Source organism: Callospermophilus lateralis, chromosome 8 (genome assembly GCF_048772815.1).
Source record: "Callospermophilus lateralis isolate mCalLat2 chromosome 8, mCalLat2.hap1, whole genome shotgun sequence".
NCBI classification, from domain to species: domain Eukaryota; kingdom Metazoa; phylum Chordata; class Mammalia; order Rodentia; family Sciuridae; genus Callospermophilus; species Callospermophilus lateralis.
In genome coordinates this window covers 1,239,088-1,373,293 of record NC_135312.1, presented here as the reverse complement: position 1 = coordinate 1,373,293, position 134,206 = coordinate 1,239,088, and the positions used below count along the sequence as shown (strand labels likewise).

General features: G+C 56.3%; 4 protein-coding genes and 1 pseudogene across 15 annotated transcripts; 3 read left to right on the top strand and 2 right to left on the bottom strand.

Moving 5' to 3' along the window:
* Positions 1-44,637: 44,637 nt before the first annotated feature.
* On the bottom strand, positions 44,638-60,966 carry Tacc3 (transforming acidic coiled-coil containing protein 3). Of its 3 annotated transcripts, none has more exons than XM_076865397.1 (16): positions 60,910-60,966; positions 58,480-58,642; positions 58,241-58,383; positions 55,359-56,327; positions 54,784-54,859; positions 54,407-54,545; positions 50,612-50,664; positions 50,141-50,244; positions 48,556-48,661; positions 48,051-48,155; positions 46,805-46,881; positions 46,679-46,722; positions 46,049-46,209; positions 45,186-45,292; positions 44,983-45,103; positions 44,638-44,834 (listed from the first exon to the last, which is right to left on the bottom strand). In XM_076865397.1, the coding sequence occupies exons 2-16, from the start codon at positions 58,639-58,641 to the stop codon at positions 44,769-44,771; spliced, it is 2,433 nt and encodes an 810-aa protein (XP_076721512.1). In that variant the 5' UTR covers position 58,642; positions 60,910-60,966; the 3' UTR covers positions 44,638-44,768. The 3 variants fall into 3 exon arrangements, with proteins under 3 accessions (XP_076721512.1, XP_076721511.1, XP_076721513.1); XM_076865396.1 differs by lacking the exon at positions 60,910-60,966 and adding an exon at positions 60,442-60,558; XM_076865398.1 differs by lacking the exon at positions 60,910-60,966 and adding an exon at positions 60,442-60,558 and having other exon boundaries at positions 48,568-48,661.
* A 153-nt stretch (positions 60,967-61,119) lies between these two features.
* Tmem129 (transmembrane protein 129, E3 ubiquitin ligase) lies at positions 61,120-65,823 on the top strand. 4 transcript variants are annotated; one of them, XM_076864905.1, is made up of 5 exons: positions 61,351-61,427; positions 62,032-62,086; positions 63,143-63,617; positions 64,073-64,232; positions 64,318-65,823. In XM_076864905.1, exons 2-5 carry the CDS (start codon positions 62,080-62,082, stop codon positions 64,564-64,566), a joined length of 891 nt encoding a protein of 296 aa, XP_076721020.1. In that variant the 5' UTR covers positions 61,351-61,427; positions 62,032-62,079; the 3' UTR covers positions 64,567-65,823. The 4 variants fall into 4 exon arrangements, with proteins under 4 accessions (XP_076721019.1, XP_076721021.1, XP_076721022.1 ...); XM_076864904.1 differs by lacking the exon at positions 62,032-62,086 and having other exon boundaries at positions 61,120-61,427; XM_076864906.1 differs by lacking the exons at positions 62,032-62,086; positions 64,318-65,823 and adding an exon at positions 63,841-63,904 and having other exon boundaries at positions 61,120-61,427; positions 64,073-64,200.
* A 1,522-nt stretch (positions 65,824-67,345) lies between these two features.
* Positions 67,346-76,383, top strand: Slbp (stem-loop histone mRNA binding protein). The gene is made up of 8 exons (XM_076864664.1): positions 67,346-67,434; positions 67,549-67,665; positions 70,260-70,364; positions 71,302-71,361; positions 71,814-71,951; positions 72,516-72,665; positions 73,398-73,479; positions 75,492-76,383. The coding sequence occupies exons 1-8, from the start codon at positions 67,376-67,378 to the stop codon at positions 75,606-75,608; spliced, it is 828 nt and encodes a 275-aa protein (XP_076720779.1). The 5' UTR covers positions 67,346-67,375; the 3' UTR covers positions 75,609-76,383.
* Positions 76,384-83,490: 7,107 nt separating this feature from the next.
* On the top strand, positions 83,491-114,001 carry Fam53a (family with sequence similarity 53 member A). 7 transcript variants are annotated; one of them, XM_076864799.1, is made up of 10 exons: positions 83,494-83,578; positions 88,337-88,427; positions 91,551-91,670; positions 93,266-93,388; positions 93,501-93,610; positions 94,567-94,682; positions 96,753-96,986; positions 101,972-102,026; positions 102,899-103,677; positions 113,495-114,001. In XM_076864799.1, exons 7-10 carry the CDS (start codon positions 96,909-96,911, stop codon positions 113,801-113,803), a joined length of 1,221 nt encoding a protein of 406 aa, XP_076720914.1. In that variant the 5' UTR covers positions 83,494-83,578; positions 88,337-88,427; positions 91,551-91,670; positions 93,266-93,388; positions 93,501-93,610; positions 94,567-94,682; positions 96,753-96,908; the 3' UTR covers positions 113,804-114,001. The 7 variants fall into 7 exon arrangements, with proteins under 7 accessions (XP_076720919.1, XP_076720914.1, XP_076720918.1 ...); XM_076864803.1 differs by lacking the exon at positions 91,551-91,670; XM_076864800.1 differs by lacking the exons at positions 93,266-93,388; positions 93,501-93,610 and adding an exon at positions 84,042-84,247 and having other exon boundaries at positions 83,514-83,578.
* A 4,791-nt stretch (positions 114,002-118,792) lies between these two features.
* LOC143406655 (U6 spliceosomal RNA) lies at positions 118,793-118,908 on the bottom strand (annotated as a pseudogene).
* Between the last annotated feature and the right edge of the window lie 15,298 nt (positions 118,909-134,206).

The following is a 134,206-nucleotide window of genomic DNA, read 5'->3' as shown; positions in this document are numbered from 1 at the left end:
GGGCTCCGTCGTAGGGACCGCTCCAGATCCGAGCCCGCCGCTCGCCCGGGGCCCTCCGAGCGCCCTCCGGGCCTCTCTAAGAGCCCGCCGGGTCCCCGGCTCCAACCTGGCGGCCACAGGAACCCAACTCACTGAGTGCGGCTCCCACTTCGGAATGCAGCCCGCGGGCAGCGCTCGCCGGGCCGTCGACCCGCCCGTGTGCCCGTGCGCCCGTGCGCCGGAGTGGGACCGAGCGGCGCCAGCTGCCCGCGCCGCCGCCGCCACAGTGTACTGAGCTGGGGCTGCCCGGCGCGCGGCAGCCAGTGGGGGACGGCCCGCGCCCGCCACGCCCCTGGACACGCCCCCAGACACGCCCGCGCGGCTCGCTGGGGCGCAGGGACACGCCCCCCCTCGGGGGCGGTCCGGGGGCGGGTCCGGGCGGGGACGCCAGGCGGTCTTGGAGGGCGTGGGAGCAGGGGCGGGGCCCGGAGGGCGATCCTGTCGCGGGGGCGCAGCGAGTCCCTGCACAGGCCTGTATTCGCACAGCGCAGCCCCGGCGCGCTGGGACTGTGCTCACCCGCTCACAGGGGAGGTCTCAGTGGGGAACCAGGAGTGTGGGCAGCTTCACTGAGAAGTGGCCGCTGAACTGAACCCCGCCGAGTGAGCAGGAATTCCTCAGGTGGAGGAAGCAGGACCGCATTCCAGGCAGAGGCAAATGTATGTGCCCAGGCCTGGCGGTGAGGACGAAGATGCAGGGAACATGCTCTGCATCCCAGACGCAAGTCCCGATGGCACAAGTGCAGCTCAGCAGAACTCCTTGCTGCGGGGTTACAACCTCCCTTCCAGGAGAAAACAGGTTTGGAGGCTGTGTGTCTGTCAGGCCTCCAAATAGAAAGCTGAGGCTGGGAACCACCAGGTGTGGGGAGCCCACCCTAGGGCTCTGAGAAAGGACCATGTGGGGAGCTGGTGGCAGAGTCCAAACTGGCGAAAAGTGTGGGGCACCTTAGGATGGGACACGCTCCAGCTGGTGAAGGTCCAAGCTGCTGATATCAGTGCCTAGGAGCACCAGCTTGGCCTCCCCATCAGGCCAGGAAGCGGTTGGTACTGCTCTGCAGATGCTCTGGGTCCTCTTGCCCCATATGCCTAGCTTCTGTGACCACCCTCACAAGTATCTCTTCCATGTTCAGGCAGGGCCTCAGAGGACGGAGCTAATGGGAACCAGCCAGGGAGGAGGGGGGCCCCCCACCAGGCTTTGGGGTCTGTTTGCTTATCAGGAACATGGGCATGGCAGCCCCTCTTCCCCAGTTGCTCATCCCTGCCCAGCATGCAGTGCTCACCCTGAGCTCCAGGCACAGCCTGGGCTGACCTCAGGGAGCCCTGTACCCTGTACTCACCTCACAGTTGGGCACCTCGGCCTCTGCCACCCTTGTCACCTGGTCTGGCCAAGCATATATCCCTCCAGACTGGCTGAACCCCCAAAGGACTGTCCAGCCTCCCTCCAGTGCACTCCCTGGGCAGCTGCCACCCAGGTCTCCTCCCAGGATGCCATCCCCAGGCGGCAGCAAATGTCCTGCCCTAGTCCATTAACTGGCCAGTGAATCTGTTCCTGTGTCTCCTTGACCCTCTTCCTCTGGGTGTTGCCATAGTGTTGACCCTCCTGGTTCCTTTGTGGGAAGAAGATGGCAGGAGAGACAGGGAGGTGAGAGGCTCCTGCAGGTAGGAGGGCTCTGAGGAGCTCCAGGCCTGTCTCCCTGGATCAGTGGTGCCCAGCCCTTGCTCCACTGAGAGAGTGTTCCCTGGGCACCTGAACCTGCTCGGCGTGCACCATCCTGGCAGCTTCACCTTGTTTCTAGGATTGTCTCCTGGGTGTCATGCTCCTGGCCCGGCCCCACTCCTCCCATGTGTGCACACTAACCTGGCCCCACCGGCCCCTCTCCCAGCTCTTCATGGGCCCTCTCTGTGTCTCTGTGTCCTCCTCTGCCTTCTGTAAGGACACCTGTGGGTGTAGGCCCATCTCATCTCAAGCTCCTAGCCGGCTTGGCTTGTTAGGGCCCCTTTCCCCGTGAGCGCTCAGGCCCTTGGGCCCAGGCGTTTGAGCCTCTGTCCTGCCCACTGCACACCCAGGGGACCCACTTCTTTTGGTATCACCCCCTTCAGTGGGGGCTCTCAGACACTGTGGGCTCTGTCTGGGGGCCATGGGGCAGAGAGCAGCCACGCTGCCTCCAGAGGGGCTGGTGCTGTCAGGAGCAAGGCAGGCTCTCCAGGGCGGCCTCCCTGAAGGCCAGGCTAGCACTGTCAGGACAACTTTGATGTTCAGCGCCATCACTTCAAGTGGTCAGCTTCAGCAAAGAGCACAGGGGTTGGGGGTCACCTCCTGGACACTGGGACAAGGCAAGTGCCACCCTCGGGCTGGCACATCATTGCCTGGATGGTGTGCTGCCGCCCTTCTACCAGCCTTAATCAGACCCCTGACTCCCCACCCCGTCAGACTACCCAGCTGTGTCCTGCATCCCAGGGCGGCCCTCCCTGGAGAGCTTCTGATTAAGGGGGCCTGTCCGTGGTGCAGGAGTCCAGGGTGGGTGGCCCCATATCAGGGAACCTCCAGACTGCCAGCGTCCCCGGTCCAGTGCCCCATTCCAAGGCCCACTCCTGCAGGATCCACAGTGAAGAGCTGGGTGGGAGGTAGAGGCCAGGCCCAGGCAGAGGTTGATGGCCCAGCCAAGCCCAGCCCGGGGGCCGACTCAGAGCTGGGTGCCCTGGCTTCCTGGGGCCTGTGTTGGTGAGCGGTCAAGAGGGCTGCCCCAGAGGAGCACCAGGTGAAGTGCCCAGGCTGCAGGACACCAGCAGGTCACAGAGGCCAACTTCGCATCTGCCTTCCTGGACTGCCCCTGCCAGACCTGGGCCGATGGGGTGTCACGGGGTGCCACTGGCAGAGGGGACGCTCTGGAGAGAACCTGGATCTGCAAACTGCCCACTGCCACTGCCAGCCTGGACTCCAGGGCAGGGGACTTTCAGGGAGCACCCTGCCCAGCCAGCCCTCTGTGGGTGCTTAGCCGGGAGCTGGTGGGAGCTTCTTCCACCCTGCCATGAGACTCCTCCCAGGAGGGGTCTAGGCACAGGGTAGGCATCATAAGAGGAGGAATAGGGCCCCTCAGTAGTCCTGTAAGCTGGGCAGGGCTGACCCCTTCCCCAGAGAGAGCATGCTTGAGTGGGGTGTTATGGGCAGATGAGATCTCGGGCGATTTCTGCCTTTTTAATTTATTCTGAGAGAATGAGGGTAAAGATAAAAAAGCACATTTGATTTGCTTGTTATAACAGAAATGGAATTTTAAAGAACATGGAAAAAACGAGAGAAAACATTCCAAAATCCCTCAGCCAACACTAGCTACTATGCAAGATTTTTAGATTTTAGCTCTGAGCTTCCTGGCAGGCTGAGCAAAAAAGGGCAACAACATGAACCATGTGCTGTTGGGAGCTGGGACTTACCGTGATGGTCTCAGACCAGACTTTCTGGTCTTTTTGCCCCTTCATTCACTCACATCTCTAGACCTCAAGTCCTGACTTTTGATTTGGAAAATGTGGTTGCTCTCAGATGAGCAAAGATGGGAGACCAGAGCTGTCTGCAGGCAGAGGAGAGAGGTGTGGTAGGAGGTGAGAGCTCAGACTGTCCTGGTGTCCACCCATCTGAAGCGGGGGGCTCCCACTCTCCATTCAAAGCCTGGCATAGTCAGGCTGCTTAGCCAAGGTAGAAGGGCAGGAGGCAGCCACAGGGGAGGCCAGGGGAGGGCAGCGGAGTCCAGCAGGGAGGGGCTCAGGCCCCGACAGACAGCTGGAGGGCCAGGCCAGTAGCCGCTGAGCAGCTCAGAAATCTATTTTCCTAAGCACTTGGCATTTGCCTGAAACCTCAAGTGTATTTTCCCTAAGTTTTATTTTTTCTTTGACCCCAAACTCTGGTAAATCCAAGGGAAATTTAATTATGGTGTTTTGGGTCCATTTACACTTAAACCCGCTCAGCATTTTTCCAGGGCCCTTCTGGAGTTCAGCACGCCTTGGGAGCCTGCTAAATGAACGTTTTTATTATCATTATTTTTTGAAAAGACCTCCCTCCCCTCCCCACCCCCTTCCTGCCAAAAATAAACAAGCCCAACTCGCAGGCTCCAGCTGAGTCAGGCATCCAGGCCACCCGACCAAGCGGCTGCCGCCTCCGCAGCCCCACCGTCTCCACCGCAGAATGCCCACTCCTCCTGGTCCTGCCGGCTCTTCTGGGCACTCCCGGGGCAGCACGGCCAGTGCCCTGTTCAGAGCCTCATCCCACCACCCTGGGCCCTGCCATCCCCGCACCCAGCCACCACACACAAGTCCCAGCACAGTGTCCAACCAGAGCCCGAGAGTCCAGTTTGGCCAGCTGAGCCTGGGGACAGTGGGGGGCTCAATCTCAGCCACTGTGGCTGCAGACAGCTTCCGGGCCAGCCCAAGGGACCCCGGCCCTCCCCAGGATGATGTGGGTTGGGCAACCCATGTCCTGCATGGCAGGGAGGACGGTGAGGTCAGCACAGACAGAGGCCCTTTCATCAGCCCTGTTTAGAAAAGTGGGGAAACTGAGGCACAGAGCACCCTGTGGCCTGGCCTGCTGAGGGCCCAGTGGCCACAGGATCGCCGTGCTTTTTGGAGGTTTCAGCTGGGCTTGGGCAGGGTGGAGTGTTCTCTGCAGCATTCAGGGAGCCGGGGACATTTGGGGCCCCCAGCCCCAGGCCCCGCACCTGGCTGCACACGGAGGTCCTCCCACCAGGACCAGCGTCTGCAGGCTGGCACACAGGGCCACCCAGAGCTGAGAAGGCACCATTTGCAGAGAACTCTCTGAGGCTGGGCAATGGCCACTCCAGGGGCCCCTTCTGCAGAGGCTCCCAAGTCAGGGCCCCAAAAGCCACACCCCTGCCCCCAACTCTGCTGCGGTGGCCAGCAGAGCCCAGCAAGTTGCGCAACCTGCCCAGCAGTCAGCCCGGTCCCTGCAGCCTCGTCCCGCCCCTGCTGACCCTGTGTCTCAGGGCTGCAGCAGCAGTATGGGCCTGGGCCTGGGGTTCACGGCCAGACCCCCACACCACCTGCCAGTCCGGGGCTCAGGGCCTGTCTCGGTATGGGAGGGCCTTGTTGGAAGCTGCTGGAAGGGGATTCACACAGTGCTCAGAGGGGACACCAAGGAGTGGGCCCTGGGCTCCCCGAGAAGGATCTTTGGGGATTTCAGTCAGGAGGAATTGGTGAGGTACGCCTCAGCTGGCCTCGGCTGGACCCCATAGCACCCCAGACAGAAGCCGCCTCTTGCCAAGGACAGGGCCCTCGCTGCAGTTCATGGGGGGCCTTCTCTGCCCCAGTCAGGTGAGGTGGGCAGAGTGAAGGCCTGCGGGGGGCTGCTCCGGCCCGGCCTCCCAAAGGACGCGGCCAGCTCCCCAGGGAAGGGGACCTCTGCAGCCCCCGGTTGGCAAATGGGGGCTACTGGGGAGGAGTGTCTGTGGAGGCCCCAGGTCCCCAGCACTGCCACCACCTGCCGCCAGGAACACCGGGGAGGGGCTGCTGGGGAGGAGTGTCTGTGGAGGCCCCACGTCCCCAGCACTGCCGCCACCTGCCGCCAGGAACACCGGGGAGGGGCTGCTGGGGCTGGGCAGAATGGGGCTCCGGACACCAAGAGGCCTGCGGGGCTGGGTGCTACCCCCTGAAGGCCTGTCCCCGGCTCTGTCATGACCCTCACCAGTCCCCGCCCGCCTGTGCTCCGGCCTCAGGTGGTCCTCTCCACGGTCCTGGGCTCCCTGGGCTGAGGGAGGCCTGGTGAACAGGGAGCTCCTGTGCCTGGCGGGCACTCTGACTCCTGGACACCCTAGGGCTGGACACGATGGATGGGGCAGGGTGCGCAGCCCTAATAGAGATGTCCTCTGGAGCTCCTCCTGCCACACCCGCTGCCCTGGGGCCCGACTGCTGACAGCTTTATTGTTCTCGGGCCACACAGGCAAGGGACTGGGGGTGTGGCGGAGGCTGACCACCGACAGGGGTTGGGTGTTAGGAAAGGGTCTCGGGCAGTGCGCACCCACCCCGCATAACTGTAACTGCCCACACGTGCAAAGACCATCCCCAACCCTGGCAGAACAAGGCTGCACTCATGGCCACCACTCTCATGGGCCCCACCAGGGGTGACAGACCCAGGGGCTTCGCAGCTCAGGGTGAAAGGGGGAGGAAGGGACAGAGAGCTGGACAGAGGCTGAGCTGCCTGAGGACTGGGCAGTTCTTGGAGTAGGCACACTGGGCTCCCCTTCCTGAAGCCAGCTGGGCTCTTCCAAGGTCTCGGCCCGGTCCCCACACCTCCAGCTCCCAGGAGGACCTGCCTCGGATTGGCCACTGCCTCAGGGTGGGCTGGGTTAGGGTGTCCTTGTGAGGCCAGCTGGGCCGGAGCCCAGCACTCTCAGGTGGTCTCAGGCCGAGGGTCTGCCTCGCCTCAGTGAGATGGCAGGGGCCTGTCAGGCTGGCCAGGCCAGGGTTGGCTTCCCACAGCCACCAGCTGCCCTCCCCCACCTTCCCTCCTCCCAGTGGCTTTGGTCCCTCAGCCTCTGGCCATGGACCCTCCTCTGAGATGCTTTCCTGGGCCTTCCCAGCCCCTGGGGCTCTGTGGCTTTTTGGCAAATCCATTGGCCCCTCAAGGATCCATGAGTGGCCTCCAGGAGGGGATGGAGGGGAGCGCCCACTCAACCCTGGAATGCAGACCGCAGGGCCCGGTCTCGGGACACCACAGCAGTTCACCTGGGGCCTCCCTCACTGTAGTAATGACCAGGGCAGGATGCTGGTGGGCCTGGGGCAGCTGAGTCCCAGGAGGGGCCTACCAGGCAGGGACGAGCCCTGGGCACATCAAGCCAGCCAGGAGGTGGCTGGCAAGGTGGTGTGGGCCATGACGTTGGTGCTGCCCAGGAGAGCAGCACTGCCCGCCCCATGGGCAAAAGAGCTGGGCCAGGCCTGGAAAACTGGGTCAGGGCAAGGCTGGGCAGCTCCCTGCACCAGCAGCTGCAGAGCCTGCACCCCGCGGAGCCCAGGCCCGAGGCCAAGGCAGGGCTCTAACTGCAGCATAGCTTGGGGCTGGACACCCCACCTGGGTGCCCATGTGGCCACGTGTGTATGCACTCCCATGTGACCGTCCTGAGGGCACAACTGCTTGGCTCAAGCTCAGGTCTCCCTCCCAACCAGGTGCTCAACCTGGTCAGGACCACTGTGACCAGTGCAATGCCCAGGCTACCAGTTCCCAGGTCAGGCCACCAAAGCCGGGCAGTCGGGTACCCTGAGCAAACCTGGTCAGCGCAGGAAAGGGCTCCCTGCTTGAGACTCCTGTACTTTGGGGACTCAGAGAGATGAATGGTCTCAGTAGATGATGCAGAATCTGAGTTTCAGAGAGGGCAGCAACCTATCCCAGGGCACACAGCAAATCAAAAAGAGCCACTCCTCCTCTGAACAACCCAGAAATGTCTACATAAGTGGCCTTCCTTGGGTCACCCAAGTCCTCCAAACCAGGCACACCCCATCACCATCTCACCACAACTGCCCCTCCACAGTAGCCTCAGAAACTGAAGGGGTTCAACAAGGGTCACCCCAGGGCTTGGAGCTGGCCTCACCCATGGGCTAGTTCTCGCTCAAATCTTATCCTCCTGGTTACGCAAGACCCTCAGGCACTCCACTGGGCGGTGGGCCCTGGCCACGGGGCACAGGAGGAGGCCAGTGGTCATCCCCATCTGGCATTGTTTCAGGAGGCCTGCCCGCACCTCCTTCTCTGCTCATCGAAGCCGGCCATGAACACTTTCTGGCCCAGAGGCCTGGGCCTGCCTGGCCTGCACCCCTGTGGCATGAAGCCACCAGGTCCCCCTTGCTGGGTCCAGTCCTTGGAGAAGCAAATCCCCAAACCATAAGCTGATGGACTCCAGAGAGATGCCATCCTACCCCATCTACCCTCCACTGCAGGAAGACCCTCGGCCAGCCCCCAGACCACCAATCCTGTGCTTCTATACCTGGAAGGACCTGGGGGCCGAGAGTGGCTCTCCAGCCGTGCCAAGGCCCCCATGTACACAAACTCATGTTCACATGCGCAGACACCTTGTCCTCTCGTGAAGGGCTCCAGGCTCCCCCACTTGCTGCTGCTGAGCTCACAGAACTGGTAGTGCCAGAAACTGGCTGGTGGGGCAGGTGGAGACTCGAGGCCGCTGGCCGCTCCCCAGAGCCTCTCTGCGCAGTTCTCCCAGCCTGCCCTGCAATCCCCAACTCGCCGGTGACCCACCCCTCGTGGCTGCTGTGTGGAAGTCACTGGCCTCCTGTCTTGCTGCCGTGGGCTCCTCCTGGGCTGAGCCTGGGCTCCATTCTGAACCTGGTCTCCTCCATTCTGAGCCTTTTGTATGTCAGAGTGCCCCAGGCTCCACGGCAGAGCTTCCCTGCCAGCACCTGCCCCTCTCCATGCCCAGGCCCCACACAGGCAGCTCTGGCCCCTACCAGAACCTCTCTCCAAGCTCCTCACACCCCTGGCCAGCACTGTCCTCTCGGTCACTCTTCACATCTTGGGGTGGTCACAGCCCAGAAGGCACTGAGCCTGGGTTCCTGGCTCCGAGCTCACTGACGAAGCTTGGGTGTGCCTGCTCTGTGAGGTCCTTTGTGAAATGCAGACCACAGAGATGTGGCCGAGGGAAGAGCAGAGGTGGTGGAGATGGGAGGCTCAGGGTGACATCTGGGGACACTATTGTCAGGACCAGGAATGGGGGCTTCTGTTGGTGTCTGCACCCAGGGTGTGTGGGACAGGGTGCCCCAGACACCTCCAGCCCCAACTCACTTTAGCCTCACCCTCTCCCATGCTGGCGGTCAGCCCTGCCCCCCCACCAGAGCCCCCCTGCCCGGGACAGCAGCACAGGGCGCACTCTGCTGTAGGAGGCCCCGAATGTGCCCCAGGCCCAGGCCCCCGTGTCCCAGCTGCCAGGGGGCAGGGTCGAGCCTGCTCTGCCACGGGGAGGGGTTCCTAGCCCTTGAGGGGTACCAGAGCCCACTGACAGTGCCCTGAACACAGTGGCCCCCCATCCCCCAGCCCAGGACCGTCCTGTAGCCTGGGCTGGACTGGAGGAGGGCCCAGTGCTGGGTCTGGGCCTGGTGCTGGGCCTGGTCCGGCTGTGTCCTTACCGCTGCTGCAGCCCACCAGCACCTGGGGCACTCTGGGGGACACCACCCGGTCCTGGGGGGCAGCTCGGTCTCAGGGAAGCCCTGGCCCCTGGAGAAGAGGAGGTGCCCGTGAGGGGCCTGACCAGCATGTGCAATGATGCGTGCAGACCCCACTCCTTGGGCTGCCCAGCTACAGCATGGACCAGGCCCAGTGCTGCCTCTGCCCTGCCCAGGCTGGACTGCTGTGCAGAGGTGGCTCTCGGCCTGGGCAGCGTGGGCTGTGCTGGGAGGAGGGCACATGCTGCACAGCCTCACACCGGCAGCCGGGCGCCAGCAGCCCAGGGCCAAGGCAGGAGGGTCGTCAGCTCGAGCAGCCGGGCTCTCTGCAGACCCTGTCCCGAGGTGAAATGGGACGGGGCTGGGGCTCGGTGGTGGAGCGCTCGCCGGGCACTGGGAGGCCCTGGGTTTGGTCCTCAGCACCACATAAAGATAAATGAATCAAATAAAAGTCCATCAACATCTAAAATATTTTTTTAAAAAAGATAAAATAAAAAGGACGGGGTGCAGCTGGGTGGCGAGTGAGACCCTGGGTTCAATCCCCAGCAAAATATTAAACAGAGTAAAATACGACTGTTACACACCGACCAGCAGATGAACACAGACCCCAGAACTCAGGGACGGAGGAGGGCTGCCCTGGGCCCGGGTCTGTCCTGCGCTCCCGGACAGACTCCCGGAGAGCAGGAGGAGGCCCCTTGCTCCCCGAGAGCAGAGCGGCCAGGTCCAGCTGGAGACCCAGGTCCCTTCACACCCTTGGCTGTGCCCTTGAGAGGCTGAGACAAGCCTCTACCCTGAGGCTGTACCCTGGAGGGACGTGCAGCCACCATCTGTGTCCTGGCAGAAGTGGGGCAGAGTCACAGTGCAGTGACAGCAATCCCAGGCTGTAGGACACCTTGTCCAGAGGACAGCCGTCTGAGGGTCACTGACCTAGGATATCTGGGGCTGGAGGGGCTGGCCCAGGCGGGGCCTGGGGTGATGGGGGGGACCAGCAGGTCAGGACCCAGCTCCAGCACTGCTTGCTGCTGTTTTCCCAAAGCCCCCTTGGGTTCTGGGCCCTGCCACGAAGGTGGGGACATCTGCACACCTCCGTCCCTTCTTTAGGCAGTCCAGAGTCCATTTAAACTCATGGGGTCGCATTCCTCTTTGCTCAGGGCCCTGTGCTCCTAGCTCCTCAGCATGGCCAGGGCTTCCAGAACAAGCTCTTGGACCACCTTGCTCCTCATCCTCCCGAAACACCAAGTGTGCCTCCACCTCAGGGCCTTTGCACAGCTGCTTCTCTACCGGGGACTTCCTCACTGGCTGTAGGCTGAACGTGATCACACCTGCTCCCTCTTGGCCTTGGGCTCAAGGCCCCTTCAGACTGCCTTCCCCCAGGCATGGCCCACCTGGAGCACAGCCTGCACTGAGGACCAGAGGTGTGAAAACCTGGTGGGCTGGGGAGGAAGGTTAAGGGCTGTCCTAAGGAACTGGGCTCAACCCTGGGGCAGCCGCCTGCAGCACATCCTGGACACAGGGCCTGGCGCAGGCCTGCTCCTGCCCAGTCCAGCCCAGCTGATGAGGTGTGGAGGGTGGGAGCCAGCAGAGGGCCTGGTGGGCGGTCCTGGGGACCCAGCCTCCTGAGGTGTCACACCCCACTCTGCTGGTCCAGCTGGCTCAGGGCTTTTCCTCGAAAATGGAGCTCGTGAGGTGTCTCATGAAGTGGACCACATGTGGCAACCATGGGGGAGGGTAGGAGTCAGGGCCAGCAGGGCCTCCCAGCAGGAGTCTGGGCCTGCTCTGGGGACAGGGTCCCTGCAGGCCATGACAGGGCAAAGGTCCTCAGCTGCAAAGAGAGAGGGCACCATGAGAGCTCAGCCTGGGCACCTCAGGGCCTTTGCACAGCTGCTTCTCTACCCGGGGCTGGATGACTGGACACTGGGCTCCATGTGTGTGGATCAGGACTTGGAGTTTGGCCTTCACTGGTTCCACATTCATTTCACACCTCTCTGTCCAGAGTACCTCCCGGCACCTGGGGGACTCACCTGAGCAACACAAGCCAAGGAGGGCTGGACAGTGGTGGGTGACCAAAGCTGGACTCCTGACAGGCTGCTCAGGGAAGTGGGTGATGTGACAGGCTCCTGGTCTCCAGGTGCTTCCACCTCCCTGCTCTGCAGGCCCTCACACCGAGGGTACCCTGAGGCTCCTGGGGGGGACATGCCCATGCCAGATGGACAGCCAGTCCCCTGCCGAGGACCGCAGGAGACAGGGTGGGCTCATTTCCCAAGCAGGGTAGGGAGGCTTCCCTGAGGTCCCTCCCATGCCCTGTCCCTGGGTGGTGCAGCTCCTCTCAGCCCCCAGCCGGGGCCCCAGCACCAGGCAGCGCCTCAGCCTTCTGGCCGTACCTGCCCCTGGGACGGCCCAGCCGGGGCTCAGGTGCCCGGCATCCTCCTGGTACACTTGGGCCCTGGCCAGTGGGAGGGAGGGACCCCTGTGGCATGTCAGATCGGCCACGGAGCAGTCTGAGCCCAGGGCTGGCGGCAGGCCCCACCAGGGGGACGCTCAGGCCAGGGCTCGTCTGCAGTAAGGGCAAAGGACAGGACTGGGCAGATCCAGCCAAAAGGTGGGTCGGGTCCCATGGGCCTGCCAGGGAGAGGGCAGCAGATGCACCTCCAGCTGCTCCTAAAAGGGCCGCTGGGGCTGGCTGGGGCTCAGGGCAGAGTGTGCCTGGCACGGTGGGCACGGCTCCACGCTCAGCACCACATACAGATAGGTAAAATAAGTGTCCACTGACAACTAAGATATCTAAAAACAAGAAGGGCCTTGCCTCGGGTTCCAGAGGACAGGAGTGCGCGTGTCTCTGTCTTCCCCGACACGCTGCGCAGAGGCCACGGTGCCCTGCCTTGGGTCCAGAGGAAATGGGCACTAGTCCCAGGCCAGCCATATTCCAACCTGGTTTCTCAAACCCCAGGTACCTGGGGGACCCCAAATGACAGGCCTGGGGCCGCTACTGGGGAACTATGGGGGGTCCTTGTCTTTGTGGGATGATAGGGGACCATTGGTCACAGGACAGGGCAAAGTGGGAGACCAGGCAAGCCAGAAGAGGCAGTGGTCAGCTGGGCCTGTGGCCCAAGAGCATGGCCTTCTATCCCTGTGGACGCTGGGCAGCTCCTGAAAGCTCCGGCCCAGACCATGACATGATAGATTAAAGCTCTGAGAGGCCCGCTGCGGGCGGGGAGGGGCTGAGGGCAGAGGCCCGGTGGCCAGTCCAATGGGACCCGGCTCAGGCCTGCTGGGGCCTGGCTCAGGAGGGCAGGAGTAGGGGCCCACAAGCAGCTGACATCGGTAATGCTGGGGGAGGGGGTGGGGACAGAGGAGGGGTCCTGAGTTGGGGGGCACTGACGGCTCAATCCGGCCCGTCACTGCTCAATGGGCCCTTGTCCCTGTCCATTGAGCACTGCATTCCGGGCCCCCTGGCGACGGCCAGCCACGGCCATCTCCGGGGAGGCAGGAATGCAGCGGGCGGGGCTGGGCTGGGGGTGGTGGCTCCCGTTCTCACGCCCGCGGCCACTCTGGCCGACTCAATTGGAATTTAAATGCCGGCCATTGTTGTCCCCAGGATGGCCAGGAGTCAGTGTTGCCCTAGGGGCTTGGCCAGAGCCTGGACTGGGGTGGCTAGCCAGATCTGCATCCAGCAAGCCCAGGCACTTCTCTCCTGCTGGCCCTGCCCCGCCCTCCTCCAGGTAGCCCTCCTAGACCACTCCAGCCCTGATCATCCCCTGTCCTGGAGGGAGGACATGGGCCCCCGCAGGCCCCTGCTAGGTGGACCCCCTTTCCCACAGCATGCTGTGCTCGGGCCAGCTGGGCCAGACCCCACCCAGGGCAGGGCAAGGCTTGCAGGAGGCCTGGCCCCGGTGAACCTGGACTGGGCCCAGGTTCCCTTGCTGGCCCATCATGGAGCCAAGGTCCACAGGAGGGTCCACTCCCCTGGGCCCAGCTGTCTCCAGGTCCAGGCGGGGCCCAGGGAAGGTGCACACCATGGGCGCCCCTGGCTTGTGAGCACACACGGCTAGTAGGTGCTGCCCGCTGTACCTGAACTGGGTCTCTGCCTCTCCACAGCAGCCAGGGTGTCGCTGGGCATGTTGACGTCGGCAGGGCCACAGCCCACTGAAGAGTGTCTGCTCTGTGGGTGAGACTCATGACTCCCTGGCCTCACACCCCAAGCCCTCCTGAGCACAGCATGAGCCCCGGGCCCTGGGGGCACGTCCCCTGTACCCAGGGCCCTCTGAGAGCAGGCCAGCTCTGGGAGGCCCCCTCCCACTGAGCCCCGCCCACTCTTCCTCCCAACTTCATTCATTTATTTAAAAGGGCGTCGTCAGGGCGAAGCCGGACGCATCCTAGCCCTCAGCCCAGTGGGGTGGGGGTGACAGGGCCTCCTGCCCACCCCGGCTGAGAGGTACTGACGCAGCGCTGGCCACACCATCCCCGGCTCTGCCCCTGCCACCCTGCTGCCCACCTAGACACCAATGGCCTAGATCTGCCAGCTGCACACACTCCCCGCACAGACTTGGGCTGCACCGCCCTCCCGGGAGCCCAGCTGGGCCAGCAGAGTGCCCCAGGATGAGGACTCGGTTGTGGGGCAGGGAGGCGCGGGGCCTGGAGCTGGAGCTCAAGGGGGCATTCCAGCCCAGGCCATCGCTGAGTGGGCCCAAGAGAGGAGAGGCATGCGGTCAGCAAAGAGCATGGCCCCTTGGGCAGGAACTGACTGTGCAACTGAAGGGCCCTGGTCAGGGACACCTGGAGGTCCATGGGTAAGTGGGCCTGCTGTGGGCAGCCCCCGGGGACTGCTGGGGCCCAGGGTGCCCAGAGGAAGGTGGTGTGAGAACAGCCAGGTAAGCCAACACCGGAGCCTCCCGGCCCTGCCCCAGATCTGCTGCCATCCGGCAGGAAGGCCAGGCGGGGCTGCGGCAGTGTGGGCCCGGGACACCCAGCCTGGGAGCCCCCTCCCGCCGTCCTCTCCCAGCCCCCTCTCCCTCTGAAAGTGCCTGGCCCTGCTGTATCTGGGCAGATCTGCCAGGGAGGGGCCAGGACAGGGTCGCGCTGATCCCTCCGTCTCCAGCGACGGCCTTCCAGGTCTGCAGCGGGCAGAGCGAGGCGGGCAGCTTGGGTTTCCAGTTGGCCCCTTCCCAGGCGCCGACACCTGCTTTGGGCGCGACATGGCCCTTCTCTTGCTGTCACAGATAACACCTCACGCTCACCGGCTGTCCAGGGGACAAGGCTGGCACCAGGCTCCCGCCAAGCAGCGGCAAGCACTAGGGCCACTCCAGGGAGGGGCAGTTCCCCCAGCCCTTCTCAGGGCTCAGGTTGCTCCTGTCCCACAAAGGGTCCCAACACCTCCGTGCTCATGGGCCCAGAGAGAAGGGGAGGAAGTCCCCCTCCCCAGGCCACCGTTGGACCCATGGCTTCTCTTCCCCAGTCCAACAGAGCAGCCACAGGGAGGGGTCCTGGGCCACTCCCAGCCGTCATTTTCATCCCTGGGAGGAGGGGACCAGAGGATCTTCCGGTAGCTGGGAATGAGTGGGCAGGGACTGGACTACTGATGCTGCCCAGTGACCTGGCCCCGGGATCCATCATCTCTGGGTCTTTAGGCATGTATGTCCAGTGCCCACGCCCTGTCCTGTGTGGCCTCGAGTGGCTTCGTCAGTTCCCCACCTCTGCCTCTGCCGCTGATTCTCCCAGTAAACTGGGTCATCTTGTGGCCTCCAAGTCCCTCTGCACAAACTTGGTCCGCAGGGCCGCATACCACAGAGGGTCACTGAGCTCCAACCCTGCTGGGGGCCAGGCTTACCCAGGGGCCACGTGTCTGTGAGTGTGTCCCAGGTCACTGTACATGTGCCTGCACGTCTGGACACGGGGGTGGGGGGACCAGAGCAGAGGTGTTGGCAGTGCCCCTGCTGACTGGACCCGAGGCGCTGGGTATGCAGTTGGCTGGCAGGGTCAAGGTCACAGCAAGCTGCAGCCAGGGCTCCCAGCACCCCTGCCTTCCCAGAGTCCCCAAAGGCCTGCCTATTGCTCCTCTCTGGGCACCTGCCTGCCAGGGCTCCTGTTCGCCTCCTTGCAGAGTCAGCTCCGAGGCCATGGCGCATAACGGGAGGGGACGGGGTGCTATGCTGCAAGCCAGACCTGGAGGCCCCAGCAAAACCACCAGGCTCCAGCATTGGGAAGGCAGAGTGGGGGGGGGGAAGGCTCCTGGCCACAGTGCTGGCCCCTCCAGGACACCACCACTCCCAACCCAGCCTTTAGAAAAGCCCAGAGAGGGTGAACCCTTCAAGTCACACAGCACAGCAGATTTGGGAAGCAGATTGGAGGTGCTCCTTGCAGAGTATCCCAACCCCATGCACACAGTCCTCCCAACAGCTGCCCGTCACGGTCTGTCAGCACCCAGTCTGGTTAGGGACCCTCCCAGGGAATGTCCAGTCTTGCCAGCCTTGTGATCCTTGAGAGCTGTACAAGGGCCCCTCACCACGTGGGGGTCTCAAACCTGGGCCCTGGCCATAGCCACCCAGTGACCTGAAGACTCTTAGAGAGAGGTTTTCAAAGCCCAGCGATCCCAGGGACCTCCCAGTCTCAGACTGGACACCCAAGAGAGCCTGAAGAGTTTCTGACAAATTTCCTTGGTGCTGCCCGCTGACCTATGGCTGCCCAGACCCTGTAGAGCCAGGAGTACCAGGGCCTTGGGACTCTCAGCCCTTTCTGGCCCTTCGCGCCCAAGCCCAGCCTGGGTAAAATGCCAAGGGGCACCCCAAGCCTAAGCCCCCACAAGGAGTCAAGTCTCCAAAGAGGCCAGAACATGCACCCTTCTGGCTTCTACCCGCAGGGCCACTGGGCAGCCCAGTGAACAATGACCAAGTGAGAGGAAGCCCATCCAGGGCTGTGGCCTTAGCCTGGCTCTACAGCCCCAGGCACCAGGTCCCCCACCGCGCTGCTTGGCCTTTTCTGTGGGCATCTGGACTCTGAGTGCGAATCCCATGCCTGTCAGAGGCTACACCCTGGGCTGGGCACTTCACCGAGTCAAGCACTCCTCCTCAGGGGGCAGAGAGCTCAGCCTGGCAGGTAGGCAGAGGGGCTTCTCCCGGGATGGACGGAGCCACCCTTCCTGAGCTGCCTCCGCCCACCCCACCCTGCCCCCTGGCGCTGAGCCCAGCAGCCTACAGAGCTCATTAGCACGGCAGGCCCGCCAGGCTCACTTTAATTGGGGCCGGCGGGACGTGAGAACCCAGGGACCCCGTGCCCGGGCCGCAGGGGGAGGGGGCGCCTGCCTGAGCTGCCCGCGGCGGCGGCCCCAGATTAGTGAGAGGCTCAATGGGCCCAGCGAGCGGTAATTAAAACTGCCCGCCTGGGCTGAGGCGGCCAAGGGAGTCTCTGGCCCTGGCCCCAGTCCCACCCGAAAGCCTGCTTGGCCAAACAGCATGGCGTGTGCCCTTCGCCCACAGGCCCTGGGGGCCTCCCCTGCCAGGGCCCAGGCTAGTCATGGCGCACTGTGCCTTCCCCAGTCTCCCTTGCTGACACGGGTGCCTGGAGGCTGTGATCAACGAGGCACGGAGACCCATCCTGGTTCATGGTAGGGGGGCCGGGATGTGGCCAGCCCCTCCAGGGCTTCTGGGCACCCCTGCATGCTGCCTCTGCACTGGGCCTCCCTGGGTAACCCTGAGCCCAGAGGGGTCCAGCCCAGACCCTGGAGCTTTAAGTGAGCAGAGGGCAATTCCAGGAGGCCTGGCTGAGTCGTGCTGGTCCTTGGCTGCAGGACCCTGATCTACCAAGAGGCCAGGTCTGCCCAGCAAGACCAGGCTAATGGTGCACAGGGAAACACTGCCCTTTGGCTGGAAAGAAGAGTAGTCCCAGCTAACCCAGAAGCTCCAGAAAATTCTAGAAGGGGAACTGTGCTGAACTCGGCTGGCCAAGAAGGGAGAGTGGCCAAACTGGGAGTGAGAGGTTGAGGAAGGCCTTGGTGCTGGTCCTGACACCCTCTCAGTGGGAAGTGGGGTGCAGGGGTCTTCAACGGGGACGGGCCAGTGGGGCCACTCCTCTTGGCTGGTTGCCTCCACGCCAACCCAGTCATGACTTGATCAGGTTCCTGAGGCAAACCCAGGCTCCTTGTGGTTGCTCCAGAGTCAGGATCCAGCCAGGCCTGTCCTTGTCCTGGCCAGGAGAGTGGGGGCGCGTGGAGGGCATAACTCTGCTTTTGTCCTGCTTTCCCAGAGGCAGAGGGTCGGAGCTGGCCAAAGGCACCTCCCATCAGGAAAGGCAGGACTCCTAGGCTGGGAGTCACCCCAGAAGGTCTCAGCAGCCTCTCTGCCGTGGGCTTGGGCAGGCTCTGGGTTTGTCTCCAGAGCTGGGGAGCCCCTCAAACCTCTCTGGTATCTACCGGCCCCCCGCTGGTCCTGACCCAGAGGGGTACAGAGTGGGAAACCGGTTCGGGGTGCATCAGTGGCGCATGGGGATGGGGGACAGCTGTCTTCCCTCAGGGAAGATTGCAAGGCAGGCCAAGGAGGCGCCCCGGGGCCATTCAGGCTCTAATGGCCATCCCTCAAAGATGCACACATGCCCATCAGCATGCACTCGCTGAAATGCCAACACCTGGCCCTACCACCTGGTGCCTCCTACCCAGCCCTACCAGCCATGTGGTGTCTGGCTCGAGGGCGGGAGGCAGGGTCCTGTCAATGTTTTACCACCAAAGTTGAGAGGCCATCATGACTCTGGGGTGTTAGCAGGAGTGGGGGCCTCCTGGGGCAGCCAACTCCCCACAGGCCTGCCTGAGTCAGGTTTGGCCACATTTTTTCTTGGAGTCTGTTGCTTCTTCCTATTAAGATGTTTACTCTCCTGGGGCAGGGGCACTTGCCTAGGGGCACCTGCATGTGGGGACATGCATGTGCATGCATACACGTGTCCATGTGGCTGGGTGACTGAAGGCAGGTTCCAGGTGGCCTCTGGCACTGATGGTCAGCACTAAGCAGAAACAGAGTGGGAACTCAGGGAGGGGAGACCCAGCCCAGGCCACAGCCTGAAGGCAGCAGGCCAGTGATGAGTGGGGTCCAGGTCAAGACCCCAACTCTAGTCCCCAGCCCAGCTGGGCAGAGGTTCAGGGCTCTAGGGCCAGCAGTGCCCTGAACAGGCAGGCGGCTGGAGGGAGTTGGCAGATGAGAATGGGAGTGGAGATCCAGGTCTCGCTCCACACCTACCCAAGGCGTGATCCTAGGCTGCTCCACACTGGGGCCACAATGTCTCCTCTCTAAAGTGGGAGTAATAAGGCTGCTTTCTGTAACTATTCTGAGTGCATCCTCCAAGTTCTTGCTGGAGACAGGGTGCTGGTCAGCAGCTCCTCCTCTGGCTCCTGGGGTGGGGAGGGTTCAAATAGTCTGAGTCAAGGTACCCCTTGACTCAGACTATTTGAAAGAAAGGGTGTGCCGAAATGGGAATTGAGGGAGGGATACTAACCTACACCTGTACCCCTGGGGACAAGGGTTCCAGAGAAGAGGAGCTCAGGGACCGTGCCCAGAGCTGAACTTGGAAGATCCAGGCAGGCCGCTGGGACACAGCGCAGCGGTAGGCAGGTTGAAAGCCAGGACCTGGCGGTGGGGATGGTGGGGATGGGAACGGGGCGCTGGAGTGGTTCAGAGGCCACGTGGGGACCAAGGGCCAGCGCGGCCTAGTGCGCAGCACCCAGCTCCCCGATTTGGAAACCACTTTGGACTAGGGGGCTGGGGACCTCCCCAGACAGCCTTGGGGCATGAAGTGGCGTAAGTGGGAGCGGGCCTGCCCCACGCGGAGGCGAGGTCCCCGCTGGCCTCGGCCGGCAGCGGAGTGAGCGGGGCGTGGCCGGGAAGGGGCGCCCCGGAGCCGCTCAAAGGCCGCTAATGTTCGCTAATCCCGGCCTTTCAGGCGGCCCGGCCGAGCTGTTGGCCCAACAACAGGCGGCTGAAGGCGGAGCGCGGGACGGGGGCTCTACCCCGTCGGCCCGCCCTGCCCGCGGCCTCCCTGCCACCGACCGGCCTCGGCGGGGTCGCGGGGACTCGGACGCGGGTCCGCGGGTCCACCGGGTCGGGAGGCCGGGAGGCCGGGAGGCCGGGGAGGCCGAGACGCCCCTCCGCGCCGCTCCCAGGCCCGGGCGGGCGTGGGGCCCTCGCAGCGCAGACGGCGGCCCCTTCGGAGCGTGACCCCGGCTTTCAGCGCCGCCCCTGGCCCGGCCCCAGCGCCTCGTTAGGGATTTAATTAAGAAGCCGCAGGGGATTTGCATAATCTCCGCGCCCGGCTGGGAAGCCCCGGGAGGGGGCGGGAGGCGCGGGCTGGGCATGTCCCTGTGGGCGCGGGTACCCCTTGCCAACGCCCAGAAGTGGCCTGGAGGAGGCAGGAAGGTCCCTTTTGTGTCCAGGCCGGCCTTGGAATTCCCCATCCAGGCCAGAGGGTCCCTCAACCAACACCAGCCACCAAGCTGTAGACCCAGCACGAGGGAGGGGAGCCCCTGCCGGGGCCTTGTGCACCTACTCGGGCAAACAGAGAGTGCAAACATTCCAGCCCCAGCCCCAGCCCCGCCCTGCCCCGGAGCAACAGGCCCTGCCCCTGCCCCAGGTCCTCGAATCCTGCCCCCACTCCCCATCACCGATGGCAGCCAAGGGTCAGACCTGGGTCCAGAGTGGGGGCAGAGTGAGGGACAGGGCATCCACCCATACACAGTGCCTGGTCTGAAGAAGCAGAGAAGAGGCTGAGCACCCCACTTCTAACCAGAGCTTCTCTGCTGACCACTGGACTAGCTGGTAACCCCCAGACTGTCATGGACTTTGATCTGTGAGTGGCTGCCTCTGAGGCCAATCTTCTCCTGGCCCTGTGGCTTGAGCACTGCCCAAGGTCAGTAGAGCCCAAGACTTGGGGGGTGGGGTTCCTTCTACCCCATGGCTGTCCAGCTGGGGGAGCTGAGGCACTGGTTACAGGGTTTTCTCTTAGTGACTGGGTCGAGGGAGGGTGGCACCTTCTGCCCCCGCTGCTGCTGCATTTCACACAGGGCCTGGCACCAGCAGCCCCCTCCTGGGGCCTGGCACCCGCCTGCCCTGCGGGCATTCCCACAGCCTTCAAAGGGCACTGTGAGGCCCAAGAGGGGCAGGGCCTTTCATCTCTTGGGTGGCTGTATGATCCCTAGGGGCATGGCTACCTCCCAAGCCCTGCCCCCCAGTGCCCTGGTAGTACCCGCCCTCCAGCCAGCACCGTCCAGCCAACCTGAGTTCTGCCCACCACCTGAAGGAGGGGCCCAGAAGGGGCTGGGGGATAAGGCTGGGCATACTGGCCCAGGACTGGCCTGCAAAGGTCTGGAGTTTCACTTCTCCCAGTGTCTGACCCTCAGCCCAGCCCTGCAAAACCTTGGTGCTCAGAGGGCCACTCCCACCCCCAAATCACTCTACTGCTGGGGCTCCTGTGGCCATGAGTCAGAATCCCAGTCCCTGGGTGCTGAGGCTCAGCACACGCGTCCCCACTCCTGTCTCCTCACTGGGGCTGGGCATGTAGCACAGTGCTTTGCCCCTCAGGGCCACTTAGGTCTGGCTCCTATTGTCCACTTCTTCTCAGAGAGTCCACTTCTCCTGAGAGCCTGCTGGGCACCTGGCACACTCCCTGGCTCTTCTGCACTGACGTCACTTTTGGAAAGTGGCACCAGCCCTTCTCCACACGTTGTGGGTGTCTCCGTCCCAGGACCCCCCACCCAGTGGGAGGGCTGATGAGACTTGTTGATGTGTTGATGTCCTCCTGCAGTTGCCTTTTGCCCATGGCTGTGCAGCCTGTCTTTTTTTTTTTTTTTTTTTAATATTTATTTATTTATTTTTAGTTCTCGGCAGACACAACATCTTTGTTGGTATGTGGTGCTGAGGATCGAACCCGGGCCGCACGCATGCCAGGCGAGCGCGCTACCGCTTGAGCCACATCCCCAGCCCCCTGTGCAGCCTGTCTTGATGCTCCTTTTTTCACCTCTCCAAGCCTAAGTCTCCAACTCTCTACAGGGCCACCCACAGCAGGGACCAAGGCATGGGGTCTCAGGGGACAGGAAGATGTGCTGTTGATGAATGCTCAGCACCATCCAAGGTGTGGAGGTGAGCCTCGTGGGCCACTGTCCAAGGTGTGAGCATGGGCTCCAGCGAGGAGGTGAGCCTTGTGGGCCACACTCAGGCCCTGTGAGGTTGGCCTACCCAGCACCTCCACTCCACAGTCTTGGGGGAGCAAAGAGCAGAGGCCAAGCCCAGAGGAGGGCTCTGGTCAGCATGAGCCCTGGTGCCCTGCTCTGGCCTGGTCAGATCTGGGTTCTTCTGGACAGGTCTCGACGGGTAAGTGGGAGCTCAGGAGGGTGGAAGAGGAGGTAGCACCACAGAGCAACAAGGCCCAAGGTCTGAGGGTGGCTGTGGAACCAGGAGCAGCCAGGCCTGCGCTCTAGGACTCTAGGGTGTCCCTGAGCTTTTCCTGGCCCAGGGACCCTGGGGACAGAAATCTGCCTGGGAATACCATGTTTCAGCTCCTGGCAGGCCCCTCTCTCCACCAAGCTGGGCTTTGTCCCACTCTTGGTTTGCCAAGGAGCCTCAACTCATCTGAGAGTGAGGCCTAGGACCTAGGAGGACCCTCCCCCAAACAGAGGGACCAGAATCCAGGGGTGACCAGGGACAGGGCCGTCCTGGCCAGGCCTAGGTCCTGGTGTGTGGGCATTGGTGGAAACAGGGGCATGTAGCCCGTTGGAGGCAGGCAGGGGGTCTCCCAGGACAGAAGGGCTTCAGCTCACAGTGAGGCCCAGGTGGACCCAGCTCTAGCACCAGCCCCTGGTAAGGACGGCCTTAGGCCTGAGCCTCAGCAGCTCCAGTTTGAAACTCCAGTTTGAAACCTTGTCTCACCAGGCATGACTACGGAGCCCTCCAGTATGGCCCTCAGGCACAAACAAGTCACTTCTCCCCACCTGACAAACTCAGTGTGAAGCCTCTGGTATGTTGTCCTTGCCCCCAATAAGGGAGAAAGGCAAGAGAATCAGGGTGGGGACCACCAGACCAGGTGTTTTAACCCCAGGGTAAATGATGTCACTGGGAAATCCGGTAGCAACTGATAAGGATTGAAAGGGGGTCAAAATCCCCAAAATTTGGTATAAATAATGGAGCAAGAGAACCGACATTCAGCCAGCCCACACTGATGCCCTCACGCTGAGAGCCTGATGAGGACCTGGACTGACATCCCAACACTTTTCACTGTTGCTGATCCTCTGCATCTTCCTCCCCACTCTCAAACTCTACAGCCACATCTTGGCCCTGGGGAGAGCCTCCTCAGCCAGCGGTCAGCTCCACCCCAGGAGAAGCCTGCCTGGTTCCTGACCTGATCAAGGCGGTCTGAGTGAGTGTGCATCTGGTCTGAGTGAGTGTGCATCTGCTGGACTTAGAGCCTAAGGCTTGAGACTTTTGATCTGACACTTGAACTTGGCACGCAGAGGGCATGTCTGTCATGAGCCTGTCAGGATTAAGTGTGTTTGCGGTGCTTAGAATTAATCTAGAATGGTTTGCTGTGAACTGATTATGGCTACTGCAGAGACTAGCATTAAGGATTGTCATCTTCTTGATTAAGAACCTATAGAGTGCAATTGTATTGAGTGATCTGAGGGAATAAAGCGCTGACTAGGGCAGAAATGTGTGGACATTCTTTGTTTCTCCCCCTGGACTGCGTGATTCGCACCTTTTGCCGTCGCAACACCTGTCTTCAGCTAGAGGGTCTTCGAAGCCCAGAGGGCACAGGGCACAGCCAATAGCACCTGCAAGAAGTCTGGAGACCCCTCCTGCTTGTTCCACTACCCATCTCCTTTGTCCCTTGGTAAACCAGAAGAGGACTAGGCCTGCCTTCTAGTGGGGCAGGGAGTAGGAAAGCCGTGTGGCTAATACCACAAAAGTGAGGCCAGCCTGGGCTGCAGCCCCACTGTGACCGTGGGGCCAGGGAGGTTCCTAAGAGGCTCAGAGAAGGATGGGGCATGAGGACAGGGGCAGAGGGCTCCATTCAGGGAGATGCTGCAGGAACAAGCACAGGGGTAGCGGATGAGGGGGTGTCGGCCTCCCATGAGGATGAGGTGTGGGCAGGAGCCAGGGCAGGAGCCAGCCCAAGGCTCACACTCAGGCCCTGGGTCTCCCAGAACTGCCCACCACGTCACAGGGCCTCAGAGCACCATGGCCGGGTGGGGAGTCAGACAAGCCACCAGTCTCCACTCGTTTCCACTGAGGGGTCTGTTACCACAGGCTCCCAAAGCCTTCTCCCATTTCTCCCTTGGGCCCCCTGGTTCCCCCAGATCCTGGGAAGGTCCTAGCTGTAGGAGCAGTTTTTGTCCCAATGGGTGCTGCCCTGTGTTTGGGCCACCACAATCAACACCCATGCCACCAGACAGGGCCTGAGTCCAGTGGGTGAGCCCGAGGCCTGGTCATCTGCCCCAGCCATCTGGGCACCCAGGTCTGACTGAGGGAACGCTGGGTAGAGCGGGTGAGGTGGCTGCCCTGGGACCCTTCTCTGGGCCCTGACCTCCTGACTGGTCACAGGCTAGCTGGAGCTCTGGGGGACCCAAGCAAGTCTTGGCTGTGGGGCAAGGTGGAGGCTGTGAGCCTTTAGGGTTGGGGTGTGGCAGCAAGCCCCCCATCTGGCTCCCATGCCTGGAGCCAGCCACTCCTGAAGGGGCCTTTCTGTGAGGCTCCGGGTGCGGCAGGAGCCCCCGCCTTCCTGGTGCCCAGCCCCTCTGTCGGCGCCTCTCGGCCGGGCGGCCACAACCCTGATGTTGCTTTAATAAAACAAAGTTTTTCTTTCGTGCCCGGCCTCCAGCGGTGAAAGGGCCGATTTACAGAGCCTGCGCCCCCTCCCAGCCGCCCCGCCTGCCCTGCGGTGGCGCTGGCCACGGACGTGGGTAATTTATAGCTTCAACTTAGCACACTCGCGCTGGCCAGCCCAGCAGCATGACTGGGGCCCTTTATCCCGGCCCCCCGGCCAGCCTGCAGGACGGCTCACAGGCTCCATTCACGGCGGCCACACGCTGCCGCCCGGCCACGTTCCTTTTTCAGGCTTTTGGAAACCCGCGAACCATGGGGGAAACAAGCCCGGCTGTTTGTGCCTTGGCCGCTGGCAGCCACACCCCGACCCACCAGGCCTGCTGGCCCCTCCCTGGTCTGGCCCCCCAGGACCTTGAGGCCCTTGGCACCCATTCCCCAGGTGAGGAGACCCAGCCCGGCCTGTGTCCTCCAGGGGTGGGGAGGACTCCTGGCAGGCCCAGAGACGCCACCCTCCTCAGAGGCTCCCAGGCTCAGGCCTCTGCAAAGGCCCCAAGTTCTCCTCATTTGTCACATTCTCTTGGAGTGGTCAATGCAGGCAGGGTCCAGTGCCTGTCCCAGGACGCCCAGCCCAGGGGGAAGGGTGAGGTGCCCATCCCAGGGCCAGACCTCCTTTTAGAGAGAGAGACCACAGCTAAGAGGACAGGGGTCCTGGAGGTGGCCTGAGGCTCAGAACCTGGCCACTGTGGTGGGCAGAGATCAGGGAGGCTCCGGAGAGCCTGTGACCCTTTGGAGTGGCTGTTGCTCATGTCACAGGAGCGCCAGCACTGGCCTGGATATAGGTGCCCTCCACCACGACCCACCTGGCACCGTACACAGGTCCACAGGCACACCCTGCCTGCTCACCATGCAGACACAGGCAAAAGGTCCTGCACAGACAGGGGCAAGCGTCGTCCATGCTGGTCTGTTTGGACCCAGCACCTGGACTTGACCCTACAGAGCAGGCCCTTGCCGCTCCCAGCCCCGACTGCAGCTCCTCTGTCCTTCCATAGGCCAGGCCTGGAATCCTCTCATGCCCCCCAGGGCTTCAGTTCCCTCCACTTTTGGGAGGCAGATATCTGAGAAGAACCTGGGGGTCACCAGTTCCACCCTCCAATCCTCAAGGAGGGTGGGTTCCCACACGCAGCCAATGCCCCTGGCTGGAGTTCAGATCCAAGGTCAGGGAGCGGGAAGGCTGCGGGGAAGAAATGATGGACGGGTGGACGGGGTGTTCCAGGCTGGCGTCCTGCTGCACCCACCCCCCGCCCGCAGCCTGCACAGAACCTCTGCAAGGAGCAGGGAGCAAGTTCTGGCACCCTGACAATACGTTTTTGGAGGTAAGACCCCCTTCTTCCCCAAGTCTCATGGGTTGGGGGTCAGGAGGCCTGGGAGAAGGCCTGGCCAGTGTTGGGTGGGCCCAGTGTGAGGGCCCGACAGGGTTAATGAGCTGCCTCTGCTCCCACACTATAGTTTGGTCATTAAAACCCCATCTCCTGCCTGTGTCCGGCCCTCCCAGGGCCTCCCGGGGCTTTTGTCTCTCTTTCTAAGGCTCTGACAGAATCAGGCTGGTGGGGGCCCCAGGAAGAGGGGGGGCAGAAGTCTACAAAGCCCCCGCCCCCCTTCAGCCGTGGCCCTGGCACCTCCTCTGCCAGGATGCCAGCCAGGAGCCACTCCCAGGATGCCCCCCTCGGGGGCTGGCACGGGCCAGGCTGGGCGGGTGTCCCCTGAGCCAGCCGGTGGTGGATCCACCCTGGCCGCACCCCGTGGCCACCCCCGCGCTGTTCCCAGCCTGGTGGAGCCCCCAGCCCTGCTCCCATTTGCCCATGCTCCACTGCAGGTTGCTAGGAGCTGGGGATGTGGGGCGTGCAGCCAGGGGCCCAGCCAGGCGGAGGATCCGGCAGGGGGGCGGTGCCCAGGGACAAAGCCCGCCTGTGATTAAGTCATCTGCCCGAAGCACCATGCACACTGCCTGGCCAGCCAAGGGCTAGCCTACTGGTATCTCACAGTCAGTGTGGCCTCCTGCCCCAGGCAGGCCCCCCACCCTGTTCCCCAGCCCTGTTAGGGCATCTGCTTCCCCTCACCCAGGTGACCTCAACTATCCTGATGCCCATGACCCTCTCCCAGGCTCTGTTGTCCTCTGTTCCTCCTAGCTCTGCCACTGACAGGCAGGTGACCTTCCTCCTCCCACTTCTCCTGGAGACTGCTTGGACTGGGAAGCACCTGACTGTCCCCACAGTCCCTCCAAGTACCCAGCCCCAGGCCCTGTTGCCTTTCCCACCTTGGTCCCTGTGCTGGAGGGCTGTGGCAGGGCAGGAACAACTGGGGGCCACCCTGCTCATGGGACTGGCAGGGAGGTCCCTGTCCCCCCCCCCCAGTGGCATTCCTGGTGTCCCCATGGATATTGCTCCCCACTCTGGGGCCACCTGACTGGGCTGGTCCTTGCCTTCCCACCTCCCAGGAATTGAGGTTCTCCAAGCTCCCCGACTAGCCACGTGGCACCTCCCCTGCAGGCCCCCACACCACTTGGAAGAGTCCAGACCCTTGGGATCTTGAGAAGCACATGCCATTTCATGAGTACCTCTCTGGGGACCCCGGCCTGGGCCCGGGAAGCTCAGGTGGCCAGGGGCTCTCCTGTGGTTCATGTGGTGCAGAGCAGACACGGTGGGCACGCTACCCTTCCCTATAGTGGAGGCATGGCCACCCTGGTGGGAAAGGTGGGGTGCAGGGGGCCGCAGGGCCTGACCTGACCTGAACATGGGTCGTGGTGGTGCGCTTAGGAGATGGGGTTTCAGGATGGGGTGGAGACTTCCTGGGATTTGCCGCTAATCAGGACAGCGGGCCAAGGCCTCCCTCTCCCTCCCCTCCCTCAGACCTTATCTCAGCTGGTCCTCGGGCCAGGGTTCTGGGAGTGGGGGGTGGGTGCAGGCGGGATGCCCTGGCTGGGGCAGGGGCATGGGTGGGTCCCCAGGGCTTCCTAAGGGACTGAGCCAGCCCTTCCTCTTCAGGCCTCAGCCCTCCCCGCCAGCAGCAACCCACTGACAAAGGCCCAGGAGGTCCAACCATGGCCAGCCCCCAGGAGCCCAGGGGTGGGGGGTGGGAACCTGGCTGGACCTCCAGGGTCCTGGCTGCCCCTTGACCTGTTCCCAGTTGCCAGGGGACGGGTGGGTGTGACTATGCCTGGGAGGCGCCGGTGAGGGACCCTCCTGCTCCCACACCTAGTGCTCACAGGTGAGAGAAGGAGGTACCGGTTAAAGCTGGACCCCACTTCCCACCCCGGTTCTGACCAGGACTGGCCAAGGCCTGGTCTGGCAAGGGACACCCTTGAGTGGACATTGGTTCAAACTTTTTTTCCCAGCTCCATTCAACTTAACCCCAGTCCCTGTGTTCAGCTCCCTGGGTCCCACCCTCTCCCCCTCTGCCCCCACCCCAGTGCCAGGTGTGTGCCCTGTGACCTCCTCTGGCCTCTGCCCTGGCTCCTACCCGTCCTCCTAGTCCAGGCTGGAGCACTGATTCTGGGGCCTTCCTGTGTTCTGGCAGCTGTGACTGTGGGCCAAGGGCCAGAGCCAATGGCTCCCCAAGATTGCAAAGGGGCCAGGTGTGTTTTTAGCGTGCACTGGGCCAACGCCCCAGCTGCAGGAGCAGAGCCTGACGGGGACCCACCTTCATGCCCTGGGGCTATGTGCCCTTCCTCCATCTGGACCTTCAAATGCGGGCACAGGAATAGCCTGTGGGGAGGACTCACCCAGCAGGCAGGAGACCCTAATGCCCAGCCCAGCCTTTCCTTGCCTGTGTGGCCTGCTGAGCAGGTCCTGCTGGCCTGGTGCCCCAAACCTAGAAGTCCATGGCCAAAGGGGGTGTGTGACACCCAAGGGGAAAGGACCTTGAGAAATCTGAGGAAGGGTACTTTAAACCTAAGCTTTTCATAGCCAGTCATGGAAGGCCTCTGGTGGTGGTCTTCAGGTGGCCTGAGTTATGTGGAGAGGCGTGAGTGGGGACCTATGGTCACATGCCTGGCAGGGGTACTGAGTGGAAGGAGGGGACCTGGGGGGAAGGGGGGCATGGAGAGGAGGAGGTCAGCTCTGTGCTTGCAAAGCAGGTAGAGGCCAGTGGGCAGGGCCAGTGTGCAGGGCCCGTGTGGATGGGGCCATGGGGAGGTGGGCACCACCCTACTCTGGTCAGCTCCTAGGCAGCCCTGGATTTGAGTGCAGCTACCCCAGGGCATAGGTCCGCTGAGGCCCTGAGGCATCTTCCTGCCCCTCAGGCCCAGCAGCTGAAAATATGCCCTCAGTTCCCTTCCTAAGTTCCCATGCTCTACTTGTATACAGCAGGTGCTCACGAGGTCTGCCTTGGAACTCTCTCAACGCGGCCTATCGTGGGTCCTCCCACCCTGACCCCTGCTGTCCCCAATGGCTCTCTCATCACACTCATGAACAGTCTCCAGGACCCAGTCACCATCAGCTGGGCTGCCCCACTTGGCTTACGTATTGGCAATCTCCCAGCGGTCACTCATCACCAGCACTGCTGGGACAGAGTTTCCGGTCAGCAAGTGTCAGTAAGTGGGAGGAGTGGGGGGTAAGTAGGATGAACAGCAGGTGGGGGTATGGACAGCAGTCAGCAGTGGGTGGAAGGTGCTGTTGGCTCGTGGCTGGCCAGGGTGACTGTCCTGGGAATGACGGAGAGTGTCACAGTGGGCTGCAGGCTGCAGAGGTGCTGTGGTGCTGCAGCGGACGTCTCTGTGTCTGGGTGGTCTGCACTACCGTGTAAAGGGATGCAGTGTGTATGGGAGACGATCATCAGGAGGGGAGGGGAGGGAGGGGATGCACCTAGGAGGTTGGGATCATAGAGGATGGAAGGTGGGAACAGATGTCCGTGTCCTGCAGGGCCCTAGGAGTTGGCCCCTGGAAGGCAGGTGTGGTCTTTGAAGCACCTGCGGGAGGGAAAGAGGCCCAGCCAATCTCTGAAGAGGGGTCTGGAGCTGCTGGCATTAATGGGTGGGCTCCAGGGCAGCCCCAGGGGCAGGTTCCCCTGCTGGGAGCTCGAGGCCACGGGGTGTGGGAAGAGGTGAGTCACTTGCCTCGACTGGGACCGTGTGAACCAGTGCCCACGCCTGCCTCCCTCGGTGGGCCCGGGGAGCTCGCCCTCTCCTCCCGCTCCCCGCAGACGCAGGATGAGCTCACGTCTGCTGGGGGTGCCCCAGGCCTGGCAGCAGAGAGCACATGGGCAGAGAGCCCAGGGCACCTCAGGCTCCCTCGCAACCTGGATCCCCCACTCTCTCGGGTCATCTTGGGATCATCGGGCAGGCAAGGCCCCATGAGGGGATAGGATGGTATCCACCCAGCTGTCTACCAGCCCAGCCAATTACCTTTGGGCTGGGGTCAGAGGTCCCTCTGTGTACATCCTGGCCTGGTCTCCAGGCAGGCCAGCACTGCCCATGTAGACCACTGGGCTGTTGGGGCCAAGTAGGTCTCTCTTTGGGTCCCTTGGTGGGGGCCTGCATGGCGTCAGGCTAGGGCTGTATACAGCAGGTGCTCACGAGGTCTGCCTTGGATTGTTGGTTACCTTGGGTTGCTGGTCTTGACTGAAGGTGCAGGGGGTGGGGGAGCCACATCAAGGGGGGCTGTAGCCAGGCGTGGTGGCTCAGGCCTGTAATCCAAGCGTCTCAGGAGATGGAAGCGGGAATTTCAAGTTCAAAGCCAGCCTCAGCAACTTAGTGAGGCCCTAAGCAACTCAGAGAGACCCCGTCTCTAAATAAAATATGGAAAAGGGATGGGGATGTGGCTCAGTGGTTAAGAATCCCTGGGTTCAATCCCTGCTGTCAAAAAAAATAAAAGGGGGGGTTGGGGGCTGTGCAGAAAGCCGTTGTGGGGTGCCACTGTCAGAGACCCCCGTGGCTGCCATGGATGGGACCGCCTGTTCCTTCTCCACCATTTTACAGCAGGTACCCAGGCCAGGCAGCAGTAGGACCGGGGCCTCCCGGGGCACTGCCCTATGCCCTGGGCTGATGGGCAGGTACCCTCCAACCAGGTTGGCATCTAGCTGCAGTCCCCAGCCGAGGGAAGGAGGTCCACTTAGGCCATGCAGCTATATTCCGGAGCCCGACCAGTCCCATCTCTGAAGCCTTGTACCTGCCATTCCTCTTGAAGCCATCTGGTCGTCCTGAGCCTGCTGACTTCAGTCAGGTAGGGCAAGGATGGGGTCCCCAGACCAGCACAGTGGTGGAGGGGAGTTTCCGTGCCTCTCGCCCCTTTCTGCCCCTCATCCTGATTGCATGCAGAGAGCTGGGGCCTGTCACCCTCCTCCCCTACAATCCTAGGCCATCCCAGCTAGGGAGGGGCACAGCCAGGCTAAGGAAGGGAGGACTCTGGGCAGAAGCCAGGTGGTCCCCTTGCAAGAAGTACCTGGTAGGTGGAGTGGGCAAATCTCATCAGCCAGCAGACTTTCAGGGTCCCCAGCGCTGACTGCCTGCTGCTTCCTCCCCACCGCCCAGTGCCAGGGCAGATCCTCCCTAGCAGGGCACAGCAGGGCACTCTTCCACTTCTGAGCCTTGAGCAGGTGGCCCTCCACTGTGGTCACCTAGCTGAGAAGGCTCCTGGGTCTTGGGGCACTGTTGCTGCTTAGAGGGAGCCCTGGGATTGGGGGAGGCTCGTCCATCTGCAGCCTGGCTGTGGAGGTTTTGGAGACTGGCCCCACTTGCCTGGAGCCATGATGGAGAGTTTCTGTGTATGGCACAGCCAGGGCACTGTCCTGTGGATCCAGGTTTCCTGGGTAACACAGCTAGACCCATTCCCTCCTGATGTGTGACCCAAGTCCTTGACACCCTGGGTTCCAGCTGGCGCTTGCCCTGGGGTCCAGCCACTAACCTCTGCATCTCACTGTGATGCCCAGACAGGCCAAATGCTTCAAGTCTGGTACCCCATGCCTCGGTTTCCCCTTATGTCAAATGGAAGGCATGACTGAAGAAGAACCTCTCCTGTCCAGTGCCAACGCCTTGGAGAGGCTGGGCAGTGGCCTGCAGTCTTCTCCCTTTCCCCTACCCCTGTCCTGGTTGGCAGAACGCCTGTCCAGGGCCTCCATCTGGAAACAATTGGACTTGTGGTCCTCAAAGATATAATTAAAATACACTGGGTTGTGTGCTCCCTTCTCTCTGGGGCAGGATCCAGGAGAGTCATGAAATCGGATCTCGCTGACGCTGGGCATGGCAGTGGGGGAGCAGACTTGGACAGCATCGATGGGACCCCAGCTGCCTTGACTGTCTTGGTGGCTTCCATTATAGCACACAGCAAGGAGGCCCTTGAGCCCTGTGGGAGGAGGTGAAGGGACAGAGCCCAGGGCTTCCCACGAGCCATCCTGGGCAGGGGCAAGGGGCCAGGGGTTCTTGCTGAGTGGTCACAGAGACACCACAGTTGCTCCCCATGTGGAGGGCCTTTGGCCAGCCAGGATACCCCGAGCCTTGGGCAGGGAGACCCGAGGATGCTGCCTGCCTTCCCCTGGGCCTGGGTGATCCCTCACCTGCTGCTTTCCCAGGTCTGAGGAATCATGCATGAAGCCTTGGGGACTGGGGGCTCCTGCGGGTGGAGCCCAAGGGCAGCACCCTGGGGGAACTGGGCTAGGACACAGCAGCCATCTCTCCCCCAGGGTGCCTTGCCTGGCCTCCCCAGCCTATAGGGGCCCACACCTGCCCTGAAGGCCTCTCAGCAGGAGGGCTGCCTCCTCCAGGGAGTCCTCCATCTGTCCCTTAGCCCCCAGCCCATCACACACTAAACCTGGTTCCAGGATGCCCTGTGCACCTCCCAACCTTGGGCAGAGGCTGTCCCCAGCCCCAGCTCTGACTGTCTGCTGGCTTCCCCTTGGTCTGGGGTTGACGGGGGTGGGGGTGGGGGGGTTGGGGAGGTTGTGGGGGGACACGCAGATGTTCCTGCCCCAGCAGCTCTTGTGCATTGCCACGGCCATGGCCTGTGCCCTGGGTCCCAGAGCCCTTAAGCAGCCCCAGTTCTGGGCCCTGGAGAGGTGGCTTCCACTGAGCACTGCTGCGTGCCTCTGAGTGCCCCCAGCCCTCCTCTCCAACAACCTGGCTGGGGACCTGGCAGGGCTCCAGCATGAGCAGCCCACTATCCCCAGCTGCCTGTCCGTCTCCACCCTGGCCCTGATCCTTGCTGGTGTGCCCCTCCCCACCCCCCAGCAGCAAGACTCCTGGGACCTTGTACCTGGCACTGTGCTGCGTCTCTCAGCGAGGACCCAGTAGGACATGACCAAGATGCCCACCTCCCATGGAGCCAGGCTTGGCACAGCCTGGGAGTGGCCAGGGTGTGGGCTCAGTGTGACCAGGGCTGAGATCAGCCCAGTGTTTAGAGGGTCAAGGGACAGTAATCATGCCTGGGGCCTGGCAACTGGGTTACCCCCAAGCCAGCACATGGGACCCCCAGCACTGCTGTTCATGGCCACTCCAGCATTGTCACCCCATGCCTAGCCTTCCTGAGGCCATGCTGCTCTGAGTTTGTGTCCTTGGGGTGCCCCCTGGGCCCCAGTGCCTGTGGCTGGTGTGCTCATCTCTCTCCACTCTCAAGTTCAAGCCCGGGCTCTGGGAGCACTCCTGAGCCGTCTCAGTCTCAGCGGGAAAGTGCCAAGCTGGGCTGGGCTGGGCCCGTGGCTCCCTAAGCAGGGAGCCCTTGGAAGGGCACCAGGCCTGAGGGCCATGATCTTCTTCAGGGAGGGGCTCCTGGGCTCTAGGGTCCTTACAGAGCTCACCAGGCCCTGGCCTGGGTCCCCCTGCTGTGCTGGATGGAAGGCAGGGTGGAGGCCTGCCCCGCCCTGGTCTACAGAGGCTGACTCGACTCAGGGGCCTAGGTTCTATGCTTGGGTTGGGGACTCCACTAGGAGATGGGGTCTGGAGCCTGGCCCTGGAGTGGACAACTAGAGAGGTGAGTGCCCCAGTCTGGGCCCAGAGACACTGCCACCTGGCCCAGCTCCAGGTCTCCTCGCCTTCGCCTGGCTGAGGCCTCCCCTGTCAGCCCCTTGCCCCCGGGGCCCACACCCTGCCAGGCCCAGGACCCCGCCTGCTGGAAGCACTTTTTGACCCTGCCTGGCTGCCCAGGCCCTGCCCAGTTGTCCCTAGCCAGAGGAGGGGGCTTTCTGGGCTTGTGGGGAGGGGATTCCAGAAGCACTGTGGGAGAGCCCTGGCACTTTCTGCTTCGATGGCAGAGCCCAGCAGACACATGTGACAACAACAGGCCCAATGGCCAGCTCTGTGGGAGCCTCTGCCTGGCTGGGTGGCCACCCTGGGCCTGGGCCAGCTGAGGAGCTCTCCTCCTTCAGATCCTGGTGCAGCCCCTGACGTCCCCTGTCTGGACAGCAGAGTCTGTTCCTGCATCCGTTGGTGCCCTGGGCCTGTGCCTGGCCTCTCTCCTGGTGCTCACCTAGCTGTCCTGCAGGACCTTCCCTGACGTCCTCCGCTCCTGGGTCAGAGTTGGCCGGGGTTGCCCTGTCCATGTGAGGACCCGACAGGCTCAGGTCTCCAGGGCTGTTCCAGGAAACTGTGGGGGTAGGGAGGGGGGCAGGGTGGGGAGCTGAAGAAAGGCTTCGTGACCTCGGGCAAGTCACGTAGCCTATGGGGTGGGGACGCCTCAGCCCGTCCTGCCCGAGGGGGTGGAGTGAGCTCATGCTCCTGGCAGAGGAACCAGCACCTGGCACACAGGGAGTCCTCTGGTGGGGGGGCTGGACCTTGGGCACGTCAGGGCGGGTGCAGATCTGGCTCCAACCCGCCTGGTTTGAGTGGCCCTAGGGCCAGGTGGGACCTCCCAGGGACACAGGCCCCCTTGGCAGCCCCTCTGACTCTTTGGCTGGCTAGACACCAAGGGGCACTGGAACCCTCCCCTGGGAGTGGAGTCCATTCTGGCAGGGCCACTCTCCCCACCTCTGGGGCCCTCTAAGTAGTCCTCTTTGCCAGGAGTCCCCATGTGATGGTAGAGGGACTGCCCATAGTGGTGTCCCATGCAGGGGTGAGGGGCAGGGCCCTGCCACCACCATCTATGCCCCAGGTGTTGATGGTTGGGTCAGGGAAGGGGAGGGCTCTGGAGGGCCAGCTAGTGGAGGCTGAGGGGAAGGGTCTGGGATTCCAGGCTGGGTGGGGACTGGATAGGAAGGCCAGCAGCTACAGCCCAACATGGCTCTGTGGGTGAGCTGCCTGAGGGCCGGGTGTGGGCCCAGTGGGCCACCATGTGTTTCTGATTCTTGAGGCCTCCCCACTGAGGTCTGCACGCACAAGACGCCCTGTCTTGGGCCCATGCAGGGCCTGGATGCTTTGGTGCCTGGCCTGTGCAGTGCCCTCAGCTAATCTGGGTGGTCACCTTCCAAATCCAGAGAAGCCTGAGGGTCACAGGGCCCAGGACCTTCCTGCAGGACAGTGTGCAGAGCTAGACCCAGCCAAGCCCTGCCAACCTCTCAGGTGGACACTGGCCCACCCATCTGCCTGCTTGCCAGCTGAGCTGCTGTGCCAGTTGGGGTGGGGGCTCCTCGCACCCTGTGGCAGTGTCCAGTTTCATCACAGTCCCTGGCTGCCTCTGGCTGCCTGTCTGTGTGAGCTGAGGCCTTTCACACCCCCTGCTGCGCTGGCCTTGGACTGTTGGGGACCCTGTCAGGCACAGGTGGAGAACCTGCATCCCAGCTCAGGGGCAGGCAGGTGAGCCCCCATGACTGTGTGTGGGGTGGGAATGGGGCCACTATGAAGGGCAGCAGGATATTGGTGGGCACAGAGGATCACCTGGAACCCACTCTGGGTGACTGCCCCGCTCCTGTGTCCCGTCACATCTGCACCTCCACACCCGCCCGGCTGGGACAGACCCTGGCACAGAAGGCACAAACGCAAGGCCAGTGTGCACAGCTGCCTCAGGGTCCAGAGTCCAGCCCCTTGTTGACCGATGGGGACGGGGCTCCAGGTGGGAGTCTATTCACAGCTTAGGCCTGGCCCCTGCCCACCCCAGCCCTGGCTCCCTGCCTTTTGGAGTCAACCTGTGGGAACTTGGAGGGGCCTTAGCATTTAGGCTGGGCCAGGAGCTGGGGGTTCTAGACAGGGGCAGCAGCTCTAAGGCTACCAGACACCCTAGGAGAAGCTCTGGGCCCTCTCAGCTCCCTGAAGCCAGGTGCCTGCAGGAAGGCACTTGGAACACCTTGGTTCATCCTGAGGCACTGTGCAGTGCTGGCCCCATAGTCACGATCTGGAATCATCCTGCCAAGCTGGACATATCAGGGAGGGCTCAGAAAAAACTCCCTCTGTGGCCCCCTCAGACTTACCATGCTCCAGCTCTGCCCAGCTCTCCTCCTCTCCTGGGGGGTCCCAGAAAGTTCTGGACCCACTGTGTGGAGGGCCCCCCAGACCTACAGGGCCACGGTGGTCTCTGCTGACAGCCCCCTGGACAGGATTCTCCCAACACTCTCCTGTTTCTTTGGGAGTGAACAGACTTGGAGGTTTGCAGACTCACCAAAGAGCTCAAGTCCCACAAGGGTGGCTATTGGTCACATCAGGCACCACTTCCCACTGTGGGACAGGGGTCCCAGGTAAGGCCCAGGAGGGCCCTGCTGAGACCCCCTGGGGGTGGAGGGGAAGGCTGTCTTCCTGCAGGGCTTGTGGGGCTCGGCCCCTCACCTCCATGATCCTGCGGGTTGGGCCAGACTCCTCTGAGGAGCACCTCCAGCCTGGCACCAAGATCACCAGCAGCAGGGCCACCAGCAGCACACAGAGAGCCTAGTCCACCCACACAGAAGCCGGTCCTCCCCTTCCCTCCCTTGTTTCCATGGTATTGGGAGTGAACTCGGGGTGCTTTTCCACTGAGCTACATTTTCAGCTCTTTTTCCTTTTTATTCTGAGATGGGGGTCTCACTAAGTTGCTTAGGGCCTCACTAAATTGCTGAGGCTAGCCTCAAACTTGTGATCCTCTTGCCCAAGCCTCTTCAGTTGCTGAGATTACAGGATGTGCCACTGTGTCTGTCCCAAGAGCCCTTCCTTTACAGGCTGAAGGCCCCTGTGTTTCCCACTCATTCCATGCTTTCTCCTTCCTCAGAAGCCTGTCCTCTCCCTGTGCAGTCCCAGGTAACATCTCCCCAATGGAGGGGGCTCTGGGTCCCAGTGAGCCTGTCCTGGGTGGGCTGTCAGTGCAGGGGTGTGCAGGGTGGAGAGACAGGAGGCCAGAGCTGATGCTCGATGGAGGTGTGATGGCAGGTGATGGAGGTGTGATGGAGGGTGATGGAGGGTGATGGAGGTGATGGAGGATGATGAAGGTGTGATGAAGGTGATGGAGGTGTGATGGAGGGTGATGGAGGGTGATGGAGGTGTGATGGAGGGTGATGGAGGTGTGATGGAAGTGTGATGGAGGGTGATGCAGGGTGATGGAGGTGTGATGGAGGGTGATGGAGGGAGATGGAGGGTGATGGAGGTGTGATGGAGGTGTGATGGAGGGTGATGGAGGGTGATGGAGGTGTGATGGAGGTGTGATGGAGGGTGATGGAGGGTGATGGAGGGTGATGGAGGTGTGATGGAGGTGTGATGGAAGTGTGATGGAGGGTGATGGAGGGTGATGGAGGGTGATGGAGAGTGATGGAGAGTGATGGAGGATGATGGAGAGTGATGGAGAGTGATGGAGGGTGATGGAGAGTGATGGAGAGTGATGGAGGGTGATGGAGGTGTGATGGAGGGTGATGGAGGGTGATGGAAGTGTTATGGAGGGTGATGGAGGTGTGATGGAGGGTGATGGAGGTGTGATGGAGAGTGATGGAGGGTGATGGAGGGTGATGGAGAGTGATGGAGGGTGATGGAGAGTGATGGAGGGTGATGGAGGTGTGATGGAGGGTGATGGAGGGTGATGGAAGTGTGATGGAGGGTGATGGAGGGTGATGGAGAGTGATAGAGAGTGATGGAGGGTGATGGAGAGTGATGGAGGGTGATGGAGGTGTGATGGAGGGTGATGGAGGGTGATGGAGGGTGATGGAGGTGTGATGGAGGGTGATGGAGGGTGATGGAAGTGTGATGGAGGGTGATGGAGGTGTGATGGAGGGTGATGGAGGTGTGATGGAGGGTGATGGAGGGTGATGGAGAGTGATGGAGGGTGATGGAGGTGTGATGGAGGGTGATGGAGGGTGATGGAAGTGTGATGGAGGGTGATGGAGGGTGATGGAGGGTGATGGAGGTGTGATGGAGTGTGATGGAGGGTGATGGAGGTGTGATGGAGGGTGATGGAGGTGTGATGGAGTGTGATGGAGGGTGATGGAGGTGTGATGGAGGGTGATGGAGGTGTGATGGAGTGTGATGGAGGGTGATGGAGGTGTGATGGAGTGTGATGGAGGGTGATGGAGGTGTGATGGAGGGTGATGGAGGTGTGATGGAGGGTGATGGAGGGTGATGGAGAGTGATGGAGAGTGATGGAGGGTGATGGAGGGTGATGGAGAGTGATGGAGAGTGATGGAGGGTGATGGAGGGTGATGGAGGGTGATGGAGAGTGATGGAGGGTGATGGAGAGTGATGGAGGGTGATGGAGGTGTGATGGAGGGTGATGGAGGGTGATGGAAGTGTGATGGAGGGTGATGGAGGGTGATGGAGAGTGATAGAGAGTGATGGAGGGTGATGGAGAGTGATGGAGGGTGATGGAGGTGTGATGGAGGGTGATGGAGGGTGATGGAGGGTGATGGAGGTGTGATGGAGGGTGATGGAGGGTGATGGAAGTGTGATGGAGGGTGATGGAGGTGTGATGGAGGGTGATGGAGGTGTGATGGAGGGTGATGGAGGGTGATGGAGAGTGATGGAGGGTGATGGAGGTGTGATGGAGGGTGATGGAGGGTGATGGAAGTGTGATGGAGGGTGATGGAGGGTGATGGAGGGTGATGGAGGTGTGATGGAGTGTGATGGAGGGTGATGGAGGTGTGATGGAGGGTGATGGAGGTGTGATGGAGTGTGATGGAGGGTGATGGAGGTGTGATGGAGGGTGATGGAGGTGTGATGGAGTGTGATGGAGGGTGATGGAGGTGTGATGGAGTGTGATGGAGGGTGATGGAGGTGTGATGGAGGGTGATGGAGGTGTGATGGAGGGTGATGGAGGGTGATGGAGAGTGATGGAGAGTGATGGAGGGTGATGGAGGGTGATGGAGAGTGATGGAGAGTGATGGAGGGTGATGGAGGGTGATGGAGGGTGATGGAGAGTGATGGAGGGTGATGGAGAGTGATGGAGGGTGATGGAGGTGTGATGGAGGGTGATGGAGGGTGATGGAAGTGTGATGGAGGGTGATGGAGGGTGATGGAGAGTGATAGAGAGTGATGGAGGGTGATGGAGAGTGATGGAGGGTGATGGAGGTGTGATGGAGGGTGATGGAGGGTGATGGAGGGTGATGGAGGTGTGATGGAGGGTGATGGAGGTGTGATGGAGGGTGATGGAGGGTGATGGAGGGTGATGGAGGGTGATGGAGGTGTGATGGAGGGTGATGGAGGGTGATGGAAGTGTGATGGAGGGTGATGGAGGTGTGATGGAGGGTGATGGAGGTGTGATGGAGTGTGATGGAGGGTGATGGAGGTGTGATGGAGGGTGATGGAGGTGTGATGGAGGGTGATGGAGGGTGATGGAGGGTGATGGAGGGTGATGGAAGTGTGATGGAGGGTGATGGAGGTGTGATGGAGGTGTGATGGAGGGTGATGGAGGGTGATGGAAGTGTGATGGAGGGTGATGGAGGTGTGATGGAGGGTGATGGAGGGTGATGCAGGGTGATGGAGGGTGATGGAGGGTGATGGAAGTGTGATGGAGGGTGATGGAGGGTGATGGAGGGTGATGGAGAGTGATGGGGGTTGATGGAGGGTGATGGAGGGTGATGGAGGGTGATGGAGGTGATGGAGGGTGATGGAGGTGTGATGGAGGGTGATGGAGGTGTGATGGAGGTGTGGGCCCCAAAAGGCCTCCTCTTGGATGGTGGCTATGTGCCCACACCACCTGCAGGGATGTGAAGCCCTCACCCTTGGTGGCCTGGAGCAGAGTGAGGCTGTGAGTATGGGGACTCTTGGTGTGTTCTTCTCACAAGCACCTGTGCCCTTGGTGCCAGGCTGCAGGTGCTCCTCAGAGGAGTCTGGCCCAACCCGCAGGATCATGGAGGTGAGGGGCCGAGCCCCACAAGCCCTGCAGGAAGACAGCCTTCCCTTCCACCCCCAGGGGTCTCAACAGGGCCCTCCCGAGCCTTACCTAGGACCCCTGTCCCACAGTGGGAAGTGGTACCTGATGTGACTAATACCTACCCTTGTGGGACTTGAGCTCTCCCCACTGTCACCTGGCTCTGTCCTCACAAGCTTTCTGGAAGCCTGGTGAGTGCAGGGGGGCCTTTAGGATAGAGGGTGTGTGTGAGGCGGCAAGGCCACTTTAAGACCCCAGCTGTGGCTAGCTGCTCAGGTCTGATGGGAGGACTTGGTGGTCAGGTGGCCCCTCAACGCCATGGGGAGAAGGTCCCGGGAGACCCAGGTGAAGGGTCATGGGACAAGAGGATGATAGTTGAGAGCTGGTCTGACATGGGCAGGAGGGTCTCAGCCTGGCCCAACCCCGCCCTCTGCCGGCCTTCTGGGCAAACTACTCGGCCAGCGTGAGAGCCTGGCCCATAGCAGGACGGGCGGGGTGGGAGCCCGGGCCTCTGAGCAGGGCCAGCAGGCCACGCGCAGCATCCCACCAGCATGCCCTCCACCCCACACGCCCGAGAGGCGGCTTCCCCTGGCTCACCCGAGGAAGGACTCGGTTCCTCTTCCGGCTTTGTCCAGCCCAGCAGCATTGGAGATAGGACTTGAAACTCCTCAGCATGTCCCCATTTACTAGGTGGCCACCTGCCAGGCTCTGCCCTGCTGGACTTTCTCAGTGGGGATGAGAGTCCTGTGCTCAGTCCACCCAGAGCAGCCCAAGGGTCCAGTGGAACTTGGAGCCCGGGTTTGTGTGCCCAGGTCACTGGCACCAACACCATCGGAGTCCTTCCTGAGTATGGGGTGTGCGGCTGGAGGAGGCGCATGGGTGCCTCCTTCACATGCGGCCACTTTCACTGTTGTGGACTCTGAGGGCCCAGGGAGTGGGGTCAGTCTTGGCTAGGGCAACACATGCCTCGGGAGGAGGTGCTGGAGACAGTGGGGTCTGCAGGTGGCCAGGGGCACCCTTTCCTGCAGCGTTGGGACTTTCAGGGTGGGATGAGGCATGGAGGGCAGTGGGTTTGGAGACGCAGTGATCACTTGGCTCTGTCTCCAGGGTCTGGACCAGCGAGGGAGGCAGGGCCCCACTCCAAAATGTTTGCCAATGGCCCCTTGGAGGGGACCTGGGCTTCTCTGTGTGGGACTAAAGCTCTCATAAGCCACCAGCCAGGCTGTGGATGGTGGTGGTTACAGGAGGACGATCACACAGTGGATGGGCCAGGGGCCAGGCAGCCCATCTTCCCATGGTGGGCTCTTACTGTGCTCCACTGCCCGGGGTCTCCCACAGCAGGCTTGTCTCTGTTGGGTGCTGGGCGTCTGAGGCAGGGTCAGCACACCCGGGGTCTGCGCAGGCTCCCTGGCCTGCTGACACCACCTTCTTGCTGTGTCCTCACATGGCAGCTCTGGTCTCCTCTTCTTGTTTGGACACTGGTCCCATCACAGGCCCCACCCGTGACCTCTTCTGACCCCAATTCCCTCCTAGGCCCAGTCTCCATGTGCACCCCTGATGGTGTAGGCTTCAGCACAGGCACTGAGATGGTGGACACAGCACTGGGCAGCAGAGGTCTGGGGATCTCCCCTCGCTTGGGCAGGGGCGCTGTGGCTCGCCTCCCTGAGGATCCCTCCCTTCCTACTCTGCTGTGGCACCTGGAGGTGGTGCCTGGGGCAGCCCTGTTTCCATGTCCTGTCCTGGCAGGAAGCCTTGGGGGCACCAACTGCGTAGATGTCAGGGACATTGGGCTTCGGAAGTCTAGACCCACTGCTGTGTGCCCAGCTGGGGTCATATTTACCCGCTGAGGGCCAGTGCCAGGGCCCCCACCTGGCCTCGTGGCCCCAAGTTAACTCAGGCTCCAGGATAAATACCCATTCAGACACACAAGGCCCCTTTGTCCTGCAGAGAGGCTCTGGCCCAGGATACTGCCCAGAGGCCGCTGTCCTCGGCACGGCCCCAGGCCAGGCCGGCTGCCCCAACATGTCTAGCTGCCTCATGGGGCCTTCTCTGGGCAGAGTCTGGGCTTGGCTCAGAGAGGCCCCAGTGGGGGACAGGCTCCTGAGCAGCTCACAGAGGGATGGGAGTGACCAGGTAGGCAGGGCTGGTGAGGAGGGGCCTGGCTGCAGCCCTCTGCCTCTGTAGCCCTCTTCAGTCCACCTCTGACCTGCAAAGAGGTGGGAGCCCTGCCAACCTCCCTACCCTGCTGGCAGGTGATAAGCTCTGGGGGCTTTAGGCCCCACCCACAACCCCAGCTAGGGCAGCAGAGGTGCTGCCCACACACTGTCTGTCTGGCTAGAGCCTCCCTCGACAGTGGCACCTGTGGGCCTTAGCACCCTTGTCTGTGAAGTGGGCCTGGCAGGCTCTTGGATGGCCCCTGGGAGGTGGTGGACCCACCATCTGTCCAAGCAGAACTGGGAGGTGCCTGTGTGGGAGGGGGTAGTCCAGGGGGCCAGTCAGGAGATCCATGGGATTTGGAAGAGCTGACTAGGATAGAACAAGGGGGTGGGGCCTGGAGGACTCTGAGGGAGAAGGACAGAAACCTGAGGCTTAGGGCTGGGTGGTCCCCCAGTCCCCATTTGCAGCGGGCCATTGTCCTGCCTAAGAATGCCTGCACAGCCCACAAGGCCTTCTGCCACCTACCAGGCACTTTTCTCCAGATAGGCTGAACACAGATGCTGCTGGCCTCCTGGAGCCTCAGGGATCTGCCCAGGCTGCTGGGCTCCTCAGACTGTTCTCTGAAGCCCCCCTTCCATTCCTCCACTTCTCAGGAGGTCCACCGGGCTTTTGGCATTGCAACCTGGCCTCTGTGGTCCATGGCTAGCAGCGACCCCTGGTGGCAGCCAAGCACATTGCTCCCCTCAAGAGTCATCAACCCTCTCTTTTGGCCCAGCCCAGGCAGGTCTTGAGACTCTGCTCTGGCTGAGGAATGTTCAGAGATTACTGGAGTGACCAGTATCTTGCCAAGTGTTTGACTGGGTCCCTCCCTGGGTGGGACCCTGCTCTTCATTGTTAGAATACCCCGCTGTGGCTCAGGCTCTTTCCGCAGGCCTTGCATCTGTCCCCGAGGAAGTTTGCATTTGCTGCTCCTCTGCCAGGTCCCGGGGCTGTGGTCCAGGCCTTGCAGCATCAGCCCCCTGGAGCACAGTGCTCTCCGTCCTGCCCACCCCGGGCCTTCTGGCTTGTTCTGGAGGCCAAGGTGGGTCACAATTCAAGTCCAGTGTCCAGGGGTTCAAGGATGCCCAGCTGGAACAAGCCTGGGCCTGTTCAGAAGGCTCCTACGGACTGTGGAGCTGCATTCAGCTTGTCCCAGGGTCTTGTACCATACATAGGCCCTTCTGTGGAACCAGCCCCACTGAGCCAGCTCTGGGTGCTGAGGATGCAGCCCTGGCACCTGTGGGGCCTGTCGACTTACTATTTCTTACCTACATGCCTTTGTTGTAGACAGTAAACTTTGGTCAAGACTTAAAATGGGCCACCAGCTCATGACTGGGCTGTTTGTGGCTGTGAAGGAATGGGCTTCAGGCACTAGGAGCAGGGGACACTTTTAAGGCATTGTGAGGAGCTGGGGTGCACACCTGTAATCCCAGCTGCACCCATGTATCTAGTGGCTTGTTTCAAGTTGAAGCTCATTAGAATTATCAAACTTCGACATTTGCTCCTCCCATTAGTTAATTAAGAGCTCAGTCTCTAGAAGGAACACCACTCACAAGGCGTTTCTCAACCAACAGGAATTGGAGGCTGTGGTATTTACAGGGTCTGATGCTTAAGCAAATACAACTGACAACTGGCACTCATGAAAAGTAAGATCCATACTCGTACTTATTAAACAGTCTTCTGGAATCAGCATTGAAAATAAACTATATTCTTTAGATAAAAAAATTTTTAGGGCTGTAGCTCAGTGGCAGGGCACTTGTCTAGCATGTGTGAAGCACAGGGTTCAATCAGCATTATATATAAATAAAATAAAAGTCCATCAACAACTAAATATATACTTTTTTTTTTTTTTTTTTAAAAGATGGGGTCTTGTTATCTTGCCCAGTCTGGCCTCAAAACCCTGGGCTCAAATAATCCTCCTGCCTCAGCTTCCTGAGTAACTGGGACTACGGGCACATGTAATCCGGCACTTAGCTCTTTAGACTGCAGATTTTCAGAGCATACTATTAAATGAAACTGAAATGGAACTTTCAGTTCATTTTCAATCCCTTTACCCTCTACGGTATGTAAATAGCTAAGTAGCAATTGCTTCCTTAGGACATTTTAAAAATTGGCATATGTAGCATGTATCACTGGATGCTACAGTTTCATTTTTGCTTTTGAAATTACAAAATTTTTGCTTTGCAGCATTTTCCTAAAACTTCTTGGATACCATGGATTGAACTCAGGGGCACTTGCCCAAGCCACATCCCCAGCCTTATTTTGTATGTTAGAGACAGGGTCTGAATTGCTTAGCATTTTGCCATTGCTGAGGCTGGCTTTGAACTTGTGATCCTCTTGCCTCAGCCTCCCAAGCCGCTGGGATTATAGGCATGCACCACCATGCTCAGCTTCCCTAAGGCTCTTGACATCTTTCCAATGTAAATAGATTACCTAAGATGTAAATAGAATAAAATTTTGATCTTTAAAAACTAGTACTGTGGGGTTAGGGCTGTGGCTCAGCAGCAGAGCACTGGTCTTAGATTTATGAGGCCCTGGGTTCGATCTGCAGCACCACATAAATAAAATAAAAAGGTATTGTGTCCACCTACAAAAAAAAAAAAAAATTGTACATTATATATAAACTAGTTCTGGGTAAGAATGGATATCAGACAATTGAAATGAGCAAACATTAATATTATTAGTATCAGGAATGGCCACATCTTTTCAAGTGCTGCGTAATGAAGGGAGATCACACCATGGCTGTCCCGACATCTGTCCTGCCTGCTCCACGGCAGCACTGGCAGCTCTTCCCAGCTCTGCCTCTGCCTCTCTGGCTGGTAAAGTCAGGATTTGCAGAGTGGCTGGCACCCTCAAGGCAGGATAAAATTCCTTCTTAGGAAAACTTATTTGGTTCCCGTGCCAGAATGTCAGGTGTTAACCTGAGACGTCAACTAATGCGCACCTCTGTGCGAGGCCTCCAGGTCTTGCCCTGGCTGGTTAGGGCTTGGTTTCCTCACATGAATGCTTGGGCCACTTGCTTCCCATCTGTGGTCCTGAGGCGGAGATGCAGCGCCCCTCCTGCCCAGGACTATGTGGCTGACCAGATGGCAGGCTGACTAGGCAGGGCTTGAGCTCCCTGGGGCGAGGCGAGTCCCACCCCTTGTGCTGCCTGGTGGCACCTCACAGTAATGGAGACTGAGGCAGCTCCTGGGGAAGCTATCCAGGCGCAAGGAAGGCAGGACCTAGCTGGTGGCATGGCAGCCTCAGGCCAGATCCAGGACAATGTGACTTTAGAATTTGAGCTCAAGGGAAACTTTATTTAGTCTTCTTTTAAAAGCAACCTATTTTGAAAGGAAGTTGAGGTTAAGAGAGAACACAAAACTAAGACAAATCAGACGGACAGACAGACAGGAGAAGGCAGGTGTGGCCATGGCCCTCATCAGATCTTTTCCATCTTAGAGATGAGGTCATCACAGATCCTGGTCAGCTCATCGTTTTCTTTAGTCTGAAGGAAAAATTAAAAAATGAGTTGCTGGGCTTTTATAGGATGCTCAGGGGCCTTGCCCCCTGCACCTGGATAGACAGGCTGCAAGGGAGAGGCAGGTGTGGCCTTTGGTAGGCACTGGCAGCCAGGGTCGGGCCTCATATTCCACCTTCTGCTCCACAGTCTTCTCCAGAGAGTGGATCTGCATCTGTGCCTTCCTCAGGCTCGCCTGATAGGCCAAGGCCTCCGCCTGGGCCTTGCTCCGGACCTGGGTGATCTCCTCGTTTGCCCTGGAAGAGGGAGGGACAGAGGCTAAGGCTAAGCCCAGCCTCGCCCCACCCCTACCCATTCTGGTCCCCACCCAGCACTCACAGCCTGAGCTTCTCCTCTGCGTGGGCCTTCAGTGCCTGGTACCTCTGGCCCTCTTTTTCGATCCTCACTATGTAATCCTCTACACACTTCTTCAGTGACTCTTCGTTCTTAGGAATGAGCAGATGAGAACTCTTTAACAGTGTGCCATTTTGTCCACTGTGCCAGGCTAAGTGGGCAGGGTTCCCTCCATGCACATTCCCAGCCCTCTGTGTACTACGGGACAGGCCCTGGACCTTCTCCCCTGGGATCCAGGCCGGCCTTCAAGTCCTCAGAATTGCCAGGCCCTGCTGAAGAAAGCAGGGGACCACCACACAGACCCAGACCCACTTGGCAGGAGGACACGATGAACACTGAGGGACCCACTCAGCTTTGCTCTCCATGGCGGTCCCTAGACACAGCGAGAAGCCGACTGCCGAGAAGCAGTGACCCTAGTACCCCATGCTCCCAGCCCTTGAAGTGGCATTTGAATGGATTCCTACCTGCCGCTTGGAAAGGGGCCCCCTTCAGAGAGCTCCCTAAACTCAAGCCAGCTGCCACCAGCTGTTGTGCAGGTCCCCTCTCTCCACACCATGAGTACCCGCAGCCCAGAGGCCTTGCCCCTTGCCCTGTTCCTCCACCCAGTACCTGCATGGAGATGTGCTAGGGCTTCTGCTGAGGTCTCTCCTACCTCTTGAACCTGTGCCTCACAGATGGCATCATGTGTGACTCTTGCTCCCACTCACCAGCACCTACTGGATACAGTCTATCCCGTTCCCAATGCCACACACGCTGGTGCCAGGGAAAATCGGGCAGAGGACCCAGGCAGACACCCCATTCACGGCACCGTGGGCACCAACTGTGAGCCCCGACTGTGAGCCACCCACCTTGCGGTAACCTTCAAGCACCTCCTTCTGTTTCTCGAACCGCTTGAAGAGGTCAGAGAAAGACTTTTCCATGGAGTTCAGATCCATAGTGAGTTGGTCTCTTTCTTTCAGAACCTTCTGGATTTCAGCTTTGGCAAGCTCCTTCTGTTTCTGAGCCTCCTCTTGAGAAAATCAAACACTAGGACTCAGGGAGCAGCCCCTGCACTGGGCGCCACAATCAGCCACAGAACGAGGCAGGGCACAGCAGGTTAGAGTCTGTCCATTAACCCTTGCTGTTGGGATCTCTGGAGCAGGACAGGCCAGAAGCAGCTGCTGTTTCCATGCCAGTGCCCGACAGATCCTTGGAGAGAGGGCAGGGCCCTCCTGAGACCTGGAGGCTTGTGCTCAGCTTGAGTCCCATCCAGAGGCCCATCACAGGTTGTGTGGATGTAAGGCTCTGCAGGGGGCAGGAAGCAGCTGACCCCAGACCCCTGGGGAGGGGAGGGGAAGGGAGGGGAGGGGAGCGGATAGACTGCGGACTGGGTAGGCAGCATCTGTCACCCACCCTCGCAATCATGGCCCTGGCTACGAGCTCAGGGGACACAGATGGAGATACGTGGGGGAAGTGCTGGGGAAGCAGCTGGCACTCACCCATTGCCTGGCACACAAGCCCTTCAAACCCGTCCATGACCTTCCTGTGGGGGAAGCATGTGATTGTCTGTGGCCACCCATGACAGGCCATCCTGGGTGGGAGCTGAACACGGCTGCAAGCCTCACCCCATCTCCAGGTTCTTCACGCGGAGTTCCTCACACCTGCTCTTCAGCTCCAGGTTCTCTTCCTGTGTTGCGCTTACCTGAACAAGCCACACGTGGTTGGCAGGTGGGTACACCGAGCTGCTGAGTGGGTGCACCCACAGGGACCTCCCCACCCTTGAGGTCTTAAAACCTGGTCAGGCTGGGGGCTGCCTGCTTCACGTGAATAAGGTGTGGGGTCCCTGACTGCTCCTGTGGACCTGTACCTGCCCAGTGAGCCCAACTTCATTCCAACTGGTTGTGGGTCAGGTATATACCAGAAGCCCAAGTTAGGTGAGCCCCAGGCCCACAGGGTGGGGCTTGCAGCGAAGACCAGAGGGCAGCTTGGGCACTGAGATAGGGCAGCCTGGGTGTGTCTGGTTCAGGTGTGTATCATAGGCCCCTAAGAGGACACTGCCCTGAGGGTCACAAAAAGCTACACTGAAGCAGATGTATAGTTTGAGCCCAATCTGCCAGCTGTCCTTCCCGGGCTACCTGGCCCCATCTCTGTGCAGACTAGTGAGCATAAGGGCAGCTCAGAGTGGGGCCTGAGGCACCTGGACCCTTTGTGTGACCCTGTGCACACAGGTTCTCTGAGGTGACCCAGAATCAGAGTTAACACAGGCTGAGGTTTCTGCATATCCAAGGAGCAAGGAGAGATGGCTGAAGCATGGGATATGAAGGGCAGGGGGCTTCAGACTCCAAAAAAGTGAAGACAAGCCTTCCATCCTGCCCAGAGCCACGTCCACAGGGGCTGGGGTGCTGGAAAGGATTTGACCCAGGATTGCAGCAGCAAGTTACTACCCTCAGCACTGAGACACTGGTGCCTACTTGCCATGGCACACAGTAGTGAGACTGCCCCACAGATAAATGCCACATCCACACGGTCATTTCCCCCACAACTGAACCCCTCCTGGGAGGCTGAGGTAACAGAGGTCTTAGCTGACTGGGGACAGCTGATATCTCTGTGTAGGGATAGCTGCCTGCTTGGACCTGGAGGGACATGTGGAATCCTAAACTACTTGGGTTGCAGTGCAGGCTGAGACCCTGCGGAGTGACTGATGTCAGCCAGGGCTAAACAAGGCCCAGCGTTGCTGCAGTAGAGATGGTTCCACCCAAAGCAGCAAGGAACCAGGCCCTGTGCTCAAAGCTGTCTGTGCCCAGTCTTTGGCTACTCTCCAGGATGGCTGGAGAGCTGGAGAGTAGGGGCACTGTTGGCCTGGGTCCTTACCGCTGCATCCAGGTCCCTCTGGCTGTATTGCAGGACGTCCACAATAGGCCCAACAGACAGCGGTGGGCCTCCAGGCTCCAGGAGGCATGCGGGTGGGCCCGGTGCCTGCGAGGGTGATAGACAGGCTGATGGGAGCTGCCTTGCTGCCTCTAACCTCTCACCAGAAGCCAGGGCCACAACCAGGCAGAGATGCCCAGTGAGGGCCCCACAGCAGAAATCTCGTCTGTCATGGAATGGCCAGTGGGTCCTTGCCCCATCATCAGACCCAATGTCTTCAGACCCTCAGGAACATAAAACATAGGCCTGCAAGCTACCCACGTCTTTTTTTTTTTTTTAAAGTATCTTTTGGGTTGTAATTGGACATAATACCTTTATTTTTAATGTGGTGCTGAGGATTGAACCCAGTGCCTTCCACATACAAGGTGAGCGCTCTACCACCACTGAGCCCCAGCCCCAGATCCCACCCGCATATACTGAGACCACAAAAAGACTGCTCCAAAGAGACCTTGATGCTTACAGGAACATCCAACGTGCCCAAGAAATCCAACTCCACAAGCTTGGCTTCCAGCGGGTTTCCCAAGAAAGGCTCATCGGCATCCTGTGTGCTGAGACTAAATAGGCAGCAGGGTCACTGACACGTTCTCCATTGAGAAGGACAGGAGGGATAGTCACGTCCCCCCCACCCCAGTGTGAGGGATGGAGCCCAGGGTCTTGAACAGGTAGGCAAGGGCTCCGCCACTGAGCCATGCCTCCAGCCCTGATGAGACAGAATCTTACCAAGTTGCCCAGGCTGGCTTAAACCTACCAACCTCCTGCCTTGGCCTGCCACGCAGCTGGCCCCAAAGGTGTGCCACTGCACCTCATCATGTCCAATCTTTTTTTTTTTTAAACAAACAAACAAACAAAAAAGTACCAGGGGATTGAACTTAGGACACTCGACCACTGACCACTTCCCCAACCCTATTTTGTGTTTTATTTAAAGACAGGGTCTCACTGAGTTGCTTAGCAGTTTGATTTTGCTGAGGCTGCCTTTGAACTTATGATTCTCTTGCCTGAGACTCCTGAGCGGCTGGGACTACAGGTGAGCGCCACTGCACCCAGCTGCCATGTCCAATCTTAACCACACTCTGCTTTTGGTTTTCAGGTTCATAGTAGAGGATGCAGAACTGCACCCGGCAGGCTGGACATCTCTGATGACTTGGGTCCTCTCCCGTCTCGCCTGCCATCACCCACAGCTGCTCTCCTTCCTGGTGTTCAAGGCCCATGGCCGCACTGTCCACAGCAGATATGTCCAGAGGGAAGGGCCTTAATTGTGGGTCCTCACAGTACAGAGGATTCTCACAGCCAGAGGCAACAGCTCTTTCTCTTCCCTGGCTTTAAATTTCCATATCATGCTAAATCATTCTCCTTGAAATTAGACAAATATGCCCATTTTTCTTCCAGAGCAGGGGTCAGCCCGGGTTTTCTGCAGATGCCAAATAGTAAATGCTTTTAGATTTGAAGGGCACACAGCTTGTCACAGCTACTGAGTTCTGCCCCTGTAGCATGAGACACTACCCAGACCATTTGTGAGAGAACAGGTGTGACCTTGGGCCAACAAGCTTCACTTATGAAGTATATGTAGCTGAGTGCAGTGGTCATGCCTGTAATCCCAGAAACTCAGGAAGCTGAGGCAGGAGGGTCACAAGTTCAAGGTCAGACTTGGCAACATAGTGTCTTAAAAAACAGAAAGGGCTGGGGATGTGGTTCAGTAATAGAGCAACTCTGGGTTCAGTACCCAGTACAAATGAATGAATAAATGAATGACTAAATAAATGAATTAAGTAAAATAGTAAAATATAGGCAGTGAGCAGAATTTGGCCACAGGTCATGGTATACTGGCCTCTGTTCTATAGGATCTACTTTTCTTAATTTTAACAATTAGGGCCTTTAAAAACTTAGGGTGGTGTGTATGGTGAGGGTCAGAGGCCCCACCACATGAGACTGGCTGCAGCTCATGGCCTGCTCATCTGCCACCACGACTGATTTCTAGTTCAGATCAACCCCCGTAGTTGGCCCATGTTAAAAGCTCCACAGGTGAGGGGACATACCTTGTTGTCACTGGGACCACGGGCACTGGTCGCAGAGGGCTGTCTTTCAGCAGAGGGTCGAATTTCAGGTACAGGGACTGTTTCCTCCAGGCTGACTCCTTAAACTGGAGGGAAAGGGCAAGGTGACAGGCTCCTCTGCTATCCCACAGGTGCAGCCCCACGAGCTGGGCCACCTGCTCGCTGACAAGGGGCCTGGGGAAGGACATGCCTGGCCTGCTTCCGGTGTCCCTACTACTGCCCGAAGGCCACCTATGCAGCACTGTGGGTGTCTACCGGGTCTCAGCACAGGTGCCAGGACCATAGGATGCTGGGACAAGACGCTATAGGAAAGGGGCCCCCCAGAGACTTGGCCACAACGCCGGTGCTGTGGGAGTCCCAAGGGCTGAGCACTAGCACCGCACAGGGTGACAGCAGCAGGGGTGGGTCTTGGGGTACAGACCTCTGCTGAGGCTATCAGAGCCTGCCACCTACCGAGGAAGTCCCAAACTGCTCCAGGTAGTCCACCTCAGCACCTGTGCCTAGAACTGAGAGAGAGTCACAGTGGGGTCACCTCCTCACACCTGGGCCTACAGCTGTACAACGGTGCTTCCCAAAGTGCTTGTTAGGGAGGGACCATAGTTCTTTGGTGAAATAAATGCAGCTAGTATTCCCAGCCACAGGCCAGAGGCTTCTCCATGTCCCGGGAAGAGCCCCACCAAGAACCTGGTTGCATTTGGTAACCAAATCCTCTCTACACATTCAATGCTGATGCAGTTTTTCTTTGATAATTTCCTATCCAACACTGATTGAATCTAAGGACGTGGAACCCATGGATACAGGGGCCAACTGTGTCCTCAAGTCCTACCTAACAAGAGACTGAACTCTCAATTAACAAAAAGATACCATATTTCACCATATAGTCTTTGCAGATTTTATGTCAAAAGAGGGTTGTGACCATTTTGTGAAGCTTAAAAACATTATGCCATTTTACTTAAAAATCATTCATTAGGGGCTGAGGCTATATAGCTCAGAGGTAGAGCACTTGTCTTGCACGTGTGAGGCCCTGGGTTCGACCCTCAACACCCCATAAAAATAAATAAATAAAGAAAGATATTGTGATCATCTACAACTAAAAAAATGTAAACCACCTAAAAAAACCCATTTATTATCAGGAATTACAACCTCTGGGACAAGAGTCCACTGTGTTTCTCCTTTGCTAGCAAAGCAATAAAACTTTTCCCTTTTTTGCTTAAAACTGTGTCTTCATTATCAGATTGACATCAGGGACAGGGACCGAGCTTTCAGTAACAAATTTGGCACCCCAGGTGGGGCCCAAGAGCACCCCTCTCTAGTACTCTTAGGCAGTTCTGGCTCTCTAAGGAACCCACTTCCATGGTGAAGATTCATGGTGCGGGAAACTTGTTGAGAGCAACTGCAGGAGAGTTGGGAGATGGGCGGGTATGCCTCGGGTCAAACCAGAGGAGCTGTTCCCGAGTCAGGGGAGGGACTGAGGGGTGTCCCAGCAGCTACTGAAGCTCCTTTTGCTTCAGGAACTCCTGCCTTCTCTGAGTTGTACAGGTTGTGATCCACTTTGAGAAAAAGGAAACTGAACTCAGGAAAGTCATGACAACTTTGGCCATCTGAGAGATCCCTGCCCTAGGTATAACTTGTCCATTCGCCTGCCATCCGCCACTGTGGACCTCTGGACTGCTCTGATGCTGTATATCCTTAATTGTCCACACCCCACTTGATAGAGAACAAGACTTTGGTTTACTCCCCCAACTTTGCCTTCTCTCAGCAGGAAGCAGCTTGGAGATGTCATCATCCAGTTTTCCATAGAAATGGAATGTAGAAATCGACAGCGAACAAATGGAACAGTGGTCACTTTATGCTTTTAGTATAGCCCTTGCCGCTCTGCCACTGCAACTTATTTTTAAAGTGGACATGTTTCTTTCCCTTCCTCTCTCCCTGCTCTTCCCTAATCTCAGGGGAGCAGGATTACCTTTCTTCCCCATTTTAGGCAGAGTCACCTGTCCTTGAGTACATACCAAACGTAAGAATGAAGTAATCCAGACTTTGGGGATGGCATCAGAAGATCTCAGAAATCACTATCTTCCAAATTATCAAGTGAATTACAGCTCCAACAGAATACACGGAACATGGCCTTGAATCACCTTTTTAAAAGCCCACTGTTCCTGCTGATGAGCAGAATTACAGCCTCCAGGGCAGGAGTCCCCAGTGTTTTTTCCTTTGCTAGCAAAGCAATGAAACTTTTCCTTTTTCTCAAACACACACACACTCCACAAAAGACCAACAAAACCAAAACCATTTATTACTAATAGCCAGGCACCGGGATGCACACCTATAATCCCAGTGCCTGTGGAGGTGAGGCAAGTTTGAGCTTAACCTTAGCAACTTAGCAAGACCTTGTCTTAAAAAGAAAACCAGGGATGTAGCTTAGTAGTACAGCCCCGCTGGGGTTCAATCCCTAGTCCAAAAGGAAAAAAAAAAAAAAAAAAAAAAAAAAAAAAAAAAAGCCATCATTACCAAACTGTCCTTGGTACAAAGTTAGGATGCATGGAATGCTTTTTGAATGTATGTTAAAATTGTAAAACTATTCCAAATCATTGCACATCATTTTTTCCTGACAGTTTAGTAAACATTTTTCTGGTGTGGGGAAAGTAAAATATTAGTACATCAGTTGTTACTGATTTGTGCACTCTATTGAAAATATTACACTTGAGAAAATTTACTACAGTGTTGCAAAGCATGGACTTGGTTGTTAGGAAGCACACACAGTCTTCAGTGCCACTCCTGTAAGCCCTGTCTGCCATTAGTGCAGCAGCCTCTAAACAAATCACACACAACTTTAGGTCTGTTTAGACAATGCACAGGTGCTGAGAACTCTGGGCCCATGGCTCAGTGTGCATGCAGACGCCGCTGCTTGGCTCCCTCATGTGGGTCAGCACTGCTACTGAACCACATCCCACTCTCTTCTCACTGGCCTGACGGACACTTAAACCATTGCAAGTATTGTTCAATGAAAGTTATAAACCAATATTCAGATAGGAAACGTAATATTATTTTCAATATTAATATTTATGTGGTGGCAACAATTATGCAGTTAAGAGATGGTAACCAAATTTAAAAAATGGGCAAATGATGTGAAAAGACATTTTGTCCAAAAATACACAAAAGGCAACGAGCACATGGGAAAGTGCTCAAAAGATATTTGCTAGCTGTCTGGGAAACATGAGCCAAAACCATCATGAAAATCCCTTTCATGCCTGCCAGGAGGCTGGAACCAGTAAGAGATGACAAGCACTGGAGGGGCTGTGGAGAAATGGGGCCCTCCTGAGCCACAGACATGAGTGTAAAATGGTGCAGCCACTTAGGAAAACCGTCTGGCAGTTCCTCAAAAAGCCACGTATAGTTATCAGGATCCAGTAATTACACCCCCAGGTATGCACCCAAGAGAAACGACACAGACCCATGCACACACTTGTGTAAGAGCATGCAGAGTACTGTCTCTTTTTTACCCTCCTGGTACTGGGGATTGAACCCACAGCACTCACCACTGAGCTGCCTCCCTAGCCCTTTACTTTTTGAGACAGAGTACTCATTAAATCACTCATGCTGGCCTTGAACTTCTGACCCTCCTGCTTCAGCACCCTGAGTAGACGGATTTATAGGGGTGGGCCACTGTGTCCCACTAGTAGTGTTACTCATAAGGGCTAAATAGCAGAAACCACCCAAGTGCTTTATCAATGAACAAATGTGAAGCACAGATCCCTGCCACACCAGATGAGTCCCAGAGGCCTTATACTTGGTGAAGAGACCAGGCACAAAGGGCACGGCACATGTGACTGCAGGTCCCAGACTTCTTGACCAGGCCACAGTAGCCAACAGGGAGCTCTCACCAGCTGCTTTCCATCCTTAAAGCGACAAGTGACGTAGTCACAAGTTTCCACTGGCTGCACAGGAATGCCGTCTGTCAGTGGGTACCCAGCTGCTCATCACTCATTGGATCTCACCTGTGCATTACTTTGTTCACATCTTTTGCCTACTTTTCGAATCCACAATTTATATGTCTAGGTTCCTCTATAGTAAAAGTATTGCTTTGTTCTACTGAAAATACCTTATCTTTTGATGGACCAGAAGTTTCTATGATAAACACTTAAAATCTGGAAACAGACACCTGTAAATAATACAGCTAAACCAAGAGACAGAACAGAAATGTCCACAGGACAGCTTTCGGGCAAACAGAGCAATACCAGGGCTGCGTACCCTCAGCTGGGTCCCTGAAGCACTCCTCCTCCAGGTCCGAGGCAGGCTCCAGTCCCTGATGAGGAGGGGCGGGCATCAGTTGAGCAGAGGGGGCTGTCAGCTCATTCTCCAGACAGTTCTTGGGAGCCAAGCTTCCCTCCTACAGGGAAGATCAATGTCATCTCACGCAGCTGAGAACCCTGTGTTAGACCGTCTCACCCAGTCTCAAAACACACCAGAAGGAAAGGAGGCTTTGGGAAAGGGGGGTGGGCAGCAGTGTATCCAGCCTGATGACAGAAGATTTCCACTGGCCTCTTCTGCCCTCCTACTTCTCTACAGAATATGTAAATGGCTGCATAGTATAAGAACGCACCTATGTGCACACATACACACTGTACCTTGCCCTCTGCTCTTGGGGTCTCAGATGCCATCTGCATCACAGGTATGTCACTGGTTGGGGCCGAACACAGCTGCCTGGAGAGAGAAAGTCAGCAGAGGATGGTGTTCACCGCATTCCCCACTCCAGCGCTGAGCTGCCACCTGCCTGTCTTCTGCACTGCTGTGCTGGTTCACCTGAGAAGGTGTTCATGCTAGAGGTGCATCAGCGTGACTTGAGGAAGTCACCCTAGAGGAAACAGGCTGCGTCTGGTGTTGGAATAATGGCACTCAATACAGGTCATGGCTGCCCCCTGAAGGGACATGCCCAGGGATAGTGCTATGCCATGGTGCTGGCTTTACCGCTTTTCACCTGGTGGTAGCCTGTTCTTTCTCTTTTTTAAGCTGAACACATCCTATTGCATATCAGCTGAGGCAGCTCCCAGCACCTGTGCTCCCCCAGCGCTCCGCCCCCAGTTTGGTTCTGAGCCCCGAGGCCCTTTCTTCTAAGGTGCTGTTAAGGGACAAGTGGCAACTTTGGACTCAGGTGTTTGGTCACACACAGAACAGCTGCCCAACATGCCCTCCCCATACTTACTGGCTTGAAGGCGAGTCCTCCTGGGTTGCGGGTCTGACACATGGTTGCTCAGCCACAGGTGGTGCTGACCTGATTGCTGGGCTTTCTGGGGGCCAGGCCTCTTTGCCATCAGGCTTGGAGCCACCTCCTAATGGGCTGAAATTTGGGTCACCTAGTTTGTTCCAGCAAAGGCAAGAGTCCTGGGGAACAGGCTCAGGGCCCTTGCCTCCCTCTGCAGCCTCCTGAGGGGCCTGCTCCTGCCTGCCCTTGGGTTTCTTTCCCCGTCTCCCAGGTAGAGCCAGCCTTCTACTGGTGGTTTCATTAGAGAAATCAAATTCTAGTCTTATGGGCTCACACCTTGGCAGGACAGTTATTTGGCCAACGGCCTCTTCCTTCTGAGGACTTAGGTTTGTGGCCCCATCAGTCTGCAGAGGGCCAGCTGGGGGTGAGTTCTCAGGACCAGATGAACAGATGTGGGGAGAGAGGAAAGCACTGGCTGCTGGCTCAGGGGAGCCTGGGGTCTCACTAGCCAGATCTATGGGGAGCGCCCCTCCACATGGGCTCTCAGGGCTGGTACCAGGTGAAGTAGCCATGGCTGAGGCAGTGCAGTGTGAACTTTCTGCAGGGGCTCGGGGAGGGGTCTCCATCTTGTGTTGGGGTGCTGTCCCCAGAGGATCTTCTAGGGTCTCAGAGGTGGATGGCATCCTTCCATCTAAGAAATGAGAGCTAACACTTTCCTTTGAGGCTTGACCCGGACTGTCAGACACTTGTCTTGGAGACAACCTCTGGTTTTCAAGACTTTCTGGGCCTTGGGAAGAGCTTAAGGAGCTTGGATCAGCCAGGGTGGCCAAGCTGGGTTTTTTTGAGCCATCATTATTTTCAAACACCTCGAAGCTTATATCTCCTGGAGGAAGGTCAATATCAGCCACTGCTTCTGCCTGGAGAAATCCATTTATAGCTTTGGTGTCCACTTCCTTGGTAATCTGTTGGCTTCACAGAAACAGACTGGTTAACGCCAAGGGTCCTAAGCTTTTCAACAAGATTTCAGTCCACATGGAGAAGACACAAGAATGTTTGGCTAACTCTTTCCTCTTGCTTAAATCTTACTAAGTCCATGTTCATAGGATAGTGCATCAGGGCACACACTGGTTCAGAGTAGAGACACGATAAGCCAGCAGTCCCAGTGAAAGCTTTCTCACTTTTTCCTCTAATGTGGGGATTAGAGCTAAGTGGCTTGGGGGGTCAAAGCACACATGGTTCCAGCTTTTCACAGGGAAAGGGAAATTAAGGTCAGGAATGCTGCTTTCAGAGAGTTGGCTGCCGTGGAGAACATCAGGGTGCAGAGGGCATCTCCCAAGGGATCTGCTGTCCCTGTCGTGCCTCACACCTAAGAACAGGGGTGGCAGAGAGCAGGGTGATGGAACCACAGAGCCTCTGACAGGCAGGAAGGTCTGTCAGGGCAGAGGGCGGATGGAGGGTAGGGCTGGGTCTGAACTACAGTGCAAGAGGGCACAGTGCCATTTTGGAGCAAGTGTTATGTGATCTTGGATCACTCAAAAGAGGCCAGCCTTAGCGTTTCAGTGACTCAGAGAAGGAACTCTGATTACAGCCCTATTCTTTTCTCCAAATTTGAAAGCATTAAAATTAAGAAATTGGGATAAGGAACTTCTCAACTCCTTCGACTGCTCACAGCTATGCTCCTCCCTCCCAGGTTGCCACCTCAGCACACTAGGACAATGTCTGGCCAGCCATTTTCTGCTCTCCCCAATAAATACATGCTCTATGAGCCACCACCTGTCCCTACCATGTAACTCAGCAAAGTATCAGGAAGGAGATAAATGGAAACAGGGCAGTAACACCATGCCTGAGACCCTGATGACAAGCTCACAGATGAAGCTCATAGCCGACTTCCAGCTCCTCTCCACCTCCTGCCCTATGGCCAGTTGCTAGGCAGCCCCAGAGACACAGGGCAGAGGCAAGAACCTTCCTGGCTTCAAAGCAGGCCAGATCCATGGAAGCCAAGTGGCAAGTCTTCCTTCTTAAAATTGTCAAAGATCATGAGATTTACTCTGATCTCATCTGACCAAATTTCAAAAAGTGTAAAATCAAGTTGAAAAGTAGCAAGGACATATGGGAAAGCAGTAGATTCAGGTTGGGAGATGCGTCCACAGGGTGGAGATAGCACATAGCCCAGAGAAATATCTTCATTTATTAGTGACATTTTATTTAAATCAGGTGAGAAGCATAGCAGTGATATTTCTTAGGCTTTTTCTCTACACATGTGAAATCTGTTTAAAAGTTTTGAACAGGTAAATATGCAAAAACCAGCACAAAACTGTGCTAGTGAGGTCCCTTCCTGCTCTGGACATGGACTTGTCCCTGGGGTCAGGCAGGTGGAGAATGCTTGGGCTTTGCCTGGAAGCAGCTCTAGTCAGTCATTTTGATAGGTTGGTGGCCCATCGGCCAAGCCTAGCACCCAAAGATGATGGTCAAGTGTTTTGTCTTGATCCCTTTGGCCACACATGTGCTCTGACTAGTGTACCATAGGACAGTTTCTCTGCCTATGAGCCTCACCTGCTCTCTGCAAGTGCTGTCTTTCAAGCAGAAGGAAATAAGCAAAATATGAGAGGAAGGACACTGTTGATTATCTTCCCTGGAGACAAAGTCAGAACATTTAACCAAATTACAGAAGCAAAGACCAACTGGCAAGGGCACAGCAAAGAAGTGAAGCATGAAGTCAAAACTTTTTCTAAGTACTTGATAATTAACTTTCTCCTGACAGACCACATCCTGCATCTGCTCAGAGCAGAGATCAGGAGAAAGCCAGCCTAGAGGAGACAGAGCACTCATGCAATGCTCCTCAGATAGCAGAGTTGTAGATGTTCAAGGACACCAACACTTACTTCTCTTTCTGCATCCAGGTGTAGTGAGAGTCTCCTAATCCAATGCTATTATCCAGAGCAAAAGCAGTCTCAGGTTTGCTAGTCATACTAGGACTTAAGATCCTGTGCGTCTGTGGATCTCGCAGAGGTGTCTGAAAAGTCACCTGTGGGAGGGTGAAGAAGAGAGTGTCTCTTCCATGATGCAGTTCCCCACGACCACGCTGGCAGCACCACCATGCAGCTCAGGGCTCCCCACTCACCTTTGCAGCTTTGGCTTGGTTTCTAGGTGGCACATTTTCCTTCTGTGACGGACGAAGGACAGATGATCTTCCGGTAAGTTCTGGTGGTGAAAACAGGAAGTCACAATTCTCTGTACTTTTTTCACCGATGGCATTTTCGTCATTTAAGACCTGCAGACTCATTCTGAAAAAGGAAAATGTTTTTGTATCAATATGAGGGCAATGACACTGTCATCTGCATAGACACATCCCAGGGACAGAGCTGCCCCACAGTGCCACAAGAAGTCTTCCCTCCTGCAAAGGTGGGCAGAGTCTCCATTTTGCTTCAGGCTGCACTGCCACCTTCTGGGCCAAGCCCTGATAGGGCTCATGCTGACAGAACCAGTGCTTAGAGACTGCTCCAGGTGTATCGCACCGTTGGGCAAAAGCCAGGGTACAGAAGTTCCTAGTCTTTAAGAGCCAGAGGAAGCCTCAGGTTACACATGAGCCTCTGAATGTGGTATAAAGCAAAAGTAACAGTTGTAGCTGACTCTATAGGAAAGCAGCACTAGTCTGTACCCCTCCTACTAGGCAGAAGAAGGGAAGGACTAGGGTATTTGCAGGCTGGAAGCCAAGAGAAGGCAAGCCAGCAAGAAAAAGAGATACTCAGTAGGTGCCAAGAAGGGCCCTCAGGCCCAGAAGATTCTAAAATGGCTTCATTTCTACTCCCCAGGTCCTCATGTTGGTCACTCACAAGACACATATTTCATTTACAGCATAAGCAATTCAGGTGTAACCAAAGAACCAAGTATCTACCTGCCCAAAAGGACACCATGGGTACATGGTTCTGTTGGAGCCCTGGAAGTTTAGTTTGAAGAGCAAGAAGGGAGGCAGAGAAAGAGGTCACCACAACCAGTACCAGAGGTCCTTGCTGTCTCAACTTGAAGAGCCCACTATGGAACTGTGAGTGGATGGACAGGGAAGGAAGTGATGAAACCAGAATCTCCTACAGGCTATAAACACAGGTGCAAGTGGGAAAACAGAAGTAAAGGGCAATTTAGGTTTTTGGTCTGAAAAACTGGGATACTTGTCAGGGAGTACAGAAGACACTGGATGACTGTGGGAGGCACAAGCCTAGGACTCTGGGACATGCGGACCTAGAGGAAGCCTTTCCAAGAGGAAAGTTGGAGAACAGTCAGCTCGTTCTTCTCAGGTGGGACCATGAAGGATGGAAAAGGCTCTTGAGCAGAGGATGAAAAGCCAGGATTGTGTTTTGATGCCCTCTGTGTGCAGAAGTGACTGCTGAGTAGGGGACAGAGTATAAGGAACACTGGGGTCTTGCGGCTGCACCAGTCCCATCAGAATCAGCATCTTAGGGAGAGCAGGTTAGGGTCCAGGTGTTCATGGGAGGTGGAAAACCTGGAGTTGGTGATGGCCCTCAGGTGAGGAACAGGAGAAAGCATGAAGGATGACCCCTGGAAGGCAGCTAAGCAACCCTGCTGCTAGGGAGGGCAGCAAGAGCTGGTGGGGATGAGATATCCTGCCTACAGCTATCAGAAGAGGGGCGGCGACTCCGCAGCTGTTCGAAATCAAACACTTAAGGCTACAAGCACACATTTGTGAGTCAGCCTCCAGGTGACACTCCAGGCAAGATGAGGTCACCTGGGGGCTGGAGCTGAGGGAGAAGACAGCTCGGGCTACTGCTTCCGGGAGGACGCCGCCCGCCGGTCTGGAGTCCGGCAAGAGCGCTTCCGAAGCTGCCGCCCGCTCCGAGGCAGCGCGGACTGGACGGGCCGCGCGGGCGGAGTTTCCGAAGCGCCGCGAGAGCCCTCGCAGGGAGCCGGGAAGGGTCGCAGAGCAGGCGCGGCCAGAGCTCTCGGGGCTCTGGAGGAGCCTCGCACGAGCCGGGACCCCGCCAGGGAAGGCGGGCTCCGGGCCGACGCCGCCGCAGGATCCGGGTGGGGGTCCTCGTGGCTGGGACTGCGCCCTGCGGCCGCCGCCTACCTGTCCGCTGCCGTGCCCGCCGCGCGGAAGGAAGAGAGCCGCCCCGGCTCCGTGCCGGCAGCCGAGCCAAAAAGCCGCGCCGAGAGGACCCAATAGCCGCCGCCTCCCAGCCCGCGGTCGCCGCCCGCCGCGCCCGCGGATTCAAATACCGACGGTTGGCGCCACCCGGCCAATCAGCGTGCCGCCGGGGGGAGGGCCCACAGGACGCCAGGAACCAATGGGAGGGCACTTTGGCCCCACCCCTCGCGCACCGCCCGTTCCGCTTCCGGTACCGAGGGCTGGCTGAAGCCGTGGCCCGGAGCTCGAGATGGGGCATTGCCCACGAGTTTCGGGCTCTGCTGCGCACGAGAGCGTGCAGCGCGGCATAGCCGGGGCCAGAGAGGCGCTTGCTTTGGCCTGTTTTCTCGCCTGCGAAGTGGGGCTAGGTGCAGCCCCCCTCTCCAGGGCTGCTCGTGAGGAGGCCCATACCATTACGGGGACTTCCAGGGCGACTAGAAACTTCCGTCCCGGCGCCTTGCTGGGGGCAGCTGGGCAAAAAACAACCTCCCAGAGTGCCTCGCGGGCGGCCCGACGCGGACTCGCTTTCCCAGAGTGCCCCGCGGGCGGCCCGACGCGGACTCGCTCTCCCAGAGTGCCTCGCGGGCGACCGGACGCGGACTCGCTCTCCCAGGGTGCTCCGCGGGGGGCCTGGCGTGTCCTGGCTTGGCCTGGGCGGCTGCTACCGTCAACTGCCCGAGATCCGACGCTCTGGCTTCTTCCCCGTTCTGGGGGTGGCGGCGCGATGGACAGCCCTGAGGTGACCTTCACGCTCGCCTACCTGGTCTTCGCCGTGTGCTTCGTGTTCACGCCCAACGAGTTCCACTCGGCCGGGCTCACGGTGCAGAACCTGCTGTCGGGCTGGCTGGGCAGCGAGGACGCCGCCTTCGTGTCCTACCACTTGCGCCGCACGGCCGCCACGCTGCTGTGCCACTCGCTGCTGCCGCTCGGTGAGCCCCCTGCGCGCGGGCGGGGCTTGCTGCGAGACCCCAGGGTGCCCAGTCGCCCCGCCCGGCCCGGCCCGGCCCTGCAGCCGGTCAATGCGGGTGGGAAAGGCGGCCGGCACAGTCGGGTTCGAGTCCTGAACCGTCAGGGTGGCTGCCGTGGTGGAGGGCGCCTGGGCGAGGTGCCCTGGAAGATGAGTGTGGGGAGAGCCGGCGCGTATGGGCAGCTCGAAGTTGGGGGCCATATAGATGCAGAGTCCTCTGCCAGGCCAGGACACTCAGGAGCTGTCCAGGGCAGTGCTGAGCAGTGACCCAGCTGCTAGTGGGGTCTCTGGGAGGCGGGGCTGTCAGTCGGTTAGAGGATGGATTTGGAGAGCGTTGGGGCACGTTAGGGAACTAGGCAGGAGTCCTTTGGCACTGGGAGAAAGGTCTGGGAGGACAAACGTCTGCTGCACTGTGGACACCGGTGGAGTTGGGTAATGGAGAGCTGGAGGCACCCAGGCCTACCTCCAAGGGAAGGAGGGCTGAGGGGAGTCCGCTGGAGAGATGAAGATGGGACTGCTGTGGCAGTTGGTTTCTTGCCCTGATGACCCCGTGTCCTGTGAGGCAGATGAGGAAAGTGGAGCAGGACTTCCTGACCATGTTGCTTCCTTGAAGGATGTGGGGTAGGTTTCTGAAGACCCTGTACTTGCACCCTCCCCATGGGCACTCCCTTTGCACCAAAGGAAAGCCGGGCACGCAAGTCTTTCATGGAGAACATACCTATAGCAGACAGCAGAGCTGGCCTTACAGCCTGTTGTCTCACCAACTCGTGTTTGCAACTTTCAAAAAGCTTCCAAGTTTCATAGATGTTAATTATCTATTGCTACATAACAAGTTATCTTAACACATAGTGATTTGGCCAGAATAAACATTTACTGTTTTGTTTGTTTTTTGCAAATTGGAGCCTGCTTATGTAGTCCCTTACCATCTACTTTGTTATTCATTCTGATGTTTCCATTGTGCGGATGTGGCAGTAGGCCCTGGAGCTAGTTCCTTTGTCCTTGCAACATACTTCATTATTTTTTCTGTACTTGTTCACCTTTTGTTTTGGTTCTAGGGATTGAACCCAGCAGTGCTTTACATTTAAGCTACATCTCCACCCCTTTTTTAAATTTTGAGACAGGGTCTCACTAGATTGTTTAGGGCCTGCCTTGCTAAGTTGCTGAGGCTGGCCTGGAACTTGAGACCCTCCTGCTTCAGTCTCCTGAGCTACTGGGATTACACGCATGCACTGTTGTACCTGGTTTGTTTACATTTTTGCATAAAGTGTCCCAGCTCTGGGATGGGTGTTGTCAGACAGATCTGCCCTCTCAGGGTGGAATGGAAAGACCAAGATCTGACCCAGGTAGCTACCCCCAGGATCAGCCTTGTGACAAGGTCTTTGTGTTTACTTTTGGTTTTCTAGTCCGTGTTTTTTTTTTTTTTTTTTTTTTTCAATACTCTCATGTAAAACTAAAGAAGTAAATCGAAAACCTTTCCCCTAATATGGTGTGGAGGTACAGGAATGGTGAAGCCCACCTGTCCTGGTAGCTGGCCAGGCCCAGAGCTAGTGTCAAGAGAGGATGTAGTCACTCCCCTCTGCCAGCCGAAGGGCAGCACTGGGACCTCCAGATGGCCACTGCAAGAGGAGGATGGCACCTGACAGCTCCAGCTTCCCTGAGGCACCTTCTCCTTTGCAGGCTACTATGTGGGCATGTGCTGCGCGGCTTCAGAAAAGCGACTCTACTCCCCCAGCCAGGCCCCAGAGGCCTGGCAGCTCTTCCTCCTGCTGGCTGTGACCCTCCCTTCTGTTGCTAGCATCCTGATTTACTACTGGTCCCAGGACCAGTGGACCTGCCACCCATTGGCCCGAACCCTGGCCCTCTATGCCCTCCCACAGTCCGGCTGGCAGGCCGTGGCCGCCTCTATCAACACTGAGTTCCGGAGGATTGATAAGTTTGCTACTGGTGTGCCAGGTGCCCGTGTAATTGTGACAGACACATGGGTGATGAAGGTTACCACATACCGTGTGCATGTGGCCCAACAGCAGGATGTACACCTGACAGTGACAGAGTCTCGGCAGCATGAGCTCTCACCAGACTCAAACCTGCCTGTGCAGCTCCTCACCATCTGTGTGGTCAGCGCCAGTCCTTCTGTGCAACCCTTTGATATCCGGTAAGTGTGTGGTGGCTGTGGTCTGCTGCAGGGTGTGGCCTTCATTGCCCCTTGGGAGGCACTGGGTGTGGTGGTGAATGCTGCAGCACTCCTGGGGTCTGTGTGATATGGGTCATCTGACCTTCCAGCATCACCCTCCTTCAGGGATCTTGCTGCTCTCAGCTTCCCCATGTGCTGCTCCTTCTGCTCTCTAAGTTTCTGCAGTTTCTTGGAACACATTTAGGACAGCCCAGGACCATGATTTGGTGTCAACTTGGCTCCCAGCTTCTCCCCTCCTGGCTCTGGGGGTGAGTTTATAGGATCTGGCCTTAGGGCCATCATTATTGGCTGCTGTCCTGGGCACCCTTCAAGGCAGCTGGTTTCCCTGGACCCTGCGTGCCTCTAGGTCCTGGCTAGCTCCAGGTCAAGGCCCCTCAGGCAGAGGAACCCAACCCAGCAGGCTGCATCTCCTGCAGGCTGAATTCAACAGAATATGGCGAGCTATGTGAGAAGCTCCGGGCACCCATCCGCAGTGCAGCCAATGTAGTCATCCACCAGAGTCTGGGTGACCTATTCTTGGAGACATTTGCCTCCCTGGTGGAGGTCAACCCAGCCTACTCTGTGCCTAGCAGCCAGGTAAGTGCTAGCCTGAGGGGAGGGTTGGATGGACCTCACAGAACATGTCACCAGGCTCCTACAGCTACCTATGCAACCCCTGCAGGAGCTGGAAGCTTGCATTGGTTGCATGCAGACACGTGCCAGTGTGAAGCTGGTGAAGACGTGCCAGGAGCCTGCCGTAGGCGAGTGCCAGCAGTGCTACTGCCGCCCCATGTGGTGTCTCACCTGCATGGGCAAGTGGTTTGCCAGCCGCCAGGACCCCCAGCGCCCTGACACCTGGCTGGCCAGCCGTGTGCCTTGCCCCACCTGCCGAGCTCGCTTCTGCATCCTGGATGTGTGTACTGTGCGCTGAGCTTCCCAGAGGATGTGGGTAGGGCCTTGGAGATCTGGAATGGACTCTGTGGCCCTGCCAGCCACTTGCCCCTGCCAGGGAGTGGCCATACCTCCCTGGCCTTGGCATAGGGCTCTATTCAAAGCACATGACCTGAAGCCACTCTGCCTTGAGCCTACTGTATGTTGAGGATATTTGTCTAAAAGAAATTTTCATCAGAGATACTCTATCCCCAGGGACTTCAGCACTTTCTCTTTCTGGCCACCTTCCTCCAGGTGAGGGCAGGTACTCAAACTGAGAGCATTCCAGGGCCTCCAGAACCTAGGACTGCCTTGATGACCTTCACCTGGCCACTTTGCCTTAACTTTACCAAGCACATCTATCCCTCAATTATGAGCCAGACTCATGTCCATTCACCCAGGCCCATTCTCTGGCCCATGTCCTGGAGCTGGCTGCTGGCTCTGGTGTTGGGACACCTTCGCCAGCCATAGATACTGCTTGGAATACTTGAGGTGGAGCCCAACTGTGGAAGTGGAGATTTGGGGTGCCACTCTAGTGTGAAGGTCCAAGCTGGGGCATTTTGGTGGCTGTAGCCTGCTGAGAGGCTACTCTAGATGAGGAAGCAGGAGTAGCAAGCTGGGGTCAGTCCAGGATGCCTCCACTCACTCCTGGGGGCCACCTAGCACCTGGAGGGTATTCACTGTGCCCTGGTGTATTTGGCTCCCATGGTTCACAGAAGACTGAGGCATTAGACTTGGCCCCAGGACAGCAGGGAGGATGTTGAGCCACAGGGACATCCAGAAGTCAAGCCCACCACGGACAAAGGACAGGGCCAGTCACTGACTCTTGAGTCTGCCTGGTTCTGAAGAGGTACTCCCAATGGTCAAAGTTCTGATGGGCATGCTGCCCTACTGATGATTTGATGGTTCAGGGGGGAGGGGAAGAAGTCACCACCACCCCCCCACCAACTCTGACACAGGGGTTGCTGGAGGGAGGCCCTCACATCTGTACCCTACACCTTGCTGTTTCAAGCAGGCATGAAGTATCCAGCTAGCCCTACTCATCCAAGGCTGAGCCTAACCCCAGGAGGTTTTCCAGCAGAGCAAGCTGTTTTGGGGAATGGGGGTTGGGGGCAAGGCCAAGAGCCAGTCACTGAATTTTAAGGGCTGCCTAGGAAAGGCCAGCAATTTGGGGGTTGTTTTTACCAAAAAAGGAAGTTTGTTTTATACAGATAAATGTAGCTAAATGATACTGTACTTAATAAAATATTAGTTTGAAGTGTTGTGCTTTATTTTACTTTTGATATTAAAGCCAACTTTTGCTAGGTGCTAAGGCCCATGCCTGTAATCCCAGTGACCAGGGAGGCTGAGGCAGGAGGATCACAAATTTTTAGGCCAGCCTCAGCAATTTATCAAGGCCCTATCTCAAAATGAAAAAAAGTACAGGGCTGGGGATGTAACTCAGTGGTAAAGTGCTCCTAGGTTCAAGCATCATTGCTGGAAAAGAAAGCACCAAGCTTTTGTCACAATTGGGGTGATGGCTGGAGAATATTAGGAAAGCTATAGCAAACTGATCCTTGTGCAGTGTTCAGGACAAGAAGGAATGAACGTGTTCCTGGTGTAGGAACTCAAGGGAGGACGGAGAGTGAGACCCATCTCTGCCTTAGCCTGGGGATAACCTCTTTTGAGTTGGAAAGGGAGGGCCTGGCATCAGTCTCCAAGGCCGCCCCTGGGCAGCAGATGCCAAAGCCCAGTCCTCCGGGTGTGGGAAAAGGGCTTTGGAGCTGGGCACAGCCTTTTTGGCTTTTGCTTCCGCTGCCGCTTAGGCGGAATCTGCTCGCAACCTGCGCGAGCACAGCACGAGGTCCGGTGCACTTCACCCTCCTTTGGCCCGAGCTAGGTACAGGGTGGACCGGTTCCTGAAACCGCCCGCTATTATGCCCGTGGGCACTAGAACAGGGGCCCAAAGCCTCGGTGCAGCAAGCGGGCCGGCGGTGGCAGGCGTGCGCCTGAGGACGCTCATCCATCGCTGCTGCCTGCGTCTAGGGTTGCTCAACCACTGAGCTACATCCCCAATCCTTGTTTTCGCTAAATTGATGTTTGACTTTGAACTTGGGGTCTTCCCTGCCTCAGCCTCCCAAGTCGCTAGGATTACAGGAGTGCGCCACCACGCCAGGCAACGCCAAAGTTTATAATGGCTTAAAACAACATACTAGAAACCCCAAACCCAAGGCGACCGTAGGATCTGCGGACCGAAGCCAGGCCGTACTTTCCGGGTTCCCGCCGGCGCGAGATGCGCCGCAGCCCGGACCAAGCCAATCAAAAGCCTGCTCCTTTGGTCGGGACCAATCATTGGAGCGCCCGCTCTGGCGGACCAATAGAAGGGCAAGTCGCACCGCCTATTCTGTGTGGCCACGGCGCGCGCGTCGAATCTCCCGCCAAGACCCTTCCGCCCGCGAAGGCGCGACCAATCAGCGCCCGAGCAGCCGCGGAGCCGGCCGTCTCGAAGCCAGAGGGGGGTATTCTGTTCCTCCGCCTCTTCTCAGCTAAGCCAGTGGCGTTGGCTCGCATTCTTGGGCGGTAGCCTCCGGCGGCGAGGTCCCACGTCTCCGCCCGGTCCTAGGGCCTGGGCCCAAGCCTTGTCCGCCCGCAAGGAACACGTAGCGGAGCGGGGATCCCCCGCCCGCGCGGACCTGGTGGTGTCTTCCGACCCCGCGCGCGCGCGGGAGCGCCGAGGGCGGGGCAGCGCGCACAAAAGGGCGGTTGGGGGCGGGGCGCGCGCAGAGCCTGTCCGCGCCGGCGCCGAGCACGCCGCTGCCGTCCCTTCCGCCATGGCTTGTCGGCCGCGAAGCCCGCCTGCCTACGGGAGCCGCCGCGACCGCGGCGCTAGGTGAGTGGACCCGTGGTGGGGTCTCGGGCCTGGCCGTGTGCGGCGCGGCGCGTCCCGGGCCTGGCTGGGTGTAGGCAGGGTCCCCGCCACTGACCGCGATCTCTGTCTCCGTAGCCCGTCGTCCCCCAAGAGATGGAGCCTCGGGCGGAAGCGCAGAGCGGACGGGAGGCGCAGGAAGCCCGAGGACGCGGAGGAGGGCCAGCACCCGGCTGATGACCGCAGACCCGCGAGGTGGGCCCTGCAGAGTGCATGCGACATGTTGCGGGGGCTGGTCTGTGTGTCCCGTTAGGCGGCGCCAGGTTAGGCAGGCGGGCGCTGGGTCCCTTGTCTCTGCTCCAGGCCCGGGAAGCATCCTCTCTGATAGGTGGCTGCAGAACCGGTTTCAGCCCGAGTTGATCACTTTGTGAACATCTGGTAAACCCTGAGACAGTGCTGGGAGCTACTTGAGGATATTCTTTAAAAATGATTTAAAAATGCTAAGTTATGTTATGCCGGAGTAATAGAGGTGTTACGTAAAAGCCAGGATGAAAACCAAAAGTTAAGCTCCAGGTAGCTCATCTTTTCCATCGCTGGTGCACCCAGGAGTCTTGCCATTTGATTGCCTGTTGGGTGTCTGCTTGGCCCAGCATTTTCTAGGTTAGGCACTTCTGGGAAGGTCAAGATGTGCACTAAGCAATGTCTCTTGGGACTTGGACAGCAAGTGGAACAAGATAGTCCAGAGGGACCAGGAGTACCCGAGGAGAATGAGCTGGTGATGGGCTGCTCAGGGAGAACTTCTTGAGGGACTCTTTGGTGACTGGGATGAAATGGGAAGTGATCTCTGTACCACATTTTATTCCTAGGCTTTCAGGTGGGCTTGAGTGCCTGAGAGCTGACTAGAGGACTAGGACAAGGCTGCTACCGAGCTGTATGAAAGGACATGGTGATTAGGCCAGATGGGGGTAGCAAGGTGGTGGGGAACGCTTGTTTAGTGTGGGCCTTTGAAGGCAGGACCTGGAGGACTTGTTGATGGTTTGGGGGCTAGAGGAAAGAGGAGTCAGGGTGACTTGAGCCTTCAGGCCTGAGTACCTGTGTTGACTATGGAGTCTTTTGCCCAGGATGAGCAGATCTCCTGTGGGGAGGGACTCAGGGATTAGGCTAGAGGAGGCACAGTGTGAGTCACCAGTACATACAGATAATGTTGGAAGACTTGGAAGAGGGGTGTGAGTAGGAGCCCTAACTAGTTCTAGTCTAGGTAGAAATGGGAGGCACCAAAGCCTTACTGAAATCAAGCTCTAAACCTTTCCCAGTTAAATCCTTACAATGTCTAGAATGCCTGATATCTGGGCTCAAACCCTCAAGCAGATAGGTCAGCTGCACAGCCTCATTCCACCAACATAAAAGGAATGCTTCTGTCCCTGGGCCTTTGCACTTGCTGTGTGTGCAGTAGCTGTATCTCCATGCTAGTCATGTTGGGGTAGGCAAGAAGTGGTCCCTTTGGGAAGAGGTTAGTTCAGTGTGTAAATTAGGCTTCGTTGTTTTCAGATGGGGTAAATTGGGCATCCAATCTGCCTTGTCAAAAAATGTGCTTTAGGGGCTGGGATTGTGGCTTAGTGGTAGAGTGCTTGCCTAGCACGGGCGGGACCCGGGTTCGATCTTCAGCACCACATAAAATTAAAGGCATCGTGTTGTGTCTGCCTATACCTAAATAAGTAAATAAATATATTTTTAAAATGCACTGTAGCATCACAAAAGGTTCCGAAATATGAGAGGTGGCATAAGATCGCTTGTGCATACTCTTTAAGCTATCGTTGTGGGGGATCTGGAGACCCAGACCTGGACCTCTTGCTATACCACTTGAGGGCTTTGCAGCCTATGGACAAGCTTCCCTATGCTTTATTCTGTATTTACAATACAGAGTATTTACAGCTATTGAACCAGATTAAATTGTACTTTATTACCTGGTTTGATTTCAGGTTTTCCTGACCATTTTTAAAATTTAACTTAAGGTTCTCAGGGGTGACTATGAGGGAAGAAAGTTACATAAATAAATTCTTGTTGTAGTTATGTTTTCCAAAACATGCCATTTGATTTGTGACTATAACACCTGAGGTTGTTTATTTGTTGAAATTAGTGTCTAGTCTAGTTTTGATACACCAACAGTAGTCAATAGAAAGTTGGAGAGGAAAAATAAAAGATATAAATTTATATCTAATATAAATAACAGACATGATGAAGGTTCTGGCTGCCAGAAGTTTTGGCATCAAGCCTTGATAGAATTGAACTCTTGGGTTAGGTTTGACTCAACTGTAAGTGTGCACTTTACTGCCCTAGTGCAGCAAAGGCGCCAAACAGTACACTTTATAATCCACAATGTAGTTGTGTGTATAATGGGTTCTGAATCGTGTGCCTGAAAGAAAAAAAGTAGCCACTCCACTTGATTTTTATGTGTGCCAGACACTACATAGCAGTAAGCATGTTATCTGAAATCTTTCTTATAAAACCATGACATAATGGTTTCTTGTTTTGTAGCTTTAAGAACAAACTACAGTAGGTGTCCTTCTCAGTACTCCCAGTGCCTTGTTGATTTTTCCTCTTCCCTCAGTCGACATGCCTCATTGTTTAGCCAGTGTTGGCTTAAGGTGGGTGTGCAGAAATCATCTAATGGAGCCCAGAAAGGCTTTAAGAGAATCACCCAAACTCGGTGACCTAGTCAGTTACAGAGTAGAGATGCTTTCGCATCTGATTCAGCCCATTCTGCCAGATGGCCTCTGAGTGTTTCCTGACAGTGTGAAAGGGAACTGGAAGTGCTCCTGAGGTCAGATGGCCTTTCTGTTTTGTTGCAGTTTCACCACTCCTGAAGGCCCCAAGCCCCGTTCTCGGTGTTCAGACTGGGCCAATGCCGTTGAGGAAGATGAAATGAGGACCAGAGTTAACAAAGAAATTGCAAGGTACACATTTTGGACCACATTAAAATGTTTTTGTGGCTTTTGAATCTTACACTCATTTCAAGGTGTGCTTAGAGCAGTGGTTCTCAAAATTTGGTTCCCAGGGTGAGGCTGTGGCTCAGTGGTAGAGCATTTGCCTATCATGTGTGAGGCCCTGGGTTAGATTCTCAGAACCACATATAAATAAATAAAGTTCTGTCAACAACTTTATCAGCATCTCCCTGGAGCCTACCTTCCAGGGCCTTAGTGGCGACCCTTCCAAGCTGTGGGTGGTGTGATGAGGCAAGTGCTCCACCACTGAGTTGCACACTCAGCCCAGCTCCACAGCCACTGACTCTATCACCACCGTGCGCCACTCAGGTGAGGAGTTGTTCTCGATGGTGGCCTGGCTTGGTCTTCATGCAAGATGGTCCCCTTCCTTGCCTCATTGCATCCAGACGATAAATTCCTGGGTCACATTGTGGGTGTTTCTAGTCCCTCCTCTCCTTTTGCCCCTCACCATCCAATCCCAGCCTGGCTGGCTGAGTTGGTGTGGTTTGTTGCAGTATGTTGGATCAAGCAGGGGACAAGTAGGTGGGAGCAGATCTGTTAGCTGCCTCTGATGAGGATGCGTCTTGGGATTGGCTGCCTGTCCTCATCTGGCTGATGAAGCTGTCGAGGGTTGTCCTTTTGGCCTAGAGACTCTCTGTGTGATGTAGAGTGGTGTGCCTGAGAGCATTAGGACAGTTTTTTTAGACCTGGTTGCTCTAAAGTATGATCTTGACAGATAACCTTTGTTTTATAAGATGATGTAACTGAAGTTAGTTTTGCGTTTAAAAACAACAACAATGTGCTGAGCTTCCAGGGAGAAGGCTGCATTCCTGGTGGCTGTCAACTCTAGAAGCATTGCTAGTTTTTAGACCTTTAAAGAAGGTCTTTTTTTTTTTTCCTCCCCTCTCAGATATAAAAGAAAACTCCTCATAAATGACTTTGGAAGAGAGCGGAAATCATCATCAGGAAGGTACATGCTGTGTAAACATTTCTTTGTGGGGCTGGGGATGTGGCTCAAGCGGTAGGTAGCGCGCTTGCCTGGCATGCGTACGGCCCGGGTTCGATCCTCAGCACCACGTACAAAGATGTTGTGTCCGCCAAGAACTAAAAAAAAAATAAATGTTAAAAAATTCTCTCTCTCTCTCTCTCTCTCACTCTTTAAAAAAAAAAAAAAACAAAAACATTTCTTTGTAATTGAATTTTGCAGATTGTCCTGATAGCACTTATTGATTAGCCAGTTCTTTACTGATTTGAAATAGTTTCTGTTGTGTACTAAATCCCCAAATGTACAAAGGTTCTGGGCTGTTCTGGGATTAATATGGTTTGGAACCCAGAGGATGATGATGTTCTAGCACTTTCTTGGCATAGCTTACATGGTGATTTTTTTATGCCAGGCTTGTTCTTAATCTTCCATGTTTTCAGTTCTGATTCAAAAGAGTCAGCGTCTACAGTGCCAGCTGACGTGGAGACAGATGAAAGTGTCCTGATGCGAAGACAAAAGCAGATCAACTATGGAAAGAACACTATTGCCTACGATCGCTATATTAAAGAGGTCCCCAGGTAGTCTTGTCTCCTTGGCACTTCTTAAATCTGCCCCACCATGCCTTGCTGAGAATTGTCTGTCATTGACTCATAGGAGCTTGTGTGCAAATCAAGGAGAATAGATTGGTATCTGAAAAGCACCCAAAATAATAATAATGTCAGGTGGTATGCTCATGAGTTCTAGTAGTCTTGCAAATACAGTCATTAAAACATACAGTGGGGGTGGGAGTTTGCCACCGATCCTGAAGATGTAACCAGAGGAAATTGCCCGCCACTCAACCCTGCTTTCTCTCAGGCAGCATGTCCTTGCTTCTCTCTCCAGGTAGACACAAATGGATACAGGAAAGGCTTTTGAATTTTCATGAAGTATTTGGTAACATTAAGATTAACATTTACTTTTCTGGAATAGATTGCAAATAAGTAGTAAAATTCAAAGAAATTGTGCTTTTTTTATATGGCTGGCTCATTTTGTAGACTCACCTGATCTGTGTTTTGTCAGATAGTGCTGATCTCAGAGCCTGGCTAACCTAGTTATTGAGAAATATGAGAGGCTTGTGTTGAGGTGACCTTACTCCCCTGCAGACACCTTCGACAACCTGGCATTCACCCCAAGACCCCCAATAAATTTAAGAAGTATAGTCGACGTTCCTGGGACCAGCAGATCAAGCTCTGGAAGGTGGCTCTACACTTCTGGGATCCTCCAGCTGAAGAAGGCTGTGATTTGCAAGAAATGTATGTCTTTGTTGTGTTCTAGTTCCATTTCTCTGGCACAGTGACTGATGACAGGTGTTCTTAGAAGTTCTCAGAACAGAGTGATTCGCTCTCAGGGCTTGGCTTGGTGTCCCCTAGTCATGGGACTGTGGGGAGAATTTCAGGGAGGATTTTGTCTACTGGGTTGGATTTACCTTCTGGAGTTGGAAGAGAGTGTTCAGTAAATCTAGGACTCTGGTGGTTTTTTTCTATTCCCTTAAAAAGATGAACATCCTCAGAGTTGTTTGAGTCAGGCTGGGGATATTGCTCAGCAATTGAGCACTGGCCTAACATACATGGCCCTGGGTTCGATCTACAGTAATAACAACAATAAAAAAATCATTTATGAAGAGTTTTTTAAAAATATTTTTATTAGTTATTGTTGGACCTTTATATATATGTGGTGCGGAGAATCAAACCCAGTGCCTCACACATGCTAAGCAAGCGCTCTACCACTGAGCCCCAGCCCATGCAGAGGTCTTATTTTAATTAAGGAAAGTTTTTATCTTCACAAGTTGTGTTGTTTTGTTGCTGTGTAGGTACTAGGTGTTGAACCCAGGAGCACTCGACCACCAAGCCACATCCTGAGTCCCACCTCCCTTTTTTCTTTTTAAATTTTAAGGCAGGGTTTCCCAGGTAGCTAGGATTACAGGCATGTGCCAACACCTCCATCCTGTCCTGACTCTCAAAGCCTTGTTGGATTTCATTTCACAGACACCCTGTGGACCTTGGGGAAATGGAAACTGAATCCACAGAAAGCAGCTCTGAGTCCCAGACGAGCTCACAGGATAACTTTGTAAGTACTTTCTTTAGTTAGATCTTTCTGCCTGGATGTTTCAGATCATAAGATTGAATTCTGAGAGAGTGACCTAAAATTAGGCTTTTGAAGAGTTCCACCATTTCCATTTATAGTATAAGGCCTTTGCCCTCTGAATCTAGCATCTGTGTGAGCATTGTCACAAGTGTTGTAAGTGGTGTCCAGCTTGTGCTGGGGAACTACTGGCATAAAAATCAATGCTGAATGTTACTAGATGAGGGATTGCTTTGTCTCTGGAGTTTTGGTTTTGTGGTTTTTTTTTTTTTTTTTAATGGTACCAAGTGTTGAGAGCCTACAAGTGCCTCGTGGCGGCTCGGTTATTTTGTGCCCAGCCAGACTGCGGCAACCAAGGATTGAACTCAGGGGCACTTATCCACTGAGCCACATCCCTCGCCCTATTGTATTTTATTTAGAGACAGGGTCTCCTTGAGTTGCTTAGTGCCTCACCATTGCTGAGACTGGCTTTGAACTCATGATCCTCCTGCCTCAGCCTTCCAAGCCGCTGGGATTATAGGCATGCACCACTGTGTCTGGCTGCTACTTAGGTATTTAAAGTTAGGTTTTCTAGGGGGAAACCCTTTAAAGATAGTATATAGGTTGCCTCATCTCCAGTTCTGTGGATAATGAAGTGGAATTTTTTTTTTTTTTTTTTTTTTTTGTGTGTGTGTGTGTGTGTGTGTGTGTTTCTGAGTTTCAAACCCAGTGCCTTACACATGCTAGGCGAGTGCTCTACCTCTGAGCCACAACCCCAGCCCTGGGTTTTTTTTCAGACTTTCCTGCATAAGTACAATGTACAATGAAAAGATTCCTTTATTATTCTTATAAAGGAGACTACCCAATGTTTTCAAATGGAAATATTCAGAGTCTTTAGTTTAAAAAAAAATATATAGGTGAAAGGTTCAAACATACATACTTGAGCAATTGATGCTTTTGGGTTCCTGTACCATATTTGAACATATAAACCAAGGTCCAGAGTTGCCTTTTACTGTCTGCCTTCCTATGTCACCTGTTTGTACACCACACAGTCTGCTTGTGATTAGTAGGCGATACAGATGTTCAGTAGAGGAATAGCAAAATGTTTGCTTAAGGCGTATACCTTGTTAGACTTTGTCCACTTGCAAAATCCTAAAAATATTTTAAGATTTCTTTTGGCTTATAATTTCACAGGTATCAATCCATGTTAACCTGGCTTTGTTGCTTTGGGCCTAAGGAAAGGCAGAACATGGTGGAAAGACTTGGTAGAGGAAAACTGCTTAGCTCATGCCACCAGGAAAACAGGAAGAAGGGGGATGGGAAGAGGAAGGGCCCTGGAACCAGATACACCCTTCCAGGGGCATGTCCCCATGCGATTTATTTCCTCCAGTCAGGTGCCATCTCCCAACAGTGCCATCAAATTAAGAGCTGTCAGTGGGCTGATCTGTTGATATTAGAGCCTCATAATCCCACCTTTGAACATTGCTGCATTGGAGAAAAACCTACAACCTATGGGCCTAACCCTAACCCTGTCTTAGATCATGGTGGTGGTGTTTTTTTTTGTTTTTGTTTTTGTTTTTAACTGGATTGAACCCTGGGATGCCTTGCCACTGAACCATATCCCCTATTTTTAAGATAGGGTCTCACTAAGTTGCTGAGGCTGACCTTGAACTTGAAATCCTCCCATTTTGGCCTTCCAGGTTGCTGGGATTAAGGCTTGTGCCACCATGCCCAGCTTAACTTTCCCTTTTCAGTTAAATTTTTGAGGAAAAAATTTAATTGAAAGGTCATACCCTCACAGGTCAGTTAGGTGATGTCTTGTGTCACAGCAGCTCCTGTTAGGTGAGGCAGCCATGGCTGAGAGGTGTGAGATGTTCCTTGGGGCAGGGGTGGGTGGATAGTTAGTGGGCAGGAATTTGAAGCTTCCAACTAAAATAAGGCTTATTGTTGTGCATTGGAATCGCTCAGCAAGCCTGCCTCTCTGAGGGACAGATGTGACCTGTGCTTGTGTCTTTTAGGATGCGTATTCTGGCACACCCACCAAGGTCAGACACGTGGACTGCCAAGTGGAAGACGAATTTGATTTGGAAGCTTGCTTAACTGAGCCCTTGAAAGACTTCTCTGCTATGAGTTGACTGCCACCTGGTGGCCACTGGGAGAAGCAGGTGCCATTTCTGGCCAGCCAGAGGTCCGCCAAACATGTAGGCCTGTGATGTGCACTGGTAGCTGGGTGGTGTCTGTCAGTAGTTCATGGTCTTAGGATGAGTTGTTGTTCTTGCCTTACTTTCTTAGAAACATTAATTTTGTGTATAGTGAGTGTTTTGCATGTTTTAACTTGTAAATGGTGCTGAATCCAAGGAATATTGATTGCGAAGCAGTCTTGAGCAAACTTGGGTGCATGGTGTTTCCACTCTCAAGTTGGAAAGGCCAGTGCAAGTGAACTAGTTTCCCACAGCCTCCTTAGACTTTTAGTTGCCGCTTGTCAGGTGGGCTGGTTGTAAACTTTACCATGTGTTCAAAGGACCAATATAGGGTGGTTTTCTTTGCAGGTACTTGACAAAGTATATTCAGTGTGAGACATACGATGATTTTGTGAAAATGTGTTTTCTGGCCTTTTATCAATAAGTCCAATAGTTTTTTTCCCTCCCATTCAGAGCTCTGAACAAAGATGTTAAATTAATGGGTTTTATGTAAGTTAAAGTCTTTGATTGGGTACTTGTAAATAGCACTAGGTAGGTCTTAACTGATGAGACAGTTAAGGCAACAGAGCGACTTAGAGTGTTTTTTACAATCAGTTAATTGACAGTGTAAAATTACTGTAAATGATAATGTGTACAGATATTCAATTGTAAACTTGTTAAACTGTTGTGTTTTCATTGCTTTTGTATGGAATGATGTTGCAAAAATAAAAAGGAAAAAACTGTTTTAACGGATCTATGACGTTGCTGGATGGGCTCACTGCCTTGATGAATTTTGTGTAGGGGATCAGAGTGAGCCTCTTGGCATCCCTGGGCTTCTGCTGAGGTGCACAGGGAGAGCAGCCCAGGTTCTGAGAGAACTGAGCCCAGTGCCAATGAGAGTGCTGGCCCGAGCCCCTGCCTGCCCCACTGGTGAGGGGCCTTGATAGTCCTGGCTCTGGCATGGGAGCCTGCCCTGATGGGGAGGAAGCTACAAAGGCTACATTCAGGGTCAGGTTAGGGGATAAAAATATGGGGGTGGTGGTGCTTGTGAGGATGCATTTGAGTGACTTGTCACCCCTTGGGGAGCAGCAAGTGTGGAGCCCTGAGGTGAGAGCGAAGTGTAGACTGCAGTAAAGTTCCAAATGGAGAGGATGGGAGGGCAGACTGCCATCTCAGGTGGTGGAATCAGAGACACCAACCTCCACCTGCTCCTGATAAAGCTCTCCAGGCTGCTTGCTGACCACTTCCTGGCTTCTGCTGCCCATGTGAGAACGTGGGCATTGATAAGCTAAAGGACTGTTGAACACACAGTGTGGGCTTCCACCTCTCCTGATGGCAAAGAAGGTGAAGTTAAGTAAGTGGCTTCCAAGCAAACATCAGGTGCAGAGAGCGGCCAGAGGTGGCTGTGCTGACGCTGAGGGCAGGGCTGCTGACTGCTTGAGAGTCTCAGACACTAGGGCTGCTGAGCTCATGAGCTAGTCCTGCAGAAGCCTAGGACCCAGAGGCTTCATCTGGAAGGGGGATGGATGTAGCCTTGAATGCCAATAAGATTCACAGGTCTCAAAGCTTCTGGAAGAGGTAGAGGACTGGAAGGGACAGGCAATGGGAAATGGGAAAAGACCTTTGGACCCTCCAGATCCTCTGGCAGGAAGCCACCTGAGAAAACCCCAGCTGCATTCACAAATATCCCTTGATGGGAAAGAAGGTGCTTCTGACAGTGGGCCCAGGATCCAGAGGGCAGAGCCAGGAGCCTGGAGGACTGCCCTGTCCAAGCCTAGCCAGGTGGTTGCTTGTGTGCCCTGCTGGCTGGATTGTGCAATTACCATGGACTGGGGACCCCAGAGCATATGTCCCCCTCTGTGTTGTGTGTGTGTGGTGGGGCAGGAAGAGGTACTCATCCTGGGGTGCTGTACTTAGAAGCACATCCAGGAGCCTTGCCACACTGAGCAGCTTCCAATACCATGCCCTGTACTGGGCTGTTGCTGTGATCAAGTGGAACTCTGAGGCCTCAGTGGGGTTGGTGTGTATATCCTCCATTTGGAGGAATTTAGCTGATTTGTGGCTGGGGTGGGCTGTGGTGGTCTCAGCCCAGGGCAAGGCAGCTGGGGTGATGAGGAGGCCAGAGTCGGGGAGGACGGCTTGGGCTTTGTTTAGGGGTTGGGCAGCTGGGTTCCCTGGTGCACAGGGGAGAGTCCCCAGCTCCTAGCTTTTGCTGCACATTTAAATTCTTGGAAGGCTGTTGAGCACCAAGGAAATCAATCTTGAACCTCAGCCCTTGCTTTACTGTGTGAACATAATCTAGTATTTTCTGTATGAGTGTTACAAATAACCAACAGGCGAAGATCAAGTCGTCTTTATTCTTGACTCTTGTACATCGAACCAAGGAGTGTCGGAATTAAATTAAGTGAGTTCAGCATGATTAATTCTTCACATCCTAGGCTGATTGCTATCTCATCCCATTCACCAGTCATTTTCCCGTCTCTGTGTGTAGACGGGGTCAGCTTATCAGGGCTGTCATCCCATGTCCCCTGACTTGCTTTCTCCTTATGTATTGTGCAGCTGTTCATTTCTGGCTGCTCTCAGGATCCTGTCTCAGCAATTCTTCCCTTTGGTAGGAAGATGTCCATCAAGTCTCCCAGGTGAGTCACTTGTCTGAGTTAGCCACCAGGGGCCTTCTGAACCCTGGTGGATAGCTCTTCTGATGAGCTGATGGGTTTTAGGATCTTTGGTTCCCCAGCACGGGCAATTTGGAAGGTCTGCTGGGCTGGGTGTATCAAGTGCTGTGCAGACTGGTACTTGGCCTGTTGGCTTTGAACCTGGCTTGGCAGATAAACATGATTTTATGTTTAAGAATTTGAAGCTGAGTGCACACGCATAATCTCAGTGGCTCTGGAGGCTGAGGAAGGAGGTTTGCAAGCCAACCTCAGCAACTTAGTGAGGCTCTAAGCAACTCAGCAAGACCATCTCTAAATAAAATATAAAACAGGACTGGGGATGTAACTCAGTGGTTAAGTGCCCCTGGGTTTTATCCCTGGTTCCAAAAAATAAAAATAGGTAAATAAAATTATAGCTCAGTGGTAGAGCAGCCCTGGGTTCAATCCCTAGTAAAGTCAAGTCCCACTCAGGGACTAAGGAGCAGGGTCCTGAGCCTACATGCAGTGTGAGTGCCCAAAGGAACCCCAGAAGACAGAAGTAGACTGCCCAGCCATTAGAAGGACAGCAGCCTTGGTAGAGCAACAGGCAGCAGAGGGCAACTCAAGGAAACAACAGGATGGAGGTGGCTGCTAGAAGTGAATGAGCAGAGGAATGAACAGAAAGACGGGGCTGTGGATGTGGCTGAGCAGTGGAGCACCTGCCCAGCAAGTGCAAGGCCCTGGGTTCCCCCTGCTGGGAGGGTGTCGGGGGTGGGAAAGGGAGAAAAGCAGGGTGGAGCAGGACGGGGACAGGGACGGGGAGGGGGAAGAGGCATGCACTAGAAAGAGCTGCCCAGTGGCAGGCCATGGGATGTCCACACAGATGGTTCTGAGGAAACCACTCAAGTGGCCCTGCAGCTGCCAACTGAGCCCAGCAAGGCCGCAGGCACTAGAGCAATGGCTCTGCACACCAGCAGGAGCCTGCGCATGTGGAAACAAGTTGACTTTTGCAGTGCTTTCCAGGCTGGAGTCCTTGGCCGCATCCCACAAAGCACCTGTGGGATTCGATGCTTGTGGCTGCATAGCGCCTGGGCTGGGTGCCACTCAGTGCACAGCGCCTGCCTGTGCCGCAGCCAACCTGCAAGCCCCCCGAGGGCGTGGGCTGTGCTCCAGACTGCGCCAGGCTGCTGGGGGTGCAGCGGGGCCCTAGGAGATGAGCCAAATAGGGAGGGCCCAGTGGTCAGAGGGGTGTCCTTCTCACCCCTGTGGGTGGACATGGCTAAGTGTGTCCCCCAGGGTGGCACTGTGGGGAGGCCATGGGCCCTCAGTAGGTGGGGCCAGGTGGGAGGTCCTTTTCTGGGGACATGCCCTCGGCCTCCCGAGTTGCTGGGATTACAGGTGGGTGCCACTGTGCCTGACTCTGGCTTCTTTTTCTTTCTTATTTTTGTGAAAAAGGAAAAAGATGGGTTTATTGCTTTGCTGGCAAAGGTTTCTGGTTGGGTGCTCACACTGGGCTCTTTCCACTTGGGTTGGCGGCTCGTTTTGTGTTGGATGGTGCTGGCCTTGCTCACCCCCACAAGATCCAGCGTGGGCTGTGGCCTTCCTGTGCATCCTCAGAAGCAGGGAGTGGGCTGGTTGGTTGGGGCACTGATGGATCTCCTGGACAGGTGCTGTACTAGTGTTCCCCACAAGGTGGGCAGCGCACCTGCGGGGATGCTAGGAGGCTCTGCCAGCTGTTCACTGTCAGTAGCTCTGTGCTGCCTTCAGCAGTATCCCCACCCACCAGCCTGTGTCAGGGCTTTCAAGAGAGATCGCCCTGGCCCCTCCCTCTGGAGAGAGGGACTGTTGAAGGAGTTGGCTGACGTTGACTGTGAAGGCTTCAGGTCCGAGATGTGCCAGGTCTGCCACAGGCTGTAGGCCTGGGGAGGTATCGCCCGCGTCCATGGGCGATGGAATCGAGATCACTCTGTGTGATTTGGGCCAGCAGCAAAAAGACCACACAGACACGGAAGTAATTTTTTCACAAAGCCCGGCGGAAGGGGGGGGGTGGTGGACAGCTCTGCGACCTCCGGGGTCCTCTTCCACGCTGGAAGGCAAGAGAGCAAGTGCCCCCGGAATCACTTTATTTATAGGGAAAAGACAAAGGATTTTCAATAGAATATTCTACACCAAAGAAAGCAGGGGGTAAGCTTTCAGGGTGCTGCCCAGCCCCACTGGGTAACGCTCAAGCCCAGGGCTGAAGCAAATTCTTTGTCGAGCCAAGGTGAAGGCCACTTGCTTCAAAAAGCTTGTGGCGTGCAATGCCAGGCCAACACCCCCTTTAGTCAAGGCTGAGAGGAGTGCTTAGCTCATGGGCAGGGTGGCCTCCCACAGGGAACAGGCTGGTGTTACCCTGGAGTCTGAAAGCCACGTGCCTCCAGATTTCCCTCTTCATGGGGGATATCAGCCCCCCTGACCTATATAAAAGTCCTTCAGTTGATTGGGCGAGGCCCATCTGCATTGTGCTTTCAGCAGTCTACTGTGATTAATGCTGATCTCATGTGAAACACATCTTCACAGCAACACCCAGACATGCTGACTGAACATGTGTTCTGAGGTCAGATGGACGTGGAGTGAATCCTCACAGCACTTGTGATGCTTCTGGTCTGAACCAGCCATTGCTATTGTACTACTGTCATGGTGTTCCCTGTGTGGTGACTTGTTGGGTGTTGCCCTAAGGAGGGCTTTTCTTCTTGCCTGTTTGTCAACTTGGCTTAGATTCCTGGATTTTTAGTTTTTTTTTTTTTGGTACTGAGGATTGAGCCCAGGGGTGCTTAACCACTGAACCACATCCCCAGCTTTTTTTTTTTAATATTTTGAGACAGAGTCTCACTGAGTTGCTAAGTGCCTTGCTAAGTTTCTGGGGCTGGTTTTAAGCTCGAAATCCTTGTGCCTCAGCCTCCAAAGCTGCTGGGATTATACGTGTGTGCCATTGCGCCTGGCAGATTCCTGGATTTTTATTTCATTCAGTGGACCATGAGTAGTTATTATCATCATTTTCTTCTTCTTCTTCTTTTTTTTTTTTTTTGGTACTGGGGATTGAACCTAGGGGCGCGTTACCATTGAGCCACATCCACAGCCCTTTTTATTTTTTGTTTTGAGACAGGGTCTCACTAAGCTCTTAGGGTCTAAGTTGCTGAGATTGGCCTTGACTTGGTGATCCTCCCGCCTCTACCTCCTGAGCTGCTAGGATTATAGGCGCATGTGTGCTATGGCATCCAACTTGTTTTCCCCCTTTTTCTTTTTCTTTTTTTTTGGTACTGGGAATTGAACTCAGGGGTGTTTAACCACTGAGCCACATCCCCAGCCTTTTTTTATGTTCTATTTAGAGACAACCTATCAGGTTCCCTCTTGTCCTGTGGGAACTCTGCCTCTTCTCACTTGAATAAATCATACCCTATGCTAAAACAAAACAAAACAAAAGAACAAAAAACAAAGGAATAAAAAGGGTTGAGGATGTAGCTCAGTGGTAAAGGGATCCTGGGTTCTATCTCCAGTATCACCAAAAAAAAAAAAAAAAGAAATCCTTCCTTCCTACTTCCACTTAGATAAGGATATTCTCCCATGTTTTTCCTGAGGTCTTGCTTTGATTCCTCTGGGGCTGTTTTTGTATAAGGCAAGAGGTGGTGATGTGACATTCTCTACCTGGAGAGAGCCAGGGCTGCAGTGCTGACTTGGCAGGCCTGGACTGGGTTCAGTCCCAGCACCACACTAAAACAAAAACAAACATGGAAGGGAATCAGTGGCACTCTGGACCAGCCCCAACCCACACTTGCCCTGGCCAGCAGGGCCCCTTCTGCAGGTCAGGTGACCCCAGAGAAGCAGCTTGATCCTGGATTCTGCCCTGCTTGCTTTTGGCCATTTGTTCTTTCTACTGATTGCTGGCATCAGCTTGGCAAGTGACACTGAAAGCTCTGTGTTTACAGGTTATTTGGAGAGAAAACCCGCCATCTCTGCGTTCTCTCTGTCACTGTGACAAAACATCCACTAAGCTAAGTCAACATAAGGAGAGGTTCTTCCTGGCCCGTGGGTTTGTGGCCCTGTAGCATGGTGTGGTGGAAGCATGGGGGTCCCAATGTCCTCTTCAAGGGCATGCTCCCAGTGTCCTACTTCCTCCAACTGGGCCCTACTCCTAAAGGTTCCACCACCGGCTCCTAGTCGTGCCCCAAGCTGGGGACCAAGTCCTCAGTACACGGGTCTTTGGGGGAGGTTAAGATCCAGACCACAGCTATCCACAAACACAGCTCAGCTGCCTCCTTCAGACCCTTCAAGAGAAATGTCTTATTTTACCTCATCTCACTCACCCGGACCTGAGGTTGAAAATGGCACTTTCTAAAAGATGCCGCTTTGTGTCCCGATTGTTGTTTCCTGGTCTTGTCCCGCACCCTGGTTGTCTATTACAAACCCTGATCTGTTTTTTTGGTGTTTGAATGTGGAAAATCCTTCTGACTGTAAACACTGGCGTTGACCTCTTCCTTTCCAGCCCTTCTAACTTCTTAACACTGAAAAGAGTGGACGTGGCGGGCGCCCGGCGGACCCCGCGCTCTGGACCCGGCCGGGCTGAGAGGCTGCAGGAGGAGCCTGGCACCCAGAGTGCGGCGCGGCTTCCCCCGGGCCCAGGCGGAACCGGCCCCTCCGTGTCGCCTGCGCCGCGTCCTCCTCGGCACCGCACGCGTGCCTATGGACAGCGCAGTTCCCGTAGCAGATCCCGAGAGGGCGAGTGACTTCCCCAGAACCACAGGTCAAAGCCAGGCCTGGGAGGCCTCAGCTGGGATCCGTCGGCCACGCCTCGCGCAGGCCAGGCGCGGCCCTGCAGGCCCACCGCCGCAGGTCGCCGCCGCCGGCCTTCGCCGGCTGCATCAGCTAGGGACGACGCGACCCAGTGAGCGCCGGCGCACAGGGCGGGCCGCGGCCGGGGGCGGGGCCGGGGCGTGACCAATGCCGGCGCGCCCCGCGCTCCCGGGGGCCGGGGGCGGGGCGGGCGCTGAGGTCCCGCCCACGCGGCGCCGGCTTTGGCGTCGCCCCGCCCGTCAGTGCGGCCAAGAGGACGGAGCGGCGGCGGCGCGCGGCAGGCGGCGGGTGACGGCCTCGGCGGCGGCGGCGGCGGCCAATGAGGGCGGCCGGAGGGGGCGGGGCGTCGCCGCGGTTTTGTTCCGCCGCGGCTAGGGCGCGTCGAGCCCATGTGAGGAGCGCGGCCTGCGCGGCCGGCGCCCGCCGCCCCACCTCGGCCGCTGCCCGCCGCCCGCCGCGCAGGTACCAAGCCGGCCGCCCGCTCGCGCCGACCCCGTGCCCTCGCCGCCGCTCACCGGGACCCGCGTGTACCCGGCACCCTACCGGTGTGCGCCCGGGACCCCCTCCCACCAGCCCAGGCCCCCGCGCGCCTGGGACCTTTGTGAGCCCTCGGAGCCCCGCGCGCCCCGGGGTCCCCAGCACCCCAACACTCCTCGTGCACCCGGCGACCTCCTCCCACCCGCGCAGGCCCCCACGCTTTCGGACCCTTCCCCCGCCGGCTTTCGCTCCTCTCGCCTCGGGACCCTGTGCACCCTCGGATCCCCGGGGTCCCCAGTACTTTAAAACTCCCCGACACCCGGCGACCCCTTCCGACCAGTCTAGGCGCGACCCGGGACCCTCGGATCCCTCCTGTCGCCCCAGGCACCCATGCGCACTGCAAGGGGCGCGCTCCACTTGTTGAATCAACTTTGCTGTCGCCTTGCAGAGCTGGGTGGGCCACTGCCTTTTCTGGGGCCCACGTGTTTGTCGGTCCCGTAACCCAGGAGAAGGAGGGCATTTGAGGAGATAACACGGCACATTAAGGAAGCCCCAAAGGTGGACCCAGACGAGGTGGGGACCATCCCCAGCGACCTGCACAAGGTGACTCAGGTGGAATCCGGAGCCGCTTTTCCTGTGTAGGCTGCGGCCCCAGTAAGTGGCTTTAGGATTTCTCTGAGTGGAGAAGGGAGCACTAAGTGAGATGGCGTCTCCTGACTGACTCTGCAGCATGCATTTATTTCATTTTGCCTGATCTGAGTACAGTCACAAATCTGAGGTTTCATCACTCCATCTGTGTGACATTGACTCTTCTCTGTACTGGGGATTGAACCCAGGGTGCTTCACCACTGAGCGACACCCCAGACCTTTTTATTGTTTATTTTGAGACAGGGTATCACTCAGTTGCTGTGGCTGGCCTCAAACTTATGATCCTCCTGCCTCAGCCTCAGGCTTGTGCTCAGTTGACTTTTTTTTTTTGGTAGATGGACACAATACTTTTATTTCGTTGTTTGTTCATTTTACATGGTGTTGAGGATAAACCCAGTGCCTCACACCTACCATCATTGTATCACTGAGCCACAACCCCAGCCAGCCCCTCAACTGACTCTTGACTTTTGTATTTCATAGCAGGGTACCTCTTTGAATCTAAGCTTCCCTTGTAACTTTATGTTAATTTTTTTCCCTCTCTCTTTTTTTTTTTCCCCGTGCTTCTGGGGTAGAAACCCAAGGCATTTCACTTACAACAAGTGCTCCACCAGTGAGCCTCACCCCAATCCCCATATTTATTTATTTAACTCAAACTAGATTCATGGCTTAATTGAATTTATGATGGGCTCTCAGCTCTGAGAAAGTCTTTAGCTGGGGCTGCTTTGACTTCAGGACCTGCTGCTGCTGCACACCATTCAGGAGCATTGCTGGTGCAGATTGCTGTGCTGTCCTTTCACAGTCACCTTGTCCCCAAGGAAAATCAGTCCAAGAGGGAAAGTCTGGCCTCTTGCTCTGAAGGTAGAAGGCCAGGGAACAGTTTTATTTTGATTTGAAACTATTACTTCAAAATCCAAATGGAAATTGTTCAGAAATAGTGGCTTTTCCTGAAATTGGGTTAGCCAGTCCAGGAGTTCTTAGTGGTAATTCTTTCAGACAGTCCTCCTCCCCTAGCTCTGAAGCCTTGTCCCTCTCCCGATTCCTCGGTGTATGCTGGGCACAGGTGATCTCCATCCCTTTCTATTGCTTGATCCATGGTTCCTCTCTCTGTCCTGTGAACTTGGAGCTTGTATCTGGGGTTTCTAGCACAGTTGTGGTTCCACTCTGAGGACCAGATGCCATGGTGGGGGGCTGCTTTGCATGCGCAAGGCCCAGGTTTCATTTGAACACTGCAAAAAACAAAAAAAAAGCAGAAACTTCCTTTGTAACCGTTCTGCCACTTTGTATGAATCCTAGTTTTTTGACTTACGTTAGATTTGGGGGCCACAGAAAGAGCAGTTTTTGTTGCTGCTCAAAGTATGTGAGATGAAATGCCAAGGCAGTCATTGTTTTAAAGTAGATGCACCGGTAGCTTTCTGGTTGTGGAGATGCTTGCTCATATCACTGGGTGCATAGGGAACAGTAGTATGAGGACGTTCCTTTTTGAGAAAATATGATTTAACTGGTAGAGAGAAGAACCAGGAAAACCCTTGGGTACTTTTCACTGGTGTACTAGAAATCCTGAAAATATTTTTTTTTTAAAGCAAATTAAGGGGGTGCTGGGGCTGTGGCTCAGCAGTAGTGCACTTTCCTGGCATGTGTGAGGCACTGGGTTTGATTCTCAGTACTGTGTATAAATAAGTAAAATAAAGGTCTGTCAGCAACTAAAAAATATATATTAAAAGGCAAATAAAAAATTTTTATGTAAACCTTTTTAGCATTTTCTGCAATGATATTTACCAAAGGAAAATTGGATAAAAATTTTCTAAGCATTTGCTGTAAGCATAGGTCATAGTTTAAACCTCGTCTTTGGCACTTGGGTGCTTTCAAACATTAGTTAATTTGATTCCTTGAGGTCTCATGGGTTGTCCTTTTTTTGGGTCCTAGGGGTTGAACCCAGGGGCACTTACCTACTGAGCCACATCCTCAGCCCTTTTTATTTTTTATTTTGGGTCAGGGTCTTGGGAAGTTGCTGTGGCTGGCCTTGAAATTAGGATCCTGCTGCCTCTACCTTCATGCCACTGGGATTCCAGGTGTGTGCTAGGCAAGCTCTTCTTAATTTCAGTTCCAGGAAACTTAGGGTCAGAAAGGAGAAGTCATTACTCAAGGAGTCCAGGGTGTACCGGCCAGCTGGGGCCACCTGCTCTCCCACCCATCTTTCTAGAGCTTGCTTGTGCCCCTTTCTCAGTGAAGCGCCTGGGAGCTGTTTCCTTCTGTGTGATGTGCAGTGTGTGAGGACCAGCAGAGACGAGGACTCCATTCAAGTGTCTTCTTTTGTTGTGTCTCAAAGGTGGCACTTCAAGCTTGGTTTCTGTACATTTAAAAAAATATGCTTTATTTCTCAGAGCAGCAGCTTTAGGTTCACAGCAAAATTGAATCAGAGGGCAAGGGAGTTCCCATCTACCCCTTCTCCTACCCTACACAGCCAGCGTCCCACCAGAGTGGCATATTGGTTCCGCTTGAGAAGCTACCGTAGTACATCGTTAGCCGAGTCCAGAGCCAACACTGGGGTCCACTCTTGGTGTTACTGTTTTGTGGGCTTGACAAGTGTGTGATAAGTAGTGTCACTACAGAAGACCCCCTGTGCCATGCCTGTTCATTCCTCGCTCTGCCACCTTGGTGGCACTGTCTTAGCTCGAGTCCCAACGCAGGGCCTTTTCAGATTGGCTGCGCTGCTTTCACTGGGATGTGTTTCAGTTTCTTACACGGCTCCTTGTGTCTCCTGGTAGCTCATTTCTTCTCAGCCTTGCAGGCACCCCTTGTCCAGATGTGCCAGTTTATTTATCCACTGGAGTTCTGAAGGGCACCTTGGATGTGTCCAGGTTTGGTGATGGGAATGAAACTGCTGTAGGCACCTGGGCAAGATTGTTGTGGACAGAAGTTTCTGCTTCCTTTGATTAAATGCCAAAGGAACATGACTGCTAGTTGTGGAATGAAGAGTGTTGAAGCTGCCAAATGGTCATACACAGTGGCTGTGCCATCTCTCATCCCATCAGCAGTGAAAAAGAGTGCTGTTGTTCCCCGTCCTCCTCAGGATTTGGTGTCCAAGTTCTGGATTTTGGCCATTCTAATAGGTGTGCAGTGGTACCTCAGGGTTGTGTGGTTTTTCTTTTTTTCCCTTTATACTGGGGATTGAACCAGGGGTGCTCTATCACTGAGCTAACCCCCTCGCCTTTCTATTTTTCACTTTGAGACAGGGCCTGGCTAAGTTGCTGGGGCTGGCTTTGAACTTGTGTTCCTACTGCCTCAGCCTCCTGAGCTGCTGGAATTACAGGCATGCGCCACCGTGCCTGGCTATTTATTTTTGATTGGTACTGTCTATACATACATAAAGGTGAAACTACTTGTGGTATATTTATACATGCATATGGCATGATTTTGTTAAATTCGTTCCACATTTTCTTGCCTTTCCCGTCCCTTCTCCCTCCATCTCCTACTCCTATGATCCTTCCCCTGTCTTTATGATAGTTCATTCCCCATTTCCTTTCCCTTATTTTGCTCCAGCTTCCACTGATGAGAGAAACAGACTCTTATGTCCACTCAAAAGTCCTGTGCTGAAAGCTACTCCATGATGCAATGGTATTTGGAGGTGGAGTCCGTGGGAGGTTCTTAGATTTTGAGGGCAGATCTCTCTGGAATGGGATTAGTGTCCTTAGAAAAGAGATTATGGTTCTCCCTTGCCCTTGTATCATGTGTGGACACATGGTCACCTGTGAACCAGAAAGTAGGCCCTCACTAATCACCAAACCTGCCGGAAGGGTGAGTAACGCATCTCTGCTGTTGACAAGCCATGCAGTCTTTGGCATCTGGTATGGTGACTTCGTGGGTAAGAAGTTTGGGACTGTACTAGAATGTGTATGTCCAGTTGGGAGAAGATGGTGCTTTGAGTGTTGAGCCTTTCCTCTGCACAGACGAGGGCTCTTCCATGTATTTAGGGTTTGATTTCTTTTTTCAGTTTTGTGGTTTCCTTGGTATAGAGCTTGTACATATTTTGTTAGATTTGTTCCTTAGTCATTTATTTGGGTGCAAATGTAAATGGTGGTGTGTTTTTAATTTCAGATTCCACTTGTTCATTGTTGGTGTAGAGGAACGTGGTGACGCGTGTGTGCTGACTGCTGCAGTCTTATCTCGACGGCTCAGTGTTCCAGAGGTAGTCGTCAGGCCCTTCAGATCTGCTGCAGAACGATTCTTCCTCCGTCTCCTGCTGAGAACAGCATAGTTCTGTTTCTTGCTCCCCAGGCTGTGGACCTTTCGTCCCTTCCTCTCCCACTGTATCAGCTGGGCTCTGGAGGGTGCTCTTGAGAAGCAGCAGTGAGGGGCATCCTTGCCTCATTCCTGGTTTTAGTGGGGGAGCTTCGCGTTTCTTGCTAATGCATGTGCTGCTGTCGGTTTTTATAGATGGTCTTCATCAAGTTGAGAAAGTTCTCTTTTTAGTCCATTTTTGTTAGAATACCTGGCACTGGGTGTGTTTTAGAGAAGCAAGCTTCTCTGCTCTCCTACCATGACATCCAACATTGAAGCTTTCTCTGGCCTCTGGAGGTGGGAGCTTACTCCCTACCAGCAAGTGAGCCATCAGTCTGCAGAAGAAGCAGCAGGGTCAGGTCAGCTCTGACACCACCTGACTGGAGACACATCAGGTCCCCAGACTACACCCATTTTGCTCCAGCTGCAGTTCTGGGCCTCTGGAACTTCGGACTGACCAGCTGTAAATTGACCTTCCCACAGCCCCCTCCTCTGGTTTGATTAACCAGAACTCAGGAGCACCATACTCACATTTGCCAGTTTAATGAGCCACATCCCCAGCCCTATTTTGTATTTTATTTAAAGCGGTCTCACGAGTTGCTTAGCGCCTCGATGTTGCTGAGGCTGGCTTTGAACTTGGGATACTCCTGCCTCAGTCTCCTGAGCTGTTGGGATTACAGGTGTGCACCACCGCATCCGCCTCTGAGTTTTTATCATGAATGGCTGCTGGTGGATTTTGTCAGATGCTTTCTCCAGTGTCTACTGATGTGATGACATGAGTTTTCTATGTTAGTCTGTTGATTTGTTGGGTTACACAACTGACTCTCATTCTCATGCACTTTTTGCTCCGTAATAAAAATATTTATTTTTTGTGGTACCTACGATGGAACCCAGGGCCTTGCACATGTTAGGCAGGTGCTCTACAACTAAGCTACATGCCCAGCCCTTCCCTAAGATCCTACTTCCAAACAAATAGTTGTGGGTTTTACTGTTAGCAAGATATTGAGAGAATTGGGTGTGGTGGCAGACACCTGTGATCCCAGTGGCTCAGGAGGCTGAGGCAGGAGGATCATGAATTCAAAGCTAGCCTTAGCAACTTAGTGAGGCCCTAAGCAATTTAGTGAGACCCTGTCTCAAAAGGCCTTGGGATGTGGCTCACTGGTTAGACGCTTCTGGATTCAATCCCTGGCACCCAAAACCAAGAGATTGATTGGTTAGAACAGGTGCATTTTATTCCCTTTCTCATTTTGTTCTGTCCTGTTTTGAAAGGGCTTTCCAGAAAGACTTCCGAGTTCTTGTGCAGCTTATTAGTAGTACCAGCTGTGTGGCATCAGAACAAGAATGTGTCCCGGGCTTCCCAGGACCCAGAGCATGGCATCTGCATACGCTCTCTTCAAAGAAGAGACAGCTCTGAGCTGATCAGCAGCCACCAAACAGCAACAGTTGATGATTTCAGTGGCCGTGGGAGGTTCACTTGCTTGGCCGTGCTGAGAGAGGGACACCACTGCTACCTTCTCCCCAGTCCTGGTGCCAGTGTGGTGACTAATCAGTCTAGCGGTGAGGTGGCATTTGGCCCCTTTCTCTGGAGTAAGCGTCACTGTTTTAGTTACCTGGCAGCATAATAAATTGCCTCCCAAACTGGTGGCTTGGGACCGTAACAGTCACTTATTATCGCATGTGGTTCTTGGATCTGAGGTTCTGGAGCAGCTCCTCGGGGCAGCCCTTGCTCAGGGTCTCACCCTGGTAGGTCAGGGGGAGCCTCCCTGGCAGGACCCTTGCTGCCGGGTCTGGTGTCTGCCGGGAACCAGCTGCATTTCTCCTGGCCTAGCGCCTCCTGGGCTCGTGCTGCCCGTGTTAGTCCAGTTAGTGAGATCCTTGCTGAGCTCTCTGAGTGCCAGGGGTCGTGCCCGTGGGCTCCTCTGCCTGAGGCAGCCATGTGGCTCTCCTCAGCGTCAGTGACGAGTAGGATGACAAACGTTGGTGGAAGTCCAGCCTGGAAACAGGACTGAGGTGACCAGTGCAGGACCAGAAGGAACGGCAGATGGCACCAGGAGAGAGCAGGCTGCAAGGTGGACCATTCCGAGGGGCCTTGGAGGTTCAGCGGGCCTGGTGGAGGCCTGTGCCACACAGAGCTGGGAGCTGGAGCTGAGGGTAGGCCTTGCGGGCAGGTCAGCGGCACAGCAAAGGGGGTGAGGCCTGGAGGAGAGGCCAGCGGTCTGGAGAGGACGTCCAGGAGCAGTCCAGAGACAGCACTGGAGAGGGTTGAGGCATGGTTAGCAGCCAGCACGCCTGAGATCTGCAAGGTTGTTCTGTTTTCCACACTGGGGAGAGAAGACCCTGAGAGCTAGAAGGTGTTGGAGGGGTGGGCTTCCTGCCTCTGTGGGAAGAGAGCAGAGTCATGGGCTTCATGGGCACCTCTTCCCAGGAAGCTGCAAGATACAGGGCCAGGTCAGAGGTAGGAGGACACTGCCCTATGGTCTAAGCCCAAGGCTACAGGGTCCTCATGTCTTTTATTCTTTCTTTCTTGGTCCTGATGTCTTTTATTCCTTCTTTCTTTCTTTAATATTTTAGTTGTAGATGGGCGTTAAGACCTTTATTTATTTTTACCTGGTGCCAAGGATCAAACCCAGTGCCTCGTACGTGCTAGGCAAGTGCTGCACACTGAGCTACCGCCCCAGCCCTCTTGATGTCTTTTATTCAACCAAACTTGTTCCTAGGAGCTTTATAATTCTGTTGGGGAGTTTGGGGAAATAATTTGTATTAGGCAGAAACTTTGCATATGAGAAAAGGAGGGCTGGGCGCAGTGGTGCTCGCCTGTAATCCTAGAGGCTCAGGAGACTGAGGCAGGAGGATTGCAAAAGTTCAAAGCCAGCATCAGCAAAAGTGAGGCGCTAAGCAACTCAGTGAGACCCTGTCTCTAAATAAAATACAAAATTGGGCTGGGGATGTGGCTCAGTGGTCCAGTGCCCCTGAGTTCAATCTCCAGATTCCCCTCACCCCCCACCACATAAAGGAGGGAATTTTTAATTAGGGGACAGCCTGCTGGGCAGCTGACTGAGCATGCTCTGCATGGGGGTAACATGGAAGATGACTCACTGAGCCCCTGGGAGCTGTGGTGGAGGAGCTGGTGTAGGCCGTGTCCGTGGTCAAGGTGAGTCGGTCAGTGTCAGTCACTGGTTGTCCCAGGGAGGGGGAGGAAGTGGGGCAAGAAGGAAGCACACCTCTGAGGGGCTGAGAGCACCCTCTGGGGTGTCTGCTGTGAGGAGAGGATATGGACTTGGATGGTATCTCACCCAAGTCCACATGAAGTCCTCATCCACGGGACCTCAGAATGTGACCTTATATGGAAGCAGGGTGGTGACCCATGTTATCAGTGAGGTCATGCTGGAGTGGAGTGGCCCTAATCCCAAAGAACTGGTGGACACAGATGGGATGCATGGTGGGGGTGGGAGTGAGGCTGCTATTAGGGAGAGGCCCTTGAACATGCCCCAGGGCCACTGGAGGGCCATTAGAGCTGTGCATTTTGTGGGGCTTGTTTAGGACAGCCACAGGATACTGACTCATGGCTTGGCCAGTGCTCTGACTCCATCTAGTAGACCTGAATGAAGATTAAAAAAAAAAAAGAACCCACTTTGGTGCTGATGTGGAGGGTGGGTCCCCAGGAAGTGAGTGCAGAGCCCAGCAGGAGTTCTGTCTCTGTCTAGGTAGAGGGTGAGCATCTGGGTCGGTGCCGAGTTGGGGGCTCTTCTCATTGCCCCTGTGGAGCCCCTGCCCCGCCTTGTGATGCTTGGGCAGAGGATGGGGGCTGTGCAGCCACAATGTAGGGTGACGGAAGAAGGAGGGTAGGGATGGCCAAGGGCTTGGGGCCAGGGCCAGGGTTTTGTCCTCTGTCCTGGAGACCTGGGAGGGTGGGTCTGGGGGCAGAACGTGGGAGCCCTCTTTCACTGGCGTTGGTGCAGGACCTGAGGACCAGCTTGGCCCAGCATTCTCCAGGGTAGAGTGGGAAAGAGTGGCTGGGAAGGGGCAGGGCCAAGGGGTCAGCTGACACTGGCTCCTGTGCAAGGAGGGCAGAGCTGTTGGGAGCTGGCTTGGTGACAGTTGGAGTGGGAATGGGCTCCAGTGGACATTGGCCCCTGGAAGGGGCAGACCATGGGGCCCACTGTCCCTCCTAAGGTGTCTGGCTTGTGTCCTTTCCCAGTTCCTTCCAGAGCACTGTCCTTGGCCATGTCCCACCCTCCTGTGGGCAGGGCTGGTCAGTTCTGTCACCTGAGCCAGGTATCCCACTTTGCCACCGCTGCTGTACATCCACCTCTGCATCTGGGGGATCTTCTTGCCAGGGCCAGCCTCTGTCTCCCTCTTGGGGCCGCTGGCTCAGCTTTCAGTCTCCACTTCATGTCTTCTTCTGAGGGGATTCTTAGGTTGCCCATAACAGGCTGCTGCTTGCCTCTGATGGAGGCCAGTGGCCCTCCTCTCTGCCACCTTTTCCCTGGTGGAGGCCAGTGCCCTCCTCTCTGTCACGTCTTCTCTGATGGAGGCCAGTGGCCCTCCTCTCTGCCACCTCTTCCCTGGTGGAGGCCAGTGCCCTCCTCTCTGCCACCTCTTCTCTGATGGAGGCCAGTGGCCCTCCTCTCTGCCACCTCTTCCCTGGTGGAGACCAGTGCCCTCCTCTCTGCCACCTCTTTCCTGGTTGGTTTCCTCCTTACTGCCATTTCATTGTTTTGTGCTTCTCTGACCTTTCCTGCCTAGACTTGTGCTTCCTCTGATCCTGACCAGCTTCATCCCAGAACCCCACCTAGGCTCCTGTGGAGGGGCGGAGCCTACCTGGAGGATGGGCATGCTGTAGCCTAGTGGCTGTGTCCTGGCATCACGGTCAGTTTCTTAGAGGGCAGACGGCCTGGCACTGTGGGTTGAATAGTGCCTCCCAGCTGTATTCAAGTCCTGACACCTCCCCTACATCTCTGAATGTGACCCTACTTTGAAGTTGGGTCTTTGCAGATGTGACTCAGATAGGTTAAGAGGAGGCCTCACTGGATTAGGATCGTCCAGTCCTCTGAAGCTGCAGAGCCTTGGGAGAAGCTGCTCACCTGGCAGGTGAGGACCTATGGAGAGGCAGAGAGGCTGATGCTGCCAAGAAGCTCAAGGCTCCCTCTGAGCCACTGGACCCGGAACTGCAGGGCCCAGCTGTTCCTCTGTACCTCCAAGGAGGGCTCTTTGACTCTGGCTTGTGGAAGCCCCTCAGTATGGTGCTTTGTGGTAGCAGCCCTGGAAACACCCAGTCTTCTCCTCAGTTGGCATCTTCGTGCTGTGCTGGGGTCTGGGCACTGACAGCCCCTGCTGGGCTTCCAGGTGGGAAGGGTGTGCGGGAGCTGCTTTCTCCTCTGCTGGCAGGGTCCCTCACCACGGCCCTCCCCCATTCTGCCCTGCCGAGCTCAAAGTGTGGACAGGATGCAGTTCCACCAGCGTTAGATGTCCTTGTTGAGGGGTGTGGAGACCTTCCGCAGGTCCACATCTGCCACTGCTACAGGGCAGAGACTGACGTCCATAAGGAAAGTGATGCTGAGGGGTGCAGGACTGCCGTCCAGCAGGGCCGAGTCAGTCTCCCAGTTCCCAGTCTCCTCCTCAGTTGGCGTCTTCCTGCTGTGCTGGGAGGCCTCAGCAATGGTCGGCGTTGTGTTGGGTGCCCTCCTGGCCTTATTGGCCTTGCTCTGGCCTCCATGACACTTCTGATGGTGCTGGCCAATTGTTTTGCAGTTTGCCCCCTGGGTGTGTCTGATTAGACTGAGGTTCTGGATCTTCAGTAGGAGCCCTGCTGTGGGCCGTGTCCTCCCCAGGGTCCCCTCAGAAGGCACAGTGTCCATGTGTCCTGCCTCTTGTTGTGGTCATTTGATCCTATGGCTTAGGAGGTCCCCTGTGGGTTATTTTCCTTTGTAACTAATGAATGTCTGGTGGGGAGATGGTTGCACACAGTGTGAGTTCAGATCCTCTCACACCGTGCCTGTGGAGTTTAGCACTCAGCTGGTGATGGTCCCTTTCTTTCTGTTTTGCAGTGCTGGCATGGAACCGGGCCGTGCACATGCCCAGCGGGCAGGCTACCCCTGAGCTGCACTCCAGCCCTCCACTGATGGCTCTTGCCTGAAACCCGTGTTGGTCTGTGTGTCAGAGGGTGAGTTTATGGGTTTTCAGACTTTTGGTCTGAAACAGACCCACTCCTGTCCCATCTGCCAGCTGCCCCCAAACCTGCATCACCCCAGCTTCACCTGCTCCTCCAGTGCTCCAGGACCATGGAGTCTGTTGCTTCCTGTCTCCTTGAACTGGGAACCCAGGGTCTCCACATGGTAGACAGGGGCTCTACCACTGAGCTACATCTCCAGCCCTTCTTATTTTTATTTTGAGACAGGATCTCACTGAGTTGCCCAGGCTGGCCTTGAATTTGGGATCCTCCTGTCTCAGTCTCCTGAGTTTCTGAGATTACAGGCGTAGCTACCACACCTGGTTGTGGCTGTTTTTAAAATAACTACTCATTATGTTATGATTTTTTTTCAAGTTGAATTGTGCTACTGTGGCCTTTTGGGGGTTGACGTGTGTGTTTTTGTCTACCCGGGAGGTTTCAGCAGGAGGAGATGGTTTCAGCAGATGGTGGCACCTGGGCTGAGGGAAAGGGATGTTGGGATTGGTACAATTAAGGAGTGTCCTGCTTGTCACCCATCTAGCTGAGGGTGGACCCTGCAAAGCCCTGTCCTACGAGGGTATGACTCAGAAGTTGGGGCTGAGGTGAGCTCTTGTGCAGTGAGGCTGGGCAGCCAGACCAGTGCTGGTCCCACAGCAAGCCTGGCGCTGATTCAACCTCCTTGTTTGAAAAACACAGACCCGCTGGACCTGTCTTGGCTCACATTCCCTGGTGTAGGCCAGAGCTCTGCCCAGGTCGGCAGGGGCATCAGTGCCAGGCAAACCAGGTGCTGAAGGAACAGGGGTGTGATCCCAAAGCAGACGAGCTATACGGGAACAGCGTTCCAGCTGCTTGGGTACCCCCACCTGGAGTAGCCCCTGTGTGTGGGGAGGACTCAGTCCTGTCTGGGCCAGGCCTCCTGGTCCCCAGGTCAGGCCTGTGGCACCTGCTGGGTCTCAGGTGCAGTGTTGATGGTTACACTTGGCCCTGCTTCCTGTTTATGGAGGGCCCTGACTGCCCCATCCAGGCAGATGCCAGCTTTGGGCCTCATTTTCAAAGTCACGCAGAGGAAGTGTTGGTGGATTCTGTTTAGAGGGTGTGTTTCCTAAGCATGGGAAGTGAGTGCTAAGTCTTGGCAGCGTCTTAGAGGTACGGGGGTTCTCCTGGGCTTTCCTGGTCTCTCCGCGCATGGCTGAGGTCGGGTGTTCCTGCTCTCCAGTGTGGCCCTGCTTACTGTGGCAGTGGCACCACACTGTGGGCCAGCTGGCCGCACCTGCTGAGTTGGGGTGGACACTCACCTTGGGCAAGCTGGCTGGCTGGAAGTGGGGCTAGCGCTCACAGGTGCTCCAGTGTGTTGCTGCCCTGTCCTGTCCTGTGGCGCTTGGGGACGTGTGCTCTGGAGGCCTGTGGGGTCCAGTGCTGTTCAGCTTCCAAGGCCTCTTTTGTTCTCTTTGTCCTTTCAGAGGGTGCTGTCACCGGGTTTGCCACTTTGCTTCCCGCCATCTGTGTGGCCTCTTGCTTCCTTGGCTGATGGTCCCTAGTGGCAGCTCCCACTCACCACTGGGCCCAGAGCAGTCTAAAGCTTTGTGTGAGTGGCATCCTGGGGGCACGCTGGACCTCTTGCTGGATGGGGATATCTTACCCTGTGGGGGAGCTGGCCACCCCAGGGCCAGAGAGCTCAGGACTTGCAAACCCCCTTCTTTTAGGACTGGTGTGCCACCCTGTTCTCCCCAGAGGGACCCACGCTTCAGGGGCCAGGGCTGGGGAGGCAGACCTGGTGTGGAACCCTGCTGGCCACCTGGAGGCCTGGCTCCCACTGCTGCCGTCCTTCCTTCCTTCCTTGGAGCATGTTGGGTGGCCTTTCCTGCAGCTGTAGGAAAGGGTTTCAGTGGGGCTGGTGCTGTGTGTGCCTCTGACCCTTCATTCTTCCCCAGAAGAGCCTGTTCCTGGAGGTTCCAGGTGGTTTTGAAGGCGGGAAGGTGTTTGTCGGGCGGGATGTTAGGAGTGTACGAGAGAAACCTCAGCACCGTGGTTCCACTCTGGTCACGTGGCCGTTTCTCTTTGCAGGCACAGCTCTGAAGAGCCTGGGGAGATGGGCCGTTGTGTCTGCGAAGCAGAGACATAACCTGAGGTTCAGCACGACCCAGCTGTGGCCTGGGCCTACCAAGGTCCGATGTCTCAGAACTGCAGCACTCCGTGGTGGGCGGAGGGAGGGCACTGACCATGGTCACGCTCATCACCGAGAAGCTGCAGAACCAGAGCCTGGATGACCTTACCCACAAGGCCTGTGAAGCTGGCCCGGTGAGTTGGCTCCAGCACCAAGGGCAGAGTGCTGCCCATATGTGGTGTCCCAGAGTGGCTGCACTGGGACGTGGAGGCCTCCCAGGCCGAGAGCTAAGGGACCTGGTGGGCTGGGCAGCAGAGGCACCATGTGCATCCAGGCCCAGGCCTGTTGGCGTTGTCGGGGCCTGTGCACGTCTGTGTCCAGGTGATCAGCACATGTGGCCTGGTCAGGTGCTCTGAGGGAACCTCTCGATTTCATCACCGTGGGTTTTGTCTGGTCTGAACCTGGTGTAGGCAGAGTAGTTTTCCACCTATGAGGTAAGTGGACTTTGTATGTTACCCTGAGGACACCCACTGCCCTGCTTAGATTGAGCATCCAGCCTGGAGTTGGCTCTGTGCAGGTGGCCTGCCTGGGGGGGATCTCCATTCTGTCACCCCATCCTGGCTGGGCCCGTGCTTGGCAGACCCTGTGTGTTGTCCCTCTCTGGGTGGACGTGGGCTGGCCCACTGTGGCTGGTCCCCTGTGGCGGGGGCCTGGCCTGCGGGCGTCGTGGGAGCGTTCCTTGTGTGCTGGAGGAGTTTCCCAAGGACCCGCCAGGTGCTCCCACAGCAGCTGCCATGTCCCGTCTTGGGAGAACTGTCGCTGTCAGGGAGAGCACAGCCGCCCTCGTGGATGTGGGTGGCGCCTCGCTGTGGGGCTTCTCGTCCTCTGAGCTGGGTCCCCTGGTGGTCATGCTGTTCCTCTGTTGGCTGTCACTCAAGCATATCCTCTTGGGTTCCGGGTACTGGCCCTTGCTGGCAGTCGTGGAGCTTCATCTGCCCAGGGTGCTGACTTTGCCCTCACTTGAGGGCATCGCTGAAGACACGGTGTTTTTTGTTTGGTTTGGTTCTGGAGATTGAACATAGGGTGCTGTACCCTTGCGCCAGACCCCAGCCCTTTTTATTTTGAACCGGGGCCTCACTAAGTTGCTGAGGCTGGCCTTGAACCTTCCATCCTCCTGCCTTAGCCTCTTGAGGTGCTGGGTTGACAGGTGTGTTCCACCACACCTGGCAAAAACTTATTCTTTAAAAGCCAAGTCTTTTGAGAAATTTGTATATTTTATTGTACAGCAAATTCAACTTAGACACTAAAAGTCTCACTGTAAAAAAAAAAACAAAAACTAAAAACTCAAAAACCAAATATTTGTTACAGAAATAGTTGATGGTGGTATTTAGATTTCATAAAACTTACACTTGAAAAAGAAGGTTCACGCACCCAGGCTGCCTAAACATACTCAGAGCTAGGTGTGTTGGTGCACCTCTGTGATCCCAGCACCTCGGGAGGCTGAGGGTGGGTGGCTGCAGGTTCAAGCCCAGCCTCAGCAACCTAGAAAAACCTTCTCTGAAATTAAAAATGACCGGGGATGTAGCTGGGAGTTCCTTGAGTTTAATTCCCAGTACCCCTCACTGCAAAAGTGGCTCAGTTGGTAGGGTGCCCTGTGTTCAATCCTTGGCATTGCAGAAAAAAAACACAAGTTTTCTCGTAACAGAAGTGGATATAAGTTTTAAAACTAAAATTTAAAATAATCTGAATGCAGTTAGAAGTCCCAGACATCAGCGCCCATGCCACTTGTCCAGCCCAGCCCACCCCGAGCACCTCCCTGTGCTGGATGCTTAGGACCCCACATCCCTGGCCTTGGCCTGGGTGTGGTGCACTTCAGAGGCCTCGCCCAGTCCCGGAGGCTCTGGCAGGGAGGGCAGTGTGTGTGTCGTGACAGAGGACTGCAGGGCTGATCCATCCCGTCAGACCGAGTCCTCCCTAGATGCAGTGAGGTGGGCTCCTCCATCGCTCCTCTCTGTTGAGTCTCCTGGGGCTACACCCCTTGTCCCCAAGGCCTCCTTTTACCCAGGACTCAGGCTCACCCTTTTCTTTCTTTTTAAAATTTTTTTTTTTTTTTTTAGTTGTGTGCAGACACAGTATTTTTATTGTATTTATCTTTATGTGCTAGGCAGGTGCTCTACCCCTGAGCCCCAGCCCCAGCCCCACCCATTCCTTCTGCTCTGCTTCTGTCTTTGGGGAATGGAGGCTAGTCCTGCTGTGCAGAGAGGCCTAGGGAAAAGATGGACTACTCCAGCCTCCCCTGCCCTTCTCTTGCCCAGGTAGGCCAGTAAGTGCCTTGGGGTTGCCCATGTCTCTTCTCCTGCCATACCACCTCCCCTGTGCGTCCCCCTTCCCTGGGGCCTTCCAGCATCCCTGCTTGCTCTTGGTCAGCAGTGATTCTCGAATGGCACCACGCAGCGTGTAGCCTCTGGCTTGGCTTTCCTTCTGTGCAGCTCTATGAGAGTTGGCCTGTAGTCACTGCCTCTCTGGTTTGCCCCCTTGTGCAGTGGGGGAGCTTCATGGCAGGAGTGAGTCTGGACTGGACGCTGCCTTCTGGAGGCTTCTTCAGCACGTGGTCCTGACCGGCTCCCGGGGCACTTAGCAGGGTGTTCCTTGCCCTCTGGGGAGATTTGGGTTTTGATTCCTTCCCTTGCCTGTGGCTTCAGGCCAGAGGAGGCGCTGACCATTGAAGGCCCACAGATGACAAGTGACCATAGGAGTGATGACTGGTGACACTGGGGGTTGTGGCGGGGCTTCACTGACTGCTGGAGCAGTGCTGGGGGCTGGGGGCATGATGGGGTCTGAGCACTGAAAGGTGGAAAGGGTCCTTCTGTTGCTGTGGCAGAAAGGGGGGCCATGAGGGCCCTAAGGGCCAGGGAGAGAAAAGAGTGGACAGTGCTTGTGTTTGGGTGTCCAGAGGCCTGGAGATAGCAGCAGGTACTGAATTCCACGTGTGGAAGTCACTCAGTGAGCTGGGTGCCTTCCCATACCTGTACCTGTTCCCATGCTGGGCTGGGGTGTAAGTGCTCACCTGTGGGTGGCAGATGTTGGGCAGGGGCAAGGGTGAGTTGTCCAGTGTGTTTAAAGAAATGTTGGTGCCTCTGAGGGTGGCCAGAGTGGTCGGGGGCTGCCAGGGCGATGGCCTCTGGCTGGGACTGGAGGTGGTGGGTGGTGGGCTGTGTGCAGGTCTCGGGGAGATCCTTGCTGGCTGACAAACTGGTGGTAGTAGGAAACTGTGGACTCGGGTCAGGGTAGCTGCCCTGGGGCAGTGGGAGGGGAGGGCTTGGAGGCCAGATGGAAGCAGAGAATGCAGCTGGCCTGGGTCACCATTCAGACTGGAATAGAGTAGCTGTGGCTGGCTATGGTTGGTGCTGGGGAGGGACATGGGGCTCTGGGAAGTCCCATCATGCCACTGGCCTGGGTGGATGTGGAGGTTACCAGTTCAGCTCACATCCCATGCAGCCTGTATGTGTGGGGACCTGCTGGAAGCGTGTGCTGCCCCGCATGTGTGTTGGTCACTTGGGAGGTGCAGGCCTGTGGTCCTCAGCCATAGTGGCAGCCATTCGAGCTGGCTGAGGGAGCCCTGTCTTGCAAGTCTGTGGATTGGGGGCCACTTCCTTATACACTGGGGATGCAGAACTGGGAAGGTGAGCTCTTTGTGTTGTCCTGTACTCACTGTGGGGGAGTGCTGGGCTGGGGGTAAGGGCCACTGGCCATGAGGCACTACCAGCCACAGACGAGGTTGCAGCTATGTGGAAGGGGCTGGGAGAGTGAGCCCCCGGCCTGGGCGGTACCACAGCTGTGCTGGTTTGCACCAGGGCCTGGGAGCCTTCAGGTGTGCGCTGTCAGTGTCAGGTGGTCTGCAGAACTGTTGCTTCTCTGCTTCTGAACCTGAAGGTCACTAGTGCCTGTGCCCATGCCAGCCCCCACAGCTGTGCATGTGAGCAGCTGCTATCCATGGGTGTCTTTTTCTTGGGTTCAGAACCAACCATTAGTGCCTTTTCTGTGCAGCAGCCATGCTGTCCCTGCTACATCATGGGGTGCAGTGACGGAAAAGGCCATGTGGCATTTGCCATGGCATCTTCGTGCTGGCCCCTAGAGCTGCCTCCCTGAGGGAGTGGGAGGCCCTGCACCCTCTGTAGCCTGGCTCTGGGGCTCCTTGCAGAAGAGGAAGCCGCAATGATTGGAGCACAGACACAGCCCAAGCTGCCAGAGGAGAGGCAGCCAGTGCTTCACGCTCAGTGACAGGAGGTGTGTCTGAGGCTCAGAGTGAAACTGCCCATTCATCTAGCTCAGGTTGGCAGGTTCTTGGTGCTGGGGATTGAATCCTGGGTGCTCTGTCACTGAGCTATGCCCCAGCCTTTTATATTGTTTAAAATTTTGAGACAGGGCCTTGCTAAGTTGCTGAAGCTGGTCTCAAACCTGTGATCAGGCTCCTGCCTTAGCTTCCTGAGCTGCTGGAATTACAGGTGTACGCCACCACACCTGGCTTAAAAAAACTTTCAATAATGCTGGATGTGGTGGTGCACGCCTGTAATCCTAGCTCCTCACAGGCTGAAGTAGGAGGATAGAAAGTTCGAGGCCAGCCTCAGCAACTTAGCAGGATCCTCTCTCAAAATAAAAAAAATAAAAAAGGGCTGGGGTGTAGCTCAGCGGAGGAGCACTTACCTTACATACATGGGCCCTGGGTTCCACCCCAGCACTGGACTCACATACACACGCTCACAGAGTCTCTTAGAAGTGTGTTTGGAAGCCAGTGCTTTTCATTTTAATCACCCTTACCCCTAAAATAAAGTGTTAGGGAAAAGTAGGATTTATTGCAGTGATGAATGCATTAGAATATTTCTTTTTTCTTTTTTTTTCCTTTTTGGTACAGGGGATTGAACTCAGGGGCACTTAACCACTGAGTCACCTCCTTAGCCCTTCTTTACATTTTATTTAGAGATTAGGGTCTTCCTAAGTTGCTTTAGGGCCTGGCTAAGTTGCTGAGGCTGGCTTTGAACTTGAGACCCTCCTTCCTCAGCCTCCTGAGCCACTGGGATTACAGGTGTGCACTACCATGCATGCCAGCTAGGAGAATTTCTTTTTTCTGAATTTTCATATGTAAGTCTCAGTGCTGAAACTTCTCTCTTATCACTTTTAGTATTCTGCTGAGAAACTGAACAAAAGTGGCCATTTGTTCCCTTTGGAGGTCAGTGGTAAGTGTCTCAGAAGCCTTGACAGGGAGTAGGGTGGGACCCAGGGGAGTCTTAGGAGCTGAGAGACTGGGCTTCAGAGCGAGGCCTAGGGGATCCTCTATGTCCTCTGTGTGGGCCGGGAAGGTCGCTGGCTGCTGTCTTCCCTGCTGGGCCTGTGAGGATGGGCCAGGGTCAGGTCTGTGAGGATGGGCCAGGGTCAGGGCTCAGCGAGGGCTCTGCCTTCTCTGCTGGCAGCAATGTGGGTGGGGGTCAGGGGACTGTCTGGCCCTTCCTGGGAGGTACCAGGCTGCCCCATGGCATCCTTTGGCCCCTAGAGAAGGAGCAAGTGAGTCAGATGTTGCTGTGGCTGTCACTGCGATCTGCCCTGGTGTGCACTGTGTAGCTGTGTTGTTGGGGACGGCCATGCAGGGGCGTGCCTGCGTCTTCCTAGGTCGCCCTTCAGCCAAGGAGGTGACCTCTGAGCTTGGGGGCTGTTTCTAAGAAGTGGCTCTGTGGGGTCCCAGCCTGTGAGGCTGGCAGGGACAGAGGGAGACAGCTCGGTGACGCAGGCGTGCACAGAGCTGGGCTTGACCCCAGGGGTGCTGTGAGGGCCTCCTGAGACCAGGTGGTCTCCTCAGAGTGAGTTAGCCCCACAGCTGGCCTTTAGGGAGGGAGACTGTCCCAGAGCCCGTGGTCAGCACAGGTGGGCCAGCCTTGCCCGAGTGGCTGGTGGCTTCTGCTCTAACACGTACTCACCTTGTGTCACCTTTTGTCCCTCTGCTGTGGCTGCATCCCTCAGAGCAGAACTGGGCCAGGCTCTTGGCCTGTGTCTGGATTGCTGGGGACCCCAGCCCCTGCTCACCGTCTCTCCTCCGCCCTTTGTGTCTCCTCAGTGGACGAGAGCCCCTGGAAGGCTTTTCACACAGGACGACCTGCTGGAAGCCAGGTGGCCGCAGGGCCTGTGTGCCCCTTCCTGCCAGGCCCCTGTGGTGTGGCGCACACTGAGGGTCTTCAGTGGAGGCTGGAGTCTCCCTGCTCTTGCACAGGCCTGGGAGTGGGCAGTGCTCTGAACCTCTGTGAGAACACAGGGCCACCCGCAGCACCACCCACCAAGCGACACTGCCGATCTCTATCCGAGCCCGAGGAGCTGGCACGCTGCCGGTCCCCATGGCGCCCTGGTGGCTCCAAGGTCTGGACGCCAGTCTCCAAGAGGCGGTGCAACAGCGGCGGGAGTGCCACGCTGCAGCGTTGCGGCCCCGGCAGCTCTGCCCTGCAGCGGAGCCCGGGCGCAGGCCTGCCCAAGAGCCCCACATCGCCTGCCGGCCCCATCTCGCCTCTGGTGCCCCGGCCAGCTTCAGCCAGTAGCGGCTTCGTGGACAGCAGTGAAGGCAGCTCTGGCTCGGGCCTGCCCTGGCGTCCCACAGGGCCCTGCCCGCTCTCCTCAAGGCGCCGCCTGTCCCTCTCACAGGAGCACCTCGCAGAGGCGGGGACCCGCTTGCCTTCAGCCAGCAGCACCCCCACATCCACACCCGAGCTGGGCCGGCGCCATGGCCTGCTGCGGTGCCGCTCACAGCCATGCGTGCTCAGCGGGAGGAGGAGCCGGCGCAAACGGAGGCGTGAGGAGGATGCCAGGTGGACGCGCCCGTCCTTGGACTTACTAAAAATGACACGGGTGAGCTTCACCTTGAGTCCTGGGTGCTCAGGAAACCTAGGCCCTGATGGGGTGTGCCCCGGGGGTTCTGCAAGGGGCAAGGAGCCTTGTGCAAGGCTCAGTGCACCTCATTCTGAGTCGGTGTGCTGTGTGGGATGACCTGGGCAGGGAGCATAGCCCCCATGGAGTGGAGTCCAGCTGTGAGTGATGGTGGCCCTGTCTCTGCTTCAGAGCACCTGTAGTCACACTGGGGCAGAGCCTGCACACTGGCCCTGGGGACAGAGGAAGCCGGGAGGAGTGCATGTGCGTCTCCAGCCCAGTGGGCTGTCTGCTGGGGAGGGACCCTGCTGCATCTTCAAGGGTGGCAATCACCCGGGAAGTGAGCCCGGGAGCCCAGCAGAGCTTGGGGAACTGCTCCAAACCCTGGGCCCCTTGGCCCATGGGAGTCAGTGGGAGATGGGGCCACTGGCCTGACTGTAGGTGACTCAGTCTAGTAGTAGCTGGCAGGTAGCACCCACATGTGACCCTGATGTCCTTACCATCTCTTGGGAAAGTCCTTTTTTTTTAAACATTTTTTGTAGTTGTAGATAGACAGAATGACTTTATTTTATTTATTTATTTTTTCGAGGTGCTGAGGATCGAATGCAGTGCCTCACACATGCTAGGCTAGCGCTCTGTTATTGAGCCATAGTTCCAGCCCTGGGAAAGTCCATTTAGAGGGAGCCATTTTTGTGTTGTGATCTGGAAGAAAACCTGGCGCAGCCTGGAGATCCTTACAGTGGGTGCCAGCACCCTGGCCTTTGGCGATGCCCACAGCCGTTGCCTGTGGTGCAGTCCAGAAGGGGAGGACTGAGAGGGGCCTTTGGTGTGTGCTGGGAGGCATGTCCGTCTCCCTGCCTCTGGTGGAAGGAGGCTAGACCTGGATGGAGCTGCGGGCCCTGCTTACAGCTGGTTGGCTCTGTGGGGTCCTGGGGCTGCACAAGGCGGAAGGTGGGGTGGCAGGGTGTGTCTGCCTCCTCATTAAGTGACCCGTGGCCCTGGCTGTTCACTGACTGCCCACTGCCCAGCCCATCCCAGGGCCTCAGGCCATTGGCCCCTGCTGCTGTGGGGCCTTGCTGTGGGTGAAGTCTGGGCCCTGCACGTGGTGGGCAGTTGTTGGGCAGTGCCCAGGCTGTTCTGGAAGCAGCTGCTGGAGTGCAGTCTGCCGAGTCCTGAGCACAGTCAGGATAGTGGCCTCAGGCTCTCGGCCAACTGGCTGGTATCCCGTGTGGGACGCCATGGGGCCCTGCCATGTGCCTGCTCTGGACCAGGCCCACTTGACCGGCCGGTTCTCTGCAAGGCTCTTCCTGGTGGTGATGGGGGTCAGACCCAGACTCACTTTGCAGAGAGCCTGGTGGGGCGCCTGTGGACAGCCGGAGGAGCTCCAGGCCCACAGCACTGTCCTCCACCAGCCAGCGTGCCCGTGGGCATGGCCTGTGGGTAGAAGGAGGACGGCAGAGGAGGGGCTGCCAGTGGGGAGCCATTGGCTGGGTGCCTTCAGGGTGGACCTAGCTCACGCCAGGGACATGTTGATGGCCAGGTGACAGTCATGTTCTGGAGATACCATAGACACTCCGCACCCATTGGGAGAGAGAGAAGGCGGGCATGACCAAGGGTGGTGCTGGGTCAGAGTGTCCATAGATGTGGGACAGTGGGGTGCCCCACAGGGCAGGGCTTGGCCAGAGGCAAGGCTGGCTGGCCAGGTGCCTCAGGTGTGAGGGTGGGGCTGTGCTCTGCACACCTCGCTGTGGCTTTCATGCTCTGGAAAGCTGAGAGATTTTGGTTCTTTAGACACCACCGACCCTGGTGTCTGTGGCAGCTGCTTATTTATTAGCCTTGCTTATTGGTGTGGAAACTCCACATCTCTGCTCATCAGGGATGTGTCCCCAAGTGCTGTGTGTGACAGAGATCAAATGCACTTTCTCAGCCAGTGTAGATGCAGTGGGCAGTGAGCAAAGTGGTAGGAGGTGCAGGTGGGATTTCTGTGTAGTGCAAAATGGTCAGCTTCCATTCTCTGAATCTTACTGACCGTCTTTCCCAATTACAATAAAAATTGGCATCTCAAATTATTAAAAAACATAATAGTAGACTTTTGTGTTCCCACCTTAGGATTGTGATGGGCCTTCCGTGTCCCCACCCCAGGGTTGGTGGGTGATAACTTGCTGCACTTTCTTGAATCACTTTTTTTAAATTTTTTTAAATTTTTTTTTTAGTTGTAGGTGAATATAATACCTTTATTTGCTCAGGATCAGACCTGGTGCCCATCCATGCTCGGTGAGAGCTCTGCCACTGAGCCTAGCCCCAGCCCCTTCAGTCACTTTCTTAATGAAGTGAAGCAGCAGGGCCCCTGCCATGCTGTGCCCCTCCGGGACGCAGGCCACGTCAGTCGTTGAGGTCTGCTGTGTGCAGTGTCGTGTTATGGCATGCAGCATGTGAAGCGCCATTTCCTTCACGTTATCTGTGAAAGTGTTCACAGATACCAATGCGACCTGGCCCTCATTCTTAGTGTAAAGAGCAGCTTTTCTCTTTGCACCACGAGGGTCATGCTCAGATCACCAGGGACCAAGTCCCAAGGAGGCAGTGATGTTTTCCTGCTGCTTCTGCAAACCCGGACCCGTAGACCTCAGCCCCAAGTATTGCTCTTCCAGTCTCCCTCTTGTCTGCCTATTTTTTTGTTTTTTTTTTTTTTTTTGGTTGTAGATGGACACAGTACTTTTATTTGTTTATTTTTATGTAGTGCTGAGACTCAAACCCAGTGCCTCACCCATGCTAGGTGAGTGCTCTGCCACTGAGCTATATATAGCCCCAGCTCCACACCTATTTTTAAAAAAAATTTTTTTGAGGTGTTGGTTATTGAACCTGAAGCCTCACACATACTAGGCAAGTGCTTTACCCGTGAACCCTTTTTTTAAATGTTTAAAAAAAAATTTTTGCTTTTTTTTTTTTTTTTACTGGTGCCTTATAGTTCTACATAATAGTGATAATAGTTATTACAAATTCATAAATGCACATATGAAAATACAATTTGGCTGGGCGTGGTGGCACATGTCTGTAACCCTAGCAGCTCAGGAGGCCAAGGCAGGAGGATCATAAGTTCAAAGCCAGCTTTAGCAACTTAATGAGTTCCTGAGCAACTTAGCAAGACCCTGCTCAAAATAAAATATAAAAAGGGATGGGGATGTGACTCAGTGGTTAAGTGCCCCTGAGTTGAATCCTTGGTACCAAAAAACCCCCCAAAACCAAGAAATAAACAGGTACATATTTATATATAATTTGACCAATATCACTTCCCAGCCCTTTTCTGTGTTGCTATGGGGGCTCCATGGGTTGACAGCTGTTCTCAGACAGTTGTCTCCTACCTGAGCCTCCCAAGCTGCGCAGTTCGCTTGTTTGTGAGCTGTCCTTGATCAAAACTGACCCCACCGTTTCCCTTGACCCTTGTCCTCTGTGTTTCCCTGTCCCTGTCAGCTGACTGTCCTCTAAGCCTCCTCCCCTCCATCTGCTCTCAGCCACTTCAGAGTGTGTGCTCGATCTTTATGTTTCAGAGTGAGGACATTGAACCTGCTCTGCAGACTTTGTAGGTGTGTGGTCAGTCTGCGGCTTGTGCAGGGCCATGCAGTGCAGCTCCTTTGCCCTGTGGAGTGTCTGCCCACATGGGGAGGGGACCAGCATGTCTGGCTGCACCTGAGAGCCTGCGCCCCCCGCCCCCCCCCCCACCTCCCCGAGGCTGCTGGGTTACTTCCAATGGGCTGTGCTCCTGGGGCAGCCCTGCCCTCCATGTAGTCCACAGCTGTACGCGGCTTCCTGTGGCCTCTGGGTGTGACTGGGTCCTGGTACCAAGCCTGTTTTCCTGGGGCCAGCCTCCCACAGGCCTCTGGACCTGCGTCCCTGCCTTCTGTCAAGTGCTAGCAGTCTCCCTGGGGCTCTCTGCTCTGGTTGCACAGGTGGTCAGAAGTCTCTCCTGCCCTGGGCCTGTGGCCCTTCTGAGCAGTGCCCTGAGGACGCTTTGCCTACATTTCCTGATTGAGTCTAAGCCTCGCCCATGAGTTCGATCTGGGCCTGGGGCACCTGCTGCTGCTCTGTTTCTTTAATGGTTACACATCTTTTAGGATTTTCTACTTAATTTTTTATGTAAGTTGTATCTTTGTGATAAAAGGTCTGTTTTAATTAGGGTCTCATTTTTGGGTGATGTCATGGTCAGATCCCTCTTGACCTTTTTGAATCTCCTCCTGATGCTGTCAGTAGTGAGGTGTGTGCTGTTGTGAGGGTTGTGGCCAAGGCCCTGTGCTGGAGGGACCTGTCTGCAGCACTCCCGGCCAGCCTGGTTGTCCTGGGTGCAGAGTCCTGCATGCCTGCCCCTCCACCTGCTGGTCTAGCTTGCTGCCTCACGGCCCCCTTGGTGCCGGAGTAGCCTGCCCAGCAGGAAGTGCAGCTGTTCAACTGCACTGTAAGGAGCAGGCATGCTGGTGCCATGCCATGTGGCTTACCCGAATGCTTGGTGCTGCGTTCTCAGGTACCGGGGTGAGTCTGGAGGAGCCTGGACCCTGAGATGTCACTTGTGGGCGGAGGTGGCTCTGAGGGACACCTGTGGTTCCTGCATCCAGCCTTGTCTGCACCTCAGGCGTCTCCCCAGGAAGCCTCTCTGGATGCTGGTGGCTGTTCCGCTCGTCTGTCACTCCAGCTGTAATTGGGCCTTCTGCAGTGGCTGCCCTCACTGGGTTTTGGGGCCTGCGTCCACACAACAGGACAGGCAGTCTTCTGAAGGAGTGTCAGGAGGGCTGTCTGCTCAGCCCTAGTCTGGGTGTGCTGGAGTCTGGTGAGGGCCACAGTGGGTTGGTCATTATGGGGAACCAGGAGCCTCCATTTTTAGAGATGGCCACTGCTGTATCCATGGGCAGAGAACTCAGCCAGGACCTGGACATGGAGAGCTGGACGTTCCTGCACCAAGGCCCTGGCCACTGCAGCAGGAGGTAGGGCCTGGCCTAGGGAACCAGAGCCTTCACTCTGGGCCTGTACTGGGCAGGGTTAAGGTGGGCTTTAGGCAGCAGCAGGTAGACACACACTGCCTGCCCTGAGCCCCATGTGGACTCTGTTTTCACAGGAAAATAGTTTTGTTTTCATCAGCCAGGCGATGGTCCAAGGTGGAAGTTGCCCTGGATGTTGTGGATGGTTGCAGTGGTGGGCAAGCAGGGGCCGGCTTCCCACAGGGCGCGCCCTCCGAGCTGCAGAGCATCTCCAGGGTGGCACATGCTGCCCCCTGCAGGGTCGAGCCTACTCCCGTCTGTGGTGCAGAAGGAAACTGCTCCCTGATGGCCTTTCATCTGGGCCTGGAAGCCTTCAAGATAGCAGTTAGCAGCTGGTCAGTAATTATAATTATTCCAGAGAACCTAAGGCCAGCTGGGCTGGACATGGGTGACGAAGCCTCTGGGGTGTTGTGCTCATGGGAATCAAGGTTTGTGAGCTGTCACCACTGTCCTGGGCCTCAGAGTCAGGAGGAAAACAGGCTGAGCCCCCGTGACCGCCGTGTGCTAGGACGCTCGGGTGCCTTTCTTGTTGAAGCCAGAAGTCCTCAAACCTTACCACAGTTCGCTGTCCTCAGAGAGAGGCCCTCTTAGTCTGTGTGCTGTGACAGAATTCTGCAGTTTGGCGGCTATGGATGAGCTCAGCGGTGGAGTGTGGACTTAGCATGTTCTGGGCTCTGGGTTCTCTCCCCAGCATCACCAAAAACAGCAGCAGCAACACCTGGTCTGGTGTCTGGGTGTATGAGGATGCGGAGGCTCCCTGGGTCTGGAGGCTGGACTCTAACTGGGTATCCAGAGGCCCAGCATTGGTGCCTCATGTGGAGAGACCACCCTGTTCCTCCCATGCATAGGGACGAAGGTCAGTGGGTCTTGGCTGGTTCCCCTGAGCCCTCTGCAGGGTACATGACCTGGCCCCTCTCTGCAGGGTACATGACCTGGCCCCCCAGTGGGGCTGAGCCTGAGCACTCAGGGTGGAGGAGCTGCGTTCTGAGCTGGGCCTGCAGGCCCCAGCAGAGGCCCGTGTGTGCCCTTGCCTCTGTCCCTGTGCCTGTTCTGGACCTTCTCCCCAGGACTGCACCAGACCGCGTGCACAGGTGAGGGGTGCTGCTGCTGGCCCTCCCCTGTCTCCCTGCAGAGGGCTGTCTTGGGCTGACCTCCCTCTTGAAGTCATCTCCCGCAGTCGGGCCTTCCGATGGGCTCTCTGTCTGCACTGTCCCCAGTGCTGAGCCAGCAGACAGCCCTGAGGACCTGCTCCACGTCCCGTCAGTCACTTGTGACTTTAATCTTCACGTTGGATAAACACATGTGAAGGTAGACACGGTGACAAGCCAGTGCTATCTCAGAGGCCATTGCCACCTTGTGGAGGGAGCTGCCTGGGGCCACACAGGGTCACAACGGAGCCAGTGTCTTAGGCTGTTTGCACGGGCCCCCACTCTGTTGAGCCCCCAGGAGTGTGGCGACTCCTGGGTGCCAGGTGGGCAAAGGTAGAGTGTGGGCATAGCAGGGCACGGGCCTCCCTGAGCAGGGCCACCATGGCCTCAGGTCCCCAGACGGTGCAGGGTGCCTGTGGGCATGGTCAGCAGCAGAAGTGGGGTGAGAAGCTGCCTGCTCCCCGCCATCCTGGCCCGCAGGCCTCCTGCGGCAGTGCTGTGGCCTGGCTCTCCTGCCTCTCCAGTGCCATGGCAGGGGCATGTGGCCCCATCCTGGTGTCCACCCTAGCTACTATCTTGTGCTTCTGGGGACCTCAATCCCTGTCTTCATCCGACTCCTTCCTCCAGCCCTGATTTGCTGTGAGGAGTGGGTGCCGTCCCTCCCTGCGGCCTGGGCTCAGGTCACTGGTGTCCTGCTTCTCTCTCCCGTCTTTCTTTCTGTTGAGTGATGGGCATCTTGTCTCTGCGACACCCTGTGTCTTGCTGGGCAGGCTATCTTTGCTGGCTGCCATACCTCCTGCTCCCTCTTTGGGTTTGCTCCCAGAGATGCATGGGGTGCGGCCCTCAGCCTTGGGCTTCCTGTGCCATCGGGTAGGCTGGAGTCTCCTCAGGCTCGAGTCCCAGAGAGGCCCGGGAGTCCCTGCCTGGAGAGGCCTGCATGTGGGGTGCAGGTGCTCACCCAGCCCCCACCCTCTACCAGAAACTCCTGAGAGTGCAGCTCCTCTCGGGTAAGGCTGGGGCAGGTGCCAGTGGAGGTGGCAGGGACCAGGGGTCCATGTGCTTCCCACACCTGCTTCCTCATCACATACACGTGGCGTGCTCATGCACAGGCCTGTGGACACACCTGTCTGACCGTGTCTACCGTGGCCCTTGGTGTGGATGTGCGCAGGCCTGCAGGCCCCTGGCCTGGAACAGCCTGGCCTTTCTCTTCTTGGCCATGGAGGGAGGCTCTTGTGCATTTGCCCAATGTCTTTGCTGTTTCTTGGCCACACCGTGGCTTACTCTTCTGGGCTAGGCCCTGGCTAGAGCCCTGGCCTGCAGAGGGGCTGCTGGGCCTGTGGACAGTTAGCATTGGTCCTGAGTAGCCTTGGTTGGTGGGCAGGGCTAGTACTTTCCCAAAAATGTGAACCTGGGTGTCTTAGTTTGGCCAAAGCTGGGGCTTCTGCAGGTGGGTCAGTGCAGATGCGGTGAGCCCAGCCTGGACATGTGTGGAAGTGATCTTGGGATGGTGTTAGGAGGCTGCCCTTTTTTCCCCAGCTCATCTGATAGTGGTGCTACAGTCTTAACCACGTGCCAGCCTGCCTCAGGAGTCAAGTCTGTCCCCACAGGCTGTGTGATGCCCAGGGCCAAAGGCACTCTGGAGACAGCGCTGCTTAGAACCCGAATCTGGCCTTTGCTTTTCCATGCCTCTGTCAGGCTTCTCTGCTTGGAAGTGGAGGACAGCCCTGGGGACGAGGCCAGGTATGCAGACAGTATCAGTGCAGTGGTCTCCCTGGGAACCTCAGTGTCCTCTCTGTGGCCCAGCCCTGCGTGAGGTTCGTGTCTCCTGGAGCAGCCGTCCTGTCCTGTCTACTCCTGGAGGTCCTCAGAGGCTGCTGGTTTCCTGCCTAAGCTGCACAGCTGGGGTCACAGAGGTGACAGGACCCCGCAGTGGTTCCTGTGTGCCTGTCAGATTTATGCACAAGTCCAGCAGGTTGGCCTCTGTACTGAGGGCTGAAATGCAGTGTCCCTGTAAGCTGGCGCAGCAAGCAGTGTGGCCCCACTGACCAATAGGGCCGGGGGAAGACAGGACAAGTGCTCTGGCCAGTGGAGGTTGCGTGTGGAGGTGGCACAGGGTCCAGCTTACCTTGGTTTGAGAAAAAGTAGTGATGCACCCTTGTTCGTGCCCAAGCGTGGCTGCTTTTGTCTTTGAGGACTTGGTTCTCTGGGATGTAACTCCTCAGATGCTCACTTTTCATAGTTGAGCGACGAGAGCGGGAAACGGGGCGCTGTGTCTTGGGAAGCGTCCTTCCAGGTGCTGTGTCTAGGGGAGCAGTGTCTGGGGGAGCTGTATCTCAGGGAGCTATGTCTGGGGGAGCTGTGTTTCGGGGAGCTGGGTCCGGGGGAGCTGTGTCTGGGGGAGCTGGGTCTTCAGGGAGCTGTGTCTGGGGGAGCTGCGTCTGGGGGAGCTGGGTCTCGGGGCACATCCTTATAGGAGCTGGGTCTGGGGGAGCTGGACTCAGGGGGGTTCCCTGCAGGAGCTGACTCATCAGGAGCACCCTGGAGGGTGCGCTCACCTCCCTTCACCCTCACCTCCCAGTGGGTCTGGGGAGTTTCTACCCAGATGCAGATGCTGTCCTGTGAGTAGCCGGAGCCTCTAGAAAATCGAGGTGTGGAGAGGGCGCTGGGCTGTGTAGAGCTGGTCAGATCCTGTGCCAGTTTGGCTTCCAGCCCAGGGCTGTGTTTCCATGTGGTCTGTGCCCTGTGTCCAGCCACATGGCACATGTCTGAAGCCAGCATGAGTCTGACCCTGAGCAGTCAACACCTGGGTAGGTGGAGCTGCAGTGGAGGCCGAGGTGGTCAGTGGGTCCAGGGAGCCATCACTGGACTGAGCTGCAGGCTGGGAAATGGTACTGGGACCAAGTCCTGTTCATGTCGAGAAGTGACTTCTATAGTGCAGTCTTGAGGTGGAATGTCCGTGGCTGTTGCTGGGGGCCAGTACACAGCCCAGCTGGGCATGGGGATGGTCCAGGGACTATGGGGTGCAGATTGGAGGTTGAATTGAGCAGGGCCCAGTGAGGTGGGGGGCAGCTGCCGTGGTGCTAGCACGTGTCGAAGCCTCTCAGCAGAGGGCCGAGGCTTTGCCGCCCTGGGCAGCCTGGGGACCTGGACAGGGCTGGGAGGTACCCACTTGGGACAGGGTGGTTGGTGGCCTCATGAGTGTGTATTTACACAGATGTATATTTGAAGAATGACCAACCATGATGAGAGTAGGAAAGTGGGAGACCAGGTGGAAGTGGGTTGGCCTTGGGTGAGCCAGGTGAGCGGTCAGGTCCTGTGCGGGTTCATACTTGTCTTGGTGAGGCCCAGATGGCTGAGAGGTGAAGGGAGCAGAAGAGCAGAGTGTGCCCTGGGTGGGGGATGCTGTTGGACGGACACATGGGACCCTCCCTGCTGATCTGTCTGCTGGGTACAAGACTGGGGCTCCCGATGCAGCTCTTGCCGAGTCCCCTGGGTAGCTAGGCTCGTCAGGTGCCAGGCACCCACAAGCCTTGTGCCTCTGGTGTGGGTGGAGCCATGCTGCTGTCTCCCTGGAACCAGCACACGGCTTGCAGGGAATGCTTTCAGCCTGTGTCTTTTCTGTTGCAGACTTTAAAAAATTCCAAGAGCCTTTGCTCCCTGGACTGCGAGGACGACAACGAGGACGAGGCCCAGGCGAAGACGGTCGTGTCCTCCCCGTGTGGCTCGCAGGCCCCCGTGGGCACCAGCACACCAGGCTCCAGCCCCAGGGTTCCCGGGCCCTGCTCCATCAGCTCCTGGGCCTCCAGGGAGCCAATGGCCAGCACAGGCGAGGGAGGGAGCAGTGGGGACCCCAGTGACTGGGACAGTGCTGGGGAGGAGGGCATCTTCCCCCTGGACCGTGGCGACCTGGACCTGGAACAGATTGAGAACAACTGAATCTGGGCAGGCGGAGCCCGTGCGCGAGGTGATGGCTGAATAGGTTTTGTGCTATTTTGAACATGAGGTGTAATTTTGATTCAATTTTTCCTAAAGAACTATTTTGCATTTTTATGGCTTTTACAATTCGAGAGCTCTCTATTTTGAAATGAGTTTTCAGAAGGGCATTCTATTAAATGCGAGTCTGCCTGTGGATCCCAGTGTGAGCAACCTTCCTTTCGTAAGGAGCCCAGCGTGGAAAGCGTGGCATGTGATTTGCTTGCTGGAGACCCTGGAGCTGGTGGTCTGTGTCCTTCTGGGGCAGAGCTCCTGGGGCATGGGCCTGTGAGCAGGCGCCCTGTGCCCGGGCTTGTCACTGGGTGCTGGCTGGCCTTTAGCCTGGACCATCAGGTTGCTGCACTGCTGGGGGGCTTCCTGTGGCCCAGAGGTCTCTGCGCTCAGGGTCTCAAGGGGCCATGGGAAGGCGGTCCTGGTGGCACATTTGGCACCCAGCTGTGAATTCAATAAAAGGCGTTTGCTCTGTAAGTACCCATGACCTCTTCCTCTTCTGGGTGGTGGTGTGGGCCTGGTGGCCGCAGGCACCAGACCCACTGTCTGTCCTGTAATTTGTGAAGCCACCCTTGATCTGAGGTTTGCCCCTGAGAGGGTGTCTGCAGCAGTGGAGGAGGCCCCCTGGGGACATTTTCCTGATTCCTGCCCCCCAGGGAGATTTGGTAGAGGGGACTGACACTGACACTCATCTGAGTGTGACAGGGCCACTCACTCAGGCCACGCACCTCCCACTGGTTCAGAGCATAGAGCTGAGCAGGTGCAGGTGTAGGAGCTGCTTTGTGGGTGCCTGGCCCCTGCAGGGGGGCCGACAGCAGGCTGTGGTCACCTGCCACCCTGGTGGACCACAGCTCTCACTGCCCGGTACCCAGTCTCCCATTCATTAGCATTGATGAACATTACTCTTGGAGCCAAGGCTGCTGCCCAGGCTTGGTGTCCACAGTGACCACTGCTGAGCACTGTTAGTGAGGAGGCCCAGGTCAGGGAGCCTGCTGGGCCAATGGAGGGCCCCTGTGCTTGGCTCTGGACTGTGTCCCCTGGCTCTTGTCCTCCCCACAGGGCTTGGCGTCTGGACCCCACAGCCTTGGGCATAGAGCCGCCTCTCACTTGCGCATTGAACTGAGCAGATGGGGGGTCACTGTCTGGGGGAGTTGTCATGAGGGCTGCTGATTGTGGGTACTGCTGGGTCCCCAGGTCAGGGCAGGGGTCTGGGACCCTCCCCTGAAAACCACAGCTCTGCTGGGTGAGCCCTGTCCCATCCTGGGGACCAGGGCCGTGTGTAGGCCTCCCTGTTGCCTGGACCATCACCTCCAGGGTGTAACTCGGGCTGCTCAGTGCCTTTGCCAGATGGTACCCACACCTGGGAGATCCCTCAGCCTCTACCCAGGGAGAACCCCTCCCTGAGGGTTTGGAACATTCCTGGCTCCCTTGGCCAACAGGCTCTCCTGAGCAGAGGGATGGGTGGGCGTGTTCTGGGCCCCCACCTCGCATGGCCCGAGGGACCACTCCCCCAGCTCATTTGGCTGTACCATTCCTGTGTGAGTTTGGTCTCCACCCATGGAACCCCCAAGTCCCTCCACCCTTCAGGTCCCCAGAAAAGTCCAGGCCCCACTGTGGCCACTGGGTCATGCCCACAGCCCCTTCCTCTGTGCCTCCCAGTTGGCCTTCGCTGTCTGTTCTGTCCGCCCTGTTTGGCTGTCCCAGCCTGCAGCCAGGCATGCTGCGTATGGGTCCCTCTGTCAGCCAAGTGTGGGGTGCTCTGTGGCTCCCTGCTGCTTCCTCCCTAGCCGCAAAAACCCCTGGCCATCCTACCCTGAACCTATCCCGTCCCACCTCTGGGGTCCATGTTCTCCATTGGAGGGGAGACCGGGATGAAACATCAGCTGCCAGTGTCCTTGGGGGTCTGGTGCCTCCAGGCCCATTTCCCAACCAGGACCCAACCCTCCAACTTTGATTTGCCACCTCCCTCCAACAACCTGCTCGGCCTCTGGCTCCCGCCCTGCAGGTTGAGCCTCTCAGCCTCCTGAGTGCTCCAAGCTTGTGCGTGACACCCTCCAGCCAACCGTCGTCCATCTCCAGGGCCTTCTTCCAAGCAGAAGCTCTTGGCCCCAACCACCCTCAGTCCTATTCTGCTCCTGAACTGGTGGCTGCAGGCCCCCTGGGGGGTTGAGTCTTGGTGTCTCTTGGTGTGACAGGGCCACTCACTCAGCGTGACATCCTCTAGGGCCAACCCTGCTGTGTGTCAGGACTGCCCTTAAAGGAAGGGACGATGCCAGTGTGTGGGGGCCACCTTTACTAATTATGCTCGAGTCCTGAAGACGGGGGTGGGTCCTGTCACTCCGGGGGCTTCCCACTGCTCACAGGGTAGAGATGTGCTTGGCCATTGCCCCCCAAGCCAGACAATGGCCCCTGGCCCTGGTAGCTCCTGGACCACACTGGACAGTGGTCTCCACCCCCAGGTGGGCACTTGCTCCCCTGCCCTGCTCTTTTTTTTTTTTTTTTAAATGAGAATACAGTTTACTAAATCCTGAAAGTACTCTGTAGGGTATGAACAGGTGCCCAACCAGAAAGTCCACCAACCAGCATTTACTGACTACTTAACTCTGCAGGGCAATTAGATGTCACAGAAGAATCCCTGTCCTGCTCTTGCTCAGCCCAGGCGTCACCTCCAAGACCCCTCCTGCCACCCAGACATTCCCTGGGTGTGTGGTCCCTCGTGGCAGACAGGTGCAGGCTGGCTGGGACAGGTAGAAGGGACGCCCTTGGGCCAGCCTGGGGACATGCTGCTGTAACTTCCTTTCCAGCACTCTGCCCAGCCTGGCCTTCTCACAGCTTCTGGGGGCTGGCAGCCAGTCCCACCTTTGGGTGCCACCTCCCATCTCTTGCTTCCTGACCCTGTGGCTCCCTGGGCCTCCAACACTGACTGGCGGTCAGTGGGACCGGGGGAGAGCTTGGAGGGCTGAGCTAGGCCCCGTGCCTACGCTGCCCTGGGAGGGTGGGGGTGGCACCTGCTGGGGCAGGCCCTGGGTGATGTGCTGGGACCCTGGAGCAAGGCCAGTGTTCTGAGCAGGTCTCCACCAAGGTCTGAGCCCAGAGGCAGTTTGTGGGGTTCTGCAGGGCACTGCCCGGCAGTGTGAGTGTGCACTGAGGGTGGGCGGTGGGCAGATGCCAGAAGTCCCCAGGGCGTCTGAGAGTGTGTGCGCATGTGTTTCCTGGGGTAGGACACCGGGCCCTCGCCCCTCTGACAACCTGGCTCTTCCCTGCACAGTTGCTGCCTGGATAGCTGAGCAGTAAGCCCCTCAGGGTGTGATGGCCACTGTCCTCATGTCTCTCTCTGTCCAAGGTGTGGCCAGTGTGACCTGCATGGGGTCTGTGTGGCATTTTGGGGTATGTCTGTGGCAATATGGAGACGCCTGTTGCTGAAGTCTGGGGCACAGCTAGGCACGGCTGCTTTCACTTACTGTGCAGGGTGAACCTGGGTTTGATAACAGCTTTCCCTTTGCACTGGAGAGGGCGGAGGCCTAGAGCTCTGGGACAGTGCCTGGGTCTGGCCAGCCCAGCCCTGGTCCCTGGGGTCTGCTCAGTGGCCAGACCTTCTGGGGTCCCTCAGGTTGGGATAGGTCCTGTTGAGGCATGCATGGCTGCAGATGAAGACCTGGGCCCCATGCCATCCCCTGTGGCCTCCCAGCCCCTGCCTGGCCCTGCAGGGGCAGATACCCTCTCTAGACAGGCCAGAAGTCCAAGTCCCCAGCGTCCATGTGCTCATTGGTCCCCAGGCTGTCTACTGATGGCTCATTGGTCCCCAGGCTGTCTACTGATGACTCTGGGCACTGGACGCTACCCTTGAGGAGGGTGGGATGTGGGGAGGTACATTGTATTCAGGGATAGCTGGTCAAAGGCCCCAGGGCAGGAGCAAGCTGGGGTTAAACAAAGATGAAGCACTGAGTTCAAAAATAAATGTACTGAGTGACAACAGACCGAAATCCCCAGGGAGCAGGCAACTCACAAAGTCACTCCCAGAAGTTGTATGCTACAACCAAACTGATGGAGTTGCAAGGAGAAATTCATAAGCCCACCATCTGAGCAAGAATTTTTTTTTGTATTTTAAATAGAGACATTAAAAAATATATTTTATTAGTTATTGATGGACGTTTATATATTTACTTGTTTATATGTGGTTCTGAGAATCGAACCCAGTGCCTTACACATGCTAGGCAAGTGCTATACCACTGAGCCACAGCCCCAACCCTAAATAAAGAAAATTCAATGTGCAAATCAATTAATAGTTCTAATCCATGCTGTTCAAATATAAAATTTAAATTTTTAGTTAAATATTTTCTGCTAATAGTTTCTTCGATATTCATCGTCTTCTCATTCTCCCAGCCCGACTTTAACAGTTTTCTTAAGTACAGAAATAGAATTTTTTGTGTGAAGCTTGTTTGTAGATGGCTGAGTCCTGTCAGTGCCATGTGAGTGTGATGATGACCTGGTGGCTTGCAGAGCTAAGTGGGCCAGTGGTTCCCAGGCAGTGCTTGTGGGCTGGCAGATGTGCTCACCAGGAGGCACAGTTAGGAAGCCGGCTCTCTAAGCCTCTAGACTGAAGCCCGCTCCCCTGCTGGAGCCTGGGCACAGGTGTCAGGAAGTTGTGCATTGATTGACTTTAGGGCATCACACCTGTGGCCAGGTTCTCACTGGGCTCCATCCTGTTGTGGAAGAGATTTTCTAGTGTCATCTCTAGGTGCCATTGGTCTAGCAATTCTCTCTCTCTCTCTCTCTCTCTCTCTCTCTCTCTCTCTCTCTCTTTAGTTGTAGATGTACACAATGCCTTTGTTTTATTTTTATTTATTTTTATATGGTGTTGAGGATGGAACCCAGTGCCAGGCAAACACTGTACCACTGAGCCACAACCCCAGCCCTTAGCAATTCTGTCTTAAAAAAAATAAAAGAAAGGAACACTTCATGAATTTGAATGTCTTCCTTACACAAGGGGCCAAGGGGCAGTGCTGATCTTCTCTGTATCGTTCTGGTTTTAGTATATGTGCTGCCAAAGTGAGCACTGAGCAAGATTTTGATAGTCCTATCTCAGTAGCTAACTGAACAAGTGGGCTCAGAGCAGCAAGGACACAGATCTGGCTGCCCTGTGTGAGCTTCAGCTGTTGGGCATCCCTGGACAAAGCCCCACTGGATGTGGGTCACGTGGAGACAGTTGGCATACCGCAGGCCCTCCTGTCCAGCCACACCCCACAACAAAATCTCATGGCTCAGAGAATTCAAAAGAAACCCACTCACAGTGGTGGGTCAAGGGAGCTCAAAATGGGAGTTGGAAGAGCTGGGGACGGGAAGGCCACCTGCCAGGACTGGAGTGTCTGAAGCCCTGTGGAGGAACTGGATGTCCAGCTCCTTCGCTGGGAGGAGAGGTGGGAGTCCTGTGCTAGGATTAGTGCGGTTCCCAGCTTTCTCTCAAGGTCTGGGGCCTCAGGTGGTCCCTCCCCTCTCCCACCCCCGGTCCTCCTCAGCCTTGCAGAAGTGAGCTCAGCTCTCTGGTCAACCAATGTGTAGGTGGCAGGAAGCTGAGCCAGTCGACCCAGCAAGGGGAAGAAAGCCAAGCCAAAGGGAAGGGACTGGTGGAGATGAGGAAGGAGACCAGTGTCCCTCACCTAGATAGGCCTGACGGGAAGGAGTGGGAGGAGGGGCCACGGTCAGAAGGCCAGGAGCAACTAGGGAAGTGGGCCTGGCCCAGGAGACAGACTGACAGTCCTGTCACCACTGGACAGAGCAAGACGGTCACTTGTGTTTCCTGCAAAGAAATCAGCCCCAGGTGATTTTATAGGCAAATTCTGCAGAGCCCAAGAAAGGAAGAAAGGAAATCTCCATCTCCCTAAGACCGCTTAGGAGTGGACCCCCCACCCCCAGCAATTGCCCAAGGCTTGACTGGTCCCAGGAACAGAGTGGACAGCGGAGGCTGTGATGGCCCCTGGCCAGGGTTGTGGGCAGAGCCGAGTCAGGCCTGTGTCTGGACAACCGGAGCCAGTTATGGGAGACAGTGAGCTCAGGGCAGCCAGAGCCTCGGCTGGCCAGGGGCAGCGAGGCCCAGCAGGGACCTCCACCTCCACCTGACCCAGGCCCCCCAGCCATACCAAAGTGCCCCACCCAAATCCTTGTGTGGCCTGGCCTCCCTGAGTGGTGTCAAGAGCTGTCCTGTGGCTCCGCAGTGGGTCCCGAGGTGGGCAGTTTCCTGCATCTGTGAGTTGGTCCTGGTGATTCATAGTCTTACAAGACTGTTGGTCTCACCCAGAGCAAGGCTGCATGACCTGTCACTTTGTCTCCTCGGCTGCTCTGCTCCCCTGGGTCCTCCCGGGCTGTGCTCTCTGCTGATTAGACTGGTCGGGGGGTTTGTTTGTTTTATTTATTTATTTAGAAGAGCTGCTCTTGGATTTACTGATGGGCGCTTCCATTTTTCTTGTTTCCAATTCATTAATTCTGCCTTTATCTCCATCCCTCCCCCTCCTGCCTCCATGGATTTACTTTATTGTTCTGTTTTTCCCTCCTTGTGTCGAATGTTTAGTTCATTTATTTTCAGTCACTCTTGCTCAGTAATAAAGACATTTAGTGCTGTGAATTCTCCTCCAGCTCCTCCTGGAGCCGCTCCGTGGACTGCAGTTCCTCTTCCCGTATAATTGTAAAATCGCCTGTCACAGTGTTTTATTTGCTTTGTGACTTGGGAGTTGTTTGGGAGGGTGTCTCTGAATCTCCAGATCATCTGCCTCAGTGTTTTAGGTCCTTTATGAACTTCTAGGTCCCTTGTGTGGGTTGGAATAATGAGACCTGCTGATGTTTTGCCAGTGGACTTTATGTGCTGTGTGTGCGTGTGTGGGTATGCCTGCATGCATGCACATGCATGTGTACACATGTGCAAATTGTCCACTACCACACACATGCAGATGTGCACACCATGTGTTTGCATGTACACGTGCACATGTGTGCCATATCTGTATGGACCTAGGTATGTGTATACATGTAACTACACATGTGCCCATTTGCATGCGTGTCTGCACATGGGTCTGTGTATGTCTCTGTACACCTGTGACGTGTGCATGTGCTTGCAGGTGTGTGTACCTGTGGTCTGTATGTGTGCAGTCTGCCCACGTGTATACGTATGAGCACACGTGTGTGCATGCGTGTCTGTGGAATGTGTGCCCTCTGTGGGGTGCAGGTGCCCTTGGACACAGCTGCTGGATCAGGGCATGGGTGAGGACTTGGAGGCCTCCTCCTGGGTCTGGTTCTGTCTCCGTAGGCGACTGGGTGTCCCCAGGGTGGTTTGCAGGCCTGCCCCTCATGTGGACCTGAGTCCCCTGCCGTGCTCATGACAGACAACCCTGACCTCTCAGGGCTGGCTGCGGGCAGGGACGGGTTGCAGGACAGCTTGGTGATCTCTCTGCAGATCTGTCCCTGGGCTGACCTGGAGGGGTCCTGGGGAACGGGAGGGTGCTGCTCCCTGTCCTGGGGTCTCCCTCCAACCTCCAGGGACCTCTACAGGGCCATGAAGTGGAGGTGCTGGATCTGGAGATTTCCAGACAGAAGGTTGGTTCCATTCCCAGTTAGCTGATGGAGGTCATGAATGGCTGTAGATTCATTTAGCCACTGAGACGGCCTGTGACGTTTCTCTGGTTTACTTGGTGTCAGTCTGCTTGGGCTCTCACAGGTGCCACAAACCTGGCTAGACAACAGGCTGCTGCTATCTCTGTGGCTCACAGGTGGCATCTTGTCCCTGGTCCTCCCATGCTCGCTCCCTGTGTGTCTGGGTCCTAATCTCCACTTCCTGGGTGGACACCAGGCAGAGTGGACCCAGTGGCTTCACTGGCCTTGCATCTCCAGGTGTGAGTGCCCGTCAGGTCATGGTAAGACACATATTGTGCACACGCTGCCATGCTGTAAGCCACCTTAAGCTGTGAATCTGGCTCTGAGCACATCCATGCTGTGGCACGGCCACCACGAACTACATGCAGGAGGTCCTCGTCTTCCCAGGGGGCTGTGGCCTGCCACACACAGGTCCCCTCCCGCCCAGCCCCTGCACCGGGTCCCAGGGCTGCCCATGGGTCTGAGGCACTGGCTCCCTCCTCCTGCTTCCCCGCGTGTGCCCCTGGTGCCGCTCAGCACTTCAGGCCCTCCTTCCTCAGGAAGTGAGAGAGATTCCATCACAGGTGCACACCATCTACTTTCCCATGTGTGGTGGTAGGAGTCGCTACCCCCTGGTTCTTGGGAGCAGGGTTGCTATGGACATTGGCCTACCTGTCCCTGTGGACATGCCTAGAGGTGGACTTGCTGCAGCACTTGGCGAACACTTTGGAGTTTTGGAGGGACTGACGTGCCGTCCTCCATGATGGCCACTGTTATGCTCCCCAGCACCTGTGTCCTCCACCATGCTTGTTCCTTTGGTTTTCTGTTGCAGCCGCCCTGTGGGTGAATGCCTATGACCTCTCACCCTCACCGTGGTGGGAATGTGTTGAAAGTTCATGGTTGATTTCCACATGTGCTCCACGTGCACCTGAGGAGACATCTTGCAGGGACACATCTGTGGGTCCGGAGATGGAGCCTGGTGCACGTCTCCTCTGTCCTCACTTTCTTTGGTCTGCCCGATGATTGGTTATTGATCACTGCGTTGGATTCTGCTATGGCTGCTGGGTCTCCCTCCTCCTGGTTTTGTTGGTGCACAGAGTTCAGAAGTGTGAATTTTACCTTCTTGTCCCTGGTGATGATTTTTGCTTAAACCCTCTTTTGTCTAAGATGTACACAGATGGTCATCTCTACTTGGGGTTCCTGCCCCCGTGTGCTCTGTGTCTGGAGCCCTTGTCTCCAGGCTCACCTCCCTCAGCCTGAGATGTGTGCTCAGGACTCGAAGCCTGTGTCAGCCTTCACTGATAGGCGCTTTCTCTCCTTCCTGGACCGCTGCCTCTTGGCTGGCGCCGCTAGGGGGGAGTCAGGTGAACTTCATCGCTCTTCCTTGGGAGCGTTGGAGGTCTCTCTGACCTTGGCTTTCAGCAGCTTGACCTGACATCTGGGTGCTTTTCCTTAGTCTTCCCATTTGTTCCTGTGCTTGGTGTTTTAGCTCGCTTCTTGAACCTGTCTCTGTAGTGTCTTCTCCTTGTTCTGACAGAAACACAGATGGCCCCGCGCTGTGACAGGCTGTGAATTCCCAGGGGCTGAAGGACATTCAGGTTGCTGCCTGAAAGACCCAGCATGGGGCTGGACCCTGGAAGCGCCCACCACCAGCCAGCTCCTGAGCCCTCCCTCCCCTCTCATTGGGGACTCACTGGGCTCCACCTGCATTGCCCCCGGTAGCCACTGGGTGGCAGCAAAGATTGGCCCTGGTGGCCTTGGTGGGAGCTGGAGCTTTAGGGGAGATGCAGGCCCCTGGCCCGTGAGATGAGGAGGGGCTCCTCTGTTTGTCCCATCCTCTCTTGCATCCCAATGACCAGCTCTTTCTACTTCCAGCCAGTGCTGGGTCTGGGGGGTGTCCAAGGGGGTCCATGCCATTCCTCAAAGAGTGGGAGGCATGGGTGGGGAAGAGACCTCTCGTTCTCCGATCCAGGGAGCGTCTTCCCTGCCTAGGAGAGTGCAGCGACCCACCAGATGCAGAGGTGGAACCTGCCGTGGGCAGTGACCTACTAGGTGTCTTCACCCTGTGCCACCCCTTCCTCTGCCCAGGTAAGCTGTGGGCGTGACCCAGGTGTGACCCCACGGCTTGGGGAATCTTCACTCCTCTTGCCGGGAGACCCATGGGTCCTGAGCACAGAGATGTGGGAGGACTGACCTGAGGCCACAAGCTCTCACAGAGCCTGGCTTTTGCAGGGGTCACATCATGGTGGATATAGGACCTTGAGTGCGGAAGTCTGGGCCTCAGGCCCCCTGACTTTCTGTTGGTCCTGGGAGGTGCCACCTGCTGAGTGGAAGTCCTAGAGGGCTACAGTTGGGAGCAGAGGAAGAGGGTCTGGGAGTGCCTAGGATCACTTTGCCTCTGCACCTCCACACCCTGAGGCTGGTGGACACCCCTCCTCCAGCCTAGAATCTGACCCAGGTCTGGAGAGCAGGGTCATTCCCTACTGGGCAGGAGGGCAGGTGCCCTTTCTGACCCAACCCATCCCAGCTCCTGGCAGGCCCTGCGGGGAGGGCTAAGTGGGCTGCAGTCTTCTGGGGAGCTTGTCTGGTGGGTTCCAGGGGGTGCCGGGCTGGCCTTTGGGTCCTTTGGTCTGAGGCTCCTAGGGTGATTGATCCCACAGTTTCTGGAGAAGTTATCGTGGCACCTGATATCTGAGAGATGTTTATCAACAGGCAGTTCACGGCTGGCCTGTCGCCCAAGGGCTCGAGCCAGCCAGGGGACAGGGACACCAGCTGAAGCACTGCTGTGGCCTTGTCAGAACAGGCCTGGCCAGGCCAGATGGGGCACCAGGGACCAAAGGGTAGAAGTCATGGACCTCCACCTGCTGGGCTGGGCAGCTTCTGAGTGCCCTATGCTAGGGACTTTAGTGATCTCGGTGGCCAAGGGAGGTGACTTTTTGAGACCTTGGGAAGAGGGCACAAAATTAGGTGGGGTGGATTGCTGGGTGCAGTGCTGGTGGGACCAGAGGCCCGCCCAGTGGAGCCCCCAGCACTGGACTCCAGGCCTCTGTGTGGCTCCCTGTGGACCTCAAGCCAGGGCCTCCCTGAGGCGCCTGCCCCAGGGGCTGAAGATAGGGGGCGCTGCTAGGGTTCAGCCACCATAGTAACTGCAGTGCTGACCTCGCCCACCCAAGCCTTGCTCCAGCTGAACTTCCGTGTGCCTCAGTTCTGGGCCCACATGCCCCATGGAGACTCCCACCCCAGCCCCGTCTCACTCCACTCCTGGGTCCCCTGCTTCCTCCACCCCCTGCACTGTGGCTGCTGAGGGGGGGGGTGACTCTTTCCCTACCCCATCCTGTTCACTGAGATGCCAGGCGTGATCAGCCTGACTGGTGGAGTTGGGACTCGGCATCTGCTTAGGACTGGGGGGAGTACGAGGTGGGCAGGATGGGGTGGGAGGGGTCATTCTGCTCCGTGGACAGACGCCTTGGGCTCCTTCCCCAGCTGCCCCCACCCGTGTCCCTGCACCCCGCCCTCCGCCCCCTGGTCCTAGAGCTACAGCGGCCTCGCTCTGCCCTCTGGTGGCCACTCCTTGCCAAGACTAGCGTCCTCAGTCCAGCAGCCCCTGTCCTGGCAGCGTCTGTCCGAGGCCTGTGGAGGGCTGGCCTCCCCCAGATGCGCCCAGCCCCAGCTCTGCCAGCCATGAGTCTTGCTGGGTGGCCGGTGAACCCGTGGCCCTGGCTGAGCCTCACTGCCACCACCTTTGGGGAGGAGGTACCAGGCTGCTGCAGCACCACAGGTCTTCATCCCGGTCACCCAGTGTGGGCCTGGGCCACAGGCACTGCCCACATGCCCCAGGCCCTCTTTGGATGCTGTGGCAGGGCTTTTCCTGTTTGTCCCTGGTCTGTGTGAGGCTGGCTCCTCACAGCTTGGAGGTATGTGACCAGGGGCCCTGAGAGCCTCACCCATGTCTTCTGGGGCCAGCGGTGTCCAGGAACGATCTGCTCAGGTGGCCAAGCTGGGGTCAGGGGGAGGACCCTGTGGCCAGCCTTCCTGAGGCTCTGCTGAGGGTCGGCCTTTGGCTTGCCTCTCGGACGTGGCAGGTGCTTGAGTAATTCTGCCAGGAAGGGATCTGTTCCAGTTCCATGTCCGAGGACGGGGACAGCCAGCACCGCCCCTCGCATGGAGCAGTGCACCTGCCCTGCTGGAGGCGGAGCTGGCCGGCTGGCGTCATCCTTGCCCTGTGTGGAGGGTGCGAACCAGCTGGCACGTCTGGAGTGGGTCCCTGGGGTTCAGAGGGGTCTTGACTCTGGGATCTCCCTGCTCCTCTCCCGGCCTCAGTTTCTCCTTGGTGAAGCTGGGACCCTGTCTCCCCGAAGGCTGGGGCTGTGGGTGCGCAGGCGTTTCTCTGCAGAAGCTGGTGTACCAGTGCAGGAGGGCACCGCGGAGTCCTCTCCTGGCCACAGGGACAGCAAGCACTTTGGACTCTGGCCACCTTGGCATCCTTAGGCTGCCCTCATGGGCTCCTGCTCTCTCTGTTTTTGTGTAGAAGAAACTTGACAGGCCTCAAGGGGCCTCTGTGCCCCTGACCCCTGTTGAGCCCTCAGCCCTCCAGGACCCTGGGCAGAAGACTGCAGTCATGCCTCATGGGCCAGGTCAGGAGGCCCGGGCTGGGCAGGTGTGTGGAGGAGGCCCAAGCCCAGGGCCTTCCCCGATGCTCACCACGCCATCACTCCCTGTCCGTGGAGCTGAGGGACCTAGTGGGGCCACCAACAGGCGGGTGTTCAGGCACCTGTTGTGTGGGTGGATGGCCACGACAGGAAGCTCAGTCTTCATACCCTTTCTTGGGCAGGCATGGGTCACTGGGTGCTGGGATGTGCCCTGGGGGCCTTTGGGCCCAGCTGCTGCCTCCCAACCTAGGGCCATGCCCAGCCACGTCCTGCCTCCTGCTCACTGCCCGCTGGAGATGGAGCCCAGCACCACTGCCTTCCTCAACTTTTTTCTCCTCCCCAATTAATTAATTTAAATTGACCATTAAGTCAGCTGAGTTTTTGATTGATATTTTCATTAGCAGCGCTGTCCGACGCCCCAGGAATGTATGGTAATGTCCAATCTGCGGGCGGGCCGCGCTCCTCCTCGCGGGCTCTGAGTTATGGCTGGCACCCGCCACGGCTCCCAGGGTAATTTGAATTCAGATGAGCTGCCGCAGTGTTCCGGAGCCTGGCGGCCGGCCGCTGACAGATGGCACTCGGGTTACTGCAAGGTCACCAAGCAGCCATCCCTGCTGGAAGGGTGGGCTAAGGTGCAGTGGGTGGGGAGCCGGGCAACCCTGTGGTGGGTGGCCACAGGGACTCTGAGAGCTGTCCAGCTGGTGACCAACTGGCTGAAGTGCCGTGAGCCTTGGGGCCATGTGGCCCAGGGCCCTGGCTGAGCCTCATTGCAGAGGGGCAGAGTGGCCCTCCTCCCAGGAGAGCTGACCAGCTCAGAGCAGTTCCCATTGTGTCCAGGGAAGCTTCTCCCATCTCTGTCAGCTGGTGGGTGATGGGCTGAATCCATGTGCGGTGTGACCAGCTGGCTCCTCGGCATCCATGTCCTGGGCCGTGGCCATGCCAGGCAGAGAGTAGACCTGCTGCCCCCTTCTCAGCATGGGCACCGATGCCAGTCAGGTGCCACTGTGATGGTCAGATGAGAAGTGTCTCCAGAGGCTCATAGTGCTGCCTAGTCAGAGGTGGGCCCCTGGGGGGATGGGACGGGGGGCTCCGACCTCGGCAGTGGGTCCATAGCCACAGGTGTTGAGGTGGCGCAAGCTGTGGTGGGCGTGGCTGGAGGGGTCTTCGGGGTGATGACGTGGTGTCTCCATGTTGGCTCAGGGTGAAGCACAGACAGGCCACCTGGGCAGGCCTGGCCTATGTTGGGCCCCTGCGTGGCCTCCTGCTCACACACCCCACAGAGGACAGAGGGGCACCTGTCTGGCTCCTTCTCAGCTCCTCGAGAGTTTGGGGTGCATGCTGTTGACCTCAGGCCTAGGGGTCAGCTTGTGAGTGGTCCACCATGGGGAGCTGAGGGTTGGCACTGAGCTGGGCTGCAGGAGGCTGATGGCTGTGGGTGGGACTCGGCAAGCAGGCTGTGTGGGCAGCCCTGGGTGCAGGACGTGGGTGAGGGGCACAGCTTTGTGAGGCCATGGGCCTGTCCCCTGAGAGGGCCCAGCTGGAGACCTGGAGACCTGGGGGCCAGAAGGAGCCTGGCAAAGGTGTCCACTCAGTGCCCACTCATGCCAGCCCTGGGGTCTACCTGTGGTCACTCCCAGGGAGAAAGCCACCTTTGTCCTGTCTCTGTCCTTGTTTCTGCCTGGGCAGGCTGAGCTGGACATCACACAGTCAGAGTCTGTGCACACTGATGATCTGATGATTCACCCACCTTCAGTAACGCTCCCAGGCGTCCTCGCCGTCACCGAGGGCAACTGAGGGGAAAGTCCAGAAATAAACTCCATCAGATTTAAATTGGGCTTCATTCTGAGCAGGGTGGGGACACTTTCCATTGCCCGCTGCAAGGAGGACCCTCCCCTGCCTGGTGCCGCCTACCCGCAGGCCACTCCGTCAGGCAGTGAGGTGGGTTTTCAGAACCCACGGTGGCATTGGGTGGCGTCCCCTGGGAGCCTGGGCCTGGCCCAGCTCCACCCATGCTGGCCGATGGCGTCTGCTCTTCTGGTGAGCAGCAGTGTGTCTGAGGCCACCCTCCACAGCTGCTGGACTCTTTCTGGAAGTGGTAGCCTATTAGCTCTCTTCTGGGAACCTTGGCCCCTTGATCTCAGTGACTCTTTTGGGACCCAACTTTTCCTGTCCATTGCTAAAACTTGCTGAGTGACCTTACCCCCTAGATCTTATCATGTGGCCTGAGGGGTGGATGTCGAGATATTCTTGTCTCTGTTGTCTCCATACAATAATCTAATTTGTTTTTATCCCAAGTTTTTGAGATATTTAAAAAATTTTAAAGGTTATCAGATACATTTCCTGACACTTTTGAGATGACTGAGTGATTTCCTTCTAAAAAGACACACATTTGTGTGGCATGTTTTCAGGTAGGGAGATGTTATGGCTGAAATATTTATTAGGTGTCCCTCAAATGCTCATGTGTGAGACAAAGCTAGAGGCTGGAGGTGAAAAGACTGGATTATGAGAGCCAGTTAACTGAGTGGTAACAAGCAGCTGGGGTGTGGCTGGAGGAGGGGCCATGGAGGCGTGCCTTTGGGGTAGATCCAAGGTATCTGGTGAGTGCAGACTCTCTGGGTTTCTTGATAACCTTATGAGCCACTTCTCTCTGCTGAACTATTTTGCCATGATGTTCTGCCTCACCTCAAATCCCAGGGAATGGAGCCAGCTATCTGTGGAATAAGATCTCTGAAACCGAAGTCCCAAAGTGAATTTTTTCTTCATAAAATTGTAATTTTCAGCTATTTTAGACACAGCAGTAAAAAAGACGATTCATATAGTAGATAAACAGATAACTGACTAAATGGGTGTGTCATTTATAACACAACTTGGACTAGACTCCAATTCATTTACAATTGATGCATCAATCCTGGTGACATACATACACATATGTACACATGTAAGACATACAAAGGATTAAACAAATATATCCAAAAAAGTATACGAAGGATTAAACAAATATATCCAAAAAAGTATACGTATGTATGTTTCCTATAAGTGCATGAACACACTTATAGGAAACATACATACTAGATATATAGGAACAAAAGCTCATAATAATATGCACAAAAATACATTATATATGATTACCACAAATGGAAATATGCATCAATATATACATATGCTTAAAACACATATGAGAAAATATATGTAAGAGTGGTGAGAGTATACTGGGGAAAGGAGTGTATGGAATGGGACAGAGTGTGGGATGGAGTGTGAGGGATGGAGGGTGTGGGATGGAGTGTGAGGGGTGGAGTATGAGGGGTGGAGTGTGAGGAATGGAGAATGAGGGATGGAGTTGAGGGATGGAGTCTGAGATGATGGAGTGTGAGGGATGGAGTTGAGCAATGGAGTCTAGGGGGATGGAGTGTGTGGGATAAATTGTAAGGATGGAGTGTGAGGGATGGAGTTGAGAAATGGAGTCTGAGAGGATGGAGTGTGAGAGATGGACGGCGAGGGATGGAGTTGAGAAATGGAGTCTGAGAGGATGGAGTGTGAGAGATGGACGGTGAGGGATGGAGTTGAGAAATGGAGTCTGAGGGGATGGAGTGTGAGGGATGGATTGTAAGGATGGAGTGTGAGGGATAGAGTGTGAGGGATGGAGTGTGAGGGGTGGAGTGTGAAAGATGGAGTGTGAGGGGTGGAGTGTGAAAGATGAAGTGTGAGGGGTGGAGTATGAGGGATGCAGTGTGAGGGATGGAGTGTAAGAAATGGAGTCTCAGGGGATGGAGTGTGAGGGACAGAGTGTGAGAAATTGATTCTCAGGGGATGGAGGGTGAGGGATGGAGTGTGATGAATGAAGTTTGACAGGATGGAATGTTAGGGATAGAGTGTGAGGGAGGAGTGTGAGGAAGGGAGTGTGAGAGGATGGAGTGTGACAGGATGGAATGTGAGGAATAGAGTGTGAGGGGTGGAGTGTGGGGGATGGGGTGTGAGACATGAAGTTTCAGGAGATAAAGTGTGAGGAACGCAGTGAGAGGGATGGAGTGTGAGGGATGGAGTGTGATAGGATGGAGTGTGAGGGATAGAATCTGAGGGACAGAGTATTTGGGATGAAGTATGAGTAGATGAAATGTGAATGGATGGAGTGTGAAGAGACGGATTGCAAGGGATAGAGTGTAAGGAAATTAGGTGTGAAAGATAGAGTGTGAGGGAATGGTGTGTGAAAGGATGGATAAGAGAGGATGGAGTCTGAGGTGATGGAGTGTGGGGGTTGTAGTGTGAGAAGATGGACTATGAGGGGATTGTGTGAGAGTCCTTGGAGAATGAGGGATGGAAAGTGAAGAGATAAAGTGTGAGGGATGGATTGTGAGGGATGGAGGATGATGGGATGGAATGTGAGAAGATGAAGGAACAGGGAATACAGTGTGATAAATGGAATGTGAGGAATGTTGTATAAAAGACAAACTGTGATGGAATGGAGTGTTAAAATGTGAGGCATGGAGAATGAGGGATGGAGATGGAGGAATAGAGTGTGAGAAATGGAGTTTGAGGGATGAAGTTTGAGGAATGGAGTGTGAGGGGTGGAGTGTGAGGGATGCAGAGTGAGGGATGAAAGGTGAGGGTGGGATTGTCAGGGATGGAGTGTGAGGAATGGACTGTGAGGGATGGAGTTGAGGGATGGATTGTGAGGATGGATTTTGATGGAGTGTGAGGGGTAGAGAGTGAGTGATGGAGTGTGAGGAATGGAGTTTGAGGGATGGAGTGTGAGGGATGGAGTTGAGGGATGGAGTGTGAGGATGGATTGTGAGGGATGGAGAGTGAGGGATGGAGTGGTGGATGGAGTGTGAGGGATGGAGAGTGAGGGATGGAGTATGAGGGATGGAGTGCGAGGGACTGAGAGTGAGGGATGGAGTGTGAGTAATGGAGTGTGAGGGAAAGAGTGTGAGGGATGGATGTGGATGGTGTGTGAGGATGGATTGTGATGGATGGAATGTGAGGAATGGAGTGTTAGGGAGGAAGTGTGAGGGATGGAGTGTGAAGAATGGAGTTTAGGGATGGAGTGTGAAGAATGGAGTTGAGGAATGGATAGTGAGGATGGGTTTTGGTGGATGGAGTGTGAGGGGTGGAGAGTGAGATGGATTATGAGGATGAAGAGGGAGGGATGGAGTGTGAGGGATGGAGTGTGAGGGATGGATAGTGAGGGATGGACTGTGAGGGAAGGAGTATGAGGGATGGAGTGTGAGAGATGGAGTGTGAGGGATGGAGAGTGAGGGATGGAGAGGAGGGATGGAGTGTGAGAGATGGAGAGTGAGGGATGGAGTGCGAGGGATGGAGAGTGAGGGATGGAGAGTGAGATATGGAGTGTGAGGGAGGAGAGTGAGGGATGGAGAGGGGTGATGGAGAGTGAGGGATAGAGTGTGAGAGTTGGAGAGTGAGGGAAGGAGAGGAGGGATGGAGTGTGAGAGATGGAGAGTGAGGGATGGAGTGTGGGGGATGGAGAGTGAGGTATGGAGAGTGAGGGAGGAGAGGGATGGAGAGGGGTGATGGAGAGTGAGGGGTGGAGTGTGAGGGACGGAGAGTGCCGGATTGAGAGTGAGGGATGGAGAGTGAGTGATGGAGAGCGAGTGATTGAGAGCGAGGGATTAAGTGTGAGGGATGGAGTATGAGGGATGGAGAGTGAGGGATGGAGTGTGAGGGATGGAGAGTGAGTGATGGAGTGTGAGTGAGGGAGTGTGAGGGAGAGTGAGGGATGGAGTGTGAGGGATGGAGAGTGAGTGATGGAGTGTGAGTGAGGGAAGGTGAGGGATGGAGAGTGAGGGATGGAGAATGAGGAGGGAGAGTGAGGGATGGACAGTGAGGAGGGAGAGTGAGGGATGGAGGGTGAGGGATGGAGAGTGAGGGATGGAGAGTGAGGAATGGTGGGTGAGGGATGGAGAGTGAGGGATGGAGGGTGAGGGATGGAGTGTGATGGATGGAGATTGAGGGATGGAGAGTGGGGGATGGGGAGTGAGGGATGGAGAGTGAGGGATGGAGTGTGAGGGATGAAGTGTGATGGATGGAGATTGAGGGATGGAGGTTGAGGCATGGAGTGTGAGGAATGGATATTGAGGGATGGAGAGTGATGGATGGAGATTGAGGGATGGAGAGTGAGGGATGGAGTGTGAAGGATGAAGAGCGAGGGATAGAGAGTGACAGGTGGAGAGTGAGGGATGGAGGGTGAGGGATAGAGAGTGAGGGATGGAGAGTGAGGAAGGAGAGTGAGGGATGGAGAGTGAGGGATGGAGAGTGAGGAGGGAGAGTGAGGGATGGAGGGTGAGGGATGGAGGGTGAGGGATGGAGAGTGAGGGATGGAGGGTGAGGGATGGAGTGTGATGGATGGAGATTGAGGGGTGGAGAGTGAGGGATGGAGGGTGAGGGATGGAGAGTGAGGGATGGAGGGTGAGGGATGGAGGGTGAGGGATGGAGGGTGAGGGATGGAGAGTGAGGGATGGAGGGTGAGGGATGGAGTGTGATGGATGGAGATTGAGGGGTGGAGAGTGAGGGATGGAGGGTGAGGGATGGAGAGTGAGGGGTGGAGGGTGAGGGATGGAGTGTGATGGATGGAGATTGAGGGGTGGAGAGTGAGGGATGGAGGGTGAGGGATGGAGAGTGAGGGGTGGAGGGTGAGGGATAGAGGGTGAGGAATGGAGAGTGAGGGATGGAGTGTGAGGGATGGAGAGTGAGGGATGGAGAGTGAGGAGGGAGAGTGAGGGATGGAGGGTGAGGAATGGAGAGTGAGGGATGGAGAGTGAGGGATGGAGTGTGAGGGATGGAGAGTGAGGGATGGAGGGTGAGGGATGGAGAGTGAGGGATGGAGAGTGAGGGATGGAGAGTGAGGGATGGAGAGTGAGGGATGGAGGGTGAGGGATGGAGAGTGAGGGATGGAGTGTGAGGGATGGAGAGTGAGGGATGGAGAGTGAGGAGGGAGAGTGAGGGATGGAGGGTGAGGGATGGAGAGTGAGGGATGGAGAGTGAGGAGGGAGAGTGAGGGATGGAGAGTGAGGGATGGAGAGTGAGGGATGGCGTGTGAGGGATGGAGAGTGAGGGATGGAGGGTGAGGGATGGAGAGTGAGGAGGGAGAGTGAGGGATGGAGGGTGAGGGATGGAGAGTGAGGGTTGGAGTGTGAGGGATGGAGAGTAAGGATGGAGAGTGAGGGATGGAGAGTGAGGGATGGAGTGTGAGGGATGGAGAGTGAGGGATGGAGGGTGAGGGATGGAGAGTGAGGGATGGAGGGTGAGGGATGGAGAGTGAGGGATGGAGAGTGAGGGATGGAGGGTGAGGGATGGAGGGTGAGGGATGGAGAGTGAGGAGGGAGAGTGAGGGATGGAGAGTGAGGGATGGAGAGTGAGGGATGGAGGGTGAGGGATGGAGAGTGAGGGATGGAGAGTGAGGGATGGAGGGTGAGGGATGGAGGGTGAGGGATGGAGAGTGAGGGATGGAGAGTGAGGGATGGAGAGTGAGGGATGGAGAGTGAGGGATGGAGTGTGAGGGATGGAGAGTGAGGGATGGAGAGTGAGGGATGGAGAGTGAGGAGGGAGAGTGAGGGATGGAGGGTGAGGGATGGAGAGTGAGGGATGGAGGGTGAGGGATGGAGAGTGAGGGATGGAGAGTGAGGGATGGAGAGTGAGGGATGGAGGGTGAGGGATGGAGAGTGAGGGATGGAGAGTGAGGGATGGAGAGTGAGGGATGGAGGGTGAGGAGGGAGAGTGAGGGATGGAGGGTGAGGGATGGAGAGTGAGGGATGGAGAGTGAGGGATGGAGTGTGAGGGATGGAGAGTGAGGGATGGAGAGTGAGGAGGGAGAGTGAGGGATGGAGGGTGAGGGATGGAGGGTGAGGGATGGAGAGTGAGGGATGGAGGGTGAGGGATGGAGAGTGAAGGATGGAGAGTGAGGAGGGAGAGTGAGGGACGGAGGGTGAGGGACGGAGAGTGAGGGATTGAGAGTGAGGGAAGGAGAGTGAGGGATGGAGAGTGAGGAGGGAGCGTGAGGGATGGAGGGTGAGGGACGGAGAGTGAGGGATTGAGAGTGAGGGAAGGAGAGTGAGGGATGGAGAGTGAGGAGGGAGAG

Excerpts from the sequence above, each read along its gene's own strand:
- Fam53a (XM_076864804.1), top strand. The coding sequence starts at position 96,909 with ATGGTCACGCTCATCACCGAGAAGCTGCAGAACCAGAGCCTGGATGAC. Across the intron at positions 96,987-101,971 it reads AGGCCTGTGAAGCTGGCCCG|TATTCTGCTGAGAAACTGAA; the intron begins GTGAGTTGGCTC and ends TATCACTTTTAG. Across the intron at positions 102,027-102,898 it reads GTTCCCTTTGGAGGTCAGTG|TGGACGAGAGCCCCTGGAAG; the intron begins GTAAGTGTCTCA and ends GTGTCTCCTCAG.
- Tacc3 (XM_076865397.1), bottom strand. The coding sequence starts at position 58,641 with ATGAGTCTGCAGGTCTTAAATGACGAAAATGCCATCGGTGAAAAAAGT. Across the intron at positions 56,328-58,240 it reads ACCTGGATGCAGAAAGAGAA|CCAACAGATTACCAAGGAAG; the intron begins GTAAGTGTTGGT and ends GTTTCTGTGAAG. Across the intron at positions 48,662-50,140 it reads GTGGTCCCAGTGACAACAAG|TCTCAGCACACAGGATGCCG; the intron begins GTATGTCCCCTC and ends CTGCCTATTTAG.
- Tmem129 (XM_076864904.1), top strand. The coding sequence starts at position 61,223 with ATGGACAGCCCTGAGGTGACCTTCACGCTCGCCTACCTGGTCTTCGCC. Across the intron at positions 63,618-64,072 it reads GTGCAACCCTTTGATATCCG|GCTGAATTCAACAGAATATG; the intron begins GTAAGTGTGTGG and ends CATCTCCTGCAG. Across the intron at positions 64,233-64,317 it reads ACTCTGTGCCTAGCAGCCAG|GAGCTGGAAGCTTGCATTGG; the intron begins GTAAGTGCTAGC and ends CAACCCCTGCAG.
- Slbp (XM_076864664.1), top strand. The coding sequence starts at position 67,376 with ATGGCTTGTCGGCCGCGAAGCCCGCCTGCCTACGGGAGCCGCCGCGAC. Across the intron at positions 71,952-72,515 it reads TATATTAAAGAGGTCCCCAG|ACACCTTCGACAACCTGGCA; the intron begins GTAGTCTTGTCT and ends ACTCCCCTGCAG. Across the intron at positions 72,666-73,397 it reads GGCTGTGATTTGCAAGAAAT|ACACCCTGTGGACCTTGGGG; the intron begins GTATGTCTTTGT and ends TTCATTTCACAG.